This window comes from Gobio gobio (genome assembly GCF_949357685.1).
Source record: "Gobio gobio genome assembly, chromosome: 14".
Lineage (NCBI taxonomy): Eukaryota > Metazoa > Chordata > Actinopteri > Cypriniformes > Gobionidae > Gobio > Gobio gobio.
In genome coordinates, this window is record NC_137107.1 from 972703 (window position 1) to 1116881 (window position 144179).

At 42.2% G+C, this 144179-nt stretch overlaps 2 protein-coding genes across 3 annotated transcripts; both read right to left on the minus strand.

Annotated features, from left to right (window-relative positions):
- Window positions 1-20295: 20295 nt before the first annotated feature.
- LOC307137873 (NACHT, LRR and PYD domains-containing protein 3-like) lies at window positions 20296-74623 on the minus strand. Its single transcript, XM_079835878.1, has 9 exons — window positions 74476-74623; window positions 61637-61900; window positions 60922-60957; window positions 42202-44005; window positions 41787-41960; window positions 41515-41685; window positions 37747-37920; window positions 22032-22078; window positions 20296-21524 (listed from the first exon to the last, which is right to left on the minus strand). The coding sequence occupies exons 2-9, from the start codon at window positions 61878-61880 to the stop codon at window positions 20947-20949; spliced, it is 3228 nt and encodes a 1075-aa protein (XP_079692004.1). The 5' UTR covers window positions 61881-61900; window positions 74476-74623; the 3' UTR covers window positions 20296-20946.
- Window positions 74624-86251: 11628 nt separating this feature from the next.
- Window positions 86252-95226, minus strand: LOC307136883 (uncharacterized protein). Of its 2 annotated transcripts, none has more exons than XM_079834217.1 (3): window positions 95165-95226; window positions 94826-94977; window positions 86252-89381 (listed from the first exon to the last, which is right to left on the minus strand). In XM_079834217.1, the coding sequence occupies exon 3, from the start codon at window positions 87999-88001 to the stop codon at window positions 86682-86684; it is 1320 nt and encodes a 439-aa protein (XP_079690343.1). In that variant the 5' UTR covers window positions 88002-89381; window positions 94826-94977; window positions 95165-95226; the 3' UTR covers window positions 86252-86681. The 2 variants fall into 2 exon arrangements, with proteins under 2 accessions (XP_079690343.1, XP_079690342.1); XM_079834216.1 differs by having other exon boundaries at window positions 86545-87925.
- Window positions 95227-144179: the final 48953 nt, after the last annotated feature.

The following is a 144179-nucleotide window of genomic DNA, read 5'->3' on the forward strand; positions in this document are numbered from 1 at the left end:
AACATGATGTTGATAAGGGATGACCAACTTCTCTTTCTAAAATGGAAGGACACAAGAGAAGTCCTGATGTGTTCTTCCTTTCATTCAGCCAATAGAGACCAGATTGTGCAAAGGAGGGTCAAAACTCCAGATGGGAAATGGACAGAAAGGACTGTTCCCATTCTTACTGCAGTGTTAGACTGCAACAAGTGAGTCAACTTTATTTTCTGGAATTGCAAATTTGTTGGATTTGCAGAAATGTTAATATTTGATGTATTATTTTTTTATTGTTATACTTGCTTTTCTCAGAGGAACATGGGAGGAGTTGATGTATCCCATGACCCATTCTTCTGATGATGTCCCGAGTACATCAGGTGTTATGGGAAGTGTTCCCTTTCCGGCTGACCTGGGTAATGCAGCCTAACAATCATTTAACTGATTTGAATAATATAAATTGATAATGTGTAAGCCATAGTAAAGAGATGTGTTTTAGTTAGGGTTGGGCATCATTTTGATTTGAACGATTCTGATTCCGATTCCGATTCTTAGTTTCGATTACGGTTCTTTTCGATTCTCGATTCCGATTCTTTGAGGGGTGGAGTCACAACATGTCACAGGCTCATTTCACAGAGGAAAATTGTATTTTGATTCAATAATGAGTTTTAGTTTTGGTACTTTCTCCGCTGGCATTTTCACTTGCTTTGCTGCAAAGGTGAATGGAGTTTCACACCGAGTCCCGGTTTAACAATAGCATTAACAGCAGTCATATTAGGACTGCTACTAGCGTGGGCAATTTGCGTATAGCTACATTTATCTACAAGGGGGAAAAATAATTTCAGTAACGTTGTTGTTCACCACAATTCGCAATTTGGTCAAGGGCTTTGTTATTACAATCACTTACCTGATTATGACGAGGTGAGATAATGTTAGTTCAGCCTGAAATGAAAATAAAGCCATCTTTTACTCACCCAGTTGTTGTTTAAATGCGCATGTTCCTGTGTGTGTGCACTCCGAGTCGTCAGTAGCCTCACGCAATATTGTCATGACAACCGGTACACAACATACACTTAAGGAGGTTATATTATTAGTATTATTTCTTATCATATCCGTTATAGAAAAGACGAGAAGCGCGTTTTTTTTTCTATTGAGCTTGATTTCTCAAAATGGTGCATGTGTGTGTGTGTGTGCTTATCCTGGGTGCAATGACAACAACAGTGCGAGTTATTATAGCCTAGTAGGCATGAGCGCCGGCGGCTGCTGACGGCTCATAGTGTACACAGAGGAGCGCGCTCAGAGTAACGGCCGAGCTCAGTGTTTTGACTGAATAATACGGTTTCTTTCTCGCAAAACCTATAGTGTGCCCCCTGAACACTTTCCATATGACGCGCGTCTCCCTGTATCGTTGCGTGATACATTTGTTTATTTTTTGTAATGTTTTAGCTGATCGCCATTCACTGCCGTAATAGGAAGGAGCGCGTGCAGGAACAGTATTTTAAATGTCATAGGACATAGGGCACTGGGACAACATCAGGGTAAGTAAAAGAAGGCTTTATTTTCATTTCAGGGTGAACTATCCGTTTAATAACGTTGGTTAGCGCAGGGTTGCCCGAGGAGGACAGACCTGCGCGCAGCATTTCAAACACGCTACACTCGTTAATTTATACACCACATATTTGTAGTGCATCCTCCCGTGCAAGAAATAAGTTTGTCATATGTGTTGCACTGTGCCGACCCAGGCTTTTTAAAAAAAAGTGAAATAAAGCCACACTTTTGAGCGCAGCTTACCGTGCTCCATGTCTGCAACAGAACAAACGGGCGCGGCAAGCACTTCCGAAGACTTGCGCGCTTGGAACCGATGATCGGAATCGAAAACAAAATTTCTAAACGATTCCAATGGCATCGTTATTTTTTAAACGGTTCCAAGTTGGAACCGGTTCTCGATGCCCAACCCTAGTTTTAGTCTAGATTCAACCCTTTAGAATCTGAAGCTAAAAAAGGGCGTTTTCACATATTTAGTGATTTTGATTGTAGAATTATAACACAATGTGCTATCCTCAAGTGCAAGGTATCTTTTTTTTTCAGAAAACAACTGCCTTTCAATAAATTAGATATTGATCCTTACTGTGGGGACTTTGAAAATAAAATTTAAATAGACAAAAGATTTAAACACGGGAATACATTTTTACTGCTTTTACTTAGAAAAATCATAACCTCTGAACAAAAGAATTTAACACTTTAAACTTGAAGAATAAACTAAAATGCAAGTTTTTTTTGTGACACTGGGTGGCAGACGTTTCACTCAGGAGCCTTTCTTTACCCCAGTTCTCCAGGGGCCCGTTCTTCGTACCTCGCTAACTCAGTTAGCTGGATTTGATTGTTGATGATTTGGCATGATCTTGGATTATTTGGTTCTTCGACGCTCATCCTGGACTTGCTGTCATAGCAACATGTCCGTAAGCTTAAACCTGCTCTGGAGCGGCTTATTTCATGTAAACAGGATTAGATCGCATCTTGAGGTGATACTTAAAATCTGCCCCAGCCACTGCTACTTTATTACAAGAGTTTATTACTGAACCAGGGGCAATAATAATAATTTGAAATAATAATAATATACAAATTTTAAATTATAATATTATATACATTCTCATATACATATACAATGTTGTGTATAATACTATAGACACAGCCACTTGGAGATGCAGAGAATTTGATCTTGACCCTTAAGAAACTTTAATACTGTCACGTTATAAATCTGCTTCAAATTGAATAAAAAATGTAATTACAACATTGAAATAAAAATGTAAACGGTGTACAAGTACTGTATAAAATCGTGAATATAAATAATTGGTAATTATTTACAAAAAAAAATGTATCATTGATCAATAACTTTTATGTTGGTTTAGCTGTTTCCTTATAAAGGTCCAGATATTCGTGTTTTTTTTGTGTGTAATTTGCCAAGTTTTTTGCCAGGTGGCTTTTTTAATTATATGATGTCATTACGTTGCTGTCTTGACGCCAGCCAATCGCTGCATTGCTGATCATGGTTTCGAGTATCGATGCATCTGCCCTCTTCAGGGAAAACAAGAACGCACAGTGATCTTAAATCATTTAATCCAGATATTTAAATCCAATCCGCAAATTCGTTTGAAGAACCAAATTAGCCAGACATCAGTTATCACGATGAAACGATCTGGGATCTGTCAAATCATCTCAGATGTATTAAGCGAGGTACGAAGAACGGCCCCCTGGTGTTTCTGATCCTTCACTTGAGTCCTTCAAATGTGGTGCTCTCTAAAGCAGTTCCTATCAAGTTGATTTAAAACTTGCTTGTAGTAAGAAACTGATGTTTCTTCCAGGTGTTAGACTCTTTTCGTAGCTTCAGAATTGATAGACTTTCAGTACTGAGTGTTTGCTAGATGAACAGATTCATTGATCGTAATATTAATTTGGTAACATAATTCTGAACCAAATATTTATAAATAATTATAACGAGTTATGATTCATTATTAATATTGCCCTTTTGAGCTAATTTGATACAGAGCAAACATTTGTGTTATATTAGAGGTGGTGTGTGACATACATAATAAATGAATGCTGTTGGGAAATGAGGAAAAGTGCAATCACTACTGAATCTCTTGGTACCAAGCTTTTGAAAATGGAGGGAATAAATCCCCACATACACTCAATCAGGAAAGTGTTTTCTGATGGCAGAAACCAAAGCCATTAAGAGACTCGGTAGAAGTTCCAAATCCTTCATGACTTAAACTTTGAAGAATGCATAACATCGGTATTGTTAATCATTTTAGCTACTATAATCTTTTAAATCAGCGTATGTGAAATATATGCATCACGTGGCTTTTGTGTTCACTATCAACATGTGAAAGTGTTCATTACTGTCATTATTTACTGTCATTAAGCTAAGATGCTGTTTCATTATTCTTCAAGTTGAACTGTGAAAGTCAAGTCTAGTGTTCACCATATTTGAACATGAATTAGGTTTTCACAATATTAACACACATAATTTAACATTTGGAACGCACATGTTGTAATGATCTGTAAATCTTTAACAGAAATGCCCATTTCCTGTGTGGATACAGTAAGTATACTTTACATTTATCACCACATCAAGAGTCAATAATTATAATCAGACGCAGAACATTATTAAGGCCAGTGCAGATTCAAACTAACTCAAAGTTTACTGATGGGGCGCTTCACAAACATCAATGTCTGGAATGAAACCACAAAAAAACGAGGAGCCGTTTTGTTTTCAGCAGTTGCTCTAAGGTTTCGTGTTTATTTTGCTCTCACTACATAATCATAGTTTTATAAACGTACATTATGACAAATTCTTATTAGTATTATTTCACTGTATTTCTGGCTGTTCACATTTTCCTTTCTATAACACTCGAGGCTCTTTCTTTAAGTGTTTTTCTGTTTTGATGTTTGGTTTTGTTTGCTGATTGCTGATGCGGTTGCATTAAGTGTAAATGATGTTTAATGCATCTCTGCTCGATGTTTCTGGAGTTAATTCAGGCTATAAAAGAGCGCTGAGCAGCTCAAACACCAGCATCTTCTGATGAGCAGCATCTTCAGTCTGACTCCCGGTAAGAGCACGTCGTCTCTGCTGTGAATTATTGTGTCATTGTGTTCAGCCTTTAGTCAAGCGTCAGCACGTGGTTCAGCTTGTTGACTCTCTAGTGCTTGTTTATGAGGAACAGTGTAGAAGAAACTAAAGAAAGGAAAATGGAATTGTTTAAGGCAGCTTACTGTGTTTTCTTTCAGGTCAACCACTTTCCATGTTATGATCTTGAGATTCATTTGATAACGATATGATCGGCTCATAAACATCATCATCTGTCATGTAGTTTGATGTTTATTGTGACTCCAGGTAAGATCATGAGGTCTGTGAGGTTATATTGTCAACTATCTTTGTTTTTCAGCCTCTGGTATCATGTGATCATTAAACTAGTTTCCTTTAACTATCACTGTGTGTGATTTCAGTACAGCAGAAGCCAGTGGAAAACACACAGATTTCCATTTCTTAAAGAAAACAGGCTTGCACAGCAGCAGAGAATCAATATTTTAGCTCTCTTCAAACGCGTGTGAGCCGCTCCACAAACCTCTTGCTTTGACTCGCTTTGACCTGCAGATGAAACACACAAACTACTGTCAGTGACGTAAGTTCTTCAATATTTATTCCTTGTTAATAAAACACTGGATTACTCGCAGTTCTGCCAAATGTTTAGGTAGCGTAGCCTATTACAGAAATGTTCTATCTTAGGTCTTAACTTAAGATATGATAAGTTAATTTAGGATTTTCACTATTTTGTATTACAGAAGCAAATCTTAACTTGATTTAGGATTCTTATCCTATCTTACAAAATCTCATTTTATCTGTATTTGGGAAATCTTAAACCGCTCCATCGAGTTCGGTAATCAGGTCTGTTACCAAGCAACCAACAACGCGCAAATCTGCTTCTGAGGTAAACCTCAAATCAAAATGGAGAAACAACGGCGTGCTTTTAATTTCAGTGCGGCAGAGATTTACATTTTGATAACCTCCATTGAAAAGTTAAAAGCTGTTTTATAAATTGCCTTAAAACTAAAGAAAAAGTAAGCCGTTAGTCACTTGAAGAATGAGCGGTAATGCTCTGTGACGGCTCGTTGGCCTCTGTAATGTCTGCAAAATCATGTGTCATGGGAGTCTGTAATTATATACAAGTATTTTATCATCAAAGCACAGCACATCCTGGGTCCTCCAAAAGTCAATAAATAATCAATAAATGTAACGCCAAAGGCTTTTGTACTCTGATTTTTACACTTGGATTTCAAAAAGGTTTGAAGTTAGGACACCAGTGGGGTTGTCCTAAAGTTAAGGCAGCTTTTAGGATTTTTTGGCGAGTTAGGATGCTTCTGTAATACCCATTTCCTATCCATAGTTAAGATAAGGTTATGCACTTAAGAAATGTCCTTCTGTAATAGCCTTTGTCCTAAATGCGGTCCTAACTGAAATTGCCATGGTTACCAAACAGATAAGATCGGACTCTAAAGTTAAGATGTTTCTGTAATACGCCCCCAGAACAACAGCATTCTTGCTTGGGTGATATTGTTCAAATGGAGGATTTTCAGACTTTATTCTTACACTTTTTTTAAGGGCTAGTTCACCCAAAAATGAAAATTCTGTCATTAATTCCTCTCCCTCATGTCGTTCCAAACCGTAAGACTCAAAATGAAGATATTTCTGATGAAAGCCGAGAGCTCTCTGACCTCTCCATACACAGCAATGTAATGAACACTTTCATCGTTAAAATAGCCCATGTCAACTTTATTTTTTATAGCGCTTTTAACAATGCAGATTGTTTCAAAGCAGCTTTACAGTGATTAACAGGAAAATAATGCAGCATAATTGTATTCAGCCGTCTAGCCATTCTGGAGAAAACGCTGATGTCATCAGCTCATTTCAATTATCATACAGTGACAGTGTGGGCTTTAGATCAGTAATTTAGTTTATATGGTTAATTTAGTTTAATAATTAGATTTATTTGGATATTTAGTTGAAAAATGTAGTGTCCCCAACTGAGCAAGCCAAGCCAGAGGCAACAGTGGCAAGGAAACCACGCGCAAAACCAGTGTCTCCAGAGGTTCAGCCTTAAACCACTGTACAAAAAACAAACAAAATAGTGACTTTATTCAGCAATGTCTTCTCATCTGTGTCAGACTCCTACGCTGTCGATGCAGTAAATACAGTGCAGCGCTTTAAGCGTTACGGCAGAATGCCGGCTTACCATTGGTCAGCTCCTGCATCATCATCACACACATCCGTTGTGGTGCTCACATGAACAGCCTCGGCCAATGGTAAGCCAGCATTCTGCCGAAACGCTTAAAGCGTTGCACTGTATTTACTGCATCGACAGCGTAGGAGTCTGACACAGAGGAGAAGAGATTGCTGAATAAAATCATTATTTTTGTTTGTTTTTTTTATGCACAAAAAGTATTCTCATTGCTTCATAAATTCGCTTCTGGCCCTTCGAAGTGTTCATTACATTGCTGTCTATGTAGGGGTCAGAGAGATCTGGTATTTCATCAGAAATATCTTCACCTGTGTCTGAAGATGAACGAAGGTCTGCCGGGTTTGGAACGGCATGAGGGAGAGGAATCTCCTCTAAAGAAAATGTAAAGCAAACCGAGGAAACTGGATTTCAACAATCACTCAGAATCACACAATACTATATATTGTTGTTCTTAAAATAGAAAAATATATCTTGACAATAAGAAAGGAATGCATGTTTTTTTGACACTAATGACTGGTTTGTTATTTAGTGCTGCCTGTCAGGATCTCTTGAAACAATGGCAGAACAAAACGCCAGCATCAACGGATCCACTGGGGGAAATAATCAGAGTGTAATGTCACCTGAGGAAAGGGAATTTGTCAAGAAATTGGAACTTGCAGAACCATTATTTATCTGGATCGTTTCAGTCGTTGAGATTCCAATCATGATCTTAACTCTGTTTGCGTTGTGTGTTCTTATCAAATCTCATCGCTCTGCTTCAGTTTTCATTATTCATTTGATTCTTTCAGATCTCATTCAGATCATCTGTAGATTAGCGGTGACATTCAGATGGTCAAATGAACTGATGGTTGTATATATTTACAGTTTGATTGTGGGTCTGTATTTTATGGCATGTGTTGCTGTTGAACGATATCTTCTGGTTTCTCATCCTATCTGGTACAAACATCATTATTCACTGAAAGTCTGCTGTGCTATTTCCGTGATCATCTGGTTTGTTCCTCTGATCTTTTTCGTCGTAGACATCACTTTGCTGTCTATTAAACTTCTATCCGTAATGATCGGCTGTTTTATCCCCTACCTGATTGTCATTCTGTGTTTTATCGGCACTTTTCGCGGTCTTTCACGCTCAATATCTCTTACTCCGCTAAAGCGCAAATTAATTTTGGGCAGTTTGTTCCTTGTGCTGCTGACTTGCACATTTCTCATTCTCCCCTGTGTAATCGTGAGTTTTATTACAGAGAATTGCTTAAAGCCCAGTTTATTACTTCTTAAAGTATTAACGTTTTCTGAATGCCTCCTGTATGTGAACCCACTGGCTGACTGTATCTTGTACTTGTTCCTTAGGCCTGATGTTGATGGTTTAATGAAGTCTGTTCACTGCTGTTGTAGAACTGACAGACGTCAGAATTCGACACACAGCCGGGACGAACACTCACCAGACAGTAGTGGCACTTTTTCCTGCTGTGTTTCAGTGCAAAAGCCTGCGTCTCATTCACAGACCGCCTGCAGTTCAGTTTAAACAGCTGAAATAGAGCTGCACTGAATCGATCAACTCAATTCTATTCCTTATCCTTAAAAAGACTTGACTTCAGGTGTATGAAGTAAATTAGAATTGTACTAAGTTTATAAGAAATATTATCCAGGAGGTATGTGTAATATTGTTGTGCCTTTATTGAAGTGTTTCGTATAGGTCACTGTAGTGTATCGAGTCAGAGACTGTCCTGTATTCTCTCTGTTCCATCATTAATATAATTAAAGAGCTCCCAGTTCTCCTGTGTCGGTTTCTGTCTGTGCTTATTTTTCAAATAACAGCTGATTTGAACTGTCAATGGAGAAGGTCAAAGGCAAAGTGAGGCCAGAGAGAAAAGATCCTGAATAATAGTTTGTATTCACTTCTGTATCAAATCTGTAGCTTCTCTTTTTTTAAATGAGACTATTAATAATAATTTCTCCTGTGCTAGGTTTGCTTGTGACGTGTCAATAATGAAATGTCGGCCCCCGTTATGTGAGTGTCATGACAGCGGCCAGCGCATTTCGATACAACAAGGTTAAGATCAGCTGCCACTGCCTTTGGTACAAAACATCAAAGCATAGATTTGCAAGTTATGTTCACCACAGGCTTTATTTTACTATTACATTTCAAAAGCTCATATGAAAATCTCAAGGGAACCAGTGGTGAATTAGTCTTCTGGGTTCTGACTAAGCTAGATTATTGTAATGCTCTACTGGGTGGTTGCCCTGCTCGCCTAATAAACAAACTCCAGCTGGTCCAAAACGCAGCAGCTCCAGTTCTTATTAGAACCAGGAACCGGTTCTGTCAACACTGCACTGGCTCCCTATTAAAAATTGCATACATTTTAAAATCTTGCTTATTACTTACAAAGCACTAAATGGTTTAGCTCCCCAGTACTTGAGCGAGCTCTTAACATATTATACTCCATCACGTCTACTGCGGTCTCAAAATTCTGGCCAGTTGATCATACCGAGAATATCCAAATCAACTGCAGGCGGTCGATCCTTTTCCTATTTAGCACCTAAACTCTGGAACAGACTCCTAACATTGTTCGGGAAGCAGACACACTCTGTCAGTTTAAATCTAGACTAAAAACACATCTCTTTACTATGGCATTCACATAAAACACTTTTTCAATGAAATGATTGTTAGGCTGCATTAACTAGGTCAGCCGGAACCGGGAACACTTCCCATAACACCTGATGTACTCGTTGTCAGGGTTGGTGAAAGGAAAGGAGCGAGGACTCAATTATGCAGGTGAAAATGGGCTTTTAATGATAAAAATAAAACAAAAAACAAGACAAAACAAACTACCCCGAGGGGGAAAAACAGACTTGACTAGGCTTGGCTTGACTTGAAGGGAGCAGGGAAACAGGAGGTACATACGACGACGATTCAGCACTGGACTGTAAACACTAGGAGATTAAATAGGGAACAAACAAAAGAGGGTAACGAGGGAAGACAGGTGGGGCAAATGAACCAATAATCAGGAAACAATGTGGGCGGGGTTAGACAATGGACACGAGCACATGGCACAAAGAAACACTTAACAAGACATGTGCTCACACCAAACATGACATGAACATGCAGCTAATGAGAACTCACCAGCTGCATGTTCACACAAAACATGACAACATGACGTAGCACGTAGCCAGTGAAAAACACCAACCACGTGCTACACAACATAAGACAAAACATGAAAGCACACGGCCAATGTAAACATGAACCGTGTGCTACACAGAACACAACACAGACAGAAGAGCACACGCTCACATGACAAAACAAACACGCGGAGCATGAATGTCCGAATCCCAACACAAAACTGAAACCCAAACTAGACCGAAGTGCTGGGATCCGAACACCACGCCCGCACACAAAACACAAGGACAGAAGAGCACGCAGCCTGAGCATGCTCAAAGCTGCGCGCTCACACAAGACAAGACAAACAATACAGGAGTGTCAGGGCTCTGTCACAAAACCATGAATAAACTAGACAGAAGTGACAGAACCCTGACACTCGTGACATCATCAGAAGAATGGCATCTACGCTAATGATAGTCTCTCTGTTTATCCCGAGGTTTACTGCAGTCAGCCGGATCTGGGCCGTATCCAGATCAGATGGTGGACCTACGCTAGACACAACCAACTCATCCCTGAAGTGTCAGAGAGACAGTGTCTACTAGACTCTCCACTGTGACGCCTCCTTCCCTTCCCCTCTGTATAAAGATAAAAACACACATGCACACATACATAATCAAACACACTTGCCTGTAGGCTGAACAGGTAATGCCGCCGCCGTTTGCACGGATTCGCCTTTTTAGGGGTTGCGCGGGGATGATGATGGTTTAGTTTCAAACCTATTTCATGGTTTGCGTTCTCGTGCCACCAGAAGCTGTTGCCGTGCGGATGGGGTACGGAATTGGGGTGTTTTCTGTTTTAGTTGAAGATGGCGTTGTTTAAATATGGCACTAAATTAAAATTAAATAACTAATCAACTTTTACAACAGAAATTCATCAAAAAATTGTCTTCAAAAACAATGTTAATTTCCTATCATCACTGTAAAGCTTTGAAGCAATCTGTGTTGCAAAAGTGCTATATAAATGAAGGCTTGACTTGACTGATCCACCTAGAGGAATTACAATAAAACAGATTAAAATCTTTGAAATTAAAATAAACTACAAAAAATATAAAATATAGTAATGTGTGCAATCTTTTGACCGGTACTGTATATGTTTATATATATGTAGCACTGTGGTCCTACATATAAAAACATGTACAGTACCGGTCAAAAGATTGCACACATTACTATTTTTTTATATTTTTTGTAGTTTATTTACAATAACAATATAAAGTGACAGGCACAATGTCCTATGTGGGCCAGTATCAGGTCACTATGATTCTGAAATCTGTGCGATAAAAGAAAGAAAAAAAAACAAAAAACAAAACAAAAGAAACATTAATATTGTGAAATATTATTACAATTTTATTATAATTTTAATATGCATTAAAATCTAATTTATTTCTGTGGATTCTTTGATGGATAAGAAGTCGTCCTCCCGTTTTCAGTATGCCTGAATAACAGTAGAAGAGAGCGTTCAGTGGTACTGCACAGTCAAAGCATTTTGGCTAAAAATGTAATATTTAATTTTGATATTTGATATATGCGGTTGATATTTAAGGTATCGACTCCTTTTTTTCATTTTTATAACTCTTGACACAAAGATCCGCAGAATAAAATAGGTCAAAACTGAAGCTTGAGTCTTAGATATTTTTAATGATGTATAGCTTGTTGAGGTAATTACAATCCCTTACATTAAAACTTTGAACTAATATAAACAAAGAATGCTTCGGCGCGCTGTCTGTTTATGCATCAAAAACACGTTAAATAATGTAAATGAGGAAAAACTTCTTCTGCTGAGGTAACCCTTACGAAAAAGAAGTATACTTCAAGTTCATTTTATGAAGTATACTTAATGTGGCATTCACGAGGAGCGGACAAATGGAAAGGTGTTCAAAAACCAAAATAAATCAAAATACTGTATACAAAATACTATATACTGTATATTAATCTTCGACTACGCCACCCTAGGAATTTCACCCAGAGAATATGACCAGTGCACAGGTTCCCTACTAAAGACAAGGAGAATGGAGACACAGGTATTTACTACAAAAGTATAAAAGTTTAATATGATTTATCAGAATAAAATCTGAGGCACAAGAAAAGGGCAAGCCCCAATCACTCAGTTACGGTGTTAAAAGGACAGAAGCTGCGGCCTCGTTCAAGGAATACCCGGCAAAAGACAGACACGCTCCTTTCACACGCACTGCACGCTCACATCACACGGGCCCCAGTGAAAATGATCAGTCACGGCACACGGTGTAAACACCACCACCAAGAGCAAGGAAGGGGAAGTCAATTGCCTACGCAAGGCGGCCGCAGCTCCTAGAAATAAACACTCCACACCATACACACAAGAAAAAGATAACAATTATAAAAAAACAATTGAATGTCAAACAATCAAGCTCAAATTAAAACCAATAAACAAATATATATTGTTATACACAATTCGCAAATCAACAATTTAATCAAATTAAATAAATCAGGATTTAAACAAATGATTCATGACCACAGTCGAAAACACAAAACAAAATGATGCAAAAAAATAATGAAAACAAACACATTAATCTTCATAAACAAGGAAAAACTCAGACCATATAAAGTAATGAGTATGTGAGTATAATAACTCAAGCAGCAGTATCAAAATAACCCATGACAAAACAGCGGTGACATCACTGCACTGACCAAAATCCTCCTGAAATTCATACAAATGGTTAAAAGACAATTTAGGTTTCTTTTTGCTTTTACCAGGGGAAATTTAGATTCTGACTTACCGTCACATGGCAATGGGATCAGGTACACAATGAGAAAGAGACATCCTTTTAATAGTTCGCAGTAGTCATTCATACATCACGGACTGAAGGGCGCAGAGGCCCGCACAGCAGCCAGCTGATAACAAACGGGCAAATCCCCAAACCAACGTCTGATGGGAACTCCGTTACAGCAGCAAACCGTTGCTCACTAAATAAACAAACCATTTAGTTACTACATACATGCTGGAGATCGCACTCAGACTACAATCAATCCACTCACCTCAAACGGTCGCGGCAACACACAAAACCGCAGCGCCATTCCAGGCACGCGAACAACCAGACGAGAACCCACCACAGGTGCGCTCCAACCTAAATGCGGGCGCAACTCCATGACGTCACTGCAATTATGCCTACACGGGCAAATGGGCTTCCAGCTCATCATGCCACATTAAGTAATGTTCTAGTATATTTTAAGTATACTTTATGTAGTAAGTATACTAATATCAATGTGTACTAGCAGTAAACTTGTAAGTGTACAATTTCAATACTGCTTTGGACTAAATTGGCCCACTTTTACTATATAAAAGTATATGTTTAAGTGTACTATAAGTGTAAAAGTAGTTTTAAGTGAACATAACATTATACTTATAGTTTACTATTTATATATTATTTTTGCACTTTCAGTATACTACAAAATGTTTTTATACTTGAAATATACCTTTGACTCTGCTTTAATAATAAAAAAAAAACACATTTTATTCCAGCTTCATGCATCCTTTAGCCTAGAAATCTAGACGCACCCTAGCGACAGAACATTTATTTTGCCGCAAGTGTAGTCTAGCAACTCTCGGTAGACCTGAGAGCTGGAAAAACCAAACTCTGGTCAGGCCAATCAAAGCGTGTGTAGAGTCGGTGAGCGGGCTTAACATAATGACTGCACGTCACGGCAGAGTTGCGGAGGTTCTGCGTGCTACTCGTAAACACAGAAGCTGGCGAACAGCGGCCTTTTGAATCGGCTTTGGCCGCGACTCTGGAAGACTTAGAGTTAAGCTTTTCTTTGAGAAAAGAACAAAGAACGGCACTGAAGTCATTCTTAAGAAAAGAAGATATGTTCAAAGTTTTGCCTACCGGATACGGCGAAAGTCTATCAACTAATGTTAGCTCTGCTTCACCTTCTTCTTTGCTCTGATTGGTTGTGGCGCTCATGGCGCTATCCAATTGCGTGCAGAGGGAATTTGAAAGACAACCGTTTATCCCGCCCCTCGGATTGAGCCCTGTCAATGGTGAGTTTCCAGACCCAACATCTTGATGTGGGTCTGACTTGTTAGGCTAGGCATCCTTTATATCAATTCTTGAATGTGGGTAAGTTTCAAAAAGAAAGGCAACATTTTAAACAAAAAGAAAACCCCATTTTTGTCGGAAGACTACGCCTTGATCAGATTCAGAGCGATGATCAAACACAGATGAAGTCGATCGAGTCCATCAACACCTCAAAGCTTCAATCGTTTCCTCTTTATGGGTTCATCATTTCATGCAGTATCATTAGGCCGTTTTGATTTACGTGCTAATTAATGTTTGATGATCGCATTATTTTGCATTTGTGTGAGCAATCTTCTATCATTTGTTTCAGTTTCTTTTTGGCCTGTGTTTTTTTATCAGGAGATTCTGTACTAGAAGATGTGTCATACCATATAACTGGAAAATTCAGTCAATGGTGCACTGTAAAAAAAAAAAAATGTTTTGGAAAAATTATGAAATTTGATTATTACATATTGGCCCAATAAATGACTTCCAAATAATTATCCCCATGCAAAAATATGCATTGTACTAATCATAGCTTAAGGTCTTCACTAAAAATTAAAATTGTATATTCACCGAACATATTTAATTCTGCTCAGTCAATCTATGAAGTCGAAGTGAAAAATCCATGTTGGATGGATAAGTCCTACGTCCGAAAAAATGTATATGCATGCGCAAAATGCGCCTTCGTGAAAACCGTTTGTGTGGAGATTTCACACAATCGGGCCCTGCACAAGCTCCCGTTCTGGATGCTAATGCAGAAACGCATTTTCGAATGCATCCGTCCCCAAGATTGGTTGCAGGGATCGACCTGAAGGATGTGTACTTTCATGTCTCTATCCCTCCTCGACACAGACCGTTCCTATGCTTTGCGTTCGAGGGGAGGGCATATCAGTACAAAGTCCTGCCCTTTGGGCTGTCCCTGTCGCCTCGCGTCTCACGAAAGTCGCAGAGGCAGCCATTGTTCCACTCAGAGAACGTGGCGTTCGCATCCTCAACTATCTCGACGACTGGCTCATACTCGCCCAGTCTCGGGAGCAGTTGTGTGAACACAGGGACCTGATGCTCCGTCACCTCAGCCTGTTGGGCCTTCGGGTCAACCGAGAGAAGAGCAAACTCTGTCCCACACAGACGATCCCTTTACATTTACATTTAGTCATTTAGCAGACGCTTTTATCGAAAGCGACTTACAAATGAGAGCAATAGAAGCAACTAGAACAGTCAAGGGCAACAATATGCAAGTGCTGTAACAAGTCTCAGTTAATCTAGCACAGAACACAGGACAGAATTATTATTATTTTTTTTAAAAATAAATTAGACAGACAGAAAATGAATAGAATGATAAGTGCTATTCTTGATTGGTCAGGTGCTGCCTGAAGAGATGTGTCTTTAGATGTTTTTTGAAAATGGCTACAGACTTGGCCGCACGAATTGAGATTGGCAGGTCATTCCACCAGGTGGGAACGGTCCAGGAAAAGGTCTGTGAGAGCGATTTCATGCCTCTCTGGTATGGCACCACAAGGCGTCGTTCACTGGCCGCTTCAACACTGGCTTCATGGCCGAGTCCCGAGGTGGGCGTGGCAGAGCGGTCAGTACCGGGTCCCAGGGACTCCTTACTGCCGCCAAACTTTCAGCCCGTGGTCCGACGCTTCGTTTCTCCGGGCTGGGGTGCCCTTAGAACAAGTGTCCAGGCATGCTGTGCTCTTCACGGGCTGGGGGGCCACATACAACGGGCATGCAGTTATCAATTATAAATAAAGCAGTACATTTGGCACTGCGCCACCACAAGTATGTACTGGTCCGTACGGACAACATTGCGGCCGCTGCGTACATCAACCGTCAGGGTGGTCTGCGCTCCCGCTGCATGTTCCAACTCGCCCGCCACCTCCTCCTTTGAAGTCAGAAGCAGCTGAGGTCACTTCGTGCAATTTACATCCCAGGTGAGCTCAACCGGCCAGCCGACGAGCTCTCACGGCAGCCGACACCTCCGGGAGAGTGGCAACTCCATCCCCAGGCGGTCCAGCTGATATGGGACCTCTTCGGAGCCGCACAGGTAGACCTGTTTTCCTCTCCGGACTCGACCCATTGCCAGTGGTACTATTCCCTGACCGGGAGAACCCTCGGCACGGATGCACTGGCGCACAGCTGGCCCCGGGACCTGCGCAAATATGCGTTTCCCCAGTGAGCCTTCTAGCACAGACTCTGTGCAAGGTCAGGGAGGATGAGGAGCAGGTCTTGCTAGTAGCGCCCTACTGGCCCAACCGGACCTGGTTCGCCGAACTCACACTCCTCGCGACAGCCCCTCCTTGGCCGATTCCCCTGAGGAGGGACCTTATTTCTCAGGGACGGGGCACTCTATGGCACCCGCGTCCAGACCTCTGGAAACTCCATGTCTGGTCCCTGGACGGGACGCGGAGGTTCTAGGTGGTCTACCACAGGCAGTGGTAGACACCATCTCTTCTGCTAGAGCCCTCTCTACGAGGCGCCTCTACGTTTTGAAGTGGAACCTGTTCGTTGAATGGTGCTCTTCCCACCAGGAAGACCCCCGAAGGTGTTCGATTAGTGTCGTGGTTTCTTTCCTGCAAGATGGGATGGAGTGAAGGCTGTCTCCCTCCACCCTTAAAGTGTACGTCGCAGCAATAGCGGCGTATCACGATGCAGTCGAAGGTAAGTCCTTGGGGAAGCACGACCTAATCGGCAGGTTCCTCAGAGGTGCGAGGAGGCTAAATCCTCCTCGTCCAAACTCATTACCCTCTTGGGACTTGGCTCTAGTGCTCAGAGCACTTCAGAGCCCTCCCTTTGAGCCTTTGCAGTCTGTGGAACTTAAAATCCTGTCAATGAAGACAGTGCTTCTGACGGCATTGGCCTCCATCAAGAGGGTAGGGGACCTGCACGCACTTTCGGTCAACGAATTGTGCCTAGAATTCGGGCCGGACAACTCTCACGTTGTCCTGAGACCCCGCCCCGGATACGTGCCCAAGGTTCCTACCACTGCCTTCAGGGACCAGGTGGTGAACCTGCAAGCGCTGCCTTCGGAGGAGGCAGACCCAGCCCTGGCTTTGTTTTGTCCCGTCCATTCTCTTCGCGCTTACGTTGACCGGACTCAAAGCTTCAGACCTCAGAGCAACTCTTCGTCTGTTACGGAGGCCAGCAGAAGGGAAAGGCTGTCTCCAAGCAGAGGTTAGCCCACGGGATAGTGGATGCTATCCCTACCAGGTTAGTCCTTATGTGTATTCTGCCACCAATCCTTCCACTGAAGGACGTGGCTCCGCAGCGTACCATCTCCCGAGACGGGCACGCTTTCCCAGCATTATCCAATAGTCTCACTGATTGGGTCTTGCAGAAACAGCAGTGACTGACCTCCCTGCTTGGAGCCCTGACTTCCGTACCATCTAAGACGGTCCAGTGCGCTCAAGCAGGACGCTGGAAGGGCCAGCCTCCTGGCGTTTTGGTAGGGATCCCAATTCGTCGGTCAATTCGGACGTACGTCGAACGTGACCGAATGAAAGGGAACGTCTCTGTTATGTATGTAACCCTCATTCCCTGAAGAATGGAACGGGGAAGTACGTCCCGTCGCCAGGTGCTGCGCTTCCGCTAGAGGGACGAGTCACTAGTTCGGCTCCTCAGCAGAAAAAAGCAATGATTAAGCATTCTACTTCAGTATTTATACCTGCGCTGCGGGGCGGTGCGTGGAATGCGTGAATCGCATGCCAATCTCCATTGGCTCGTTTTTAACACATTCGAAGTAGATTGGTCTCTGAAATCAGATCCCAATTCGTCGGTCAGTTCTGACGTACGTCTCCATTCCCTCCTTCAGGGAACGAGGGTTACATACGTAACCGAGACATTTTCCATAAAACCACAATATTTACCTCTGAGATGAAGTTGAATAAAAATCTGAGGTACTTCACAATTATACTCAAATACAGAGTAAATGTATTTTGTTACATTATTTGTAATATTTAGCAACTGTTGACAGCTGCCATTGAAGAGAACTGAAATGAACATTTATACTGGACTTTAAAGTTATATTCAACTGTCTAAAAACAAAACATCTAAAGATGTTTACCATGGCCCATTTATGTACATAATAAAGAGTATAAACGATATAAAATCGTATGTTGGTAACATATTAGTCAACATTTTATTTTTACCATTAGAAACATTAGATTACTGGAGTAAATTAAAATCCAATACTTGCATTTAAAAGTGTAATCTGGCAATTTCTCTTCAAAAATCTGACGTTGCGGCACGCAATGAATTCTGGGGTAGGCAAGGCTGCGAAGCATCCATCCAAGTAACCTGCATTTCATGGGAAAAGAAGGACGCTTTTGCAGCCGTATTTTGAAGGAGCCTTCGAAGGACCTACGAATTGGGAAAGCCTTCGTCGCGCTGCGGTGACGCAATCCGCAATACCTTCCACTGTAAACGAGTCTTGGTGCGTCCTTTAAAGGCAGCATCGGCCACGCACTCAAAGGATGCAGCCCTTGAATTGGGACACAGCTGAAGACTCATCTTCATCATTCTTCTGCTTTTCATCGAGTTCGGAAGACATACTGAGTTTACCTTGGATTTACCGTAATTTTAACATGAGAATTTATGAGGTAAAACATTTATTCTCCCTTATATTAGGGTTATTGATGCATAAACTTCACATTGTAGGCTACTAGTTGAACTATTGCTAGACTAAAATGTGTGAAATCAACGGAAACATGTTGTAATATGAAATAGTTAGGCAACCTTTCAATGCTAAATAAAGATACACGTACGGCATGGGGATATTTTTATTCTCTATAATATTAAACACAGCATGATATAAAAGTAGGGTTTCTAACTGTCCCGTATTAGCCGGGACGTCCCGTTTATTGGGCTTAAATGTCCCGTACATGACTTTCCCAATTATTGACTGCTACGCTGATGTAACCACTGACAAAGCCATTCACATATGTTGCGTTTTTTGTGTGCTCAAGTTTGTTATTTTAAATCTAGACGTGCGGCAAACGCGCTCAAATAGAGAGCAACACCGCCGTCATGCCCATGTGCCGCGCTCGTTTTCTCAGACGCGTCTATGCGCAACGAGATCAAAAAGCTTAGCAACGTCATACGTGGCAGGAATATCCGTTTGTGTAATGTAATTTTTTTTCAAGATTCTTTGATGAATAGAAAGTAAAAAAACAGCATTATCTGAAATAAACTTTTGTAACTTTTGACACATGTAATGCATTCTTGTTGAATAAAACTATTCCTTAAAAATTATGAATTATTAATAAAACTATTAATTTAAAACAAATTCTTACTGACCCCAAACTTTTGAACGGTAGTGTATAATGCTACAAAACAACTGACATTAATTTCTATGATGTTAAAATCTTTTTAGGATTAAATTGTGCATTAATAGGTTGAGCAAAACAAATGTGTTTATATCTGAGAGCCTTTTATACACACATTTAGACACTGAAATAACATACACAGTGTGGTAGCTACAGTACAAACAATTTGAGTGTCCCTTACAAAAAAACACTATTGTCCCTTACTTTTGTCCCACTTTTTGTCCTTTGTATGTTTGGATTATGTTGTGTTGTAAATAAATGAAAACAATTCAAAAAGCGATTCTTTGAATCTCTTCGGATTCTTTGTTGTAGTTCCCTCACATTCATTCAGCTGATATAGGGCCATTAGGATTAGGGGAGGGGTCTTTGTCTTTCTCAGATGTAAAACACATCAATATTCATGATGATTCACACCCTCCCCGCATAAGCCTTCCTGATAAAAACATGTCTTACAAATTAAACCAGTATATTGTTTTAGCTGAATGAGTGATTTTTACATCGTCTTGAAGCAAAAATTCTAGCCTACATGATCCAGTTATCAAAAGTCTGGTGAACAAATATTCAGTATGGGTTTTATAGCCTTATAACAGTGACTGCCCCCCCCCCCCCCCCACAAAACACGCATGAACGTAATTTTCTCAAAACCTTTACACACATGCTGCTCACATATTATTGTAGCAGAGTTTGTGCTTAAAATAGTGTACTACTAGTGTAACAGAAATAAGCAAAACACCTCCAGGGCCCAGAAAAGTGCTCAGTGCTCAGAGGGTTAAATAACATTACACGTAATGTCAGAAAGATATCAGCTCTGCTTTTGTTCATAAATACCAGTAGTGATGTTGTACAATGAAGACGTTGTCACGTTGCCGGAAATACAGTCATCAGTGTCCCAATGTGTAGTGAGCCAGCGTCCTTTACCATCCTTACCAGTGTACTAATTTATGAACATTGTAGACTTGAAATTAAACTCTTTCCCCATTGTCTAATTCACGGGACAAAACACCAGTTTTTGTGCCAAGAGATCTCTTTTATTTAATATCAGACATAGGATAGAGAGACAGTGTACCAAACGAAGGTCTTCATGCCAGCTTCTCTGGTCCTCTGGGCAAAAAGGTTGTGTTTTTATATGCTGGAAAACTATATTACAAGAGGAACATGTGACATCCATTAAAATGGAATGTATATAAAGTCAACATATGCATGGAATATATAACAAACCGTTAAGTCAACATATTCATCGAAACATACACTACGTACACCACTTCACACTCCAATGTATTCAAGCATACAATGATTACAAATGATTATGAATACTAATAAAATGTAACAATACAGATACACAAAATTAACTGATTATGAATACTAATAAAAGGTAATATTGAATAATAAAATTTTATCTACAAACATTATATACTGATTCATGAGCCTGTGAGCTAGGGAGCTGATTGAGACGCACCCTTAGTCTCTTGTTATCTAGTGTATTTAAACCCTCAGCCATCTTGTGTCATTGTCTTGTGTTAACGTTTTGTGCTGGTGTTTATTAAATATAAGTGTTCATCGCCTTTCTGCATCAAGCCTCTTATCTTGGGTTATCTAGTGAAGCCAGCGTGGGATGGTCACTGATTTTATCATGCTGCTCAAAGCATTATGGGTAGACTCTCTCTACAGTCTATTCTGATTCATCAACAGTTTCACTGATGATCCATAATTAACCCTAAACCCAGGATAGAGCGGCTGAGTGAATGTGGTTTGGACTGTGTGGATGAGGCTCATTGTGTCTCCAGAGACGCTGTAGAAGGACAGAGTTCCTGCACTGTGATCCACATACACTCCTACTCTATAGATATTACCATCCACTCCTACTCTACTGCTGATGGGCTCTACAGGGAGATCAGAACTTATGTTAATGTGTGCGAATGAGTAACTGACAGGAGAGCAGGACAAACTCCAGGACAGATCATTAGATCCAAATCGACACTCATAACCGACTCCCCATCCCTTCCTGCTGATGCTCTTGTACGACACTGATATATATACACATTCACCACTCCACTCAACCTCCCAGTAAGAGCGTCCACACACACTCTCTCTACACAACACCTGAGGACACACATCAAATCTGTCAGGATGATCAGGATACGGCTGCTCTGTGCCAGTGTCAGTAACCACTCTGTTCCCCTCAGACAGACAAAGGCGTTTATGTGCTGTGTTCAGGTCCAGAGTCAGAGTCAGAAGTGAATCTGATGGAGAAAACACATCAGACATTTTTTTTTATTACAGAAACTTTCTATCTTCATTTAGAATTTTTCACAAATCCGTGATTTAGGATTCTTATCCTGTCTATAAATCTCATCTATAGTGTACTCATGTCTGTTGACAAGCAACCAACGATAATAAAGAAATGTTATTCTTTAACAGCTTTTGAGTTTAAATGAGGTTCTGACTGAAATCGTCATTGGTTACCAAACAGATGAGATTGGATTCTAAAGTTAACCTGATAACCTTCACGAGGACGTGGACACACTGAAACTTTCTTTGTTTAAATTAGCTCAAATTACTGTCAGATGTAAGTAATTGTAAATTGTAAATAAGTGTGTGTGTGTGTGTGTGTGTGTGTGTGTGTGTGTGTGTGTGTGTGTGTGTGTGTGTGTGTGTGTGTGTGTGTGTGTGTGTGTGTGTTTGTTTGTGAGAGAGAGAGTGTGTTTGTATGTGTGTGTGTGTGTGTGTGTGTGTGTGTGTGGACTTACATTTGTGTAGTCCTGCTGTAATCCTGATTTCTCCTTCATGGTCCACACTAGAAAACACACAACGACACAATCAATCATAGATGTAATGGTTTTTATAGTGTACAAACTGTGTATTCTCTCCCCTCACACTAACCTACCCCTAAACCTACCCAACACACACAAACACACACACAAACTCTACCCATTCAGCGTAAATCCCCCCATTTATGCATCTTGATTTAAGAATGTTTAAATATTTAGACTAGAAACAAGACAAAAATTACTAAGAGCATTTTTTCTAAATTTTTTGTAAAAAATTTAGTTTTGTTTTTGAAAGTAGTCTCATGCTAAAAAAAAATATTATTAAAATTAAGATACAATTTTTATACAAAACGAAAATCTCTGTAAAGAAAGCAATTCACTTTCTACAAAACAAAACAAAAATCACTTTCTACAAAACAAAACTCCAGAATAATTTATTTAGAATGTAATCATCAAAGGCCTATTATATTTTAAATGATCAAAAGATTTGACTACACTGCAAAAAATGCACTCTTATTTAGTTGAAAATTGTACTTATCTAGTAAATGCATCTTGATTTAAGAATGTTTAAATATTTAGACTAGAAACAAGACACAAATTACTAACAAGGGCATTTTTTCTAATTTTCTTTTTACTATTTTTTATGTTTTTGAAAGTAGTCTCATGCTAAAAAAATAAATAATAAATAATTAAAATTAAGATACAATTTATACCTAACGAAATTCACAGTAAATAAAGCAAGCTCTTTTACAATAAACACATTATAATCTGTCCAAAACAGGCCAAATAAATCTTGTCTAAACTGTATGACATGCAGCAGGATTCATATTTAAACGGTCTTTGTGCGTTTAATATTCACAGATGCTAACAGAATAAACTTAACAGAATAAAGCCTACCTTACAATCAGCCCTGAATGAACAGCTTTTCATGAGGAGAATTATAGCTCAACGCGTCTCAAAACGATGTAGCTGAAGTAACGTTACAGCGCTTCACTAGATGTGTTTGTATGAGTTGATGTGTGGGCGTTGACGCGTGGATTGTCAGTATTTGAATCTGAAAGAGCACGAGATACGTGGGCGTGGTCGCATTAGTGGATAATGAAGTGGTTCGCGAAAGACTGACATCTATCACTTTTCAACCAGATTACATAAACACAGAATATTTGTTTTCGATTTGGTTTACATTGTTTAGAACCTGCCATTTCAGCATTTCTTTAGACATATGTCTCATGTTTGTGAGACAAGTATTCACTAAGCTAGAGTTCCTTTTCTGACTATCTGAATGAATGTCTTTGTGAGAGAGGCTGCAGATTGCGCATCATGTTTGTTTTCTTTATTTTGCAAAAAGCAAAACATTTAGTTTTTATTGTGACTGTACACAAAAAAATAGAAACTTAACAGATTATAATGATGTATAACACTTGCCTGAATGATAAAAAACGACAGAGTTATTTGAGTCTCTTTGGCACTGACAAGGAAAAAAGAGAGCCGATTGCGCCGGCGTGATCGCCGACTGGAGAGGGTTAAACACAGTTTAAGGAGGAGCTGGGTTGCAAAGCAGCGTGCAGTGGAAGCAGCCAATCAGGCAGACTGAACTTAAGCTGCGCATAAGTAAAGTGCCCTGTTTGAGAGTTTGGCTTGAGCGCGATATCACTTCCGGTGAGTGAGGTCAATGTACACAATATGGAGCTGAGGTACACGCGAGAGATCACTTCTGGCACTTGCATAAACTATCCCAGATCATGTACAGACCTCACTTACTGGAAGTGATCGCGCGCTGAAGGCTGTTGGACATAGTGGGGTATTTGAGGTAAAAAATTATATAAATACTGTTCGGTTTCTCGCACAAGCTGATCATTTTGTGTCTTAAGTGTCATCAAAGTGTCATCACGAGCCACAGGGTTTAATTAGAATTTGTCTGTGCATGTTTTTATGTTTTTTTACTCTCATAGATGCATGTTACCATTCACATGCATTATACCACTGTCAGACAGCAACGGTTGGAGTTAAAAATCTTTATTTGTGTTCTATTGAAGAAACAAAGTCAACTATATATTGGATACCCTGGGGGCAAATATAGCTTAAAATCCTATTTTTTTGTTAGCACACATTACAGGTCTTAGGGTGAACAATTAATCCATGCAAGTTAATACACAGAAAAAATAGTTTATTGTGGTAATCTGAAAAGTACCATCCGGTCTGAAATGGTGTTCCTTTTCTGATGGCTTCAGTTTGACGGCTTGGATTTAAATATCCTTAACCACTCCCCTCCAACCGTTAGTCTGATATGAGCGAGAGATGAATGAGCTGCAGGTAGGCCTATGTGACAGAGAGCAACAGAGCAAAGGAAATATATATTTTTATTATAGTATATAGTTTATTTTATTTGGAATGTAATCAACAAACGTCTCGGTTACGTATGTAACCCTCGTTCCCTGAGGAGGGAACGGAGACGTACATTAGTGACTAACGAATGGGGGTTTCGCTTAGAAGCCAATCATCTTCTAGTATTCAACAGCGCCCAATGGCAGTGCCAATGCCATGGGCATGCGGAATTTGCATGCGTAACTCCGCCCCACCTCGAGGGTATATAAGGAAGTACGCTGGCAACATCGCATTATGTTACTGCTGCAGGAGCCAAGACTGAACTCCGCGTTCCAGGCAGCACAGCTGACGTGGCCAAAGAAACGTACGTCTCCGTTCCCTCCTCAGGGAATGAGGGTTACATACGTAACCGAGATATTCCCTTTTGTTCAGTCACTACGACGTACGTTAGTGACTAACGAATGGGGGTTCCAATACAACAACGCCACTCAGCTGTCATCCAGTGCCCTGCGTAAGTGTGAGTACCCTGTCGTAAGACTAGTACGGACGAAGGACTCCCACTTATCACAGGAATACCAAGGTACACTGGGAAGCATATCCCAGTGAGGGAATGCCAAGATGCCTACCCGTAGGTGAGGACTTAGGAACACACATATGACCCGCTAAGGGCTGCATATGGAAGAACTCTAGGGTACCAGCCGAAGGTGGATTTTTAACCCTAGGGGCGGCAGGGACTTGCCAAGGGAAAGACACCTGCTCGCTGAGGAGGCTTACGGTGGAAATACTCGTGTAGGGGTCGCCGGAGGGGAACCATGCACACGGAGCACCTGGCCGGACATGAGGGTCTGGGCTCGAAAGGGCAGACTGAACTGATGTCGGAGTAAGCAGTGCTGGAGGAGCTCAGGGCTCTCGGGGAGCTCACCTGAGGAAAATAATCGCACGTATCCAGTCCTAGGAGTGGAATGGCGAGCAAGCGAAGACACCTGAGCCTGGCCCATTACCGGCCACCCGTAGGGGCGAGTACATAGTCGGACACTGGCTCCACTCGGAGATTGTAGAATCTGGCGAATGTGTTGGGTGTAGCCCAGCCTGCAGCTCTGCAGATGTCTGTTAGCGAGGCGCCATGCGCTAGAGCCCAAGAGGAGGCCACACTCCGGGTGGAGTGTGCCCTCACACCAAGGGGACATGGTCGACCTTGCTGCTGGTAAGCCAAAACAATGGTGTCCACTATCCAGTGAGACAACCTCTGCTTTGAGAGAGCACTTCCCTTCCGCTCTACACCATAACAGACAAAGAGCTGGTCTGAGGTCCTGAAACATCGCGTACTGTCTACATAGGCGCGGAGAGCGCGTACTGGACAGAGCAATGCCAAGGCTGGGTCTGCCTCCTCCAAAGGCAGCGCTTGCAGGTTCATCACCTGATCTCGGAACGGAGTGGTAGGAACCTTGGGCACATATCCGGGCCGGGGTCTCAGGATCACGTGAGAGTTAGCCGGCCCGAACTCAAGGCACGCTTCGTCAACCGAAAATGCTTGCAGGTCCCCGACCCTCTTAAGCGAGGCCAATGCGGTCAGCAGAGCCGTCTTCATAGACAAGAACTTAATCTCAGCCGACCGCAATGGCTCAAAGGGAGGCCTCTGCAGAGCACTTAAGACTACTGAGAGGTCCCAAGAAGGAACGAGAGGAGAGCGAGGAGGATTCAGTCTCCTCGCCCCCCTCAGGAACCTGATGATCAGGTCGTGCTGACTTACCTTTTTGTCTCCCAGGAGATCGTGGTAGGCAGATATTGCGGCCACATACACTTTAAGGGTGGAAGGAGACAGCCTTCGCTCCACCCCCTCCTGGAGAAACGATAGCACGGACCCGATCGGGCATTTCCAGGGGTCTTCTTGGCGGGAAGAACACCATGTGACGAAGAGGTTCCACTTCAACGCATAGAGACGTCGCGTAGACTCAGCTCTAGCGGAAGTGATGGTAGCGACCACCGCAGGTAGAAGGCTACTCAACCCTGCCGCGTCCCGTCCAGAAGCCACACGTGGAGCTTCCAGAGCGCTGGACGCGGGTGCCAAAAGGTGCCCCGTCTCTGAGTGAGGAGGTCCGGTCTCAGAGGAATAGGCCAGGGAGGGGCTGTCGCAAGGAGTAGAAGTTCTGTGAACCAGGTCTGGCCGTGCCAATACGGGGCGACCAACATGACCTGCTCCTTGTCCTCCCTGATCTTGCACAGTACCCGTGCAAGAAGGCTCACTGGGGGAAACGCATACTTGCGTAGCCCTGACGGCCAGCTGTGCGCCAGTGCATCCGTGCCAAGGGTGCCCTTGGTCAGGGAATAATACAGGGAGCAATGGGAAGAGTCCTGGGAGGCAAACAGATCTACCTGTGCGTCGCCGAACCGTTCCCATATCAGCTGGACCGTCTGGGGGTGGAGTCTCCACTCTCCGGGGAGAGGCTGAAACCGTGAGAGCTCGTCGGCTGCACAGTTCAGGTCTCCGGGGATGTGGACAGCACGAAGGGACCTCAGGTGCTTCTGACTCCACAAAACGAGATGGCGGGCGAGTTGAGACATACGGCGGGAGCGTAGACCGCCCTGGTGGTTGATGTACGCTACTACGGCCGTGTTGTCTGTCCTGACTAGTACATGTTGACCCCTCAGCAACGCTCGGAAGCGGTGCAGGGCGAACCGTACTGCCAGTAACTCGAGGCAATTGACATGCAGAAGGCGCTGGGGTCCTATCCAGGAGCCCGCGGCTGCTTGTCCATTGCACATGGCACCCCAGCCCGTAGATGATGCATCTGTTGTCACAACAACATGCCTGGAAACTCGTTCTAAGGACACTCCGGTCCGTAGAAAACTGAGGTTCGACCACGGGGTGAGTGTCTGTAAGCAGGCCCGAGTCACTTGTACCCGGAGCGTGCCAGACCGCCATGCCCATCTCGGGACTCGATCGCGTAGCCAGTGCTGAAGCGGTCTCATATGAAGCAATCCGAGCGGCGTCACCGCGGCTGCAGATGCCATATGCCCCAGGAGCCTCTGAAAATGTTTCAGTGGAACCGCACTCTTGCCCTCGATTTGACGAAGGGAAGTCAGCAGAGACTGCGCGCGTTCGCTCGAAAGCTGCGCGCACATGGCGACCGAGTCGATATCCATACCGAGAAAAGAGATCCTCTGCGCGGGGCAAAGTTTGCTCTTCTCCCAGTTGACCCGAAGGCCCAGACGGGCTAGGTGATGGAGCACCAAATCTCTGTGTCCGCAAACCTGCTCTCGAGAGTGACCCAGTATGAGCCAGTCGTCGAGGTAGTTCAGGATGCGAACCCCGTGCTGCCGAAGGGGCGCAAGGGCTGCCTCGGCAATCTTCGTAAAGACGCGAGGGGACAGAGATAGCCCGAATGGTAGAACTGCGTACTGATATGCCCGCCCCTCGAAAGCAAACCGTAGGAACGGTCTGTGTCGAGGTAGAATGGAGACATGGAAGTAGGCGTCCTTCAGGTCGATCGCTGCAAACCAATCGTCTGGACGAATGCATTCGAAAAGGTGTTTCGCTGTCAACATCTTGAACGGAAACCGGTGAAGGGAACGGTTCAAGATGCGCAGGTCCAGGATCGGTCGTAACCCACCGGTCTTTTTGGGTACAATGAAGTACGGGCTGTAAAACCCGAAATTCATCTCGGCTGGAGGGACAGGTTCGATCGCACCCTTCGCCAGTAGGGTGGCAATCTCCGCTCGCATGACGGGGGCGTTGGCCCCGATCATAGTGGAACGGACTCCCCGGAAGCAGGGAGGAACCTGCGCGAACTGAATCGCGTAGCAGCGCCTGATGGTCCGCGCGACCCAGCGGGACAGCCCTGGAAGCTGAAGCCAGACTCCCAGAAACTGTGCCAGCGGGGTCATACGGAGTACAGACGTACCCGGTGTGGGTTTGCAGCGATGCAGCGTCACCGGCCCGGACATGGGAGGCTGTGGGTGTCCCAGTGCGGGGGCACGGTTGACAGCTGCGTCCTGACAGAGGAGACCAAGGACGCACGTTCCACTGGGGTCTGCTCTGCCAGGAGGCTGGCGACAGAGTGGGATGCGAGTGGCGGGACCCGTGGGTGGCGCGCACCGTCATCACCGGACTCTGTGGGCTCAGGGATGGGAGTGTTAATTCTTTCTTTGACCAACATAGGGTGCTACTGACCCGGGGGCCAGCAGCTGAACAAAGGATTCTCCCCCGGCCCTCCACCGGGGGAAGGAGTGGTCCTGCTACCATCTCCTCGAAAGAATTTCCCATCCCTGAGCCGTCCGTCTCAGGAGCGCCACTTGGCCTGACGTTTAGCGGGGCGCGGGGCGGCCTGAGGGGCCTTGGACGCCTTCCTACGGCTTCCTCCGCGACCCGGCCCGGGTGAAGGCTGCTGCTTGGACCGGGTGGGAGGGGCGGGAGCCTTAGGAGGGCGTCCTCAGCGTGGAGCAGACTGAGGCGACTGTGCCAGCGGCTGGGTGGAGGCAGCAGCTGGCCGCCGGGGCAGTACGTGTTTGATAGCCTCAGTCTGCTTCTGGGCGATTGAGAACTGTTGGGCAAAGTCCTCAACCGCCCCGCCGAAGAGGCCGGCCTGGGATATGGGGGCATCGAGGAACCGGGTCCGCTCGGTGTCCCGCATATCGGCCAGGTTCAGCCACAGGTGACGCTCCTGGACCACATTTGTGGACATCACTTGACCCAGGGAGCGTGCGGTCACCTTCGTCGCCCGGAGAGCGAGGTCGGTGGCGGCACGCAGCTCATTTAAGAGCCCCGGATCAACTCCACCCTCGTGCATGTCCTTGAGGATCCTGGCCTGGTAGACCTGGAGGATCGCCATGGCATGCAACGAAGCGGCAGCCTGCCCCACGACTCTGTGCGATTTCGCCACCAAGGTTGATGTGAATCGACAGGCTTTGGAGGGGTGCTTAGGATCACCACGCCAGGTTGAAGCGCTCTGAGGACACAGTTGCATCGCAACAGAACGTTCAACTGGAGGGACCCCAGTGTACCCTTTAGCTGCCCCATCGAGGACGGAGAAGGCGGAGGAAGTCGCCGAACAGTCACGGGAAGACAGCGGGGACTTCCAGGACCGCGCGAGTTCCTCATGCAGCTCGGAAAAGAAAGGTATTGGGGGCGGGGACTGACGGTTGTCAGCGCGCGCTCCCAAAAAACAATCGTCGAGCCTTGAGCGTTCGGGACAGGGCGGAGGGTTCCACTCTATCCTTAAGCTCGCAGCTGCCCGAGACAACATGGCTGTCAGCTCTGGGTCCGACTCGGGCAATGCTGGCGCGCCCGAAGGCGGCAGCACAGCCGAGTCATCATCCTCAGAGGACTCGAGCCCACCTTGTGATGCGGTGACCGACATCGCATCTTCCTCCAGAGCGCCAAACGAGATGCGCGGGGGGGCCGGAGCCGGCCCCGCGATCTGCGTCTGAACACTTGCGGGTTGCAGTGTGCAAGATGGGGGTGTGGCCCGAGGCATGAGCGTCGGGGCTTTGTTCCACACCGTAACCATCAGGTCACCCTGACCACCAGCCGAAGTACTGGGCCTCTGGGACTCAGTAGATCGGGGTGTGGTAGAGGGGACTCTCACTTCAGTACGAAGGTCATGGAGTCTTGACCGCAACACCGCGATGGTCATGTTCCCGCAGTGGGAACATGACTCATCCACAAACGCTGCCTGGGCATGCTGAAAGCCCAAACATACCAGACAGTGTTTGTACCCATCAGAGGGAGATAACGACCGGCCACACCCAGAAGTACACGGACGAGACATCCTGAAAAGGACGCGTCACGTGTAAGCTCTTTTGTGAGAGGAAGCTTCGCAGAGAACGCCGAAGCGCCCAGGGACCACACACCAGCTGTCTAGCGGACCACTGCGCAGATCAGCAGGCAGGCAGTATGATGATCACTGGAACGCGCCGTAACACCAACGCCTCTGGAAAGCAGCTCGTCTCGAAGGCTGTCGAAGACTCAGATCAGGCTTGAAGGAGTGAAGAGATCCTCTTGGCTCCAAAGCAGAAACATAATGCGATGTTGCCAGCGTACTTCCTTATATACCCACGAGGTGGGGCGGAGTTACGCATGCAAATTCCGCATGCCCATGGCATTGGCACTGCCATTGGGCGCTGTTGAATACTAGAAGATGATTGGCTTCTAAGCGAAACCCCCATTCGTTAGTCACTAACGTACGTCGTAGTGACTGAACGAAAGGGAAGGCCTATTATATTTTAAATTATCAGAAGATTTGACTACACTGCAAAAAATTATCTTCTTATTTGGTATTTTTTCTTGTTTCCAGTCCAAATATTTAAAATTCTTAAATCAAGATTAATTTACTAGATAAGTAAACATTCCTGGGGGGAAAATCAAAATGAAGTGAGTTTTTGCTTAGTTAGTTAACTTTATTGTCCCCAAGGGGAAATTCTGCTTAGGCACAGTGCAGAGTTTCTTCATAAAGGTAGACCAGATAACTTAAAACAATCTATATTCTCTGCCACAACAATTTATGATTTATTAAGCTATAATTTATGATTTATTACACCAATTGTTTTAAATAACCTTATGTGATCTCATTTGGCTTTGGATCAAAAAAATCAGACAGAAAATATATTTTACAATATACTGCTTAATTATAAAAGCTCAAGTAGCATCGCATTATAAATATAATCTATTATGAAAACACCCAACATGGTATAAATAACACAGATAAGCCATATATTGTCGCGATTGTGTGTTTATTATCTTCAAACTTGTCTATCTGCATGTTAGTCTAACATTGTTAGAGCGATTTCTGGAAGCTGTTTATGTCAATGTCACATGGTGATACCATGTGACATTGAAATAAACAGCTTCCAGAAATCGATCAATGAATATAAAAACCGTTGGTACCTTCTAAAGATTGTAATACGAGCGTCAGCTGCTCTCATTCATAAAAAACTCTTCATACTTCATACTGGCAGCTGGGGGGCGCTCCGTGCACATGTAGTTAATATATAGCACGCATGAAGAAGATATCTTCTTCATGCGTGCTATATATGGACTATATGTTAACAAATTACGGTCACTATATGACTTTGAGAATAAAACAGAGGTCAAAAATGGAAGCTTGAGTCTTAGATCTTTTAAATGATGTATAGTTTGTCAAGGTAATTACTTATAATTTTGAGCTAATTTAAACAAAGAAAGCCTCAGTGCACCTCGTGCACGATGTGTTTGTTTGAGATGATGTGTGTGTGGGCGTCGTCTCCGGAGCCTCAGTATTTGAATCTCAATAGAGCGCGTGCTTCGTGGGCGTGGTCGCATTAGTCTATAATGAGCCGCTCAGGAACGAATAACATCGCTCTGCTTTCAAACGGATTACATAAACACAGAATATTTGTTTTTGATTTGTTTAAAACCTGACATTTCAGCATTTCTTTAGACTTATGGCTCATGTTTGTCAGACAAGTATTCAATAAGCTAGAGGTAATTTTCTGAAGACTATCTGAATTAACGTCTTTGACAGAGAGGCTGCAGATCGCGCATCATGTTTGATTTCTTTATTTTGCAAAAAGCACAACCATTTGTTTTTATTGTGACTGTACTAAAAAAAAATAGAAACTTAACAGATTTTAATGATGTATAACACTTGCCTGAATGATAAAAAACGACAGTTATTTGAGTCTCTTTGGCACTGATAAGAAAAAAGCAAGCCAATCACGCCGGCGTGACCGCCGACTCGAGAGGGTTAAAGGGATAGTTCACCCAAAAATTTAAATTAGCCCATAATTCACTCACCCTCAAGTCATCCTAGGTGTATATGACATTCTTCTTTCAGACGAATAAAATCTAAGTTATATTACAAAAGTCCAGGCTAATCCAAGCATTTGAATTGGATTCATAGTTGATCTGTTTTTGAAGTCCATAAAAAGTGTATCTGCCCATCAAATAACTGCTCCACACGGCTCTGGGGTGTTAATAAAGGCCTTCTGAAGTGAATCGATGCGTTTGTGTTAGGGGTGCACCGATCCGATATTAGGATCGGATATCGGCCGCGATACTGACAAAATAGCTGGATCGGGGATCGGAAAAATTAACAGATCCACAAGCCGATCCAGGTGTTTTTTTCCGTCGCAGCAGAACCGACGTCATTCGTCAGCTTCACGTGTGTCGCATGCTAGAAGCAACATTGAGCGAGCCAGAGAGTCGGCTGTGTGGAGGAGATATTTCACGCTTGCCACGCCAACTAGTTCGTCGCTGTTTCGAGGGTATTACTGCAAAGTCAGGGTCTTTCCTGCATTGACATGTTTTTGACGGCCAAAGCCTAATTTGATGAGTTATTGTGATTTACGAGTGATGTAGAACAGATGCTGCGCTCGTGACTGAGTGACAGAGAGACCGATCTGAGAGCTCCTCCCCCGCGCGCGCTCTCTGGGTCTTCAAAATAATCAGTGTTCGCTCTCATATTTCACATATTAATCCAAATCAAAAGCTCGGAAGACCGAAACCATGTTGCACGTGACACATTCGGACAATTTTGTCCTTGAATTATCACTGGGTGTGAATTGCGCTCAAAAAACATTGACTCTTCTCTGACCAGCTGACATAAAGCATACTTTCAATAAGCGGGAGACAAATTATATCCAGTTATGAAGTGTTTTCTGTGTGTTGACATCTTTCGCGATGTTCTAACAGACGGGATTCGCACACAACGCGTCTGCTAATGTCCGATTCGTGACCTAATGACTCCTTTGAACCGAATCATTTTAACGACTGGCCAGAACAACTGATCTGTCCAACACTGAACTCATGAATCAGTTTATTAATTTACTCAGAACGCAACTGAAATGAGAACACAAGTGTGCTTACCCAATTTAGCAAGAGTGAGTAGTAAGAATTATTTTTAATTATCAACAGTATTTCATCTTATTTCTGTTGACAATGTGTAGTAAAATAAATAGGCCTAGCCTACAATCATTTAATCTGGAGTGAGGTGAAACCAGAACAAAGTTGTTATTAGCTAGCTGAAAATTTTTATTAAATTGCATATGGCAGAAAATTAGACTATTTGTTAATTTGTAATGCTACTTTTTTAATATTGATATGATTATATACCAAAACAATTATCTGTAGTGTAAAAAATGTTTGGTAACTGTCAGATTACTATTGTATGTTTGACCAATACACTGTTTTTTGTTTCCACTGCTACATTTTATTTATTTAAAGAAGTTAGATTACATTCTATTTTAGATTTGAATGCACAATTGTTTTTTAAATAAATAAGAATTCAACACCTTACATACATCTGTTATTTTGTCTTAGTTATGTTTAGTTAGTAAAGTCTGGTGCCTTTAGTCTCTTCAAGGAAGGTATAAGGTGGAAGATATACAGTTTATTATTAATTCAACAATATATCGGATCGGTATCGGGTATCGACAGATACACAAAGCCCAGGCATCGGTATCGGTATCGGGACTGAAAAAGTCGGATCGGTGCACCCCTAGTTTGTGTAAGAAAAATATCCATATTTTTAACTTTATCAAGTAAACTTTCGACCGGCCGCCTTCCCTGTTCAATTTATGGAAAATTTTTGGAAAAATACCCTGCCGATCGAAAGACTAACGCGACCAGGTCCGCTCGTCATGACGTCACGAATGCATCTTGAGTTTCACTTTCAACATTCAACACTTTTCCATGGAATGCGGTCGGTCGAAAGTTTAATTGATAAAGTTAAAAATTAAAAAGTTAAAGTTAAAGATCTGGTAGGACTTTGCTAAAGGAAAAGGGCCCTGCAGAGGACAGAAGCTTTTTTTAAAAACAAAAAACAGGAGGTGGAACCAACAACATCTTTCTCATAGCAGAAGAAGAAAAGGCATTGTCAATACTTGGCACAAGTGCCTCTTAGGTGGCATTACTGGTTAAATTCCCTCATTCAAGTCAACTACTTGGTTCACACATTTATAACAGCAGCTCATTGGTTCTCCGCAGACATGTCAAGAGTCTGAACTGTTCCCTCAGTTCAGTGTTCAAGTGACTTGAGAACTGTTGTAACTATTGACAGATGAGTGCACCATCAACATGTCACCTAAATGATTCAATGTAATTATATTAAAAATAAGCGTATTTAAATATGCCTTGTCATGATATTCTGTATTGTATTTTCATAGAAAATGTATTCTGTAATCCAAAACTGTATTTTACACATAATGACACATTACACACAATAGTAACTGAATGTGTCTTTATGTGAAGTTAACATACAAGATGTTTATGTTTACGTGCTGTTTATGTAAATTACCTCATGAACAGTTTGAAAGTATGTACCATTTCTCACCACTAGGTGGTGGTGTTGGTATATGATTTCATAGTTTAATTCTTTTGTAACATTTAACCTGATAATGTCTTCAAAGATTATGTAAACTGATCATTAAATAATGTCTTAGGATACTAGATACATGTGAGTTCATTTAACTTTATTCTCTTTCTTTTTTATTTCCACATAGACACCCACACACACTCAAACCCCATACATATACCTGGATATGATGCACCTATGGTGAATAGATCAACCCTTGTACAGCTGTGTTGTGTACAAGATGAAAGTTACCATTGTGTTAAGAACAAATACTCCTACTTTGCATGAAGCTGATCAGATCCTGTCTGAAAAGAGTATACTTTTCATTAGGGGTGCACCGAAATTTCGGCCGCTGAAAATGTTAGTCCGAAAATGGCATTATTGGTTTCAAGCTGAAAAAAAAAACCCAGCCGAAAATATAAACCGAAAATTAATGTCACCCGCCCCTCCCATTCATGCGCGAGCGCTTAGGTTTCACTCACGATTGAGCTGTAATCACGCGTCTGCATATCAAAGATTAAGCATGTCAGCGGTATGGAAGTATTTTAAAGTTTCAGATGAGGACACCAATAGTAGGGATGTCCCGATCCGATCTTGTGATCGGAAATCGGGCCCGATCACGTGGTTTGAGACTCGATCGGAATCGGACGTTACCTCCCGATCAGGACTCGGATGTATATATGTACAGGGCTGGATTAACATAAGGGCTAGCTGGGGCTGAATCCCCAGGGCCCGAGCACAGAGGGGACAGTTGACAGTCGATCGGGAGAACCTAAACTTTTCCTGGAGCGCTGCTCGCCATACCCCACCACGCCCCCCCCCCCCCCCATATATTAAGCGCTGTTATTTACTCGAGTGCTGCAAATGCATGGGATTGGGAACAAGCATCAAAATCCAGGTGAAGAAACTGCATTACCTGATTAAACCGCGAGCGCATCCAACAAACTCGAAGCGCGAGAGCAGCTGGATCGTCTCACGCACAGCGCTGACGAACTCGTTCTGCGATTTTGCTGCTCTATTGAAGTGATAACGAGTTATGAGCACCAGGCAGTCGCTTTATCCATTTGAATTTGATACAAGCTCAACATCATGTGTACAGTAAAGGCTCTGTGGAGAAACTAGCTGAACAAGACTGAATAGCTCCGACCAAGTAAACTGAAGTGTTGAGGTAAACTAGGCTGCCTACACGATGGCCGTAGCCAGCTAACGTTATGAAGTCTGGACCTCTGTATTTTTCCGAGGTGTACATAATACATTAGTCATTTAGTAGACACTTTTATCCAAAGTGAGTTAATATGTGTTAAATGTAATAAATGTTGCGAAATAATTGCCTAATAGAGTATTAACACTACTTTAGTGCTGCAAGGATATCTTCTTGTCTGAGCTGCTCTGCCTGCGGTCTGTCACCGTCACCACTCATCAATATACAAATATTTGAGATGACCAATCAAATGAAAGTATGCAGGCTTTATACGCAGAAGCTGCTGTGCGAGTAACACACTTCAGTAAACGGTGCGAGATGCAAGTAGCCAAACTTAACATTTCATATTTGACAGCTGTTTTAATATATAAAATGTTAAACAATGAAAAGACTATCAGCCAGAGCTCAGCTTTAGGAGGGGAAGAGACAGGGCAAGAGAAGGAGACAAAAAGAAAGAGTGATGTAAATGAGGAGGCTTATAGAAATGAGAGAATGATGAAAAAAGGAGAGAGGAGGTATGACAGATAATCTACTGCCCACTAACATATAGAAGTATATATACTTGGGTATATATAGGTATATTGAAAATTATCATAAATGTTACATTTGAAGTCATTGAATTGGTATGAGGGACACATGAGCAGTAGGTAGATGTTTGTTTTATAACAGGTTTTGTGTAAAATCCTATTTAAACTAATTCAGTTTTGTCCGTTACTGGGTTGAGAATAACAGGTGTACAAATCTGAAAAAAACTGAAAATAATAAAAAGTCTTTAATGCCTGAGATGGGAAAATATGATTTTTTTGAAGGTTTGATATGTGCCTAATAATGTGGGGTATTTAGAAATGTAATTATATGTAGTTCAAAAATTGTAAAAGTCCAAGTTGAAATATTACAGAATCCCAGGAATGACCCATATACTTATATTATAGAAGTATCGGATCGGGACTCGGTATCGGTAGATACTCAAAATCAAATGACTCGGACTCAGACTCAAGGGCTAAAGACTAAATATGTTCGTCAACGGCCTTTTTTTCCATGACGAAGATGAGACGAGACGATGACGAGACTGCACCAATGTCCAAAAACGCAGACTAAGACTAAATTAACATGCATTATTGTTGACGGAAAAGGACGAGACTAAAATGTTTTGCATAAAATAAAAACTAAGGTAAAATCTCTCTTCATTTTCGTCTACAATCGTCTCTACTTTTTCATCATGAGATAACCCTGTTCAAAATATTCTGAAAGAGTTTGCGCTTTTGCTCACGTACAGGTCTCAGACTACTGTTGCTGCCAGCCTGTCATCTCCCGGTGGCACGCACGGTCACGTGGTTCATGGAGCTCTCAATACTTCCAGTGCTGTGTCAATACATTTGGCACAAGACTAAGACTGAATTAAAAATAGGTGACAAAATTAACACTAGACAAGTGCATCCTAAATTTTCGGTTTCGGCCCAGAATTTTAATTTCGGTGCATCGCTACTTTTCATGGATAATAATGTAATTTTGTGGGAAAATCTTGGAAATAGTTTGTCATTTTTGTCTTATTGATTGTTAAATGCATTTGTTTGGTCAGTGTCAGGCTGAAATAAGTGAAATCGTGAAGTGATATGGAACTGTAATGTAGTCAAGACATGACTGGAACTACTTTAGCTGCTGTTTATTGGAAAATAATTACATGCCTTAGAAAGCTCATCAACCAATCAGAATGAAGCAGTCAATAGTATAACATTCTCAATAAGAATGTTTGTAATAAAAAATAAATTAAAATTGGTTTGTAATACATGGTAATACTGTTTTTGAGTTGTTCCATCAAAGGAAAATATGCTTCACATACTTGAGTTTGTCCAGTGTGCAGTTTGAATCCTCCAGTTTGTCTGATAGCAGCTTGACTCCTGAATCTCCTGGGTGATTGTAGCTCAGATCCAGCTCTCTCAGGTGTGAGGGGTTTGAACTCAGAGTGGAAGACAGATAACCACAGCCTTCCTCTGTCACCATACAGCCAGACAACCTACAAAAACACACAGAAACAGTCCATATGATTATTGGTATTATTAATTTGTAACGGTGTAAAAAAAAACTTAAATAGTAATTTCCAGTGAAAATAAAAATAAATTGTTGTTTTGATTTGAAAATATTTAATTTATTTAATTTGTAATTGAATATGATGAGACAAGAAACATTGACAGTCATTTTCAGCATATTAGGCTTATTTGGTGCTTGTTGCATACTCAATACCATGTTATGAGTGGCCCACTGCCCTGGTATGAGTAGCTCTACCCTAATTAGACACACCTGATGCATCTAATCAAAGTCTTCAAGATTACTAGACTTAGGCCTTATCCATACTTCTTCTTCTGTTTTGGCCTTATGTCCACCAAAAAACTTTTTTTTTAAAAATGCTCTCCACAGTGGATACATTCGTTTTTGCATTATAGTGTGGGCTGTGAAAACGCAGGTGTTTGAAAATGATGACACGTTTAGTCCTCCAACAAATTTTTTTCTGATAGGAGGAGTGTGACAAGATCTCGCAATATTAAAATGTGACGAGATTTCTCGTCGAGTTGAAAAGCTTTCTCGCAATATCACCATGATGGAGCATGAGAGAGAAATTAGCATAGAATCACAGTTCACTGATCATGTGATGGGCAAGATTAATGACAAGACCATGGCATAGGATTCGTTGCGCAACAGAGCCTAGCGTGGAGAGACGCTTCTGGGATGCTTCTGAAACGGGCTGTGGGCGGCTGGTATAAAAACAAGCATTGACTAGAGTGGCCACGATCAGCTCCGGTTGCTGTGTCAGAGCCGTAATGTGGCGCAGATGTGTGCAGTGTAAATAAGGGGAAAGCATCCGATAAATGTACCACCGCTCCCTATACACAGAGTATTTGTGATCGCAAATTCGAAACCGTCTCTATCATTTCAGTAAGCTTTTATGAGGGTTTACGCATGCGTAGTAAAGTAAATTTTAATGTTGATTTACTGTGAATCGCTATAAAACACTGAAAACAGGACCATGAGCTGCTCTGTGTAAATATCACAATCTTCAAAATTCATAAAAAGCCATATCCCATTGTCTCAAACATGTATTGCTAGAATTCATAAAAGGAATGCCAGCCAACTGGTGAGAAACATCATGTGGCATGTCTTGTTATTTTTGAACCCTGATTGAGATATTGACTCTTTCCCCGCCAAACATACAGGGAGTGCAGAATTATTAGGCACGTTGATTTTCTGATCATATTTTTTTTCCAGGCACATTTGACCAATTCCAAACCACAGTAATCCTAATAACTACTATTGATTTAGTATTTAATAATGTATAAGTGATATATAATTGTTCATGAAGGCTGGAAATGAAAATCACCTTATATTCAGGCGTGCAGAATTATTAGGCATGTTTTCTTTTACAGATAAATTGAGCCAAAAAAGAGATTTAACTCAGACTGAAAAGTCAAAAAGTATTAAATGCCCATGAGAAGGATGCAATACTAATGCAATACTAGACATTGCAGTTAAGGCATGACCATTGGACAGTGAAATGCTTGTTGGGTCAGCAGGGTCAGACAAAAACAGGTGGTGAAGAAAAGACACCTGTTAACTGCAAAAGAATTAAGAATTAAGGTGAAGAATTAAGGGTGAAACCATCAGGAACCCTTTAGTCTCCAGCGCCACCATTTTCCAAAGCTGCAACCGACCTGGAGTCTCCAGAAGTGAAGGTGTCAGGATCTCAGAGACTTCAGTTAGGTAAAGAATCCTAAAACATGACCCCCACTAGATAAGAATCACAAGCTGAAGTGTTGTAAAATACATGAAGAAGGTTTTTTTATAGGCTTTATGGACAGATAGGTTGAGAGTGACTCTTGAAGGACCAGCACCACATCCTCTAGTACCACTGTTTGAAGAATTCATCTTCCAGAATCAGTACGTTTTGGGAGTTCATTTTTAGTCCATCTCTGCAAAACGGACTTCAGGATGGACTAAAATGAACTCCCAAAACGTACTGCCAGATTCTGGAAGATGAATTCTTCAAACAGTGGTACTAGAGGATGAGGAGCTGGTCCTTCAAGAGTCATTCTCAACCTATAAAACCTATAAAGCCTATAAAAAAGCAGGCTTCATGTATTTTACAACACTTCAGCTTATGATTCTTATTTAGTGGGGGTCATTTTTTTAGGATTCTTTACCTAACTGAAGTCTCTGAGATCCTGACACCTTGCACTTCTGGAGACTCCAGGTCGGTTGCAGCTCTGGAAAATGGTGGCGCTGGAGACTAAAGGGTTCCTGATGGTTTCACCCTTAATTCTTCACCTTAATTCTTCATTCTTTTGCAGTTAACAGGTGTCTTTTCTCCGCCACATGTTTTTGTCAGATCCTGCAGACCCAACGAGCATTTCACTGTCCAATGGTCACGCCTTAACTGCAATGTCTAGTATTGCATTAGTATTGCATCCTTCTCATGGGCATTTAATACTTTTTGACTTTTCAGTCTGAGTTAAATCTCTTTTTTGGCTCAATTTATCTGTAAAAGAAAACATGCCTAATAATTCTGCACACCTGAATATAAGGTGATTTTCATTTCCAGCCTTCATGAACAATTATATATCACTTATACATTATTAAATACTAAATCAATAGTAGTTATTAGGATTACTGTGGTTTGGAATTGGTCAAATGTGCCTGGAAAAAAAATATGATCAGAAAATCAACGTGCCTAATAATTCTGCACTCCCTGTAGAATTTTCAGTTATTTGTGAGAAAACGCTATCCCTGCCAAAAACCCGAAATTTTCCAGGTTTCTGTGTTTTCACTGTTATAAGCTAGGGGTGCTATTACGCATCTTCTGAATGAGTTCAGAATCTCCTGATCAAAACACAGGTAAAGAAGACGCAGAAACGAGCAATCTCATTTATGAGCTGATGCTTATGTAAAATATAGTGATTATCAAAATTAAACAGCATATAAATCTAAATCTAATGTTACTGGATGAAATGTCAACCCAGGATGAGCTATAGGACTGTGCAAGCATTAGGGGTGTTGATGGACTCCATCTACTCCATCTGTGTTCGATCATCACTCATCACACATTTTTATTTCGTTTAAAAGCAGAGGCTCTGTTATTCCTTTTGAAATATTGCATGCTCAGATATTCATACAACAAAATATTCTGGTGGCCATACCATGTTTGTGAAAATGATTAAAAACTTTTTTAAAAACACTGGCGGGGAAAGAGTTAATGATGCCAGGAACACAAGCCACTAGATGACGTTACTAGTATGTTCAGTGCTATCGGAAGCAAACCATGCATTGAAATAGATGTATTTGAAAACACAATATTTTACAGTTTTAGTACTTGTTTAAGGCCATTTTGCAATCTTCATACAGTCCATTCCCATCCCTCCACCCCAACAATATTTTTCTCAGTTCACAAAGGTCAACTCAGAAAAAACAGACATCTGTATAAATATGGGAAGAAAAAATCACATTCTTAAAAATTTGTTTTTGTCTCTTGTTCTTACATTCCATTGAGAGCAGATGCCACATTCTGTGACAAAGCCATTTACTGTGATAGTACTTCTTTAATTATTTTAAAATCATTTACCTCAGTATCTCCAGCTGACAGTTTGGACTCTTCAGGCCATCAGAAAGAAGCTTCACACCAGAATCCTTCAGGTCGTTGTTACTCAGGTCCAGCTCTCTCAGGAAGTTTGAGGATTGTAAAACTGAAGACAAACTCTCACAGCACTGAGCATTGAGATTACATGTAGGGAATCTGAAGAAAAACACATTGTAATTGCATATAGAATAAAACTCAGTAGTGTGATTTTTAATAATTAACTTATTGCAAATAAAAAAAAGGATTTGAACTCAAACCTCAGTATCTGCAGCTGACAGTTTGGGCTCTTCAGTCCATCAGAGAGCAGCTTCACTCCAGAATCCTGCAGGTCATTGTTACTCAGGTCCAGCTCACTCAGGAGAGAGTTTGAGGATTGTAGAGCTGATGACAGACTCTCACAACACTGAGCAGTGAGATTACAGCACTGTAGCCTGTGCAGAAAACAGAACAATAATATAAAATGCAATATAAATAAATATCTTTATTAAATAACCAGTACTTTCAGTTTCTTTCATTTATGATGTAATTAAGGATAATGAAATTGGTTCCTGAGTTTTAACTGATGCCTGACCCATCTTGCCTGATGTTGGAGATACATTGGCATGTAATATTATCACACACATTGATACATTTACATTTCTTCATATATATGATTGTAAAGAAGACTCTTACAGTGCTCTTCTGGTTTCTTTGATCACTGGCAGCAGTCTCATCACTGCTTCATCAGATGTTCTGTATTTCTGCAGTTCAAACTTCTCTTGAATCTCTTCTGACATGATGAGCACAAACACCAGACCAGACCACTGAGCAGAGGACAGATTCAGTGCTGAAAGATTTCCTGTGCTCAGATTCTTCTGGATTTCCTCTACAAAGTCGTCTTTCAGTTCACTGAGACAGTAGAAGAGATTGATGGTCTTCTCTACTGATTTCTCCTCCTCTATTTTCTGTTTGATATAGTCAACAGTGTCTTTAATGTTCTCTGTTTTGAGTTCCAGTCTTGGCAGTAGTTCCTTCAGGTCACTCTGATTGGACTCCAGTGAGAGACCCAGAAGGAACCGAAGGAAAAGGTCCAGTTGTCCATTCTCACTGTGTAAAGCCTTGTTGATTGCAGCCTTATGAAGTTGAAACAGTGGCTTTTTGAAGAGTTTCTGTGCAATTTTTTTCCAAGATTGAAGAAATGGGTTTGCGTTCTTGTCTTTGTTGATAAAAAACACATAGAGAGCAGCGAGGAATTCCTGTACACTGAGATGTACGAAGCTGTAAACGTTTCTGGCTGAAACCTTTTCCTTCTGAAAGATCTGAGTGCATAACCCAGAGTACACCGACCCTTCACTGACATCTAGTCCACATTTCTCAAGATCTTCTTTGTAGAAAATCAGTTGACCTTTCTTCAGCTGTTGAAAGGCCAATTTCCCAAGCTTCAGAATAATCTGATCGAAAGACATTGCATTGGCTTTAGGTTCAGGGTCACCACAGTATTTTTCTTCCATCTGTTGCTGCTGAGAAAGTAAGAAGCTTGTGTACATCCCTGTGAGAGTTGTGGGTGTTTTGTCATTGCTCTCTTGAGCCAGTAGAGGCTGAAGAACAGTGAGTGATATCCAGCAGAAGACAGGGATGTGGCACATAATGTACAGGCTCCTGGATTTCTTGATGTGACGGATGATTTTTCCAGCAACCTCAGAACTGCTGTTTTTGATAAAGTATTGCTCTTTCTGCACATCATTAAATCCTCGCACTTCAGTCACCTGATCAATGTAGTTTCGGGGTACCTGTCCAGCTGCTGCTGGTCTGGATGTGATCCAGATGAGAGCAGAGGAAACCAGATGTCTCTTGATAAGGCTTGTAACTATCTTACTCACTGTTGTTTTTTTGTGAACATCTGTAAATCTGCCACCCTCTTTAAAATTCAATGGAAAGCGACATTCATCCAGCCCATCAAAAATGAACAAGACCTTACCATCACCTTCAGGAAGAGAAGGCAGTTCTTTAGGATCAAAGAAGTATTCATGAAGCAGTTCCATGAGACTGCAGTTCTCTGTAGTCAGATTTAGCTGACGGAACGGCAGAGGAAAAATGAAGACTATATCCTGATTTTCTTTTCCTTCAACCCAGTCAAGGATGAATTTATTGACAGAGACAGTTTTTCCTACCCCTGCGATCCCCATCGTCAGTACATTTGCATTTCGTTGACCCTTATAGACTTTAAACATGTCATTACACTTGATTGGTGTCTCCTTGGCAATCAATCGGTTGAGATTTGATTCGATCTGTCTCACCTCGTGGTTGTTCACTCTTCCTCCAGTCTCATTCTCCACCACATATAAATCAGTGTAGATATCATTCAGGTATTCCAGATGACCCGTCTGTGAATTACCAACCAATATCCGCTTGTAGTCCTTTTTTAATTTGTCTTTCAGTTTGCAGCTGCTCTCTGTGTAATCATGAAGAGCAGCTTGACTGTCATCTGCAGTTGAGCCTAAAAATGACAGAAAAGACAGCAAAGACTAAGTGATCATGGTTTTCATAAAGTCTTAAAGTCCCCCTGTGGTGAAAATCAAGATTTGAATGCTGTTTATATGCCTATGTGGTGTTTTTAATATGCTTTAAGACTAACCATGTGCAAATTCATAAGTCAACACTATTGCTGAGTATTTTCTAAATAGATAGTCTCAAAAATGCGGTTTGAAATGGCTGGTGTTTCTGACATCACAAACTACCTTGTAACCAATTTTTTTCAAGGAAAAAAACATTTAAATATTTAATTTTGGTGATCAAAGATTAGTTTTAAGGGATACAATTATTGACTACTTTAATAAAACCTATATGTAATTTGTAACCTGGGTCCTCATGTATCAACAGTACGTAGAAAAGGTTCAATATTTTGTCCTATGAATGAAATTTAGAATGTGCCTAAGTACAAGAAAATCCGTATTTATCTAACGTGCGCACATAGTTCTTACGCACATGAGTTCCCAATCATTGTTGATAAATCCCACATGTGCATAAGTACCATGCTCGTTCATGTTCACGTCATTAGCATTCGGAAACGCCTCGAATGAAACATATATGGTGACAACACTTCCCTTTGAAAATCACGTGATTGTGTTTTTTCCTCACCACAATAATAGCAAAGAAAATATAGAAGAGGAACTTCACAAACAGAATGAGTTGCACAACAACGTTTAACAACAACAAATTTGCATCACAAATTATTTTCATGTTAACAGAATGAAACCCTTTTCTATTTACATCATTAAATTAATCGGTTGATGGTGCTTTTATGGTGATGTGGGTGCAGTCAATGGCTCAAATTATGTTTGGGAATCTGGCAATAGCATGAAAGACCCATTTTATTTCGGCTTGTTGAGGATTTCGGTAAGAAAACTGGATGTAGGTTCCCAGCCAGCACAGTCATGTGGGGCCCATATGGGCGTCACCTGGGCTGTCTAAGTGGGGCCCAGCTAGTTTTGTCCTCAGTTTCCATGTAGGCCCCACATGGGCTAGCCCAGATGAACTGAACACTGCTCAGTGTGTACACTACAGGCTGTTAAATGTAACTGAATCAGTGTTGGAGTTAATGAGATAATTAAGTGATTAATAGAGTAAAGACTGAATATTACTGAAGACTCCTGATGATAACAAGCAGAATCACTGAAGGACAGAGAAACACAACAGACTTCAGACACAACTTCACAAAAGCATTATCAGCTTCCCTTTTTACCTATTAGATTGACTTTCTGTTATCTTAGTTTTTATTGATAATTCCCACTGAGCAAAGGTGTACGTTGAAAAGACGTCCACTGAGGAGCCAGAATGAAAGTTTTTATGACGTCTGTTTTTGACGTGTTCTGCATGTCCGATATAGACGTTCATGGAACCTCAAGGTTAAAAATTAGTTCAAATTGTGGACATATTTTCCATTTGTAATTGCAAAGCAACTCACAGAGAGTGTGTGTTTGTCCAGAAATCATGAAAATAAAAGAAACTTAGCTCACACCTTTAGACACTTTAGAAAACTTATCATCTGTAATTCACACATCTTTGGATCGTGAGAGAATCGTGGGATTCAATCCAGGATCTTCTTGCTGTGAGGAGACAGTGTGTCCCACTGAGACACTGGTGCTGCCCTTAATCACAGACATAAGACACACTTTGACTATTTCTGTCAGACGTCTACAGAAGCTCTTACTGAGAATTAACAGAGGTTTAGATGTTGATGTTTATGTTTCATTTGAAGTCACCATTGTGGTGGGAAGCGTTTGCTTTAGTTGGGCTCTTGGTCCCCGTATTTGTGTTAGCTTTTCTTTGGCTGCTGTAACTGTGTGTGTGAAACACAATAGTTGTGGCTGAGAAAGCGAAGATAAAGTGACTTCAGGTGTTGTCAGCTCCTTGTTGATGACTAAATCATCAGAAGTCTAGAATCTGATGTTATGCTTTTGAGTTTTGTGTTCTTGTTTGGCAAAGAATCATTTGTTTATATACTATAAACTTGTGAATCCACTGTATCTGGACTAATAGCAATAAAATAATCACTTATCCTGAAAGATGATAAAACAGCATGTGCACATTGTTTTGAGAAAATACTTCACATAGTCACACGCAGACATCAAGATTTTGCATATGATTCACAACAACGGTGACAATCATAACAAAAAAACGTCATGCTGCAATGCATGATGGGTAGCTTCAAAGTACAAAACTCAAGCTTGATTGTCACCGTTGTTGTGAATAATATGCAAAATCTTGATATCTGCGTGTGACTATGTGAAATATTTTCTCAAAACAATGTGCACCTGCTGTTTTATCATCTTTCAGGATGAGTGATTTGTTTATTGCTGTTGGTGTCAATACAGCAGATTCACAAGCTTATAGTATATAAACAAATTATTATTTGCCGAACAAGAACCTAAAACTCAAAAGCACAACATCAGATTCTAGACTTCTGATGATTTAGTCATCAACTAGGAGCTGACAACACCTGAAGTCACTTTATCTTTGCTTTCTCAGCCATAAGTATTGTGTTTCACACACACAGTTATAACATCCAAAGAAAAGCTAACTCAAGTACAGGGACCAAGAGCCCAACTAAAGCAAACGCTTCCCACCACAATGGTGACTTCAAATTCACCATAAACATCAACATCTAAACCTCTGTTAATTCTCAGTAAGAGCTTCTGTAGACGTCTGACAGAAATAGTCAAAGTGTGTCTTATGTCTGTGATTAAGGGCAGCACCAGTGTCTCAGTGGGAAACACTGTCTCCTCACAGCAAGAAGATCCTGGATTGAATCCCACGATTCTCTCACGATCCAAAGATGTGTGAATTACAGATGATACGTTTTCTAAAGTGTCTAAAGGTGTGAGCTAAGTTTCTTTTATTTTCATGATTTCTGGACAAACACACACTGTCTGTGAGTTGCTTTGCAATTACAAATGGGAAATATGTCCACAATGAGCACATTCAAACTAGTTTTTAACCTTGAGGTTCCATGAACGTCTATATCGGACGTGCAGAACACGTCAAAAACAGACGTCATAAAAACTTTCATTCTGGCTCCTCAGTGGACGTCTTTTCAACGTACGCCTTTGCTCAGTGGGAATTATCAATAAAAACTAAGATAACAGAAAGTCAATCTAATAGGTAAAAAGGGAAGCTGATAATGCTTTTGTGAAGTTGTGTCTGAAGTCTGTTGTGTTTCTCTGTCCTTCAGTGATTCTGCTTGTTATCATCAGGAGTCTTCAGTAATATTCACTCTTTACTCATTAATCACTTAATTATCTCATTAACTCCAACACTGATTCAGTTACATTTAACGGCCTGTAGTGTGCACACTGAGCAGTGTTCAGTTCATCTGGGCTAGCCCATGTGGGGCCTACATGGAAACTGAGGACAAAACTGGCTGGGCCCCAGTTAGACAGCCCAGGTGACGCCCATATGGGCCCCACATGACTGTGCTGGCTGGGTTAGGGCCAAGGAAATAATTGCATCCAATATTTGTCACAGCTGTTTTTTTTTATAGGTTTTGACATTACGCATTGTGTTTAAAACTACAAAAATCATAAATTGAGTGTTTTATAATTAAAGAAAACACAGGACATGGATTGCTTAATGCATACTGTGACACTCTTAAAAGTTTTTTATGTAGTGTCATTATTCTACGACTAGATTCTCTATGTAAGAATGCTCAGAGGTGTGCTTATATTTACACACATTTCTATGTATGAGTACAAGTTGGTAGATCAATGTTCTCGCGCACTCATTATGCACAAATATGTGTGTACGCTCCATTGATAAATAAGGGCTCTGGTCTGCAGTTCCCATTATAAAAATGACTACAGCACATGTGTGATAAAACTGCACTTCTGCTATATTCAAATTAATCACACTCTTACTGTAATTGTGTTTACATGCACATCTTGTAACAGTTTTACTGTTACTTTTGTCCCATTAGCTTGCTGTGCATGCAATGTTTAATTATGCCACAAGGGAGTGCTCTAACCAGTTAGCTACCTGTTAGCATAAAGAGGAGAAGAGAAGAAGCAGAAGCTAGGAAGGATGTGTTAACCATATGGAGAAGCTTTCTCAGGGATGCGGTCTTGTGTTTGTACCTGGTTTTGAGGAACTTTTAGTTCTTGAACTCAAATGTGAGTACTACTGTCATTGTTTTGTTTGTATACATGATGTTTGGTAAGGTGTATGTAAATATGATATGGGTAAATGTGTTAATGGTAGCACTAAGTTTGTCTGTTTGTTTGATGCAGAGGGTTCCTTGAGTAAGCACGAGGAAACAGCTCAACTAAATAGGAACTTGTCCAAAGAAGCATTGACACTCAACAACTTAACATCCAGTGTTCACTTCATGAGATACTTCAACTTATCAACAGCTGCTGGGAGACTCGGTCACAGGCTGATGTGGATTCATCAGCAAAGATATTAAGTACTGTTTCATCTCAAGGACAGTGAGTGAATTGCCTGTCTGGGTCTGTCACTCTTCTCTCTGCGCTTGCGGCTGGTTTTCTTTTCAGAAAGCGACTCCGCCCCACCCCGGCCCAGACCCAACATTCCTCACTCTCACCACATAGAGAGATTTGCCAATGCTCTGTAGTGCAGCTAGAGAACCACACTAACAGCCCATAAGTCAGCACGCTTTGAATTGCACAGATGTAAAAATGAATCATGAGCGTCTGGGGGAGGTTTGCTCTTTTTAAAAAAAAAATTTTTTTTTGCTTCCTCAGGTAAAAGAGCCGCTGCTGGGCCTTCCCTTCTGCTGAAGTGAATTCACTGCCCCAGGACAGATCCTTCTACACAGTGAGACCCCTCCCTTATCAAAGAATTCTGGTCTGATTTGTCAAAATTCATTGCTTCAAAGTCCAGTTTTGTTATTAATTTAACCATGTGTGATATAATTTGTTATTTATCATTGTAATCATAACAGATTAGTGAGATAACAGACTGTGAGAACCACACTCACATTGTGTAAATTATTTATTGTTTATTGTAGAGTTTACTGTGCTGTGAGTAATTGTGGGCGCATCAGTGTAATCTGATGCTGCTCTAAATGTTGTACATGTCATGTCGTGACTACTATGTTGCTCGGAACTGCACCAAGAATTTCACCTGCTGTTGCACTTGTGTACATGGCTGTGTGACAATAAAGTGATTTGATTTGATTTGATTTGAGATTACATAGGAAATGTATGTATCTTACTGGCAAAATACTATATTCATAAATGTAAGTTTTCATCATCAATACCCAAATTTAATAATTTCCTTTGACTTGAACTAAATCAGGACACTAAAAAAGTTAACAACAAAAAAAGTGTCAAACTTGTGGAATTATACAATGATTTGTTAAAAATTGTGTAATTTGACTCCTTGCCTCTCTTTTTTTTAATAAGTATTTACTTTCCTTCCCACTGTTCTTCTATTATAACTTTATACTATCATCCATTGTTTGCTTGTAAAGTTTATTTGTTGTAATGTTTTTTATATCTGCAATAAAAAAAAATTAACAGTTTAGAAATAAAACATGTATAAATAAAAAAACACAGTGAGACCCAGGAATTTAAAGTGCCTCCCCATTAATGATAATGGGTTAATGACCAGGATGATTTTGTTAACGAAAGGCAACTATGAGTTCTTTTGTCTTTTTGATATTAAGATCCATGTTATGCTTTCTACACCACCCTGTCAGTAGTTCGATCTCCTCCTTGTATGCAGTCTCATTGTTGTTTATTATGAGGCCGAGCATGGTTGTGTTGTTGTCATATGTGTAGAGTAGTGGACTGAGCACGCAACCCTGAGGAGTTTATGGTGTCTGAAACGTGCTCGCCTATTTTCACACATTGAGAGCGGTTGGTTAATAAGTCCAATATCCAGTTACATAATGACTTGTTCAGTCCAAGGTTACAGAGTTTCAGTATGAGTGTATTTGGCTGTATTGTATTAAAAGCCAAACTAAAGTCAATGAAAAGTAGCTGTGCATAGGTTTTTTTTGTGCTTCAGATGTTCCAAAAGTATGTGGAGCTCAATGGCAATGACATCCTCCGTCGATCTGTTCTCCTTGTATGCAAACTGGTACTGTTCCAAAGCAGGTGTTAGGGCCTTTTTTTATAGGGTGTTTCATGACCAGCCTCTCCAGGCATTTTGCAGGGATCGATGTGAGTGCCACTGGCCTATAATCATTCAGGCATGTGACATTGGTTTGTTTGGGCACAGGAATGATTGTGGCTGCCTTAAAACATGCTGGGACCCATGACTTGGACAACGACAGGTTGAAGATGGTGGTAAAGACCTCTGCCAGCTCGGCCGCACAGACCTTTAGCACCCGGCCTAGTACTCCGTCTGGACCAGAGGCCTTCCTGGGCTTGATGTTACCCAGGCAGAGTCTCACTTCATGAAGACTCAGGACTGGTGTAGTATCGTTGTTGGAGGGCAGGTCGGGCCACAAAGCAACCTTATTCTCCCTATTAAAACAGGCATAGAACAGGTTTAATTCTTCTGCTAGAGTGGAAGAACCACTCACAGAGGCATATATATATATATAGGCTGCATCCCTGTCTTTAATCAGCAGCCGAACCTTGTATGCCATCCACGGTTTTTGGTTGGGAAAAACGTGGATCACCTTCCAGGATGTAACCCTGTCTACACAAAAATGTATGTAATCCATAACTGTGGTCGTATACTCATCAAGGGCCTGGCGTGTCGATAATTCCCGGTCTCTAAAAACATCCCAGTCTGTGCAGTGAAAACAGTCCTGTAGCTCAGAGATAGCATTTTAGGCCATATTCTAACTGGTTTCACCACTGGGCCCAGCAGACTTAATAATGGGAGTGTACCGGGGATGAAGCTTAAGTGAAAAATGGTCACTCAAACTCAAATGAGGATATGTTTGGAAGTTGTATGCATCAGCTACATTGGTATACACCTGGGGCCTGTTTCAGAAAGGAGGTTCAACCAACTCTGAGTTTAAACCTGAACTCTGAGTTGACTTACTCTGAGATGGGAAACTCTGAGTTTTGGGTTTCAGAACAGCTGAATTGAGGGAGTTCAATCAACTCTGAGTAGACTGACTCTGAGTTAAGCTCATGCACTCCAACTATGAAAAGCCACGATCAATGGAGCTACGAAATTACGATTCACCATGGCAACAGCACCCAACAAAAAGACGTTTGCATACTTCCGGGTCAATACACAATTTTAATTCTTCATTATTTTAATTAAGTTTAATTTTCATGGTATCCAAAAGGCAAACAAAGAATGTGGCAGCAGCTAAAAAACAAAAAAAAACAAAAACATAATTCAATCAGGAAAAGCTTTAAGCATAAAATGTAGGTTTAATGACTTTACAAACATTTGACATATTAATTAAAATGAAAATAAAATGTTCACGGGTTTTACATTTTAAATAAATATCATTCAGTGTCCAATGTGCAGCAGCTTTTCCCACATAGGCCCTTTTCACAGACTGTGATGACGTGTTTTAATGGTCATCAATATCGTAAATCCTGCAACGTTTTTTTAATTTTTTTTTAATGTATGTACATTTATAACACTAATACTTTGTATTATATTACTTTTGCATTAAATTACAAAAATCAAGTGACCGCTGCTGTGAGTGTTTCTAATACAGCGTCTATGGGAGTGATGGTGAAAATTAACATCTTTCTCTCTTTTCACTTCAGTTATCAATCTTACTTTAATTTTTCCATCTTTTTGAAAGTTGTGAAATCACTATTGTGGAGTATTTCTTTTGCTATTTGAGCAAATGGAGACACAAAAATATATATTTAATGTATTCTCTCATTCACAGCTATAAGAGTTAACCCAACTATGCCGACTTCAGCTTCGGAAACCCAGAAATGTGAAAAGGGTCTATGCTCTTTTCACATAATGAAATGTTCTCTGATCACACCTGTTACATTTATTAATCAGGGTAATGACATTAAACAGTTTACTTCTACTCAGGCCAGCCAAACACCAGCACCACTGACAGATGAAGAGGAGATGGAGGAAGAATATTAACATCCAACAGGAAAAAGAATAAAGTATTTGTAGTAAATAAAGATGACTATAAAAATGTAAATAAATGTATTTAACAGCTGTGGTGGTGGTTATGGCATATATCTTGTACTACCATCTGGCAGCATCCTTCCATTCCATACAATAATCCGTTTTCAGAAAGTGTGATGATGGGAATATGAGTGTCATCAATGCGTCCAACCACTGGAAATCCTAAAGGAAATTCTAATTATCAGGATACTTCTAGAGGATTATCAAGTGAACGTCAGGATCCTGTATAAAAGGACATGCCATTTTTGTCACTTTGACAGTGTCCTCATGATGAAAATATGAGCAATGAATGTTCCTGCAAAGAATGCTTTTCTTACTTTGTATTTTTGTCAAGTGGCAGAAAATTTAATTTGTTTTAAGTAAACTTTGCTTACTTTAGATTTAGATTAAATTTATAATTTTTTTTATATTTATACTTGAAATACGACCAAAATACTCAGTAAGAAAAGCATTTGTGGCGTTTGAATGAATGAATAAAGTATTTAAACACAGCTGGTGCTTTAAAAAGGGGAGGAGACTGAAAGAAACTCTGGGTTTACCAAAGAAAACCTGCTCCTGACCAGGTTAAGTTCACAGAGCAAGTGACCCTGGTAACTGACTCTGAGTATAAGTTACCTCTCTTTCAGAAACGGGCTTGGCTTACCCTGCTTTCTCGGGTTTGACATACCTCCCATTCTGAAACAGAAAACCCAGAGTTCCCTTTCAGTCGGTCACGTTCGACGTACGTCGGAACTGACCGACGAATTGGGATCTGATCTCAGAGACCAATCTACTTCGAGTGTATTAAAAACGAGCCAATGGAGATTGGCATGCGATCCACGCATTCCACGCACCGCCCCGCAGCGCGGGTATAAATAAGGAAGTGGAATGCTTGATCATTGCCTTTTTTTTCGGAGCCGAACAGCGTCATTGCTGTGTCTACGAAGAGTGTTATTCGAGTCTCGTGAGAAGGATTGCTGTTCCAGTGCGGGTGTGACGGCGCTTTTCAGCGGGTGGCCGCTTCAGAGGAGATAAAGAGCTGGTTTTGTTGGTTGGCTGGGCGTTTCCATTTCTGAGTGCTCACGCAGGCTTGCACTATCTGAACTGCGTGAGCCGCGGTCATCTCCCTGAGTGCTTCAGCACTGAAAGAGCGGTTTTCCTTTTCTAAAAGAGCAACACGGTTTGACCCTGCGTCTTTTTCAAGATGTCATTCAAACCGTGTGTTTCTGGATGCGGTTGTTTCCTGTCCTCATTTGACGGCCACGATCTCTCTCACATATAAACATATGTGATTGCGTTCGTGGGTGATCCATGCTCTCTCAGGAGAGCATGGTCACGTCGGCGCGTTGTTCGTCTCACCTTTCTCGTAAGGGCTCGAGCGTTCAGCGCGCCGTGTGCCGTCGAGCGCCGGCTGACAGCGGGGGTTGCCACGGCAACCCAGCGCGTCACTCGGCACTCTCTAGATGCGCGGTCCAGACTATGAAACCTCAAATGGGGTTGAGTCCCTTTCCTTATTCCCTGATCCAGTTTCTTTTCTGGTGCATCAGAAAAGGACTACTTTAGTTAATAAGCTTTGGTGGACCTGAGGATTACAGTGGGGCATCCCCGCCGGGTACATCTCTTCGGGCCCGCACTCCTCTATCGCATCATGAGCATGCCGAGACTTTGTTCGTGGGTGGTTCATGTTCTCTCATGAGAACATGACCACGTCGGTGCGGTGTTCGTCTTGCCTTTTCATAGGGCTTGAGCGTTCAGCGCACCGTGTGCCGTCGAGTTTGACGGCCACGTTCACTGTTTCACATGCCTGCTGGTAGCTTACAGATGGGATTGCTGGTCCTTTTAAAACAAGGAGACCTAATGTTTAATTTGTGGCTCTGGCAGAGGACAGATGTCAATTGCAGCATCGGAGAGAGGGCTGTTATGCACTGGAAATGATGAGGCTGAGTTTCCCACTATAATGGTGTGTGCTTTTGCTGAATCAGATTCAGAGTTGGCAGCCATGCTTTCCCGGGTGGCTGAGGCGTAGTGCAACGCTTAAATCGCCTTGCCTACCCCCGTGCCTTTTTTCCCGGATGGGCATTGGAAAAATTAGCAGTATGGAACTATTTGGTGTCAAAATATGGAACACCAAAAGGGCCGAAATCTGTATAAATTTTTCCCTCTCTCACTACCCTCTGTCCTGCATGTACGAGGGTAGTCCCGACCCAGGGGTTATGCAGGAACTGCGTGTGGTGGTGGACCTCGCTCTCTGGGCGACGGAAGTCACTGCACGCTCCCTGGGTCAGGCGATGTCCACACTAGTGGTCCAGGAACCTGGGGCTAAACCTGGCAGATATGCGTGAGTCCGACTAAGTTCGGTTCCTTAACGCCCCTGTCTGTCAGGCTGGCCTCTTCGGCGACGCCGTCGAGTACTTTGCCCAGCAGTTCTCGATGGCCTAGAAGCAGACAGAGGTGGTTTAAAAAAAAAAAAAAAATCCTAATTCGCAGCACCTCTGCCTGCTTGTCGCCGAGGGCGCCCCCCCCTGCGTCCGCCTCTGCCCCTGCGAAACCCAGGCAGCAGCCTCCATCTGGGAGGCAGGGTGCCGGACGTAAGGGAGGCGCCCAACCCACTCAGGGCTTGCTAGTCTACAAGCAAGCGTAAGGGCAAGCGGCCCTGAGATGGGCAGCCCAGGGAGAACAGGAGCTGCTCCGAGGGAGTTGGTGTCCGCACCCCTCCCTCACCCCCCCGGAGGAGGACCGGGGGCCCTGACTGGTGTCAATACTCTGCCGCTGGCTCTCCGGAGTCCAGCGGTACCCACATTTTCAGAGCAGTTTCCTCTCTCCCTGGGCCCCAAGAGGGCCAGGTTGGCAGTGTGCGACGCCCCCGGGCCTTGTCACTTCTTTCCTCCCCTCCCTTCACCAGGGGGCAGCAGTGTGGGCACCGAGAACGCCCCCGGGCCTTCTCACCCACACTCTGCCCCACCCTGGAATACTCAGACAACACTCCGGGCCGCCTCCGGGCCTCCCGAGTCGGGTCTGTCTATTCCGCCTCGCTGCCCCACCCCGGGTACGTCTGTGGTGCCGTTGGTCCCGCTTGTGCGGTTTCTGGGCTTCGGCCCCCAGGCCGTCTCGCTGGCTCATCCGTACCAACAGACTCGGCTACGCGATTCAGTTCGCTCACCGGCCTCCCAAGTACAAGGGCATCCTCTTCACCTCCGTGCGAAGCAGCGATGCTCAGGTCTTGCGGTCAGAGATCGATGTCCTACTGGCGAAGGACGCGGTCGAGCCGGTTCCTCCAGCCGATATGAAGGCGGGGTTCTACAGCCCCTACTTCATTGTACCCAAGAAAGGGGGTGGGTTACGGCCAATCTTGGACCTGCGTATCCTGAATCGGGCCCTGCACAAGCTCCCGTTCCGGATGCTAACGCAGAAACGCATCTTCGAATGCATCCGTCCCCAAGATTGGTTCGCAGCGATCGACCTGAAGGATGCGTACTTTCATGTCTCTATCCTTCCTCGACACAGACGTTCCTACGTTTTGCGTTCGAGGGGAAGGCATATCAGTACAAAGTCCTGCCCTTCGGGCTGTCCCTGTCGCCTCGCGTCTTCACGAAAGTCGCAGAGGCAGCCATTGTTCCGCTCAGAGAACGCGGCGTTCGTATCCTCAACTATCTCGACGACTGGCTCATACTCGCCCAGTCTCGGGAGCAGTTGTGCGAACACAGGGACATGGTGCTCAGTCACCTCAGCCTGTTGGGCCTTCGGGTCAACCGAGAGAAGAGCAAACTCTGTCCCACGCAGAGGATCTCTTATCTCGGTATGGAGCTGGATTCGGTCAGCCAGACTGCGCGCCTCACGGAAGAGCGGGTCCGGTCGGTGTTGAACTGCTTGAATTCGTTCAAGAACAGGACAGCGGTCCCACTGAAATTTTTTCAGAGGCTCCTGGGGCATATGGCATCTGCAGCCGCGGTAACGCCGCTCGGATTGCTTCATATGAGACCGCTTCAACACTGGCTCCATGGCCGAGTCCCGAGGTGGGCGTGGCAGAGCGGCCAGTACCGGGTCCCCGTGACTCCTTACTGCCGCCAAACTTTCAGCCCATGGTCCGACGCTTCGTTTCTCCGGGCCGGGGTGCCCTTAGAACAAGTGTCCAGGCATGCTGTGCTCTTCACGGATGCCTCCTCCATGGGCTAGGGGGCCACGTACAACGGGCATGCAGTTTCAGGTCTGTGGACGGGACCTCAATTGCATTGGCATATCAATTGCCTCGAGTTGTTAGCGGTACACTTGGCACTGCGCCGCCTCAAGGGGCCGCTACGTGGCAAGCATGTACTGGTCCGTACGGACAGCACTGCGGCCGTTGCGTACATCAACCGTCAGGGTGGTCTACGCTCCCGTTGCATGTTCCAACTCGCCCGCCACCTCCTCCTTTGGAGTCAGAAGCATCTGAGGTCGCTTCGTGCCATTCACATCCCAGGTGCGCTGAACCAGACAGCCGACGAGCTCTCTCGCCAGTCGACACCTCCGGGGGAGTGGCGACTCCATCCCCAGGCGGTCCAGCTGATATGGGACCTCTTCGGAGCCGCACAGGTAGACCTGTTTGCCTCTCCGGACTCGACCCATTGCCAGTGGTACTATTCCCGGGGGCACCCTCGGCACGGATGCACTGGCGCACAGCTGGCCCCGGGACCTGCGCAAATATGCGTTTCCCCCCCCAGTGAGCCTTCTTGCACAGACCCTGTGCAAGGTCAGGGAGGACGAGGAGCAGGTCTTGTTAGTTGCGCCCTACTGGCCCAACCGGACCTGGTTCCCAGAACTAACTCTCCTCGCGACAGCCCCTCCTTGGCCGATCCCCCTGAGGAGGGACCTTCTTTCTCAGGGACGGGGCACTCTATGGCACCCGCGTCCAGACCTCTGGAAACTCCATGTCTGGTCCCTGGACGGGACGCGGAGGTTCTAGGTGGTCTACCACAGGCAGTGGTGGACACCATCTCTTCTGCTAGAGCCCCCTCTACGAGGCGCCTCTACGCTTTGAAGTGGAACCTGTTCGTTGAATGGTGCTCTTCCCACCGGGAAGACCCCCGAAGGTGTTCGGTTAGTGTCGTGCTTTCTTTCCTGCAAGATGGGCTGGAGCGAAGGCTGTCTCCCTCCACCCTCAAAGTGTACGTCGCAGCAATAGCGGCGTATCACGATGCAGTCGAAGGTAAGTACATAGGAAAGCACGACTTAATCGTCAGGTTCCTCAGAGGTGCGAGGAGGCTAAATCCTCCTCGTCCAAACTCGTTACCCTCTTGGGACTTAGCTCTAGTGCTCAGAGCACTTCAGAGCCCTCCCTTTGAGCCTTTGCAGTCTGTGGAGCTTAAAATCCTGTCAATGAAGACAGTGCTTCTCCCTTCCGGGACCAGGTAGTGAACCTGCAAGCGCTGCCCTCGGAGGAGGCAGACCCAGCCCAGGCTTTGTTATGTCCCGTCCGCGCTCTTCGCGCTTACGACGACCGGACTCAAAGCTTTCGGACCTCAGAGCAACTCTTTGTCTGTTACGGAGGCCAGCAGAAGGGAAAGGCTGTCTCCAAGCAGAGGTTAGCCCACTGGATAGTGGATGCTATCGTCTTGGCTTACCAGTCCCAAGACGTGCCTTGCCCGTTCGGGTTGCGAGCACACTCAACAAGGAGTGTTGCTTCTTCCTGGGCGCTGGCTCAAGGCGCCTCGCTGACAGATATATGTAGAGCTGCGGGCTGGGCGACACCTAACACGTTCGCTAGATTCTATAGCCTCCGTGTGGAGCCGGTATCTTCCCGCATCATCGCCCCCAGTGGCCAGTAGCGCTAAGTGCCCGTTCTAAGTGTCGGCTTGCAACGCCACTCCCGCCCTCTGGGCCGGATACGTGCGTCTATTTTCTCCAGTTGTGTTCCCCGGAAACGGCTAACCCTGTCGAGCTCCTCCGTCACCCCTGCGGTGCCAGACGTTGCGGCCGTCTGACGCCAGGCCTGCACCCGTATGCTTGTGAAACGTGTGTGTAGGCTGGGTTCCATATGTAGCGGTCCCCTCACGGCTACCCCATATGTGTATTCTTCCACGGTACCAGCTGCCCTACTCGGCTAGCCCCGTGTCTTTCCCTTGACAGAGCCCGCTCTGTCGTCTCTGGGCGTGTTCTTTCCCCCCTGGGACCAGGCTGGAACCACCCCAGAGACTGCCATATGTTGCACTACCCTGCCAGGTTAGTCCTTATGTGTATTCTGCCACCTAGCCTTCTACGAAGGACGTGGCTCCGCAGCGTACCATCTCCCGAGACGGGCACGCTTTCCCAGCGTTATCCAATAGTCACACTGAGTGGGTCTTGCAGAAACAGCAGTGACTGACCTCCCTGCTTTGAGCCCTGACTTCCGTACCATCTAAGACGGTCCAGTGCGCTCAAGCAGGACGCTGGAAGGGCCAGCGCCCTGGCGTTTTGGTAGGGATCCCAATTCGTCGGTCAGTTCCGACGTACGTCGAACGTGACCGACTGAAAGGGAACGTCTCGGTTACGTATGTAACCCTCGTTCCCTGAAGGAGGGAACGGAGACGTACGTCCCGTCGCCAGGTGCTGTGCTTCCGCTAGGGGGCCGAGTCACTAGTTCGGCTCCTCAGCAGAAAAAGGCAATGATCAAGCATTCCACTTCCTTATTTATACCCGCGCTGCGGGGCGGTGCGTGGAATGCGTGGATCGCATGCCAATCTCCATTGGCTCGTTTTTAATACACTCGAAGTAGATTGGTCTCTGAGATCAGATCCCAATTCGTCGGTCAGTTCCGACGTACGTCTCCGTTCCCTCCTTCAGGGAACGAAGGTTACATACGTAACCGAGACGTTTCCCTTATTTCAGGGTTAACATACTCAGAGTTTTCACTTAACCTCCTTTCTGAAACGGGCCCCTGATCCAGTGTTTTATCTCCTCTGGTTGCACACTTCACATTATGATAGAGTTTGTGAAGTACAGTCTTTAAGTCAGCATGATTAAAATCCCCCACTGCTAAAGACGCTATCAGGGTGTGCAGCCAGGCTGTTGTTGATATTGTCATGTAGCTGTGTTAGGGCCAGTTTAGCATTAGCATCTGGGGGGATATATACATCAACAATATATAGCATCAACTACTCTCAGATTAGGGAAAACCTTACAACACCAAATCCAAAGTGTGCCCCAAATTATGAGTACGGCTAACGACTGATTGTGACAGATTAAAAGATTCAATAAAACATACAAACTCTTTCACCAATGGTTTTGATGGACAGCAAAGATTAATATTAAAGTCTCCTAGAATCAGCAGTTTATCACAACGAGATACAATATTCGAGAGGAACTCAGAGAACTGTTAAATTTCGGAGACCTGTAAATAAATGTGCATAATACAGGACCCCCTATGATGACTCTCATTAACTGTACCTCAAAACACACATAACACATATCCATTTGTAGTTGTTTGTTTTTAAAATGTTTTTTTTTAAACAGTAGGGACAACCCCACCCTGTGCTAAAAAAAGGCACATCCGGGGGAGAAAGTTCACCAAGAGATGAAAATTCTTCCAGTTTCAACCGTGTTTCAGTCACAAGCAAAAACTCCAAAGTGTTTGTACTGAAAAAGTCATTTAAAATTAACGATTTAATAGATAATGACCTCGCATTTATGTTGGATATGTGATCTTGACTGAACAATTAGTTTAGATTTAGTGGGTTTACTGACCGCAACTCTGCGCCAGACTTTGAAGAAGACCGACTGGATGAAATTAATGGAATGATGTTGTTAACCAAAGAAGTGAACTGTGCGTCCATACAGAAATTGCGGCAAGAACCTCGGTGGACATATCGAGGACTGCGCAGAATTTCCAAGTGAGTACAGTGATTATATATGTCCACATGAAGACGATATGATGAGTTCAGATTATGCAGATCCAGAGGTCAGTAGAAGATACCCATACTTGGACAGATATAATATCCAAGAGTCAAAACATCAGGGTTGTAACAGTTGTAACATACCAGAGCAGTGAGCAGAAAGGACAGCATCCTCTAGCACCACCATAACCAGGTCTGTGTCCGAGAACACACCGGTGATTGCAGAGTCTCCCCATGAGGCGGAGCCAATGATTGTAGTATATACCCACGACTATCAGCTTACCCTCCAGCTGAACGCATTCGATCCCAGGCAGCAGGACCGTTCAAGCGCAAGCCAGTGAGTGCAGTGTCTCTTCCAAAGCTGATGTAGAGGGGGAAGAAGTATAAGCAGCTCGTTTAGGCGGTCCCGCGATCAACAGCTGATCATCCAGCCGAGACGGCCGATCCAATGTTGCACTCACAAGCCAGTGAGTGCAGAGTGTCTTCCGTATCTCTTCCGCGGCAAAGCCGATGGTGATGTGGATGAAGTGTAGGCAGGTTGTCAGCCGATCCCTGCGCCTAACAGCTGATCATTCAACTGAGAGCAGCTGATCCCAAACCACCAAAAATCTATCTAAACACAAGCCAGCGAGTGCCAATCTTCATCAGAGGTAAACTGGAGTTTTTACAGATGAAAGGCAATCAAATAGGCTCTCCCTTGAATCTAAATAGGAAAGCTCCAAAATATAATGTAGGTGCACGTAAAACTGAACAACAGTTTGAAGTTTAAAAAGTTTAGAAGGATCAAGTCGGGAGAGACAGACACGCCAGCGTAAGCTCTAACTGGAACCGGAACTATAGCCTATGTCTATGTGAGGGGAACAGGACTGAAAAAAAGTTCTACTGTTCTCATAATGTTGGGAAAACAACATTCTGAAATAATGACCGCAATATTGCTACGGCCCTCATTATGTGAAGCACTGGTCTAAATCTTACTGTCATGCTAATGCTGGTTTACCTGGTTTCACAGCTGTCTTCAAGTATTTTTGTTGATCTGTGAGGAGAAAGAATATAGAAAATATGAAAATAGAATGATATAAATAAACAGAAGTTAAAGATAAATATTTAGTGAGATATTGCTTCATAGTAGGGGTGTGATGAGATTAAAATATGACAAGATTTCTCGTCAAGGTGAAAAGCATGACAGAGTTTCACCGCTACATTTGCATTACATCCTGTCGTACACTGTTTTTATTTCTATATAAAGCAAAACGACAATTTAATTCAGGTGGATAACGGTTGCTTCAATTCTATATAGCTCATTCATTCATTCAAACGTGATTTCAGTCTCCTGCATTTTGAAAGTGGCCTGAGGCACTTGTCTCGCCTTGTTCTTGTGTACCCAATCTCGTGTCTCTTCTTGTCTCGTGAGCTAACTGTCTCTCTTCACACCCCTAATTCAAATCAAAATCAATCAATCAAATCAAATCACTCAAAGAAGCATTATAAAAGTGTGTCAACTAGATGTTTTGAACTTTGTCCCTCTATAACAGGTACAGTATGTTTACTGTCAACTTTTGTGAAACAGGCTAACTCTGTAAGTGACAGTCATTCTGGGCTGATAATTCAGAGGTTGTGTGTTAACGTCCTGCATGTTCTAATCCAGAAGTTGTACTCTGACTGTTTGCATTGTAATTAGTGAATTGTCAGCTTTGACTTGCAGCTGTAGTTACCTTGCTCTAACTGTTCAGCCAGAAGGTTTTCATTCATCTTTCTCAGGATGTCCAGTGTGATCTCCACAGCTCCTTCTGGTCCATGACGCGCCACCATCTGATCCACTGTGTCAGTGACATCTTCCTTCTTCAGAGCAGTAGTTGAAGCATGACCATCATTCTTTAAGTGCCATTTAAACCTTTTCAGTTTTTCAATGCCTAGATCCTCCAGTGTCTTCAGAAGCTGGTGTGGAACAGACGTCATCTTCTGTCACTCACTTACTTCTGCTGAACAACAAGAAAAAGATTTGTCGTTTTACCTCACTTGTACTAGCAACACTGAAAACACCAGTTCTACAAACATAAAGATGGCGTTATACCAGGGGGGTCCAATCCTTCTGTCCAGCAAAGTTTAGCTCTAACCCAACTGAAACACACCTGAACCAGCTAATCAAGGTCTTACTAGGCAAACTAGAAACCTCTAGGCAGGTGTGTTGAGGCAAGTTGGGGCTAAAATCTGCTGGGCTGCATTTACCAAAAGCATTGCAAGCCTAAGTTTATCATAGAACAATTGCTACCAGTGGTCTCTACGATCAACTTAGGCTTATGATACTTTTAGGAAACACATTTTGTGAATCAGAGGCTGTTCTTTGAAGTCCTCATTTTAACAGAAGGCTAAAAATGCATTATTTGTCACTTTTTGGACAGATTCACCCAATCAGCCGCACGTGAAAACTCAATGTTTCTGAACAAATCTCCTATAGACTGTGTGACATAGTTAAGCTTCAAAGTTAAGAAATTCACCAAAAGATGACAACTTTGGGGCACTAGTCATTTTGTACCCTCAATATTTTAAGATTAGAGTACACTTTATAGTTACCTATGCAATGTGTAGAATATTGGATATTAACCCTCTGGAGTCTGAGCTCTTTTGGGGCCCTTTAGAAGTTTTGACATGCTCTGACATTTGTGTTTTTTTCAGTTGCTTATAAACAAATCAATGGCAAAAGTGTAATTACACTGTATTCAGCACAAACTGGGCTACCAGAATATGTGAGCAACATGTATGTACATGCTTGTATTTTTGAGAGAATAATGTTTATGCATGGATTTTGAAAAAACAAAAAATAAATGTTTTAAAATTAAGGCCTCAAAACACGCAATAGATATGTGTTCACAATACTTTTGACTCCATCTTGTATTTCCATAGAGTTTTTTCTTTAAACTGATGTGAGAATCATTGAGCCTACTGATTCACATAAAACAATACACTGATTTAAAATTTGTAAGACAGTTTCTCTTCTCAAAGCCAATATGCAAGGAGGCGTGATATCTAATGAATAATGATGAGATAGCACCTGAGATAACAAAGGACTCGCATTAATGAGCTGCATAATGAATGAGCTGCTGGTAGGCCTATGTGACAGAGCAACAGAGCAAAAGAAGTATATAGGAAATATATATTTTTTGTAGTTTATTATATTTGGAATGTAATCAACAAAGGCCTATTATATATTAAATGATCAGAAGATTTGACTACACTGCAAAAAATGCACTTCTTATTTGGTATTGTTTCTTGTTTCCAATCCAAATATTTAAAATTCTTAAATCAAGATTAATTTACTAGGTAAGTACAAATTTCTGGGCGGAAAATAAAAAAAAATCATAAAAAACTCTTCATACTGGCAGCCGCAGGTAGTCCATATATAGAACGCATGAAGAAGATATCCCTCCGGCTGCCAGTATGAAGTATGAAGAGTTTTTTATGAATGAGAGCAGCTGACGCTCGTATTACAATCTTTAGAAGGTACCGACGGTTTTCATATTCATAACTCCTGACACATATTAACAAATTACGGTCACTATATGTCTTTGAGAATAAAACAGAGGTCAAAATGGAAGCTTGAGTCTTAGCTCTTTTAAATGATGTAAAGTTTGTCAAGGTAATTACTTACATCTGACAGTAATTTTGAGCTAATTTAAACAAAGAAAGCTTCAGTGCGCCCTCGTGCACGATGTGTTTGTTTGAGCTGATGTGTGTGTGGGCGTTGCCTCAGTATTTGAATCTCAATAGAGCGTGCGCTTGGTGGGCATGGTCGCATTAACGTATAATGAGCCGCTCAGGAACGACTAACAACGCTCTGCTTTCAAACGGATTACATAAACACAGAATATTTGTTTTTGATTTGGTTTACAGTGTTTAAAACCTGACATTTCAGCATTTCTTCAGACACATTTCTCTTGTTTGTAAGACAAGAATTTACTAAGCTAGAGGTAATTTTCTGAAGACTATCTGGATGAACGTCTTTGACAGAGAGGCTGCAGATCGCACATCATGTTTGATTTCTTTATTTTGCAAAAAGCACAACAATTTGTTTTTATTGTGACTGTACTAAAAAAAAATAGAAACTTAACAGATTATAATGATGTATAACACTTGCCTGAATGATAAAAAACGACAGTTATTTGAGTCTCTTTGGCACTGATAAGAAAAAAAGCAAGCCAATCATGCCGGCGCGACGGCCTACTCGAGAGGGTTAATGAACAGACAGAATGAAAGTAGCATACCACCAGATTTAAGTAGCATATCACTATATAATGTAAACATGACAGTATTGCAGACAGTAGACAGTATGCAGATTCAACTTTAGAGGAATCATGTGGAAAGCAATTTTTTAATACTTTAATGTTCTTTAATTAATACCAGAAAAAATTGTCTGAGAAACAACACATGTTATTCTTCTTGAACATTCCCCGTCCACGCATCACATACACTCCCATGTAGCTTGTACCTCTTCCACTTCCATGTCTCTTCCCATCGCTTACAGGACCGTTAAAGTCAAATCTGGAAGTTTACTTGAGGTGCACGTTTGAATAATCCTAGTCTTGATCTCTCTGTCAATGTCTGTAAATTGTGGCTAATTATAACTAGCCTGGTCCTACCAGACTCTCGTACATTTCATTTGTTCAGAGAGTCTGGCCGTTCTCCATTGACAAGTGTTTACTTCCTTGAAGGCGGGAACTCTGTTTAAAACTATTGGATCTGCCCAGTGCCACTCTGGATCTGCCATAACCAATCGCTAACATTTGGTCTAGACACATGTCATCTCAAACTAGTGCATGACATCAACGGCATCGTTCTCAGCCACTCCCTCTGTTCACTGACTGGACCGGTTAAAATTTGAACGGAGAAAACCAAAGAATATACAGCAATCCCAGACGGAGTACTGAAGGAAAATGAAAATTGAGCGGAAATACGTAGGAGGGCGAAGCCAGGCTAAATTATCACAGCCTAGTATGATAAGCTTCAGGCGATTCCCCAGCTTTCTGAGTAGTCTCTAGGAAAATGTATGAGCAATATTTACCTTTGGAGGGAAGTATTCATTGAGCTTATTAACAGCAACACTGTAGTTTTGTGTCGGATAATGTGTCAAATATATCCTGAACTTTGTGTTCCATGTAGTGTAGGAGCATTGTCCTTTTACTTTGTGTCATTTTTGATGTCTCAGGGCTCCAGACTAACTGTTTTCACTAGGAGCACAGTGGCCCCCAACTGAAAATTTTAGGGGCACAACCAGAAAATTTAGGGGGGCGCACACCGTAAATCAACATGCTAACCAAATCTACTAATTTCCACTGTATTACAAATAGGGATGGGTATTGTTAAGGTTTTAACGGTATTACTACTCTAACCGATACTGCTTATCCAACCGGTACTTTAACGGCATTCTTATCAGTTCTTTTTATTATACTGTATTTTTATTTATTTTTTATGAAAAAAAGTCAAGTCGCCTTGAAGTTGGAAACAGCGTCTCTTGCTCGGATTATTGTGCATTTAATATCTCTTTATTATCAAACACATCCCGCAGTTTAGCAACAGTAGAGACTGCAGTTTACAACAATCACTGTTTCTGACGTTAAGTTTAGGTTTAGGGAGAAATTACAGCGCAAGGCTGAAGGGAAGGATGTCGCGCTCGACGGAACACGGCTATAGGAATAGTTTTACCTCATATCATCTTGTTATAATTATTGGAAGCTGAAATCGAAAATAAATTTATTTTAATATCACAGCACATCCCTAAAGTTTAAGCAGACTAAACTTTTGTGTAGTTCTCTTGGCCATCGTCACTCATTAAGCTGACTGATGTGTTGTGTTCACAGCTCCACGTGAGAGAGCTCGCTCGCTTTCTCTCTCTCTTCTGGATTGCGAATAGCAAAAATGCATCACGGACAAATGGTTTAATATTATCTCATATAGAAACGGCTGGGAAAGATAGAATTTGACAAATATAACGTCTATCAATTATAAATAGTATGTGTATTTTCTTAATTTCTCCAGTACTGACAGCAGGCAAATTTACTGGTCGCACATGTGCGACTGGATGTAAAATTCAGTCGCACACTCTCAAATTTTAGTCGCAAAATGCAACCATTTGGTCGCAGTCTGGAGCCCTGTGTCCATGGCCAGTAGAAAAACTGTAGCCCCTTTTCCATTTTACGCCCACAGAGCTGTGATCTTTGTGAATCCGCTTTGGATAAAAGCGTCTGCCAAATGCATAAATGTGAATGATGAATTGAGGAAACGCAGGTAATATGGTTTGCCGTATTTTCCTCGTCACCAGTATGTTTTTTATATTAATACTAAGATTTGTCTGTGAAAACATTTTATTCTTCTTGAACATTCCTCATCCACGCATCACATGCAATCCCAAATTCACTTCCTTTTTAGCCATATATCCATTGTCGAACCCTTACCAATGTTAGACTGCCCCCTAGTGTCTATAACTGTTTTTGACATCATGCAGTGCAGTAAGTAATGACATGCGTCTTGACCAGGGCCGCTGCTGGCCCAATGGGTGCACTAAGCTGAATGGTATTGTGGTGCCCCCATCCCCCCTGCATTAATTATGGAAGTTAAAAAAACACAAACTTTAGGGGTCAAAATAGAGCTTTAATAAAATACATTGTAATTACAGTAATTTACAATTGTAGCTCTACAGCAAGAAAATACAAAATAAAATTATACATATTAATTTAAAACATTTTAAAAGACTAAATATGATTAGGGCTGCAACTAGCAATTATTTTGATAATCGGTTAGTTGGCCGATTTTTTTTCTTTTATTAATTGGATAAAAAGCCTTTTTTTATTTTATTTACAACCCACTATTCCACATGCTGCCGAATTATGTCCTCAAAACAAACAGCTGAGTGCTATAAAACATGCATAGTGAATATATCTACCCTTACATAAATTACATGGTTTTACAATGAACAAAACAAATAATAATAATAATAATAATAATAATAATAATAAATAAATAAATAAATAAATTGCAGTTAGTCAATGGTAACCACAAATTAACCATGGTTTTGCTTCAAATCCATAGTTTAACTATATGGTATTTGTGTGGTTATAGAAATAGTAATCAATAGCCTACGCCAAAAAACATGGTTTTACTATAATAAAACCATGGTTCATTTTCGTAAGGGTATTTTTGTGCTATACATTATGTGCAATAAAGTTACTAAGCAAAAGGACAGTTTAAATCCCTACATTAAAATAGCAGATAAGAGGAATGTTCAGGAACACGCACACATTCGCTATGGACACAGTAACCATTACTGTCATTTCTTTATTTTGTAAATAGGCTATAAGAAACATCCCACATTTATATTCAATCACACGCTGTTATCCCTTTACAGTTGCTGCAATTTCTGCTCTCATAAAATACTTGAATTACATGTTGACTTTTAAAACTAAAATGTAGCATCCAGCAGCAGATATTTCCGCTAAATAAATGTTTTTGCACTGAAAATGGTCTCCTTCTCTACTGTGTTCTGTGTGTTTGATGTGCATGTGCGCGCCCACACTCGTTCAGTGAAGCTTGCAGACTTTCAGGACACGCTTTCATGCAAAATAGAAATAACCTGTAAAATTAACGTTTTGCACTGAGAACGCAATCGCATGTGTCAAAGCTCATGACAGGGTATGTTAAACGCTAATGCATGAGCTTGAAGCCTCGAGATATGAGGCAAAAATGCCCCTGTTTGAGTTGTATTCTTAGGGCGTTTTTACACTGGGCATGTTTGTTGTGGTCCACGTCAGAGCTCGGTTGTTCTCGCCGGTGCTATGTACAAATACACTCCAGGCTCGCTCTAGCTCGTATCCAAGATAAATTTCATTATCATCCCTTACATGTGTTTAACGGAACTAAATACATCGTCATCCGTTAAACACATGCGCAGGTTACTTTTCTTGCGCACCTGAGTCCGTGTTGCTTCACATTCATGTGAATCGTGGCAGAGTTCGCAAGTTGCGCAACCGAACTCAGATCAGCTCAGTCTCAAATTCGGTACCCCTGAGCTCCATTCACCCGGATCTGCATGACAGCTTTCACATTACCAGTGTTTCATGTGAACCGTGCCCCGTTTTGAACTAAACTGCCAGTTAAAACACCCTCACATTTACATCATGATATATAAGCAATATCTCACGAGTTCTGTTTTTCTGTCCAGAATAGCACAAGTGCAAATGCAAAGATCTTATACAACGGTTTAATAAAATAAATCATTTAATATTGTGTTGTTTTAGACAACATTGTGTTGTTTTGAGACTGTTTTTTTTTTCAGTTTTGCCAACGAAAATATAAAGACAAAGGAGAACTGTTCGTCTCTCCGACTCCGTGCAATACACAGTGGCGTTTCATTTCTGAATCCGTGTTTGGAAAGAATTGGTTGAACCAATGATTCAATCGACCATAAAGAGAACCATTTACATTTACCATTTTCATAAAGAGAACAATTTACTTCACTCCTGAATGAAGGAATCAAATTAATGAATGACTCAACTAGACACTGGCAGTTTCTTATTTAGAGTATAATTTCATATTTCCATATTAATAAAAACATTAAAGGCATAGTTTACCCAAAAATATATCTTTCTGAAGATACTTTTTGTAATGTCTATTTGATTTTAAATCATATTTTGGGAGTAATTTCTCATCCGAATTTGCACATCATTGTGTAATTGATATTGTGTAATTTGATTAGATAAAAAAAAATTATCACTTGACAGTCATAATTAAAGCATTGCATTAAGTGTATTTAGTGTACTTTTGTGTTCTAATTTGGAACAACATCAAGTATACTTAGTTCAATTTAAGTATATTCCTGTGTAGGGACTAATTACATGCTTGATTAGTGATAATAAAGTTTACTTTATTTGTATTATAATTATAATTTATTTATGTTTTAAGTACATTTACAAATAATTATGAGTGTCTTCAGAACACAAACGCAATATACTATGAATATATTATTTTATGTTGCCAATATATGATGATAATATACTTTTTATATATTTAAAGATGGTATATTTTTTAATTATATTGAAAAGGGAATATATTTTAAATATATTATACTTTTTTCACCAGGGAAAGCTTGACAAAAGACAAGCCTAAACACTGGAATGCCCAAACACAAGGTGGGGAGATGCGATGACAGAGAAAATCCTGAGTAGCGATGACAAAGTTGCTTCGTTTTGGTTGGACGGGTAAAGGAAAGTATTTATTGTGTAAATAATTCCATAAAGCTCAGTGGTAATTTACAGTACATACAACTCAGAAACAATTGTGCTGATCCACATCAGTAGATGGCAGTGCAGCATCAAACATCATGGTGGTCTCAGTACTTATTGAATACAAAGAACAGTGATACCAACAGATCAAAACACAATTATTTTAGGGGAATAATTAGTGTTTAAAACTACAAGTATAGTTACAAGGGTTCATCTGTTCTCTATTGTGGTTCCCTAAGGATGGTCCAGTGCACTGCCAACTTGCCATGTGTAATCTAACTGATTCCATAGACTGAATAAAATATGTGATGTAGGTGGACTACTGAAGTACTGCAGAAAAAAGCTGTTGTGTTGTTTTTCATTTTATGTGAAACATGATGGTCATAGCAATGTGGAAAGAATGTTTGGAATTAGTGTTTGAGTATGTTCATCTTCAAAACCAGTTTAACCAGTTTCAAAACACACACACACACACACACACTCACACTTACACAACAGTCAGGAACAGTCTTCCTAGCATTGTTCGGGAAGCAGACACACACTGTCAGTTTAAATCTAGACTAAAACACATCTCTTTACTATGGCATACACATAGTACATTATCAATTTATATTATTCAGATCAGTTAAATGATTGTTAGGCTGCATTAACTAGGTCACTTCCCATAACACCTGATGTACTCGTTACATCATCAGAAGAATGGCATCTACGCTAATGATAGTCTCTCTGTTTATCCCGAGGTTTACTGCAGTCAGCCGGATCCGGGCCGTATCCAGATCAGATGGTGGACCTGCGCCCAGAGAAGACCAACGCATGACCCTGAAGTGTCTGCAGAGACCGTGATTAGACTCCCCCAGCAACTGCCTCATCGACACGGCATCCTCAATAAACCCGTCTCCGGTGTGATGACTCCGATCTTTCGAATATTCCTATTTAATAATTGTTTAATCAACACGTCATCTTCAATAAATCCGTCTCTGCCGTGTTGCTTCCGATCTTTTAAATATTCTGATCTAATATGACTGATGAATCTAATATGAATCGATCAATCGATCTAATATGAACCCTGTCCTGTAAAGTTGCCAGAATAATAATCATACGCTGTTTGTTAATTGGCCAGAGGAGAACTGGCACCCCGACTGAGCCTGGTTTCTCCCAAGGTTTATTTTTCTCCATTAGGTCACCTGATGGGGTTTTGGTTTCCTTGCCACTGTTGCCTCTGGCTTGGTATTTTCTCTGGTGATGAAGCTGCTTTGAAACAATCTGCATTGTAAAAAGCGCTACATAAATAAAGTTGAATTGACTTGACTTTTAGGTCGTAGAATAAAATGTGAAAGTGTCTTGAGCTTGTGTTCACCACAGACCTTATTTCAGGCATTTAAACAAAAGCATTGATTTCAAAAAACACTTTGACTTCGGTACGAGAGAACCAGAAGTGCAAAATGCTAACTCGCTTCCGTGTTTTGGCCTACAAAGTGATGTCACACCTGCACCACTCTATTATCAACATACCCTGAAATACACAGGTTGCATTATTGCTTCAGTGACTGATGAATCTTTGCTCACTGTAAGTGGTGTTGTTGGTCTTCTTCTAATCTAATGTTCATTGTAACTCATAGAGTGCTGTATAGTGACGACAGACAAGAGGATACAAATGGACAAGCTTGATGAAGATATAGTCAAAGATTTGAAAGGTAAACTGAGAAGTCACAAAATTGTAATGCATATCTATGCAAATTATATATTAAATATTATATTCAAACATGGATGCACAACTGTTAATCATTGATTAATGTTATATAAATTATTTTTTCCCTTTCACAGATCCTGTGATAAAGAAGTCTTCAAACATTACAGTGTCTGAATCGCAAGCCCTCAGTTGCAGAAAATGCAAGTCGTACTCAGAAGTGACCGTCCGCTTGAAGATGATGTGGCATTTAAACTCTTCTGTTTCTCTGTTTGGTTCAGCCTTTTGCAGGCTTGTTTGTTCATTTAAAAAAAGTTCCAGGTGAAAAAGACACTATTAAATGTATTAAAAATTTACTTGAGTATGTTTTTGGTACAATTCAAATATAATATAAACATACTACTTGAATTTCAATTGCATTTCTAACACATTTAAAATTTAAATGTAGATTTAAATTGTCTTTTTCACCTGGGCTTTGTTTTCCAGTAACTGTTATTCAATGATGTCATATTCATAGCGTGCTTTTCAGTAATATAGGTATAACTCAAATGTTCTACAAGTGGATGAAAATAGCTCTGCCATAACATTTCACTGATCTTTCATTTATTATAATGTATTTGTCAAGAGATTATGTATGCTGCTGTACTTTTTTAATGTACTCAAGGAAATTATTTTGTAATGTATATGATGATATAGTATATTCAAGTTTTCTAGATTTCAAAGTGTGTACGTGTCTTAACATTTATATTTTACTAATTTTGCACTTTTTATACCATTTTGAATACTGAAAAAAACAGCTTTATAATATACTAGTAGTGTAATACTAATGCATTTCCAATGTACTGAAATGGTATTAAAATGTTCTTGAAGTGCATTAAAATGAATTTTAAAAAATATTTTTTAAAGAAATTTTAAAGGGGTGGTAAACCACGATTTCACTATTCTAACTTAAGCTAGCGTGTAATGTTGCTGCTTTAGCATAAACAACATCTGCAAAGTTACAACGTTCAAAGTTTAAAGCAAAGGGAGATATTTGCTTTTAAAGAAATCAATTTCTAAGAACTACAGCAAACGGCCAGTAGGCGACTACAGACATTCCTCCAGGGTTGGTGACATCACCAGGCTCAATATTTAAATAAACCCCTCCTCCGAGAATATTAAATAAGGGGGGGTGAGGCCATTTTGTATCGCGGCGCTGTTGTGGTATAGTTAGGCTGGAGTGTTGTTGCCGCGATGCCGAGGAAACGCTGTTATATTCATCCGGATTGCAGGTCTGGGGTACTTGCTTTGTTCAGCCTTCATAGGGATTGCAGAGCGTTTAACATACAACATGTTATATGCACGTGTGTATGAGACAGAAGGGAACAGGCACGTTCGGGGCTCCCTCCCGCAGCACATTTCACGGAGGAAAACTTTCACAATGTTCGCGAGTTCAACACCAGATTTGCACAACGTCAGCTGCATAAGACAAACACTGCCAGTGTGTGAATGCACGACGCGCGCGGGGCTCCCTCCCGCAGCAGTTTTTCACGGAGGAAAACTTTCACAATGTTCGCGAGATCAACACCGGCTTTGCACAACGTCAGCTGCATAAGACAAACACGGCCAGTGTGTGAATGCACGACGCGCGCGGGGCTCCCTCCCGCAGCACATTTCACGGAGGAAAACTTTCACAATGTTCGCGAGTTCAATGCAGGATATGCACAACGGCTTGACCTGAAAGCTGGATTTACAAACAGAAGCTGTTTACGGGCCACAACCTGTAAGTCTGATTTATTTTTCATCGACGTGTTTTCCTGTAATAGGTTGTAGCAAGGAAGTAAACAGATGACAACACTGTTCTGTAAACCAGTCTGTTAAATGCTTATTCATACTTAACGTTATCCGACGAACACCTATCGTTACAAACACTAACGTTAAAATCTCAACAGCGAACTTGGCATTAGTGTAAATGATTCTTTGATTAGAGCTTTTATGTATTATTTATCTACAGGCATGCTAAACATGGTTCTGTGTGTGATTTGGCTACTATAGTAAAGCCAGTGTTTAGTGTTTTGGGTTAATAGTTCTTGCGACAGATATTTGGCTATAATCGTTCTAAAAATACAAAAGTAACAGTGCCATTCAGTAGCGATCACTATAGATCCGCAGTCTTTACTCATTAGGACTGAACAGGTTCTGCTCGATCATCTTCACTAAAATGTTCTGGGTCTGATTCGGGCTCAGATTGGTGTGGTTTTATTGACGCCATCGTTTCTTATACTGACAAAAGCACAGTCTACCGGTAAGGTAAGGGGCGTGACGTTTCCGACAAACGTACACTGCGGTTAGCGAATCACAACACACTGGGCCAGCTAACCAATCTCAGCCCATTGCGTATTTTTGAGGGACTGGCTTCATACAACCCGGAAAGCATCAGACCGTTTTACAAGGAGGGACAGAGCAGTGTAGAATAAATGTCAAATATATGAAAAATAATGATTTTTTTAAAAAAACGAAGCATTAACACATGTTACAGTGCACCCCACAAACACAATCAAGCCTTCAAAACAATGTGTTTTACCACCCCTTTAAAGAAATGCCTTTAAATTTCACTAAATTTACTTAAAGTTGTTCCATTTTAGCACAATTGAATATATTAAAATACATTGCAAATAGCTTAAAATTGATCTTAAGCATATCTTAAAATGCACTTAATATACTTAAAGTTGTTTCAAAATAATACATTTAATATGCATTTAGTATAGTATAATTTCAATATATTAAATATGTCCAAAAATATATTTCTTTTTTTCACCTGGGTAATTACTCAAGTGTTACCTAGTCACTCTTCAAGGACTGCTGGACCATTATTTTAAAGTGAAAAAGATGTCCAGATCACTAGTAGTTCCTGCAGAGTGACTATAACACTTGAGTAATTAGTGATGCATTTTATGACTTTATTCTTTATTAGTTAATAGTAGTAGCCGAATTGTTCATGTAATACTTCTCATTATTCCTGCATTACTTCCTGCATAGTTACTAATGACGGACCATTATAGTAAACTTGTTAACTAGATCCCTTGAGTATTTGCTCACACTTGGCAAAGTAAGCTAATTCTGATTCTTAGTTTACTCAGTTCAGTGTTCTAAGTCATCTTTACGTGGTTGTGTTGCTCTCTGTGATCTCCTGTGTAATGTACTGAAATGCTATTAAAATTAAATTTAAATTGCACTAAATTTACTTTTTTTTAAATAAATTTCCATTGTCAATTTGATTAAATGTGACAAAAAAACAAAACACCAACAGCAATTTCACACCACGTGAACACAATATTAGAATGTGCAGTCTTCTGTGATTCACTTTCAAAGACACGCTTGATCATCTGTCAGATCATGACATGAAGAGGTTAAATAAAATCAACAAAATGACTTCAACACAGCATTTAAGTCTCAGAAGCACAAAGTGACCAATGACACAACATAAGACAACACACACACACACACACACACACACACACACACACACACACACACACACACACACACACACACACACACACACACACACACACACACACACAGGAAAACAACTAAATAAAGGTGAAACACTGACCTCGAATCATATTTGTAGAGGTTTCTTCTGAACTGTTGTGTTGAAAGTCTCTGAATTTTCTTTCACTCCTACAGAACAAGGAAAAGTTTTCAGGTAGAGGCTTGAGCATGAGAAGAATGACAGTCAGCACACATACTCACTTTGATCTGATTGGTTATCCTCAGGAAACAGGGCTGAACATTTGAAGAAGTAGTTTTACAAGTTTAAGAAAATGTGCTTTGGACAAAAGTCTATTAGGTGTATGTCAGTGTATGTTTTCTTATTAAGATTTTCAATCGGAAATAAGCAGAGGAAAACTGATGTTTATTTGTATTGTAAATAAAGTTAAATAATAGCTGGGATGGGCAGTATTTCAGATACTTGTATTTAACTCTTTCCCCGCCATTGATGGACATTTCTGTCATTTGTGAGAATATGCTTCCTTGTCATTGACCGAACTGGACAATCCAGAGACTTATGTGAGGATCCGGTTTGTGGACTTCAGCTCAGCCTTCAACACCACTGAAGACCAAAACACAAGACACAAGAAAAGTGTCTTTCCTCAGGCCATCTACACTGTAAAACAAAATCAGGTCTCCAATTGAAAATTTTCTAGTGAGCGATCACATCTAAAATTTTTAGTTGGCCAAATTGAATTTCTTGAATTTTAATTGAATTAAATTGCATCAATTCACAGAAATTCAATTTGGCCAACTGAAAAATTTAGATGTGATCGCTCACTAGAAAATTTTCAATTGGAGACCTGAATTTTTTTTACAGTGTACCTCATAAACAATGTGCAATACACAACACTATTTATACTTATATTTAGCTAGCACACCATAACACTTATTTACATTCCGAATGTTTGTTGAGTATATCATATCATATTATCATATTAGAATGATTTCTGAAGGATCATGTGACACTGAAGACTGGAGTAATGATGCTGAAAATTCAGCTTTGATCACAGAAATAAATTTACATTTGAAAATATATTCAAAAAGACAAAAAGTTATTTTAAATTGTAAAAAAATTTTGCTGTATTTTTGATCAAATAAATGCAGCCTTGGTTAGCAGAAGAGACTTCTTTCAAAACCATTAGAAAATCTTAATGATTCAAAACTTTGTACTGGTAATCCGGATGTAAACAAGGGAATTGTTCTGTTCTTGTATATTTCCCATGTTTGAGCCTATAATGTTTACATAGCTGTGCTCTCTCTTCACAGTTATGAGGGCAATACTTACATTTCCAAAGCATCTCTTCTTGACCTGCAACACAAAACAAGATAGTCTGTTGTTAAGAGGGCTATGAAAGAAAAAACAGCAGTACATCCATCCGTTTTTGTATTCAACCCGTTTATTAACTTTAACTTACTCTTTCAATCAATGGACATGTCGGAATAAAACGCAAATGATCGCACTCACCATATATTCGCGCCACCACACTCGTCAGCCGGAAGCGTGACCGCGGTATTCGGTGCTGACCAGATGTTCAAACAAAGTTTACACTCCCAACAACAGCTCCTCGAGTGAAAAAGAAACAATAGAAGGGAAAAGACGACAAACGTCCGTCGAACTCGCCGGTCAGAGGTTCTAGCGCTGTGATGTTCGCCGCACGCAAAGTGAGAAAACGTCTCCGGTTACGTATGTAACCTAGGTTCCCTGAGAACAGGGAACGAGACGCTGCGTCAGCTTGACGCTACGGGGAACGCCTCCAGCGTGACAGGTGTCTGAACTACTATCGAATCACGGCAATCCTATTGATCGGCGACAGCCTATGATGTCATCAAGGTGCGACCAGGAAGTATAAAAGGGCGCCTTGCCAACATGATACCGCCCTTCGTCTGAAGGGACTGTTTGGCAGGCAAACCCTGAGGCATGGCAAAGCGACGCAGCGTCTCGTTCCCTGTTCTCAGGGAACCTAGGTTACATACGTAACCGGAGACGTTCCCTTTCGAAAGGGAACTCGCGCTGCGTCAGCTTGACGCTACGGGGAACGAAATACCAACGCCGCCATGCCGAGGGGAGTGCATGCCCACTGGCAGTGACAACTGTCAGAACAAGCAAATTCAACTGAAATGCCTGAACCACCCCCCCTCTGGTCACAGAGGCTGTCAGTGACAGCATTCCCTTCGGTCATAGCCCAAGCTATAAGCCTGAGTAGGAAGCTTCGAACACTTAGAGAAGTTCTACCCAGGCCGCTCAAAGGCCTGGATCCAACCCATTCGAAAGAAGGCTCCTTTAAGGGCATGTGGCTAAGGGGCCCTAGGGCGCCCCAGCCAGCCACTACCGCCACCAAGGAGGCCTAGCTTGGTGCCCCTTTTTCTAACGGGCGCTTCAGCTGGGCCATCCCTGTCTGTTCGATAACAGAGCCTCTGGGTACTCGCCTCTTGGAGAGGCATCCAGTCCAAAGGACTGCAGAATGGCAATGTCCTCCTCAGACCGGATCTCAGAGACGGGAATCCTGAAGTGCAGTACTCAGCATATCGATTTCTACCCTTGCCAGCGAGGGGAGTTAATCTGCTCGATCCTAGGATCTACTGAGCTATTATCAGATAGAAACACTCAGGAGGCCAGACTGGCCTAAAAAATGATCTAATTGGGAGGCCACCCTAGGGGCCTACGACCACCCGATCAGGCCCAGGCAGCTTCGGCTCATATACGACCCTCCGAAAGGAGGGGAGCTTAAAGGGGGCTGCCCGGTAGGTAAGCCAGGTTGCAGGCTGAAATCCACTCTTTGGGGACCAAGTAGCAGAAGTGACACCAGTCGCGCCAGGGTAAGACCTTACCAGATGCTGCCGGCTAGGGGCCAGATAACTGATAGCAAGTCACCACTGGGTGTCAGCGTTACGCCAGTTAGCAGTCCTCGCACTGAGAACCAAAGACCCGTTAGGGAGGCCTAGTGAGGCCCATTGTATAATAGGAATATATGCCAGAGAAGCCTGAGAAATCAGGCTCAGGAACTCGCTTAGAGGGAGGCCTAGTGAGGCCTACTACCTGATCGCAGTTGAAGCCGACTGTCAAGGTAGCTGAAAAACGGAAACTCGTTTTCTCAGGGAGGCCTAATGGAGGCCTATTACCTGATAGTCAAGCTACAACAGTTAACTGAGCATCCTGACTCGGGAAGTAACCCTCAGGGAGGCCTTGTGAGGCCTACTACCTGATAGCAAGCTTTGCTAATTGCCTGAGCGTCTGACTCAGGAACTCATCCTCAGGGAGGCCCTGTGAGGCCTACTACCTGATAGCAAGCCCTTAGGGCCTGTTTAGCGAGCCTTAGGGGAGGCTTAGTGCTTAGGCCTACCGTCTGGTAGCAAACTAAGCCAGCTGCCCGAGCACCTCTGACTCGGGAACTCACCCTTGGGGAGGCCTGTTGAGGCCTACCACCCGATAACAGGCTTTTTAGGGAGGCCTGTAGAGGCCTACTACCTGACAGCAAGCATTGCTAGTTACCCGAGCATCCTAACTCAGGAACTCGCCCTCAAAGGAGGCCTAGTGAGGCCTACTACCTGATAGCGGGCCCGCAGGGAGGCCCAGCCTGCTACCTGCAGGCGACTCGTGCTAACTGTTTCTCATTTTGATGGTCCAGGAGCCCAGAAACATGCCCTCAGGGAGGCCTGGTGAGGCCTACTACCTTATGCTAAGAGTTGGATAGGCCTAGTAAGGCCTACAACTTGATAACGGGCCCTCAGCGAGGCCCAGCCTTACAATCAGTCTACAGGGAGGCCTAGTGCGGCCTACTACCCAGCAGCAGCCTAGCAATTTGTGTGCTAGCTGGCACGGCGACTGGCAAACAGGAGCCCTCCTTCAGGGAGGCCCGGCGGGGCCTGCTACCTTACGACCAGTCTTCAGGGAGGCCTAGTGTGGCCTACTACCTAGCAGCAGCCTAGCAGTTTGTGTGCTAGCTGGCACGGCGACTTGCAAACAGGAGCCCTCCTTCAGGGAGGCCCGGCGGGGCCTGCTACCTTACGACCAGTCTTCAGGGAGGCCTAGTGCGGCCTACTACCCAGCAGCAGCCTAGCAGTTTGTGTGCTAGCTGTTACGGCGACTGGCAAACAGGAGTCCTCCTTCAGGGAGGCCTGGCGAGGCCTACTATCTTGCGACCAGTCTTCAGGGAGGCCTAGTATGGCCTACCACCGAGCAGCAGCCTAGCAGATCCTATGCTAGCTGACACGGCGACTGGCAAACAGGAGCGCTCCTTCAGGGAGGCCTGGGGAGGCCTACTACCTGCCAACGGTTCATCACAACCCACCAAGTGACTGAGCCCAAGCCTGCGCCCTCAAGGGAGGTCTGGTGAGGCCTGCTACCTCATGCCGAGTCTTCAGGGAGGCCTGGTGCGGCCTACCACCCATCAACAGCTTAGCAGCCCATGCTAGCTGCCACAGCGACTGGCGAATGGGAGCCTGCCTTCAGGGAGGCCCGATGGGGCCTACCATCTCACAGCAGGCCTGCAGGGACGGCTTCCTGGTGGCAGGAGTGAAAAACTGGCTGTTATAACCTTGGGCTGACAGTAGCTTCTCTACTGGCTGACAAATATTAACATCCAACTGCTAACTAGGGTTATTAGTTGGGAAATTCTGCTACTTGAAGCCGACATCGTTGGGGAGCAATATATACCGCAATACACATGGGGCCGAACTTTGCAGAGGCCTACCAAGGCTGACTACCTATTTTCCAGGTTGCAGCTAATAAATTGACAACCTCCCCAACCGTCGGGACTCACTCGCAAGGAGGCCTGTCTCTGAGGCCTACTACCTGAACTGGAGTCTACTGCCAAGACTGCCCCAGCTGGCTACTCACAGCCAGCTGGTCCTACAATCCATCCCAGCCTAGCTGGGTGACCCATCCTGGAGGCCTCCAATTCCTTCTGGAGCCAACTGTATAATGGTGCAGTCTTATCGGCAGCGCCTACAAGCACTGGAACCTAATCACATTGTCCATAGCAGGGTACTCGGCAAACCAAACGCTCTGTACCCCCTAAGCGGGGGGAGTACCACATACGCCACCCACCTCATGGAGGTCCTGGCTTTAATAGCGGCCTACCATACTGTGCAAGGGCGTCAGCCATGGCAATGCTCTGGCTACAAGGGAGCTCACGACCAAACCAACATAAACAAAGGGTTGCAAAGTGCTGCTTGACCCGAGCCATGGGTGAGGCAGAATGATACAGAGCTAGGAGTGGAGGTACTCAAATCTACCCTGCCTTGTCAGGGGAGTACTATCAACTGGCCAGGGCATATACAGGAAGGGCCAGCGCCTGCCAAAAAACTGGCGGCCTCTAGAAACTAGCTCTGGAAAGCCGGGCTGAGCTATGCATACGGAATTTTCGTATCTGCATGAAAAACGCCTCAACCCTGCCCAACGACTACTGGCTAAGTCGCTATCAATTCTGCACAGCACCAACCTGCATTACTAGAAAAAGCCCCAGAATGCAGGTAAGGGGGCGGGCCTGGGCCGGACTACTCTACACAAGAGGAGGCTACATTAGGGACAATAATAAAGCTAGATTCAAAAGAGGAACAGCTACCCGGAGTGCAGACGCTTCTTGGCGTGCATCTCCGTAATCCCTAGAAAGCCTAGGCCAATCTAGATCTGTACCCGAGGTCCATAAAAGGGCCGCTACTATTGCACCATGCAAAAGGGGCACTCGGGTAGAAGTGCCAGTCGTTAAATAGATCTGGCTCTAGATCTAACTGTAGTTCTAGCATGGTCTGATCCTGTATTCTCTAGAAATTTACACTGAGAGAAGATACAGACCGCCTTACCCTGAGGCGGCTACCAGTTAGCAGCTTAATACTAGGAGGAAAAAATGCCTAGCCTTCTCTTGACACAAAACCCCCCCTTTTTTTCATATATAACCGCTACACACCCGCAGGAAATGAGTGGCATTCCCAGCGCTAATTCTAGCGCATCTTAGCTTTTTAGGACTGGGAATAAAAAGGGCTGTACAGCTCTCACAGCGTGTACCATATATAGTGTTTGCTGGCTTCCACTAGCAATACTAGCTCACTTATACCAAGCTTAAGCAACTGGTAAATAATATTTTATCGTTCTAGCCAACCTAACAGGGGAACTACAGGCCCTAGGAAATATCCAACGATCCACAGCGACCCCCGAAGCCCTCTACAGGGAGCATAAGTCAGAAAATATATAATATTTTTCCCTCTTATAGGGGACTTACCCGCTCGCCTGCGGCGCGCCATGATATCCACCCACAAGCTTAATTCACCACATGAATGCTTAGGTGTACCACTACCACGGGCCTGAGGGGGCGCACTCACAAACCAGCCAGGTGGGTCCTAGCACATCATCGTGGACCCACCTTGGCCAGATGTAAGAAGCGCCTGGGGAGAGAGGAAGAAGAGGAGTGAGGGTCAGTGTAATTTCTCATCTCACCCTCAGGGAGGAGATCCATCATAAATGCTGACTGCGTTTTGTGATACACAGCTCCTACTTCTCCCGGGAGTCCGCCTCTCTGTGCCCCTCTGTGTCCGCTCCCTCAGGCCCAGACTCCGCCTGTTGCGCAACTACCGCATCAGGAAAAACCTTCCCTGATCGAGATCCCTCAGCAAACCGGCGTGGTGCACATGAAACACCGCCATGGTGTAAGAATTAGCACCGGGCTGACCCGCTGCTGTGTATGCCCTGCCATTAAAATGACACATCGTTTAGGTGGCAGGGTTGGAGCGCTCAGCTTCCCAGAGATAAACATCCCATTAATCGGAGGCAACAACACATACCCATATTCTACCATCCTCCCAACATCAGCGGCATACTGCTGATGTCATTCCGCTGATATCAGTGAACATGAACCGAACATAGGTTATTCCATGCCCTCTCGATCTAATTAGGAAGATCAGGAAGGAATGAAAGCCCAACTGAGCCGATGATTATGGCTGGGGAGAGATCGATCGTTTATTCCAACATGAGCGATCTCTCCTCTAACGCGACAACACAGCGGCCGCAGCCTGCCTGCAGCGCGTTTCATAACATTCAACGGCTCAGCATACACAGTCGGGATGGCTGAGAAGATTAATCCTCCTTCTCACAGCCATCCCTAGAGCACTTGCAAACAAGTCTCGTCAGCCGCCAGATTGTCAAAGGGAAGAATGCCTTCCCGTGACGATTCAGCGAGCTCTATCCGGGAAACCATGACGTGCGTCCGCGCTCAGCCTCGGCATGAGCGGGGACCGCATCATCAGTCTCGGATGCCAAACCCTCTTCCCTCAGGAAGAGAATCAGACGAGAGCAGAGCGATCTCAGATTGACAAACGCTCACATTAAACAAACAAACAGACAACTCGATAAGAGCTGACTGTGCATGCTCTTGATCCCAAGCAGAAACACACAGCTTGTGTGTATACAATAATGAATTTGGATTACCTTAACTCGAAGCAATTCAGACAAAACAGTCCCTGAAGACGAAGAAGCGGTGTCATGTTGGCAAGGCGCCCTTTTATACTTCATGGTCGCACCTTGATGACATCATAGGCTGTCGCCGGTCAATAGGATTGCCGTGATTCGATAGTAGTTCAGACACCTGTCACGCTGGAGGCGTTCCCCGTAGTGTCAAGCTTTCCCTTTCGAAAGGGAACTAACGTTAGCTTGCTCACCGGAGAACAATGTCCCGTCGTTTAAATAAACATATTTTTTCACTGCTCACAGTCTCCCTGGGAGCAAAGAAACAACAAAAGGTAAACGCTGGGGAAAATATTGCTAAAACAAATGTTCCAACTACTCATCAACAGCTCCTTGAATTCACACACACCACGATAAAATGGCATCATTACCTGACTCGAAGCAGCGTGTGGGAGGTGTGGTCAGGAGAAAAATGTCATAATTCGACATTTAAATTTAATTTATTCACACATTCAAATAATGTCCACAAATTAGTAGAATCTACCAATATTTTATAAGTAATGCAATCGAACTTAAATATTTTAAGTATATAGTAATTAAATGTTTAATTAAACATAAAATCCAGGCTAACAGTAAAATAAAAGACAATAAAGAGATTTGATTTGACTATGAAAGTCTTTATTTAACCCATCCCTTTAAATAGAAATTATTTTATGAGTAATTAATGCATAAAAACATCCATACATACTTTACATTTTGAAACAAAAAGTACCAGCATCCTCTAAACTTGTGTGGAAAGTACTCCTCCTTTTCCAGGTACAATCCCAGTGTTTGTTGTTTTGTCCCTAAAAGGAGCTGTTTCTTAAAATGTCCCCCTTTTACAACACATTCAAAAAACACCCCACTAATACAAAAAGCCAACCAACATATATGACAATGAACACCTCTAAAGAGTCTGAATTAAAGGGTGTCTACCTCAACATCTTAATATTTGAAACTATGGCAAAGAAAATTGTCAGGTGTGGCTACTGGTGTAAATAAGCACACAAGTAAAAAAAAAAAAAAAAAAAAGTATAACTAAAAGGCATGGTAAGTCAAGGCAAGTTTATTTGTATAGCACATTTCATACACAGTGGCAATTCAAAGTGCTTTACAGAAATTAAATTAAAATATTCGTAAGTGAATAAAATAAATATTTATATTTAGTATAACCCGTATCAGGGGCCCGTTCTTCGTACCTCGCTAACTCAATTAGCTGGATTTGATTGTTGACGATTTGGCATGATCTTGGATTGTTTGGTTCTTCGAAGCTCATCCTGAACTTGCTGTCATAGCAACAGGTCCGTAAGCTTAAACCTGCTCGGGAGCAGGCTTATTTCATGTAAACAGGATTAGATTGCATCTTGAGGTGATACTTAAAATCTGTCCCAGCCACTGCTACTTTATTACAAGAGTGCATTTCTGAACCAGGGGCAATAATAATCATTTTAAATAATAATATAAAAATTTTATATTGTATATGTATATGAGAATGTATAATGTTGTGTATAATACTAGACAGCCACTTGATTGAGCGATTTATTTGTGATGGAATAATTACTTTATATAATTTTATTTTTATTGGTTTACACACATCACATGTTGTACAGTTAATCTGAGCCGTGCATTAAGTGATCACGGATATTATGGGAGTGGCTTGATGCAGCGCAAGAGAGGATAATTTGATCTTGACCCATAAGAAACTTGAATACTGTCACGTTACAAATCTGCTTCAAATTGAATTAAAAATGAAATTACAACATTGAAATAAAAATGTAAAGGGTGTACAAATACTGTATAAAATCGTGAATATAAATAATTGGTAATCATGTTATAAAAAAACAAAAAACATTTATCATTTATCTATTATAACTTTTATGTTGGTGTGGTGGTTTGGCTGTTTCCTTATAAAGGTCCAGAAATTCGTGGGGTTTTTATTGTATAATTTGTCAAGTTTTTTGCCAGGTGGCTTTTTAATTATATGATGTCATTACGTTGCTGTCTTGACGCCAGCCAATCGCTGCATTGCTGATCGTGGTTTCGAGTATCGATGCATCTGTCCTCTTCAGGGAACACAAGAACGCGCAGTGATCTTAGATCATTTAATCCAGATATTTTAATCCAATCCGCAAATTCGTTTGAAGAACCAAATTAGCCTGAGATCAGTTATCACGATTAAAAGATCTGGGATCTGTCAAATCATCTCAGATGTAATAAGCAACGTACGAAGAACGGGCCCCTGGAGTGGAAGAAAATGGAGAGTCAGGTTTACTTTAAAAATATTTGTCAGGTAACTGTGTGTTTAGACAGTACCCTTACAGACAAATCTTCTTGGCCTAACTTGAGGGCGTCTCTCTAGATGTTTTACCCGCCAGAGCAAATCTAAACGGGTCTTCCTCGCACCAGAGGGAGTACTCAAAAAAATATTGAGTGACATGAGTGGCCGTGTCTGTACTTTTGTTTTATACAAAATATTCAATCAACTATGCATCATTTGAAAGCTAAAACACTCAAGAATTTGTTTTTGCAATAAGTACACCAGAGAGGAAAGGGTTAAATGAAATGCTAAAGGACCGGCCATGTAAACATTAGCATAATACACGCCGTACTCATCTTTCATCTCCTGTCGTTCAGATCAGATCGGACGAATCCAATAAACACCCGCATACATGTCCGTGTAAGAGTTCACTCTTCAAAATGCATCCCAATTTTTAATCCAAAACAATGAAAAAATACGAAAAAAAACAAAAAAATCCACCGTTGTTTTCATGAGAGTTTTGCGTTAGAGTAATCAAACATGTCCATTTTCAATGAAATATCGATTCTAATCAGTTTCTGGTGATATCCCCTGTAAGAAAAGTCTCTTCCCTGTAATATGAATCCTCCCAGGTCTCTCTCCTTCAATCAGAGCCTTTCTGAGGAGTCATCATATAGAGGAAGCGCCTTACAGGCTTGATGAGCTGTCAATCATTGCGCCCATGGTTTTCATTGGATAAAGGCAGTTGATGCCTAGCCAATGTCTTGCCAACAAAGGTTTGATTGATGGACTTAGTAACCAATCAAAAGGCATTGTCTTGCGCAGTTTATGTAAGTAGGATTTGGTGAATACTACTAGTGCTTAGACTTTCATAACACCGGCACGCGCCTGCCTTTAGGCAGAAACTGCAGTGGATCGCACAGACTCTATGACTGACACTTCTTATCAACTAAATTAGTTTTTTACACTTTGTAATTTCTGTAAATAGTTGCTTTAGTTTTTCAGTAACTGTATATCCATTATAATTAGCAGTTTATTGCAGATTTATTTGAATAAAAAACTACTCTTTACAATTACAAATGTTCTGAAATAAAGGGTCTTTTTGAAAGGACGCCTAGTCTTTTCTTGACATAAAAGCTTACAGAAGCTCCATTACTGAGAGAATCATCCACAAATTTGAATCATGACATGATCAGACATTCAGTTTTATATTTAGGTTATTTTCAGGCTCTTAACATTAAATTATCTTTTTTCCCCCTAAGTAAACAATAAAAAAAAGTGAGTCACTTACATGTATATTTACATGTATATTACTCTGTTCCCATATTACTTTGAGTTATTATGACTCTTGGATAGCAAATTCTCAAAAATAGGGGCGCAGTTTAAGGGGTTAAGTGATTTATATACCAGTAATAATACTTTAAAATCTATTCTAAATGTAACTGGAAGCCAGTGTAAAGACCTGAAGACTGGTGTGATATGGTCATGTGTTCTGGTTCTGCTCTGCGTTCTGTCTAATTGACCCTTGTGGGACTCCGCATGTCATGGATGTCCACTTAGAGTTATGGTGACCTATACTCACATAATAACCTCTTCCTTCTGAATATGACCTGAACCATTTGAGGACCATCCCAGAAAGCCCAACCCAGTTATCCAGCCTGTCAAGAAGTATTTTGTGATCGACAGTGTCAAATGCAGCACTGAGGTTGAGTAGTACCAGCACTGATAATTTACCTGTATCAGTATTAAAGCGCATATCATTTATTATCTTTATGAGCACTTGAAAATTGTCAAAGTATCCGTTTGAGCTTAAGAATTTGTTCAGCTGACTGAAAACCACTTTTTCAATGATCTTGCCTATGAAGGGGAGATTTGACATTGGTCTGTAGTTGCTTAATATGGTGTTATCCAGGTTGCTCTTTTTCAGGAGAGGCTTTACTACTGCGGTTTTAAGGGAGTTTGGAAAAGTCCCAGAAAGAAGTGAGGCGTTTACCACTTCTAGGAGATCTGCTTCTAAACAGTTAAATACACTTTTGAAAAACGAAGTGGGAGTTAGGGTTAGGGTGTGTCCAGGGCGCAGGTTGATGTTTTAAGGTGCTGTACCATTTCTTCTAAATTTTTACAGTCGATTTCTTCGAAATAAGACATAATGACTAATTTCTGAAATTGTGGACGAGTTTGTCTGACCTCAGCATAGCATAAGGACATAATGATCGCATTTCTGATATTATTGATCTTCTCAGAAAAAAAGTAGGCAAATTCATTGCATTTGCTTTCAGAGAGCAATTCACTGGGAGGTTTGTTAGTCTCTCGACAGTAGCAAAAAGAGTGCGGGTGTTATTTATGTTTCTGTTTATAATATTTGAGAAGAAGGTCTGTCTAGCTTTGCCTAGATAAAAAGATAATATACAAATAAAAAGTAATAAAGTACACAAACAGGGTGGCACATTTATGTGACTTTTCATGTGTATGTTTATGTGTAAGAGTGATGTTATTATTACACTGATCACAAAAGTCTTTCTCCAGAGGGATTGCCCAGATGCTGAAATGTCTCCTTTTTCTAAACCTCTTGTCAGACTGAGGAACACACCATTTTCTTTCCAGAATGAGTTTTCAAATGCTGTTTCAGGTTTGAGTGATATGAGAAACTCTTCTCACACTGAAGGCACTTGTAAGGCTTCTCTCCAGTGTGGACTCTCATGTGAACCTTAAGCTGATCTTTAATCGTGAAGCTCTTTCCACACTGAGGGCAGGTGAAAGGCTTCTCTCCAGAGTGAACTCTCATGTGAATCTTAAAGCTTTCTCTTTGTTTGAAGCTCTTTCCACACAGTTTGCAGGTGTAAGGCTTCTCTCCAGTGTGGATTCTCATGTGGGTCTTAAGATTTCCTTTTAGTGAGAAACTCTTCTCACACAGTTTGCAGTTGTAAGGCTTCTCTCCAGTGTGAGTTCTAATGTGAACCTTAAGCTGGTCTCTCATTGTGAAGCTCTTTCCACACTGAAGGCAGAAGTAAGGCTTCTCTCCAGTGTGAGTTCTCATGTGAGTCTTAAAACTTCCTTTTTGTTTAAAGCTCTTTCCACACAGTTTGCAGGTGTAAGGCTTCTCTCCAGTGTGATATGTCATGTGGACATTAAGTTCTTTTTTCTGTTTAAAACTCTTTCCACACTGAGAGCATATGAACGGCCTCTCTCCAGTGTGAACTCTCAAATGAATTTTAAGATTTCCGTTTTGTGAGAAACTCTTTCCACACTGTTGGCAGGTGAAAGGCTTCTCTCCGGTGTGAATTCTCAAGTGGTCATCAAGGTTTTTTTTCAGTGTAAAACTCTTTCCACACTGAGGGCATATGAACGCCTTCTCTCCACTGTGGATTTTCAGGTGGAGTTTAACGTTTTGTTCTTGTGTGAAACTCTTTCCACACTGTTCGCAGGTGAAAGGGCTCTCTCCGGTGTGAAACCTCAAGTGGGCTGTAAGGATTTTCTTCTGGTTAAAACTCTTTCCACAGTGAGAGCAGGTGTAAGGCTTCTCTCCAGTGTGAATTCTCATGTGGGTCTTAAGATTTCCTTTTAGTGAGAAACTCTTCCCACAAAGTTCGCAGGTGTGAGGCTTCTCTCCCGTGTGTATTTTCATGTGGACTTTAAGGCTGTCTTTTCGACTGAAACTTTTTCCACATTCTTGGCAGGTGAAATGACTCTCTTCAGTGACTTTAAGGGTTGTAGTTTCTGTTTTAGGAGTCTGTGAGTAACTACACGTGAAATCATGCTGATCTTTCTCTTCCATTTCATCCAGTTCTTGACTCTCCTCTTTCAGCACCATCAGGTCTAGGGTAAAAAGAAACAAAAACACAAGTTGAATTGCACAAAAACAGTTAGACATGTGAAACATCAAATCCAGCATGCATGCTAGATCCTATACCCACTAAAAAGGTGTAACCTGTAATCTCAGATCCTCACAACTCTTTGTTGTCTAAAAGAGATGGTTCACCCAAAAAGTTGATATTAGCCTGAAAGGATAGAATAGTTGAAAATAACACCTAGATTTTTAACAGTACTTGCTGGTTTGATATGAGAACAAGCAAACCTCACACGTGAAATCAGTAGGAATATTGCTAGTGAGTTACGAAGTTCCAATAAAAATGATCTCAGTTTTGTCCATTTTCATTTTCAGAAAATTTGAATTAAGCCAATCTTTTATTTTTTGAACTCAAGCAGAGATTTTGTTGGTTTGGGCAGATGATTCGGTGGGTGTACAGACAGCATATATTTGGATGTCATCAGTAAGTAAGTACATTTTATTTATAGGGCACATTTAAAGTCAGACCAAAGTGCTGTACAAAATAATCATAAGATACAATAAAATAGAGTAAAAACACGAGATAACAGTTACTAATCCATAATTTAATAAATCAGGAAAGGCTAGATTTCTAGTCTAGATTCAAAAACAGAAATAGGAGCAACGGATTCCATAATCGTGGAGCAGAAACTGCAAAGGCCCTTTCACCTTTCAATTTAAAAACAATCAGCAACATTTTGAATTGAATTCTAAAATAGACAGGAAGCCAGTGAAGAGAAGCTAAAATTGGAGTGATATGATATATATATTCAGAGCATTTGCAGTAATGTTACATTCGCGGTAGATAGACGCAAGTGGCATTACATACTGCAATCAAACTCGGGTTCGGTCCAGGCAATCGAATCAAGTGTGAAAGCACCCTTATTATTATAACCGTTACCCCTTTTTGGCTTAAGTTATATATCAGAGTAGGGATGGAAAGGCTTAATCTTAATTTAGGTATAGGTAAAGAAACGAGTTTGCTTTGGTTTGCTCAACTATATTTCTGAAGACTCAGACTAAAATTTTACATTACACCAAAAGAAACAAAACAAAATAACAAACAAGGTAGAAACAGGAAGACATCAGTTACATCAATCAGCAAACAGGAAAAGTTCAGTGTTCGGGGAAACTTGACAGGTAAAGCTAATGAAAACACTTAGCTGATGGTGAAGCTGACCAGGTTTGGTGGTAGTTGAAATGTCCTTACAAAAGTCAGCACTTTTAGAAAACACAGTTCACTCCGAGATAATCCCAATGTTGAAGAAAGGAAAAGTGTCCTCCGGCCTTCTTTCCACCAGTGCAATCCAAACTCTCATTGTGCTCACGTTAAACGTCCAAGTGTCATGATCCAAGAAACAAACCCCAAAGTAGACAGTTAGCTGACGAAACCTCATGCAACTACTTTCCTCTCAAGAAAGAAAGCACAGGAATAAAAAGGTCCATCTAAATAGAAGACACGGTCACAATTAGCCTGAATAGCTCCATGCTCAACACACTCAAAATCATAGTTATACATTAAATACATGCTCTGGTTTTGGTAATCGTTGGAAAAAAACATTACTTCAGGTTTAGTACCTGGCTAAATACTCATCTATGAAGATGATTAGCGCCCACTAATGGAGTGGAAAAATATAACCACTAAGGTAACAGAGGTAAAGCTGTTACATTATGAAGATAGTACTGACCTGAACACATAATACAGTAAGCTTCAATTAACAATATCAATGAGAACAAACATATTATTCTTGTGCAAAACTTTAAGGCATTATTTTGACTCCATAGATGACCGGTTTCCTGAATTTTATACGTTTCACTGTATTATCCACCAAGAGCGATTGGTGTCTAAAAAGCTGAACTTGGATCACATTGAAATCTGTGCCTGAAATTGTCAATTGTATACACATGCATGCTCTCAATCACAGGCAGTTCAGAAATCTGATTGCAGAGCTTGATGAAGATCTTCCATCTGATCTACTCCTTCACTGCGCTGTGAGATGGCTTTCAAGAGGTAATGAGCTTTCTCGTTATTTTGAGCTTTTAAATCCAGTTGTGTGACTCTTTGCAGTGATGAGGCTTTCTTTTTTGACTCATCATGCTGAACAGGTTCACCACCCCTGCCCTATAGAATGTGGTGAGTATGGATGGAGGGAGACTTGCTCTTTTCAGTCTGCGGAGAAAGTTTAGGCACTTTTGGTGGTCCAGGTGATATCCTGTGTGATGTGCACCCCCAGGACCTTAGTGCTGCTGACTGTCTACAGTCAAGCTGTCGATGGTCAGTGGGGGTGATTAACGGAGTTTCTCCTGAAGTCCATCACAACCTCTTTTGTCTTTCCCACATTGAGGGACAGGTTGTTATTGCCACACCATACCGCCAGCTGTGCCACTTCCTCTCTGTAGTGTTTCATAGTTGTTGCTGATGAAACCTACCACCATTGTGTGGTTGGAGCTGAATTTGGCAGTGCAGTCGTGAGTCAACAGCGTGAAGAGTAGCTATTGACATTGCTTTGAGTCTTCAATTAATTAACAACTATTATGTCATACAGGAATATCTCATTGTTGCAATTGATACAAGTCAGACACAAGCTCCAAATGATTGTGTGGGACAGGGAACCCAATGCCACCACTTGGGCCAGCAGGCCCAAACTCCTCACACATGTGCAACCTCCTCAAACTCGATGGAGTCGAAGCAACCACGCAAGCTCATCACTTCTTCTTCAATCGGTGCAGAAAAACTTGATCGCCACTTCAATGCCATCAGACGGAACCATCGAAACTATGACCTGCGATTTCACGTCGGACGGTCTTCTACAGCTCAGGCTAAATGCAAGTAAAGTACGAAACACAAATCGTTGTGTAGTTAGTAAAACTCTTAACCCCCCTTTGTTCAGACAAAGGAGTTTATTAATGATGGTTCTTCCCAAAGGTTCTAGACTTTCTGCATAGCTTCTTCCATCTGTACTGACCCGGTTCTTCTTCTAACCTTACCTCTTGCTAGGGCTGGGCGATATTGACCAAAATTCATATCTCTGTATTTTTGGGATGAGTGGCGATACACAATATATATCTCTGTATTTTCTGCAAAGTGGAATAAATGTTTACTTGCAAGTCAAAACCTCATGTGAGATGTCACAAATCACCTTTAATAAAGCAGTTATGATCAAAATGAAATACAAAAACAGGGATTTCCCCCTTTGAAAATATATAGCTGCACAACATATCAACTGCTATATTTATATATATTAAATAACATAGATCCCTTTGTGCAAAAACAACAATTAAATTCAATTCCTCCTGCTCAACTAAATACACAGCTCTGTTGTGCAAGTTACAATGTAAACAGAAGAGGAGAAAACAACCACTTTGTCAGAACAAGTAGGATTTGAGGTAGAACATTCTTTACTAACAGTATTGTATTGTATATATCTCTTACAGATTGTGTGCAAGGAAAACTAGCCTATCAACAGCTTCAGGCTTTAGGGATGCCCTGTGGCAGGTTACAATGTTACCACTGCAACTGAAAACCCTTTCAGAAGGGGAACTGGTAGCTGGTACCAAAAGGTACTTCCTTGCTAGGTGGCTCAGTGCTGGAAAGAGTGTTTCATGTTCCTTCCACCATTTGAGAGGAACGGTGTCACTCTCTGCGTTAGCTGACTGCAAGTAGCTTAAAAGTTCAGTTTCAATTGCCTCCCTCCGTGTCAGTGCTGTGCTGATTGTAGTTGTTGTGCTCTGCTTGAAGAAGCTTGCAAGTGACTTCTTCTTCTTCTTTGCTGTTGGTGGCGTTATTTCTACTTGGTCTGTTGGCATAGCTGCAGTGGGCACAGCTGGGTCAGGCTGACAGCTGCCCTGATCGGCCAGCAGAGATTCTGCCTCAAAGACAGCTTATTTTTTCATTGCATCAACCTTTTCACTTGGTGTGTATTTGTCCTTGAACCGTGGATCCACAAGTGAGGCCATGTCCAACAGGTCACTAGTTGCTGGGTCAGCATACTTGGCCTTAAGATCTTGATTGATTTGCACAGCTCGCTGTCGCCCTCTACATATGCCAGAAGACTTGTGTTGAAAAGGTGAAGTACAGGTCTAACATATGAGATGGTGACATACTCCTCACCTGACAGAGCATCTGTGAAGTCCTGAAGGGGTTTCAGAGCCTTCTGAATTGACTCCAGGACCTCAATGTCCTGCCATGTAGGACTTTTTATCAGCAGATAAGACTTTTGTGATCACTCCCTCCTGCTCCAGGAACCTCTCTATCATTTGCTGCCGTGATCCCCAGCGTGTGGCTGATTCTGTGATGAGCTGGTGAGCTGGCAGACCCATCTGAATCTGGACTTCAGCGAGCTCTCTTCTCTTCTTCCAGCTATAGGAGAAGCTGCTGACAACTTTCTTGCACAGAGAAATGGCCCGGCGGATGCGATTGTCATCCATGCCATGCCCTTAAAACAAAAGAAATGAATTAATACAATAAAAAATAACCAAACATTGGAGGTAAGTATAAAATGTACAGCAATCTATGTCACAACTATATAGTTATAACTAATCCAGCTATAAAGGAGTTATATAATTTATAGACAACAATTACATCAGTTGTATATGCATTTATAGTTGCACATTTAACATTAATATATTGTACATCTGATTTAACAAAGTACTGCAAAGATCAGATATATGCAAGTGAGATTTTTTAAATTTAAATATGCAGATCATCACTCGTGTTTAATAGATTTTTTGATGAAACTACTACGTTTAAATGTTGCCTTAACATTTTTTAAATACACTGTATTATTCTGTTTACGGCTGTAAGCAGTTATTACTGCAAACATTTTATGAGCATAATATGCTTCAAAAGTTAAACAAATACAAAGATAGCACTCACCAATGGCCAGATGAAGTCGGTGACCAAAGCACTGCCTCCTCAGCCACTTCTTCAGTTCCACCGCTTTTATAACGTTGCTGCCATTGTCGGTCATTATACCAACCAGTCCCTTTTCGTTGAGCTTCCAGTTTGTAAGTGCATCCTGCAGTGCTTCAGCTATATGCTCCCCAGTGTGGTTTTGGGGAAGAAAGCTGGTCTGGAGACACGCAGTTTTCATTTCCCAGTCTTCAACAAAATGTATTGTCAAACTCATATACGGCTCACATGTCCTGCTTGACCATATATCAGTTGTCAGCGCAAAATGAGTCACTTTTGCGAGCCGTTCGGAAAGCTTTCCTCTGACCTCGGTGTACATTTCTGGCAGAGCTTCAGTTGCAAAGTACTTGCGACTGGGTTACTGGTATCTTGGGTCAATGGTTTTTAGCAGTGTTTTAAAACCTTCATGTTCAACTGTTGCAACAGGAACCATATCTTTTGCGATGTGGAAAGCTACCGCCTTTGTTATATCACGCCATCTGGAACTTTTCTTTTCATAAGGCACACTGCGGGTAAAGGAAAATTCCAACGAGCTTTGTTTTGGGACAGAAACCGATTCAGGTTGATTAGTCTTCGTGGCTGAGGTTGTAGCAGATGAACCACTCATCGTACTGCACTTTATGGTGATGCTGTAAGTGGTGGAAGAGATTTGACGTGCTTCCACTTTTTGACATTGTTTACAGATGGCTTTGTTTTGCTGCTCATCGGATCTTTTCAATCCAAACCATCTCCAAATAATTGAACCACAGTTTTTCTTTTTACTAACCAGATCATCTTCTGTAGTGTGGACCGGCGCTGTGTTTTCCTCCATGTCGTGAGAAATGCATGGGGGAGGGTCGCATCAAACCATATCGATATAGACGGTATTGTCTCATCCCGTATCGCGTTGATAAAGAATATCGATATATTTCCAAAACATGGTATACCGCCCAGCCCTACCTCTTGCCATGTATGTTTTGTGTATGTACTGTATGTTTTGTGTTAGTTTTAGTCTTGTCCACGCTTTAGTTAATAACATTTGTGCACAATAAATGTTTGGTCCTGACTCCCTGCCTGCAAACAAATTGTCCCTTAAATGATCGATCTTGTTATACTCTCTAGGCATAGAATTATTCTTCTGTGGCCATGAAAAATATAATTTTCTAAGAATTAATTAATAATCAATACTGAACGTCCATAGGACGAACTGATTGAATGATTGTAATGTTAATGTAGCTACATCAAGTTAGTCTATTTATCTGATTCAAATATTCATAATTAATCATAATGAGTTATGAATAATTATTAATATTTCCCTTCAGAGCTAATTCGCTACAACATGAAACGTCCACAAGACATTGGGATAGGAACTTTATGCATGTCAATCCACAGTTATTTTACTTTTATTGTCTTTTTATGTTCTTTTATATTCTTGTAATGCTATAATGTCTCAATGTTAATGTTAACTCTTTCAACTGTTAAACAAAATGAGTTTGCATTGCATATGCTGGGGAGAGGAATATCTGATGAAACACCCACAGAAGAGAGATATGAACTTTATGCATGTCAATCCACAGATGAAACCTTCTTCAGTGCTGGTGTGGATGACAATAAACCCCCATTGGTGAACAGCAGTGAAAGTGTCCTGGGTTTCTTTATTCACAACGCAGAGAGAGAACGTAACAGCGGTCAGCTGCGGACCGGTTACATTTAAAACATCCTGATTTGATAAAGTGATTTTAGGATTAAAATCTGTTTTAGACATTAAAAGGTGATCTCGCAGTTCACATTTTGTTGTTGGTAAAATAAATGTATTTGTTAGATATGGTTGCAAATTTATGATTTTCATTGTTTTTAATTCAGAGGTAGATATTGGGTTTGATGTTACAAAAAATAGCTTTTTCTTTATTGTTTCTCCTCATTTGAAGTGTGTCATCATTGATTTCATCATGGTAAACACAGATAAAGAGTGAAGAAAGAGTTTGAGAATGGACCGCACCTGTTTGCTCCTCAATTTCTTCATGTTTGACTCTGAATGTTTCCTCAATCTTCACGTCTTCACTCTCCTCTTTAATAAACGCCATCTTTATAATAGTGTGTCACATTGATCTCAGTGGCTTCAGCAGGAGTTCTTCTGTGTGTTTGGACACTCTGTCAGGTTTAAGATGAGAATAATGAACAGGAGCCACACTAAATCTAATGAACACTAAAAATTTTCATTAATGTTGTTAATACATTATAATTTTACGTTCAAAAATAACTCATCTCAAAGTTCTCTATATTGCTCTCTGAATGGGTTGGACTGGTTTAAACACTTTAAATGATTAAAAACACAAACCTTTCTTCAGCAGACTCACAGATGCAGAAGTGTGGCGCAGACTTATGACGTCATGACGCCACACCAAAATAAAAGTCCTGTTCACAATAATAGAAATTCACATACAGAAAACAAATTCAAAGGATCAAATCGTCATGAATAAAGCAAAGTATCTTGATCTTCATATTATAAAGGATTGAGAAAAACTTATATTTCAAATTTATTAAGATTTTGTAGTTAAAAATTATGTTTTTGGTTAAATTATTAATATATCCGTCTTATTCCATCTCAGTTTCTCCACAGAATATAAGGGCAATAAATAAAATCAAATTTCATCTTTGTTTTGTTAAAGTGCATATTATCAAAAGGGCCGTGACTGTAAAGGATTACACTGATGATGGGTTTAAAACAACGGATTTTGTGTAAAACATCAATTAAAATAGTTTAAATACTTTCTTCTTAATGGAAAGTGTATTTTCTTTTACATCTCTTAAACTCTCAGATTCACAAACAGGTTCTCATTTACTGGAAATTGATTTACAAAAATAATTTTATTCCTTATAATAACCCTCTATGGAATAACAGATACATGGTGAAATATAACAAATCCATCTTCTATAAGGAACTTTTGGTCTGTCTTCTGATCTTATTGATTTCAGAGGTAATGCTTTTGTATGAGCAATTTTGTTTAGAATTCTTTCTTTTTTTTGTGAAGTAGAAAGAAAAATTGTTAATTGATTAAAGCCATACATGTTCATACATTTTCTTTAATTGGCAAACATCTGATAGCATATTCAGTTGTTTATACTCATCTACCCTTATTACGAGTGAATGATGATATGTGCTATGCTCCTATATAGGCATTACATTTTATGTTTGAAATACAATTTTACCTGTACTTTAACTCTTTCTTTGCCAGCAGCAAATGATAATGTGATAATTTTCACAAAATTGATGGCTCCTAGAATATTTTGCTGTATCAATATCTGAACATATAGCATATATAAAGAAAGAAACAATAACAACAAAAAAAATTTCTTATTTCATACATTCTTTTTTAAGTTTCATAAAAAAGCAACATTTTGAACAAAAAGCTTAAAGGGGGGTGAAATGCTGTTTCATGCAAACTGTGCTTTTTACACTGTTAGAGACTTGGATTTTTATCCTAAACATGGACAAAGTTTCAAAAAAAAAAAGTTGGACATTTGATGGAGTATTTCTGTGCCAAAAATACTCCTTCCGGTTTCTCACAAGTTTCGGAAAGTTTGTTTCGAGTATGGGTATATGTGACATCAGATGGGGCGGAATGTCCTTGTACGGGCCGTACGGGCTCTTCTCCCGGAAGTTAATGAGACAGTGGATGGAGTTTGTTTTTCCGGAGCAGCAACGGAGTTGTGCAAGTGTTTGTTTGTTCCCTGAATTTTGGCGACGATGGTTTATAAACAAGGTACAGTTCAACTCAGGATTTGTAGCTCGTCTAATGCTGAAAGATGGAGCGGTCCCAGATATTAAGGTTCATAGTCGTGTGATGGTAGCAGGCGGTGAGTAAAACTGGTTCAAATGTCTGTGTTGTTAGCTATCGACTCTATTGTTTTTCTATGTAAACATGCACAGCTCAACGCAATAGCTGCGTGCGCTCGTGACTCTTTAGCTTCACCCAAACGATACGCCTCCAGCCACTCTGCTTTTTTCGGAAAGACTCGGTACAGCACAAGGATATTATAGTTTTGCCTTTTTTAAATTAGTTTTTATTTTATTATCGTTTTCAATTTTGCTACAAATTTCAGTTTAGTTTTAGTTAGTTTTATAAATAGTTTTGCTTGTTTTAGTTTAGTTTGTTTTTTGTTTGTTTTTGTGAAATATCAGGAAACAAATGTGTATAATGTCATGGGTATGACATAGGTATTACAAAAAGAGGGTGAAATATGAGGACGTTCCCCATGTCCTCACTTTTCAAAATGCTTATAAATCACACAGAACAAGGTTTTTTTTCACAGAAAGTGAACTGCACAGTCTCCTGTGATGGGTAGGTTTAGGGGCAGGGCAGTGTGTGTGTGTGTGTGTGTGTGTGTGTGTGTGTGTGTGTGTGTGTGTGTGATGGGTAGGTTTAGGGGCAGGGCAGTGTGTGTGTGTGTGTGTGTGTGTGTGTGTGTGTGTGTGTGTGTGTGTGTGTGTGTGTGTGTGATGGGTAGGTTTAGGGGCAGGGGCAGTGTAAGGGGATAGAAAATAAGTTTTTTACGGTATAAAAACCATTACGCCTATGGAATGTCCACATTTCACAAAAACAAACATGTGTGTGTGTGTGTGTGTGTGTGTGTGTGTGTGTTTGTTTTTGTGGTTTACAAGGACTTTTGACCTGAATACGCACCAGCATTACGGGGACATTTGGGTTTATGAGGACAGGGGCCATGTCCTCATAATTCCGGCAGTGTGGATGTCATTTACTATGTCCCAGAAGCATCCTCTCCAATTTTGGCGCGATGTCCTTACATACCACAAAACCCTGAAATTTTACTATACACAGTGTATCCCTGATTTCGGGAGTGCGCCCCCGGAGCCAGGTCCCGGTATAACACCTGCGTCATCAAAAATTTGCATAATACACACAAGTGTAAGTTTTGAGGCCTCTGATTGGACAGATCGGTTCCGGTAGGCGGGAAATCGTGAAAACAAGATGGTGCCGGTGGGCGGAGCTTCATTCAGCTTCAGCATAAGTCTGTATAATAAGCAACATAATGCAAAATACTAATTATTTAAGTATTTTTGCAAGTAATATATTAATTATATGATAAAATCCCGTTTATATTATGATAAGTGTGGTGTAGTCAGAGGTGTATGGGGCAAGTTAATTCCTGTTTGGACCGGACATGAGAGGACTGCGGACCTGATGAAGGCAACTGTTATTTAAAGGTAAGTTATAACACTGTTTAATAATGTTATAATGCTTCTCTAATAGCCTGTGGGTCCGTTTGTCTTATTTGTGCATGTCCTGTTAGCTCTTCCCAGCTCGTTTTACACTTAGAAAGCAGCTAGCGCTTGATGCTAACGGTGCTAGCGCACTTATAGTGATTCTATTTACAGGCAATCAGCGATGCTCGTCATTTAAAACTTGTTTAATAAAGCTGGCACATTATATTTTATTTACAGAGTATTGTTAAAGGTAATATTAAAGCTTAAATGTTACCCAGGTTAATAGAGATGCACAATATTTAAAAAAAACTGATATGGCAATATTGTTTTTTTCCCCTGCAATATATAATGCAATATGAAAAACAATTTCACCAGATGACTTAAATAGCTTTATTTGGAAATAACTAATCATTCTAGAATGATTGGTGTGATTTTGTAGGGGTGTGCGTCTGCATAGAAAATAATAAACTGCAAGCATAGATACAAAAATGGAACAAAAATATGAAATAAACAGTGCCTCATGTTTTCCAGGTAAGTCTAATAGCATTTAGGAACAGTAATAAGGGTATATAGAGTAATCAACTGTAAAATAACACTGCATAGTCTTTACTGTATACATCAGATATAATTATTCCTGGTTAAAGCTACAAAACAGATTTTTTTCTTTGTATTTGGATGTTTTATTGCAATTAATGACAGTCCGCAGCAGTTTATTAGGCTGTTTTCACTATAAGAGATCCACTATGATCCATATAGCCTACTTGACTTCACATAGGGCTATACTCCAATGTCACTACCATGAATAGGTATGAATGATAAAGCAATGTATTGTGCAGCCCTACAAGTTAATGTTCATGGCTTTAATGCATCACATTACATATGTGTTCATTACAGTATGTCAGGTTGTGTGTGGCTTTACACCAGTTTTATGAGGACACCGTTTTATGAGGACATCATAAGAACATGTTCTTGATGTTTGACTTGACTGAAGGATCTCAGGGTGTTGTGTTAGTTTGAGAATCCTGGTCTATGAGGACACTAGTTTTACCGGGACACTGTGGTGCACATATGGAATACTAGGATCAATACTGATAACCCATAATTCACAGCTCATTTCGGCTAATACCAATATCGAAAAATATTTATTATAATTATTATAATATATATAATAATTGAAGAAGAAAAAAATAGGACCCTCGGTTGAAATTGGCTTTCAATATGTAATACTAAAATGAGTATTTATTTGTCTTTATTTTGTTTAGATTTTTATTTGCTCTTCTTTTTTTCCAGATGATAACTGAGAAGAATCAGATTAAACCAAACAAGATACAGCAACTCTAAAGGTATCCAAGAAGGTAATGTAATAATTGAGTTATTCCTTAAAGAATAGAACAGATTTCAGCTCAGAAACAGATCGTTTGCCAGAGTTATCAGTCACTGAATTATGATTGTGTGTAAAAAGTGAGTCAGGATCACTTACTGTACAACTAGCACAGACGCAGTGTCTCGTATCACTCTCTCATACACACAAATACTGGAGCTCAGGTGCCGTCCAAATGTGTCTAGTGACCAGTGTCCCGGTAAAACTAGTGTCCTTATAGACCAGACTTCTGTCAAACTAACACAACACACTGAGTCAAAGTCAAACATCAAGAACATGTTCTTATGATGTCCTCATAAAACGGTGTCCTCATAAAACTGTTGTAAGACACACACACACACAACATGACATACTATAATGAACACGCATCTAATGTGATGCATAAAAGACATTAACATTACCTTGAAATATTGATTTGAAATTGAACTATTTTGTAATCTTGTATATTATCTCAAATCAATATTTCATGTGCAAATATTTATTGATGGGTAGTTATGTATGATTATCTGATTATCCTGTCCATGGTTATTTTGTATTAATTACTGGCTGACTGTACATTATCCCTTTGCTATATTCCATATATTATGTTTTTAGGTGAAGTGTTTCTGTATGTAACGCTTTATTTCATATGTTCAGATAAGCCGTCAGACCCAGCCATCAGGCAGTGGTGATTGTGCTGCTCTTACTGTGGGTCTACATGAGGTAAGTGAGAGTTGTGCTGTAAGAGAATGAGCAAACCAAGCAAACACACGTGTGAGATCTAGGCTGTTCACATATTTACACCAGTGTTTCATGTCTAATTTGATGTTTTGTAGACTCTCTGTGAGGTTGATCCCTCCACACTCTGTCCCAGTCAGAAGTCAGAGATACAGAGAGTACAGAAGGTATTGTTTTTTTTTTTTTTCTTTTTGGAAATTAAAATTAGGGATGCACCAATATAAACATTTGGGCAGAGTTCGATAACTGATCGTTCTTTATATTTGAAAGCCGATAACTGATATATTGGCCGATTAATCTAAATCCAAATTTTATATACTTTGAGAGCCTGATTACAAAAACAAAAGGCTCCTCATTAAAAGCCATGACTCAAACACTTCAACATAAATCAAACCCATACAGTACAGTAGCCATTCATTCTATTGGCTATCATATGATTGTAAAAATTTAATTAATTAACTTTCTTTATAAAAAAAAAAAAAAAAGACAACACTTTACAATAAGTTTTCATGTTGTTAGTGTTAGCTAACATGAACTAACAATGAATGAACAACACTACAGGATTATTAATCTTAGTTAACGTTAATCTCAACATGTCTAGGATCCAGTGTTGTATCTGTTCATTTAGTGCACACTGTGAACTAACATCAACTCACATATTTTATTAACTCACATTAACAAAAGTTTTGCTCTGTTAGTTCATGTTAGTTAATGCAATAACAAATGTATTGTAAAGTTTTACCCAAAACATCTATTGCCTTACAAATAATAATAAATAAAATGAAATTAAAATGCAAACAAGTCATGGGCAACATTACTTAGGCTACATAAAGAATCAAATGCCTGTGCCATGGATAAATCAAATCAAATGGACAATAAGGGAATAATTTTACTCATATTGTTGATGAAAATGATACAAGAACAATAAAAGTACTACTTCTGATAAATAATGCATCAATACTTTTGAAAACATATTAACATTTTTAAAATTACAGTAATATTATGCGCGTTTAATAGGATGGTTTCAAATAACGTGTGTGTTTGAGGTGCGCGCGCTAAAGCTGAAGAGCTGAATGAAGACACCATAAACCCAAGCGCTTTTGTTTAGCTCAATGGAACACAACCTATATATGATCAATTAGATATTTATACAAAATAAACACAATATTACAACTCATACTTGCACAAAATCATGCATAGATGAACTTGAACTAAGTTACGTATTGAAACTCCTGTTGTGGACGCACGGCAACTAAACCCAAAGAATTCACAGCGTTTTATTCAGATAGTTTTCTCATTATAATGTAATTTATATATGACAGTCCCAATTATTGTTATTAATGTTCTGCGTTGAAGCCAATGAGCATCAGCGGTACAATGAAGAGCTTTGCTTGAGTTATTTAACTAAAGGAAACACATCCTATATGAGAGAAATCAAAGGTTTATACTACATAACTTTACTATCACGACTTATATCTGCACACATTGATGCAAATGCACAAGTGAACTTGACTGTGTTTGTCAAAATGTGGAACTCCTGTTGTTCAGCGCGTTCTTCCCACAACAGCGCTGAAGCACGGCAGTCTTCAGTCTTCTCATTATAATGTTATGTATATATGACAGTCAGTTATTATTGTCCTGCATTGCTGTTTGAGCTCGCGTGTGGAAGAGATGATCACCGGTTGGCCTACAGTGAAGCACTTTACTGCAGCGTTCAGTAACTCATCCTATCTGAGATAAATCAGATATACACAACATTTTAAAAATATTACATAATTCCACAAAATGCTGCGAATGCACAAACAAACTCTCCCTGTAACACCGCGCTGATTGTGATGCACCTTGACTGTGTCTTCCTTTTCAAAGTGATTCAAACATTTCACAACCATCATGGTGAACAGTACACATCTGAAGCTGCAGGAAATAATCCATTATTTATTAATCTTAATATATCGGCCTCATTGTTATTATCAGATGGAGTCCAGTGTCTGTGCTGCTTCATTTGGATCATCTCTGAATCTTTGTCTGTAGTTGAATGTTTATCTCTTCTTTCTTTATCTTGCTTTCAGGTGAGCCCTGAGAAGGACCAGTTCTCATTGGATGATCAAGGCTGTGCTGAGATGGTAATAAAAAGAGCATTGCATCATTTTAGAAAATGCTAGTCTAGTAAGAACCTTTTCATGTGTTTTTACTGATATGATTTGTCAAAACAATTCCATTTACACTTGGCCACATAAATAGGCCTTTGCAAAACGGATATATATCCAATTTTTTATTTCCATGCTATACGCTGGTTTAACGGTGTTCACGTCATCGTAAAACTACCGCTATGAGAAGCATTTTATTTATCATCAGCTAATTTCAAGATCAATAGGAGAGAGAGTAGCATCAGCACTGGTTAAATAATTTATTCTCACTACTTTTGATGAAGATGAGCGCTGTCATATCTGACTAGAACATGTCATATAGCCTAAAACACGCTCTCACTTGTTTATAATTTGGCAGTTTTGTGAGGAGTAAAGTTGTGGTAAACCATATGCGGTTTCAACAACCATCTGCATTTACACTTGTCCAGTTTCATCTGGAATGCGTCTCAGACCACCTCCTGAAGTGCTTTGAGTCACCGGATTTTATGCCGTCTCCAAATGTGTTTGTGTAATAACATAAATTGTCTTTGTATCTTGCGGCATGCACTTTGGTAAAGCGTCTCTAAAATGAAATTAAAATCAAAAGCACGATATAGCTTCGTGCCCTTATCAAATCACAAAAGACGATAATGAAGTAAGTCTACAGTTTGTTGTGCTGCGTGTTTCAAACTGAACCGCACACTTTCCTCACTCGATCAGCTCATGATCTGGCATTGCCCACGCCTCGTTTCACAGCCAATGAATGCAGTGAACTCCATCTCTGCATGTGCCTTGAGTTTAACATGCAGCGAGCACAACTTACACTCTATTAGCACATTTGCATTATATCCAACATTTTGTGGACAGTTGATTTACAGTATTTCACCCCATTTGTAATAAGATGCGTTTATAAACCTGTTTCCACTGAAACTGCAGGCTTCTGCCAGTATAACAGCTTAAGCGAAGAAATTAAGAAAGAAGTATTGTAAAATAAAATAATCATTATAAAATATACATTTTTCATTGACAGTAGTAGTATATTAGTATCTTAGCAACAATTATAATAATAGTGATCTAAAAGTATTATAGTTATTATGGTAACACTTTACAATAAGGTTGTATTAGTTAACATTAGTTAATGCATTAGTTAACATGAACTAATCATGAACAATGCCTGTAGCTTTACTGTTTTTGTAAGGTTATCTTACTGTACATATTTACATTAGTTTACACAGCAGTTCACACACACTACGGATGAATATTTCTAACTCACCATCTTACTCTAAAGGTAAAAATGCTGTTGTATTCCTTATCAACATTATTAAAACAAAGCATGTATATTATTGGATTTTGAGAACCTTATTATCACGTGTACCCTATTTCAACATTAACTGATGTGTTAACATTTGTAGGTTCATTAAATAATAATAAATGCTTTGTTAATGACAAGTCATGTTGATAAAGAGTCTACAAATGTTAATAACACATCAGGTAATGTTGAAATAGTGTACACTTTACAACAAGGGTAACAAAATCCATCAATACATGCTTTGTTGAATGTTAGTAATGATAGTAAAGTGCGTATAAACATGAACAACCTGTCTGTTGATGTTTAGATGGTTTCCACTTTAGAATTATGTTTGCCAACAGCCCAAAATCAATGGCTTAATATTAAATAATGTTGATAAGGTACACAACAGAATTTGTACCTTTAGAGTAAGATGATGTGTTAGAAATGTTCATTTTAAGCCAGTGGTTTTAAGACAGTTATATACGGTGTGTGTGTGTGTATATAAATATATATCTAATATATAATGCTGCAGTGTGTCAGTAGGTAATATCAGTTTACATTTCTAAACATTCCTTTTGCCATTAATTGTAATAATCAGTTATCAATAATCAGATTTTTTATATAGTGAAACTTTTCTAGAAGAACATTAATGGAATCAGTGTTGCAACAACATTGTAATTCTGGCCTATACCAATAAGTTGATCATGTTCATGTTGGTCAAAAACTTAAAAAGGAGGTGTTTAATATAACATTTCTTCTCCAGAATAATATTTTGAATGTCATTTGAAATGTGATTTTTTAGATATCAGGTGTATATTCAGTTTTAAGATCTAGATACAGGTTTGAGTTTCTGATCAGTGTATAACTGATTTCTTCCAGGTGTTCAGAAGATGCCCATTGAGAAAACCACTGAAGTTTCTCAAGGTACCTGAGGTTTAAATCAGAATACCTCCATCAGTGTAAGTACAGGAGATCTCATATAGTTAGAGCTTACAAAAGCATGTGTTCTTCTGTACAGACAATGACAGTGAGGCAGAAATTGAAAGGACAAAACGTGTGCTGGTCAAATGCTGAAGTTACAGCTGTAATTGAACATTTTAAGGCTCATATAGCCAAAGGAGAACTGGCCACACTGACTGAAAGACCGCAGTGTAAGATCGCTGAGGATCCTGTTTTGGGAAAGCACAGAGGACAAAAGATATTTTGTAAGAAATCGAGGAATTACCTTGAAAAGCAAAGCCTAAAATAAGCGATGTTACATCATGTGTCTCATTTGATGCTGGATTATTATTTTGGTTGTGGGTTTTGTTAGTTTCATTCTATAGCTAAACTTATGTAGGGAAGCAGAACATACTAAGAGCTCACTCTATACATCTAGAAGTTGAACTGTTCTTGAAAGAAATAGTATTATTATACGTTTCAAAACTATTATTGATCTGACTGCATTGGCACTATATGAGAACTGAAGTGAGCTGGACGATGGCATGAGTGTTTTCTCCAGAGCTGCTATAGATCATGGGCGTCGGAACCATTGTATGTGTGCGGGACAAGACCCACCCACTTTTTACGATCAATGATATTGGACCCACTCACTTTTACCATCTGTAATTCAGCACATGCCTGTGCACCAACCCCTAACCATTATTAAACACGTTAGATGCTTTATTTCAACTTTTCTAATATTTTCTTCATTTCTATTGGAAATAAATGCCTTTCCGATCTGATATGTGATGGAAAAAGGGAGTAGAGTGAGTTCGGCAAAAGGTGGATTCGAACCGCGGGTCGATTTGCGTCAACTTGATGCCATGCATCTCACCCGGCACTATTGCTGCTCTCACTGATACGGTGATTTCCGTTTTTTTGTCTGGCCCAACCAGACGTTTAGCAAACAAGGCGGTATATTTCTATTTAATGTAAATGCCGTCTACTCTAAAGATTTTCTGAGAGGACCCACCCACATTTTTTTTTGCTTCCGGCGCCCATGCTATAGATGATATTAACTAAAGGAATAACTGATGATTTCTACAACATAACTCAATCAACACTGAACGAAGACACTATACTCTTCTAGAGCTGCTCTACAGCCCAAACTAACTTCATAATCAAATATCATTTTAATTAATGTAATAATAATACATAATTTTCCTGTTATCACTGTTTTCCTCTAAGTTGCTTTGAAACTCTGACTCGACAATTGTGAAGAATTGTCTTTTTGGTTAAAGCGTCTCTTATAAGTCGTTTCTCTATATGCTGCAGCATTTATTGCATGTCGAGTGGGTTAATTTAATATATATCAAAGCTGTTTAATGACTGATTTCAGATGTGCCTGTTTCCAAATGGGCTGTTTTGTCTATCTTTCCGAAGCTTTGTAATGATGCTGTATGCTTTCTGAAACATGTTTTTATGTTTGAGGGTGTCACTTTCCTCTTAAAATGGCATGACATGATGGTATCACATGGTAAAACTGGAAAAACTCAATGTTTATGTTAATATTTTAAGTCATAATTAAAGCACTTCTAAAACTCTTTGGTCCCTGTAATGTTGTAAGTTTTTTTGTGTAATGTATTGGAGATCCGGTCCTCTTAAATCACCTTAATCTTGGTAATGCACCATATCTTCAGGTGTGTGTGTGTGTGTGTGTGTGTGTTGTGGGCATGAACCATTAAACACACACGTCCTTATAATGTTGGATTGTGCAGTTGTGTATTGTGTTTAAAGATCATTCCTCTTAAATCACCTTAGTCTTGGTAATACGCAGTGTTTTCAGGTTAGTGTGTGTGTGTGTGTGTGGTCATGTACCAGTAAAACACACTGGCCCCCGTAATGTTGGATTGTGCAGTTGTGTATTGTGTTTAAGATCCAGTCCTCTTAAATCACCTTAGTCTTGGTAATACACTGTGTTGTCGCATTAGTGTGTGTGTGTGGTCATGTGCCTGTAAAACACACTGGTCCCTGTAATCCACTGAAATGACATATTTTGTGTATTGTAAAACGAGTGTCCTCATAATACGGTCGGCCCCCAAAAATCACAATTATGTCATAGGCGGGAACATTTCAGGATGGGCGGGAATGTCCTAGTGTACCACCAAAATATCATATTGTCATATTTTCTGTTCTGTTGTGTGTATAGAATATTTGAAGTCAGATTTGTGATCTGCAGATTAAAACAAAATTTTTGATAGTTTTATCATCACTGTAGGGCATTGGGAAAGGGGTGTCCCTTTAAACCACCACCATACTGGTTTGGCCATCAAAGTCCTTCTATACCACAAAAACAAGTATGTGTGTGTGTGTGTGTGTGTGTGTGTGTGTGTGTGTCCTGGTATCCCCTACTTTGTGGGGAAATGTCTCCACATAATAATATTAGTAGTAGTAAATGATTTGTAAAAACAATGATAACACATTTGAGCCTGTCAATATTATGCAAAAATGAAATCTCAAACACACAGTAGTATGTGCTACTATAGCTGCTGTTGCACCTGCGTCTCTCGTTATGTATGAAACGTGTTCTAAAAGCAGTGAGGTTAAGTTAAAAGGAGTTCAACGTGCGTCTCATTACCATTCCCATTTCACTGCCACGAACGCATTCTTTATGAGCAGCCGTTAGGCAGGGAAGATTAGCATCAAACTAATAATTGTTTAGCCTCTGTTTTCGGCAGGGAAGAATTGTTCAGCCTCTGTTTCAGGCAGAAGAGATTAGCCTCACAAGCTAATAATTGTTCTGTTTTTGGCAGGGAAGAATTGTTTGCGTTTGCCTCTTCATAGAGAAGGTTAGCATTACATGCTAATAATTGTTTTGCCTCTGTTTTAGGCAGGGAAGATTAGCATACAGGCTAATTTTTGTGTTGTCCTCTGTTTTTTGTTTGTTTGCGTTTGCCTCTTCATAGAGAAGGTTAGCATTACGTGCTAATAATTGTTTTGCCTCTTTTTTAGACAGGGAAGATTAACATTTAGTTCATATTTGTGTTGTCCTCTTTTTTTGCCAAAGAAAGTTAACAATATTTGAGCTGTGTTAACAAGGCTGTTGTTCAGAGAAGTCAGTGTTTATGAGTGTGTGGGAACAAAGAAATTCATAAAGTGTTTAGGCAAATGTATTTAATTGTCACAGAGAAAGTTAGACAAAAACTAACTCAGAAATATGAGATCCATCCAGACAAGACTTGGTCAGTTGATGAATGTAAAAAAGTGCTTGGAGCGTGTATTCGCAAGAACAATGTGAAAGGCATTATTTGTTGTCACAGAGAATTTGTTTTAGCAATAGCTAGACAACAGTCTCAGCGTATCTCAGAGCTAGAGAAACAGAACAAAGAGCACTCTGCTGAAGTAGCTACTTTGACTGAGAAATTGAACCTCAACAAAGCTGTAGAGAAAACTGATGTGAATGAAGTTAGTCAGACTGATAACGTTTATCCTGACTTGCAAGCTTTCTTTGAAACAGATGTAACCATTCAATCAGTATCTGATGTGCCTGTTGATTCAGTGAAGGTATGTGGCGCCAAGAGAACATTTCAGAGATTTGAGGAAATTGAAAATATTTCTCAGCCGGCTTACTTATGTGTCACTGCAGAGTGTTCCTCCACCAACAGGGACAGGATAGGGCGGACACATGGACCAGTGAGGAGCCCAGGAAAGAACTGAATGCAATAAGCATTCGGGGCCAAACCTGCGGCGAATATTCCCTTGTAGAAATTCCCACACTAGTCCATCCTTACCTTACTGTTCTTTAGGTGTCGCAGAAATTGAGAAATAGGGAAAGAATGAACAATAATAGAGGACTCAGATTAAACCGAGACAACACTAACGTTTGCTGTCTTTTAGAACAAGTACTGCTCTGTTGTCTTTTGTTTTCTTTGTGCAGATACCACTTGATGGCTGTCCCTAGACCATACACACAGACCTTCTCACCTGCGTATGAAGCCACAACCTCAAGAACAACTAGACCCAGAGCCAACTGTCAGAAGAAGAAGAAGAAGAAGAAGAAGAAGAAGAAGAAGAAGAAGAAAAAAATACACAACGCAGAGAATCACCTATGGGAACTTCAGTCATCAACATGATCAAGATTGCCTTGCTACTAATCAGCAAAATTACATCAGATAACTGAAGATAATTCTTCATGGTTCGGAAACCTGTTAGGTCAACAAATGACTCACAAGGACTGTTTCCAACCACAAAATAACATTGCCCGTAATGAACAACACGGACCCAAGTGGCATGTGTGTTTCTGTGTCAGCATGTCATTCGTCACTACAGACAATCAACACAGAGCAAGTGATATGTGCCTGTAACTTTTTCCAAGTTACATGACTAGAAGATGGGGTTTATGTTAACAAACATAATCTATCCAAGTTCTCCTGGGGCCTGTACCATGATGGTAGTTTAACAAACTCAGGGTTACAAGATTAGTTTCGAGTTGACAAAACCAAACCAATCTATTCAGGCTTTGTTGATCCCATGATGCTGATCAACAACTTTCTCTGTCAACTCAGGCTTTGATCCTGAGTTTAGGAGTTTAGCTGTGACATCAGCAGTGAACAGCCAATCACATGCTGTGGATCAGTAAAACTGAGATTCACTTCTCGCGAGAGAAGCAGTGTGATTCACTTCACTCTTCTGCAGAATATTACATGATTGAAAAATATTAAGAATTTAAACAGGTTACACTTTATTTCGATAGTCCACTTTAAACATTCTACTAACTATAAGTAACTTCGCAACTACATGTCAACTAACTGTCATTAGAGTATTAATTGACTGTCAGTAGACTGGTAGGTTATGGTTAAGTGTTAGGGTTCGGGTTAGTAGAATAAGTTGAATTGTAGTTGCCAAGTTACTTCTAGTCAGTAGAATGTCTGTTGGGGGACCAACAAAATAAAGTTTTAGTAAATATTAATCAGACAGTCTACAAATACTCTAATGACAGTTAGTTGACATGTAGTTGCAAAGTTACTTATAGTTAGTAGAATGTCTAAAGTGGACTATCAAAATAAAGTGTTACCTTTAAACATATTTACACAGAAGAAAAGAGCTGTCGAGGACAACTTTAAGAAAATCTTATACGTCAATGCAAGTAAAAGTTATGAAGTTAGTTTAGTTGATATATAGAGAGAATTGAACATTAATGCTCACATGTAATTTTTTATAGATTTAGTTATTGAATTTAAAGGGTTAGTTCACCCAAAAATGAAAATTCTGTCATTAATTACTCACCCTCATGTCGTTGGACACCCGTAAGACCTCCGTTCATATTCGGAACACAAATGAAGATATTTTAGTTGAAAGCTGATGGCTGAGAAAGGCTTCACACAGGCCTCCATTGGCATTCAGTACATTGACACTTCCAAGATCCATGAAAGGCACTTAAAACGTCGTTACAAAGTCTATCTCACCACAGTGGCTCTACAATAATCATACAATGCGACGACAATAGTTTTTGTGCGCAAAAAAAAATCAAAATAACACCTTTATCCAACTTGTTCTTGTCTTCCGTGTGCGCCTCCACGACGCATGCGCGAGAATATGACGTAGCGCCGGTGTTCGGGAATCGATGAAATACACACTTAAGCTCCATTTTGAGCACTACGCCGAGACCTAAAGCACGATCAATGTAGAATCCAACAGCTTAGACACGCGCGTCTTCCTCTGCTCGTAAACAAATCGCTTCTGGGTCATATGTCCGAACGCCGGATCTGCGTCATATTCTCGCGCATGCGTCGTGGAGGCATACACGGAAGTCGAGAACAAGTTGGATAAAGGTGTTATTTTGATTTTTTTTTGCGCACAAAAACTATTGTCGTCGCATTGTATGATTATTGTAGAGCCACTGTGGTGAGATAGACTTTGTAACGACGTTTTAAGTGCCTTTCATGGATCTTGGAAGTGTCAATGTACTGAATGCCAATGGAGGCCTGTGTGAAGCCTTTCTCAGCCATCAGCTTTCAACTAAAATATCTTCATTTGTGTTCCGAATATGAACGGAGGTCTTACGGGTGTCCAACGACATGAGGGTGAGTAATTAATGACAGAATTTTCATTTTTGGGTGAACTAACCCTTTAAAGCTTATTTGTATGACCTTTATATAGGCTATTTATTTTAATATTAACAAAATGCATATTAATGATTGATTTTCTAAAATTATACATGTGTAATTGATTAAGGGTATAATAATTACATAAATTATTTTTAAATGATTCAAAATTATTATTATTCTTATAAATAAGCATTTTTAAAAGCCAGAGGTTTAAGTCTTTAATAGCCATTAGCTATGTAGTGACCTTTAATTTGGAGTAGAAAAAGGGGGAGTGACTTTATTGCATCAGATATGTGTCACTTTGCTCACAGCTGATTGGTCCAATTTCAGTTTGAGATCTCTTATCCAGAACATAACCTGCCCTGGAGCAGGTTAGCTGTGGAGCGTAAGTTACTATGGAGATGAACACTGCTAAAAGCCAAACCACTTTAATGGTACCTAAAACCCAGGATTAGCACAAATTAAGCTTAAACATATCTGGCTAGCCAGCTAAACCGGCTTCATGGTATAGGCCCCTGGTCTCTACTTCAAGAAACAACAGAAGTTCACAACAATGTCTACGCTATGTAGTGACCTTTAATTTGGAGTAGAAAAAGGGGGAGTGACTTTATTGCATCAGATATGTGTCACTTTGCTCACAGCTGATTGGTCCAATTTCAGTTTGAGATCTCTTATCCAGAACATAACCTGCCCTGGAGCAGGTTAGCTGTGGAGCGTAAGTTACTATGGAGATGAACACTGCTAAAAGCCAAACCACTTTAATGGTACCTAAAACCCAGGATTAGCACAAATTAAGCTTAAACATATCTGGCTAGCCAGCTAAACCGGCTTCATGGTATAGGCCCCTGGTCTCTACTTCAAGAAACAACAGAAGTTCACAACAATGTCTACGCCGTGTGATTCCGCGTGTATGTCTACGCCGAAACGAACCATTATGTGTGTGTGTGTCCACAACGTAAATGGATTTATAAACATACTAAATGATGTTTTTTTGGAAAATGTAAAACTGCAGAATGTTTCTTGTGATGGGTAGGTTTAGGGGTAGGGTCAGTGTAGGGGGATAGAATGAAACGGCGTTGATAAACACGCTAAAAACCGATTCTGCGTCTTGATAGCACGCCAAAATGGCATATGAATGAATAAAAAATCTCGTTTTTGTGAAAGACTACATTCGGATTAATGATCAAAACACAGCCTCAAGGTTTGACAGCCATACTCTTCATGGGTTCACGTGTGAGCAGGGATGAAGCTGAGTGAGAATCCAAGTGCAGCATAAACAATTTAATAACAAATAAACATAAAAAGTAACTACAAGAACAAGGGTATCCAAAAGCAGCCAGGAGGATAACAACAGGAACACACATACAGGAGCACATCGACCGACAAACAACAACTGAAGCACAGAGGTATAAATACACAAAGAGAAACAAGGATAACAAGATGACAAGGGGGAGTGGCTAATAGGCAACACCTGGGGAATACTAATCAACATGAAAAACTACAAAGGACTACAAAACATGACAAGACATGAAATAACATAAGAGTCCTCACAAGACAGGGAACAGGCTGGAATCATGACAGAGCCCCCCACTTAAGGAGCGGATTCCAGACGCTCCTCATGAAGGAAAAAACTAAAAAAAGTCTAGGGGGATGGTGGAGTGGAGTCTGAACGGGGGGATGGAGGACCAGGCCCGTGCAGGGGGACAGGACATGGACCCAGGCATGGCATAGATGGGCCGTAGAGCATGGGCAGCTCAGGGGACCATGGCGGTGCAGGGGACCATATTGGTGCAGGGCACCATGGAGGCACCGGAAACTCATGGGGCCATGGAGGCGCCGGAAGCTCAGGGGGCCATGGAGGCGCCGGAAGCTCAGGGGACCATGGAGGCACAGGAAGCTCAGGGGGCCATGGAGGCACAGGAAGCTGAGGGGGCCATGGAGGTGCCGGAAGCTCAGGGGGCCATGGAGGCACAGGAAGCTCAGGGGACCATGGAGGCGCCGGAAGCTCAGGGGACCATGGAGGCACAGGAAGCTCAGGGGACCATGTAGGCGCCGGAAGCTCAGGGGACCATGGAGGCACAGGAAGCTCAGGGGACCATGGAGGCACAGGAAGCTCAGGGGACCATGGAGGCACAGGAAGCTCAGGGGACCATGGAGGCGCCGGAAGCTCAGGGCACCATGGAGGCGCCGGAAGCTCAGGGGGCCATGGAGGCGCCGGACGCTCAGGGGACCATGGAGGCGCCGGAAGCTCAGGGGACCATGGAGGCACAGGAAGCTCAGGGGGCCATGGAGGCACAGGAAGCTCAGGGAAACTCAAAATATTGAGCTTGGCCATTACTGTGCTGACACATATGAGAACCCGCACTGTTGTCGTGACAATGGGAATATTCACATTTGTATGCCATAGTAAAGAGATGTGTTTTTAGTCTAGATTTAAACTGACAGTGTGTCTGCTTCCCGAACAATGCTAGGAAGACTGTTCCAGAGTTTAGGTGCTAAATAGGAAAAGGATCGACCGCCTGCAGTTGATTTGGATATTCTTGGTATTATCAACTGGCCAGAGTTTAGAGACTGCAGTAGACGTGATGGAGTATAATGTGTTTAGAGCTCGCTCAAGTACTGGAGCTAAACCATTTAGTGCTTTGTAAGTAATAAGCAAGATTTTAAAATGTATGCAATGTTTAATAGGAAGCCAGTGCAGTGTTGACAGAACCGGCTAATATGGTCATACTTCCTGGTTCTAGTAAGAACTGGAGCTGCTGCGTTTTGGACCAGCTGGAGTTTGTTTATAAAGCGAACAGGGCAACCACCCAGTAGAGCATTACAATAATCTAGAGCTCATGAACGCATCAACTAACTGTTCAGCATTTTGCATTGAAAGCATATGCCGTAATTTAGATATATTTTTAAGATGGAAGAATGCAGTTTTACAGATGCTAGAAATGTGGCAATTTTGATTTGTCAGTTTCTGTTAGTCCCGCCCAGGATGTAATGGTAGGATTTGCGAGTTTGTGTAATGTTGAGTTGAATTTGAACATTGTGAAGCAAATCAGTCGATAGTTTAAAAGCCTAATTTAGATTTGGCTATGAACTGCTGCAAGAAACCAAGCCATGAAACCGTGCAATTCCCACAACGCACAATAACAGGCACAATTGATTATGATGAGATCATCTCAGTATTTAACCAGAAGCCCTGTCGTCTCAGAGTAATATTGCAGAAGGACATGCAAAAGTAAGCACAACAATTTATAGTTATAGTTAAAAGATTTAAAACATGTTGTCACAGTCTTGTAGAAACGTCTCCAAATTTTGTCATTTTTTCCCCCATAAATCATGAAAGGTATTAAAAAGATCTTGTGACTAAACCTCATAACTCCATTGGCTCTTCAAACTATCAGTCAAACCTCATAAACTCTGCCCGTCTCTGTCGGGAATGAAATGCTGCTGCCGCACACTGATTGCAGATAGATCGCTGCTTGTTTACAATATTAGGTTAAATAAAGAACTGTTAGTTTGAATAAATACAGCGTTTTCTTTACTTAAGGAACACTATATATAAAGAATAATGTTTGATGTGTTTGGGGAGCGGCGAAGAGTGTCTTAGTGTATTTGTCATCAAGTCACAGAGGTGGAAAGAGTAACAAAATATTCTACTCAAGTATTACTTCAATTAAATGTTACTTAAGTACAAGTAAAAGGGCTAAAAATGTACTCAAGTAAAAGTAAATTGAGCGTCAGCGTCAGTTCAGGCAGGCCAAGTAGTCAAGACGCTGCTAACGCTATTGGTAACAACACTGTCTCATCAGATGATTTGCATCAGCTGTTTCAACTCCCCTCGCTACTAATGGCTACGCTAAAAGCAGGGCGCCTATTTAAAGCAGATCCAGTTCGCTCTTACTACTAGCTGAAAATAATTTATTGGTTTTCCTTTGCTTATCACTATGCATTTTGTGCGGTCTGCTTTAACAAATCATCGAACATACACAAGGCTCTTTAAAGTGCATTGCCTTTCACTCTGTGTTCTATTGAGTGAGATCAGTATGTGTTGGCTAATGATTCAATCATGCAATGTGAGCATTATTTTTGCAAATAATGTATTCAATATTACATACAAACGCCAGCAGCTGCATTTTCAGCAGAATTATATCAGGACTATTTCATAACTATGGGAGCAGCAACAAATATGACCATGTGTTGGATATTTCGTCAGCTTATTTCTAGACTAAATGCTGTCTCATAAGAATGTTTTTTTTTCCTCCAGCTTATCCGAGTGTGCCGGTTCAAGTTCTAACGTTACAAGCTATTTTCTCAACGAAAGCAACCCCGCTTGAAGAGCTGTAATTATATAATTTGACAAATGTTTCACTGGGTTCTGTGTCTCGGGCTCTGGGATACGTTGGGTGTTCTATTTGCGGCGTGTTTAGCAGCGATGGGCGGCGGCCGATCATCACGGACGTGATCCTGAGAGGTGGCCGTCAGAGAGGTATTTATTAGTTAAAATCACTCACTGCTCAAGTGCATGTTTGCCTTAATACAAGATTTGTCAGGAGCTAATTAAATGGGGAATACGGCAGGCAAAACAGAATCATATCACAAGGATTTGTGCAGTGCGAAATATAGCGAGAGCAATTTGCCCCCACGCGGTTCACCTCTCATTCATTGAGGTTGTAAACTTGAACTTGCGATTTTGTCACATGGTTCATAAACTGTATAATTTGGAGTTCCCTTTCAGTCTGTCACTACGACGTACGTCGGTATTACCGACGAATTGGGATCACTTTAGAGAGCCCCTATCAGCTTCGAGATTTAGAGAACAGGCCAATGGGATTTGCATCTCGCACTCCGCCCCGCGCCACGGGTATAAACAGGAAGCGAGAGCATCGCACTGACGTCATTCACTTCGGAGCCGAACGGCGTTGATGAAGCAAGCCTGCTTTTCTAAAAGAAAGCCTATCTGCAAGAGAGATGCTCCAGAGAACGAGAAGGACGCTCTGTGTTGGCGAAAAGGCACAATCAGCGCCTTCCGCGTGAGGGTTTGAGTGTTTGAGTGTTCAGCGCGCCGTGTGCCGTCTAGCTGCGCATGTTGAGACTGTGTTTGTGGGTGGTCTATGCTCTTTAATGAGCATGGCCACGTCGGCGCGCTGTTCGTCTTGCCTTTTTCATAAGGGCTTGAGTGTTCAGCGCGCCGTGTGCCGTCTCACGGCCACGCCCACTGTCTCACATGTCTGCTGGTAGCTTACAGATGGGATTGCTGGTCCTCAAAAAAAAAAAAAAAAAGGGACCTAGCGTTTCGTTTGGGGCTCTAGCAGAGGACAGATGTCAATCGCTGCATCGGAGAGAGGGCTGTTATGTGTTGAAAATGAAGATGATGCTGAGATTCCCACTATAATAGTGGGCGCTCGTGCTGAATCCGATTCATACTTGACAGCCATGCTTTCCCGGGTGGCCGAGGCATAGTGCAACGCATAAATCGCCTTGCCTGCCCCTTGCCTTTCCCGGATGTGTGTTGGAAGGCTTTTGCATTGTGGAACTATTGGTGCCAAAATATGGAACACCAATAGGGCCATAATCTGTATAAAGTTTTCCTCTCTCTCACTACCCTCTTCGGTGGGGTGGCAGTGCCACTGGTAGGCCACCTCCGCCCTGCTTAGTGCACGAGGGTAGTTCTCAGCCGAGGTTGAGCTGCGCACAGCGCTGGCCCTTGGCTAGATGATGTCCACCCTGGTCCAGAAACACCATTGACCCGGATTTGGTTCGGAACTGTTCTTCCCCGGAGGGCCGGGTGGAAAACCATTAGTAATTCTGTTCTGCCACTGGGGTTAAAAACAGCCAGTGGTACCCAAAATATATATTTTTATATATATAAAAAAAAAGAAGAGCAGAAGAGCAGTTCCAATATCTCTGGGTCTCGGGAGTTCAGGAATGGCAGCGTGTGACGCTACAAGCCTCGCCGCCCTCATTCCCCTCCCCACAAGAGGGCGAGAATGGCAGTGTGTGACGCTACAAGCCTCGCCACTCTCATTCCCCTCTTCTCAGCGGTGTGTGGACGACAGTGCGCGACGCTATGCCTCGCCGCTCTTGTTCCCCGCTGAGGAAGGAGGTGAGGCAGACCGTGTGCAACGCCACAAAGCCTTGCCATGCTCAGCCCCTCCTTCATTTGGAGAGCGCGCTTGGCGGTGTACAACGCTCCCATGCCTTGTCAGCCTCTGGTGCCTCTCCAAATCGCCAGCAGGGGGTGCCGGCTGTGGGAACGCACTCAAGCGGCCTTCCCACACTCGCACACCCCCTCAGCGGATGCAGGTCGTGTGTCAGACCCAGATCCCTACACGGACCACTCCCATGTCGTCCTGGGGTCCCTGCATTCCGCCTCGCTGCCCTGTTGCGGGTACGTCTGTGGTACCAATGACCCCGCTTGTTCGGTCTCTGGGGGCCTGGCTAGCGCTCCCCAGCCCGTCTCGCTGGGTCATCTGTACCATCAGACTCGGCTTGCGATTCAGTTTGCCCGGCGTCCGCCCAAGTTCGGGGGCGTTCACTTCACGTCTGTTGCGTAGGTGGATGCCCCCGTGCTTCAGGCGGAGATCGCTGTCCTACTGGCGAAGGACGCGATAAAGCCGGTCCCTCCAGCCGATTTGAAGTCCGGGTTCTACAGCCCGTACTTCATTGTACCCAAGAAAGGCGGCGGGTTACGGCCAATCTTGGACCTGCCTTACTTGAACCGCTCCCTCCACAGGATGCCGTTCAGAATGTTAACGCAGAAACACATCTTCAGGTGCGTCCGTCCCCAGGATTGGTTTGCAGCGATCGACCTGAAGGACGCGTACTTTCATGTCTCGATTCTCCCTCGATACAGACCGTTTCTACGCTTTGCTTTCGACGGACGGGCATGTCAGTACAAAGTCCTGCCCTTCGGGCTGTCCCTGTCGCCCCATGACTTCACGAAAGTAGCGGAGGCGGCCATTGCTCCCATGAGAGAGCGTGGTGTTCGTCTCCTCAACTATCTCGACGACTGGCTGATTCTTGCCCAGTCGCGGGAGCAGTTGTGCGAACACAGGGACATGGTGCTTCGGCACCTCAGCCGGTTGGGTCTTCGGGTCAACTGGGATAAGAGCAAACTCTGTCCCGTACAGAGGATCTCTTTTCTCGGGATGGAGATCGACTCGGTCGTCATGACAGCGCGCCTTACCGAGGAGTGCGTCCAGTCAGTGCTGAGCTGCTTGAATACGTTCAAACGCAGTACAGCGGTTCCATTGAAACAATTTCAGAGGCTCCTGGGGCATATGGCAGCAGCAGCCGCAGTAACGCCGCTAGGGCTGCTCCATATGAGACCCTGTTCAACACTGGCTACGCGACCAGTCCCGAGATGGGCGTGGTACAGCGGGTCCCTCCGTGTCCAAGTGACGCCGAGATGCCGCCAAACCTTCAGCCCGTGGTCGGACTCTTCATTTCTACGGGCAGGAGTGCCTCTAGAACAAGTGTCCAGGCATTCTGTTGTCTCCACGGATGCCTCATCCACGGGCTGGGGTGCCACGTACAACGGGCTTGCAGTATCGGGTCTGTGGACGGGGCCCCAACTGCAATGGCATATCATTTACCTGGAGTTGCTGGCAGTTCGTCTTGCTCTCAGCCGCCTCAAAGGGTCGCTCAAAGACAAGCACGTTCTGATCCAGACGGACAGCACTGCGGCCGTTGCGTACATCATCAAACAGGGTGGTCTACGCTCCCGCCGCATGTCCCAACTCGCCCGCCATCTCCTTCTGTGGAGTCCGAAGCATCTGAGGTCCCTTCGTGCCATCCACATTCCGGGCCCGCTCAATCGTGCGGCCGACGAGCTGTCACGGTTGCCCGTGTTGCCCGGGGAGTGGTGACTCCACCCCCAGGTGGTCCAGCTGATTTGGAGTCGCTTGGGGCCCCACAGATCGATCTGTTTGCCGCCCCGACACGACCCACTGCCAGTGGTACTATTCCCTGACCGGGGGAACCCTCGGCATGGATGCCCTGGCACACAGCTGGCCCCGGGGCCTACGCAAATATGCGTTCCCCCCAGTGAGCCTTCTTGCACAGACACTGTGCAAGGTCAGGGAGGATGAGGAGCAGCTCCTCTTGGTAGCTCCGTACTGGCCCAACAGGACTTGGTTCCCGGAACTAGTGCTCCTCACGACAGCACCTCCTTGGCCCATTCCTCTGAGGAAGGACCTCCTGACTCAGAGACGCGGCACCCTGTGGCACCCGCGTCCGGACCTCTGGAAACTCCATGTCTGGTCCCTGAACGGGATGCGGAGGTTCTAGGTGACCTACCTCAAGCGGTAGTTGACACCATCACTTCCGCCAGAGCCCCCTCTACGAGACGGCTATATGCGTTGAAGTGGAACCTGTTCGACGACTGGTGCTCTTCTCACCGAGAAGACCCCCGAAAGTGTTCGGTCAGATCTGTGCTCTTTTCTTCAAGACGGGTTGGAGCGAAAGCTGTCTCCCTCCACCCTCAAGGTGTATGTTGCCGCTATAGCCGCAATCATGACCTGGTTAATGGTGAGTCTTTAGGCAAGCACGATCTGATCGTCAGGTTCCTGGGGGGGGCGAGGAGATTAAATCCGCCTCGTCCTCCCTTTATACCCTCTTGGGACTTGACTCTGGTGCTGACCGCACTTCAGAGGGCGCCCTTTGAGCCTTTAAAGTCAGCGGAGCTTAAGATCTTGTCTCTAAAGACAATACTCCTGATTGCATTGGCCTCGGTTAAGAGGGTAGGGGACCTGTAGGCATTTTCGGTCGACGAATCGTGCCTGGGATTCGGGCCAGGTGACTCTCAGGTAACCCTGAGACCCCGGCCTGGATATGTGCCCAAGGTTCCCACTACTCCCTTCCGGGACCAAGTGGTGAGCCTGCAAGCGCTGCCTTCGGAGGAGGCAGACACAGCCCTGGCTTTTCTCTGTCCATTTCCCGCCCTGCGCATCTATGTTGACAGAACGCAAAGCTTTAGGACCTCAGAGCAGGTCTTCGTCTGTTACGGAGGACAGCAGAAGGGAAAGGCTGTCTCCAAGCTGAGGATGGCCCACTGGATAGTGGATGCCATCGTCTTGGCTTATGAAGCCCAAGACGTGCCCTACCCGCTCGGGTTAAGAGCCCAGTCCACTAGGGGTGTTGCTTCTTCCTGGGCGCTGGCTCGTGGCCCCTCGCTGACAGATATTTGTAGAGCTGCGGGCTGGGCGACACCTAACACGTTCGCTAGGTTTTATAGCCTACCTGTAGAACCGGTGGCTTCTCGTGTGCTCGCTTCCCATAGTCAGCTTCACTGAAGTGCCCGTTCTAAGTGTCGGCTTGCTGCGCCATTCCCTTCCTCATGGAATGGATACGTGCGCTTATTTTCTCCAGTCGAGTTCCCCAGGATTGGCGAACCCTGTTGAGTCCTCCGCACCCCTCGGCAGTCGGATGTGGCGGAGCGTCCGACGCCAGGTCTGGCACTTGTATGCATTGGTGGAACTTGTGTCGGACTGGGGTCCATATGTCGTGACCCCTACGGCGGTCCCATACGTGTATTCTCCACGGTACAGCTCCCTACGGCGAGCTCATGTCTTTCCCTTGGCAGAGTTCCTCTGCCGTCTCAGTTCGGTGTCGTCCCCCGCCTGTATAGGCCGGGGCCACCTCTGGGACTTCCGTATGTTGTGCTGCCCACGGCCAGCCCATACGTGTTCTCTCACATGGTAACTCCCTCCGGTCCTTCGGGCACGCTTTCCCAGCGTTATCCAATAAGTGTGCCGAATGGGTCTTGCGGAACAGCAGTGTGACTCTCCCTGTGTGAATTTCCCCGTCCGCATCAGAACGGGGTCTGAGGGGCTCTCGCTGGGCGCTGGAAGTGGTAGTAACTGTGGCGTTTTCCATAGGGATCCCAATTCGTCGGTAATACCGACGTACGTCGTAGTGACCGACTGAAAGGGAACGTCTCGGTTACGTATGGTAACCCTCGTTCCCTGAAGGAGGGAACGGAGACGTACGTCCCGTCGCCACAGTTCCTTACCATCACTGCATGGCCGACTCACTGGTTCGGCTCCTCAGTGAATGACGTCAGTGCGATGCTCTCGCTTCCTGTTTATACCCGTGGCGCGGGGCGGAGCGCGAGATGCAAATCTCGCACTGCAATGGCCCATTGGCCTGTTCTCTAAATCTCGAAGCTGATAGGGGCTCTCTAAAGTGATCCCAATTCGTCGGTAATACCGACGTACGTCTCCGTTCCCTCCTTCAGGGAACGAGGGTTACCATACGTAACCGAGACGTATTTTCATGGACTCTCTGAAGTTACACTTAAAACTTTGTGACTGACTCAAGAACAATTTCAGAGAAATCTGCACTCCACAAATTAAGTATATCAAGCATATGTCTCAGCTGGCATTTTTCACTCTCATTCATCGGTGTCTTCATGAAGCTAACTTCGTTTTAAAACCCTGTTAAAAATTCAGGTAATTGGCAACGTAATTGACAATGGTATCTGCATTGCTTAAGCTAGTCGTTTTCAGTAAATGGCTTATGGATATTGTTCTTATCTCTATAGTGGTAAATGTGTAACTCGTTTTAAGCTAAAGTTGCTATTGGATATCGTCTTAAGCTATAGTTGAGATTGGGAACGCACTTGTTCTTAAAGCTATAATTGATATCTGAAGTGCTCGTTATTAAAGCTATAATTAATATTGGAAGCGTTGTATTAAAAAGCTAATATTGGAAATGCTTGTTCTTAAAGCTATAGCTAATATTGAAATGCTTGTTCTTAAAGCTTTAGCTAATATTGAAATGCTTGTTCTCAAAGCTTTAGCTAATATTGAAATGCTTGTTCTCAAAGCTTTAGCTAATATTGAAGTGCTTGTTCTCAAAGCTTTAGCTAATATTGAAATGCTTGTTCTTAAAGTTTTAGCTAATATTGAAACGCTTGTTCTTAAAGCTTTAGCTAATATTGAAATGCTTGTTCATAAAGCTATAATTAATATTCAAAGTGCTTGTTCTTAAAGCTAGCTTATATTGAAATGCTTGTTCTTAAAGCTTTAGCTAATATTGAAATGCTTGTTCTTAAAGCTTTATTGAAAGGCTTGTTCTTAAAGCTTTAACTAATTTTGGAAGTGCTTGTTCTTAAAGCTATAGCTAATATTGGAAATGCTTGTTCTTAAAACTATAGCTAATATTGGAAATGCTTGTTCTTGAAGCTATAGCTAATATCGAAAGTGCTTGTTATTAAAGCTATAAATAATATTGGAAGCGCTGGTTCTTAAAGCTATAGCTACAATTGGAAGTGCTCGTTCTTAAAGTTCTAATTAAAAGGGAAAGTGCTTGTTCTTAAAGCTATAGTAATATTGAAAATCGCGTGTTCTTAAAACTATAATCAATATTAAAGCTATAACTAATATTGAAAGTGCTCGTTCTTAAAGCTATAATTAATATTGGAAGTGCTTGTAGTTTAATTAATAATTGATATCGGGAACATGCTTGTTAAAGCTATAATCAATATTGGAAATTGTTTGTTGTTAAAGCTATAGTGTCTGATGCATGCTTGGCTTAAAGCGATATAGCTACTGGAAAACTACTTTTTCTTAAGCTATAGATGTTGGAAATGTGCTTGTCTTAAAGTGATATCGTAAGCTATAGTCGAGTTAGGAAACTTCCTTGTTTTAAAAGCTGTAGGTGCTATTAGAAACACACTTGTTCTTAAGTTATAACTAACTTTAGAGTAGAACTTTAGAGTTAGAAGTTACTTTTCAGATTTGATTAAAGATTCTTTCAGAAATTCTTTCTTCAAGCTAAAGTCGCTATTGGAAATTTGGAAATATGCGTTTTCTTAAAGCTATAGGCACTATTGGGAATATGCTTTTCTTAAAGCTATAGGCACTATGGGAATTTGATATTATTAAAGCTGATAGAGGTGTTTTGGGCCTTATCCTGATATATTGCTAAGATACGTTTTACTTGCGGTCACATGACCTCACATTTCTTATGTATCAATTTGTTCCTAGCACTTCAGCATAATTCTAAGCACACTAAACTGATAGGAAAGGGGATGAATGGCGTTTTATCTCTGAATCTGACTCTGCTTTTGTCATCTATGTTAGCCTACCTGAAGAGTCATCCACAAGCTGGTCAACAGGATCCATTATTTGCCTTGGAGTACGGAAAGCTTGTGTCCAGAGCCTGGCTTGCCTCCTGTCTCCGCCGCTATGCATACCGCAAGCTTCCCTCAGAGCGTTATACGGCTCATTCTCTGTGCATAATGGCTGCTACAACTGCAGCTTCCTCCACTCTTGTCTCTACATTTGAAGGCCATTCATGCAATTGTCTTCAGCTGCTTATAAACGTTTTATCTGGCCTGATGCTCGAGCCATCCATTAGAAAAGCTATGAGTGATGCTCTCTGATCGTTGCATGAGAAATTTTATATTATAGCTTCAGTAGCTGTCGACGTATATAAATTACTTCTATCAATTAGCTGGTTACATTCATCATGCTAGCTTCACGTAGATCGATTGGATCTTTACAATTAAATTCAGTTCGATTGCCTTCTCTCGAAACACTCTTTTGGATCCTCCGTGGCTCTTCGATTTAGAAGGAAGAGCCTGGGAGGATTGCCGGTTATGGTCTATTGGGGGGATTTATGCTACTCTCCAGTCTATAAAATAGGATGATTGCCCCTAGAAGCTGCTGCTGTTCCCTGTTTTGGATTTCGTGGAGCTCCCCATGATAATGAAGGGGAATTTAGAACAGAGCCATTGTTACACACCCGAGTAATAACACCAACTCTCGAGCATGTTGTGATTCAGGTTCTTTACTTTTGCTTCACACTGAAATTACAAAACATGAAATTACAAAACATGAACAGTACATGAGATGCCGTTGCTCACGCACACACATGGTAATTTATAACAACGAGTGCGCATGCGCCTATCACCTCACTCAGACCTAGTCTATGACTTACAGGTTGTATAAGCCTAAATTAATTGTTTTTTCTAACACCCATGAAAATCACATTTTATCCAGTTTATGAACATTGGAACACATGGAATGAAATAACAATTAAAGATAAAAATAAAGATTATTCTAGGTGTTGTACATAGGCGGGAAGGGGGGCTCAGATTATGCACACATCTTTCACCATCCTACACCATATCGCCTATTTACTATTTATTTACTCGTATCAATAACTGTAGCTACATCCTCGTGCTAGATGAAATTGCTTTTTATCCTCTGCTGTCTCTTCAATTAGCTGGAAGAGCTAGGGAGGATTGCCTGGTATGGTCTGGGGGGGGGGGGGGGTAGTTCAGCTCCCCTAGTCCTAATTCATGTGAGCGTCCACTAATGCTGCTGCTGTCCCCTGACTCAATGCTATTTCATGGTGCTCATGAAAGGTCAGGAGACTCATCTGAACAAAACCATATTGCACAAATTCGTAATTCATTCATAAGACATCTAAGCATTTTAATTGTCTAATTCCATCCTCTTGTTTTATTCTCAAGAGGATTGCCAGGTCTGGTTTGTTTGGGGGGAATAGTTAAGCTCTCCCAGTCCTAAACTGTGTGAGCGTTCCCTAATGGTGCTGCTCCCTGAACAGAGCCATACCACCAAAAACAAATTTAATTCAGAATTCATTAACTGATTGCAATTCAATAAAAAAAATGTTTTTGTCATGTGTTTTCTTGACTTAATGGACCTGACAGAAATTGAGCGTCAGCGTAGTAGTCAAGTAGTCAAGACGCTGCTAACGCTATTGGTAACAACTAGGGGTGCACCGATCCGACTTTTTCAGTCCCGATACCGATACCGATGCCTGGGCTTTGTGTATCTGTCGATACCCGATACCGATCCGATATATTGTTGAATTAATAATAAACTGTATATCTTCCACCTTATACCTTCCTTGAAGAGACTAAAGGCACCAGACTTTACTAACTAAACATAACTAAGACAAAATAACAGATGTATGTAAGGTGTTGAATTCTTATTTATTTAAAAAACAATTGTGCATTCAAATCTAAAATAGAATGTAATCTAACTTCTTTAAATAAATAAAATGTAGCAGTGGAAACAAAAAACAGTGTATTGGTCAAACATACAATAGTAATCTGACAGTTACCAAACATTTTTTACACTACAGATAATTGTTTTGGTATATAATCATATCAATATTAAAAAGTAGCATTACAAATTAACAAATAGTCTAATTTTCTGCCATATGCAATTTAATAAAAAATTTCAGCTAGCTAATAACAACTTTGTTCTGGTTTCACCTCACTCCAGATTAAATTATTGTAGGCTAGGCCTATTTATTTTACTACACATTGTCAACAGAAATAAGATGAAATACTGTTGATAATTAAAAATAATTCTTACTACCCACTCTTGCTAAATTGGGTAAGCACACTTGTGTTCTCATTTCAGTTGCGTTCTGAGTAAATTAATAAACTGATTCGTGAGTTCAGTGTTGGACGGATCAGTTGTTCTGGCCAGTCGTTAAAATGATTCGGTTCAAAGGAGTCATTAGGTCACGAATCGGACATTAGCAGACGCGTTGTGTGCGAATCCCGTCTGTTAGAACATCGCGAAAGATGTCAACACACAGAAAACACTTCATAACTGGATATAATTTGTCTCCCGCTTATTGAAAGTATGCCTTATGTCAGCTGGTCAGAGAAGAGTCAATGTTTTTTGAGCGCAATTCACACCCAGTGATAATTCAAGGACAAAATTGTCCGAATGTGTCACGTGCAACATGGTTTCGGTCTTCCGAGCTTTTGATTTGGATTAATATGTGAAATATGAGAGCGAACACTGATTATTTTGAAGACCCAGAGAGCGCGCGCGGGGGAGGAGCTCTCAGATCGGTCTCTCTGTCACTCAGTCACAAGCGCAGCATCTGTTCTACATCACTCGTAAATCACAATAACTCATCAAATTAGGCTTTGGCCGTCAAAAAAATGTCAATGCAGGAAAGACCCTGACTTTGCAGTAATACCCTCGAAACAGCGACGAACTAGTTGGCGTGGCAAGCGTGAAATATCTCCTCCACACAGCCGACTCTCTGGCTTGCTCCCTTCTAGCATGCGACACACGTGAAGCTGACCAATGACGTAGGTTCTGCTGCGACGGAAAAAAACACCTGGATCGGCTTGTGGATCTGTTAATTTTTCCGATCCCCGATCCAGCTATTTTGTCAGTATCGCGGCCGATATCCGATCCTAATATCGGATCGGTGCACCCCTAGTAACAACACTGTCTCATCAGCTGAATATGCATCAGCTGTTTCAACTCCCCTCGCTACTAATGGCTACGCTAAAAGCAGGGCGCCTATTTAAAGCAGATCCAGTTCGCTCTTACTACTAGCTGCTCGCTGCTTTGCAACCCGCCACCTCCCCACCTCCTCCTGCCGTGTATAACGTGGCATTTGTTATGTCATCGTTGCTGCTCTGTTCATAGGGGGAATAGTTAAGCTCTCCCAGTCCTAAACTGTGTGAGCGTTCCCTAATGCTGCTGCTGTCCTCTGACTCACTGCTATTTCATGGTGCTCATGAAAGGTCAGAGGACTCCCTGAGCAGAGCCATACCCCCAAAAACAAATTTAATTCAGAATTCATCAACTGATTGCAATTCAATACAAATTTCTAAATATTTTTTATTGTCATGTGTGTTCTTGACTTAATGGACCTGACAGAAATGTAGTTCATTTAAAATGTACTCAGAGTAAAAGTTATTGAGTTACTTTTTTTAACAGCGGGGGTGGGGACTCTCTGGTGTAGGGTTGTGATAGAATGAGATTTTCACAGCATCACGGTATTAATTATTTAATAAATAAACTGTATTATTAAATTATGGTTATTATTATCACCAGTTAAAATGGCGTTAAATGAATGAAAACAACTGAACAACTTGAAACTTGAATTTGTTTGTTTTGTTTATTAAAATTTCAATAAAACATGTCTAATGAACTAAATTAAATAAATTATTGTGAATAAGATTAACAACTTTAAGAATAATAGAGTCCTATGAAAATTTTCTTTTTATGATTTAATACAAATACATTACCAAAACCGGTGGTAATCAAATAAAATGTAACAAACTTTTATCCTTTCATCTTAAATAATATTTAAATTATGTATTATTATGTATTATTATTATTATTATTTTGACAAGTATTCTATTGTAGGCCTACAATAGTAATATATTTCTGTCACAATTTCTTTTATTTTGACGGGTTGTAGTGAAGACCTATTTCAGACCTGTTTCAGAGTGTATTTGACAATGTTTTTTTTTTTCTTCAAATAAAATGATGAAACGCTCATTAGGGGTTCTCTCAGATCAGCTCTGGAAATGTTCATGTGTTCATGTCTAGATATGGTTTGTGGGACGTAAAAACACCACGAGCATCATCACGCGTACTTAAGTATGTAGTAGACGAAACGCCGCTTGATTGACTCCTGATCGATTGCTCCTGTCTGATCGATTGCTCTTGTCTCCTGTCTGCCTCCTGTCTTGTTTGTAGCTCTGTACAGCCTTGCTTGCTTTTGTATCTCTATTTTGATATATTTTCTTTGTTCTACTGCTAAATATAACTTACTCATCACCATACATTGTTTAAGTATTGCCTATCACGTTAAATTTGACATCACTAGATTTTAATCTAAATCACCATCACACATAAGCATTTCGCTAGACTGTTAGCCTGTCATCTGTTCACCTGGGTCTCCTGTTTTCTGAGTTCATTAAACAACCGTGGTGAGTTGGATTAGTAAATAGTGTCCAACAAACAATTGTGGTAAGTTGGATTAATCAACAAACACGGTAAGCCATGTCATCTCCTGTCATTGTCACTTGCACTGCATGCTGCATGTTTAGGCTGACGGAGAAGATTTCAGAATTAGAAACTCGCATCCATACTTTATCTGAGAGTAGTGAGGATGTTACAGCTTTAGACACTGATTTGGACGCGAATAGCTTAGTGAGTTCCGGCTTTAGAGCCCCCGCAGCAGGGAAACTGGGTGACTGTGAGAAGGCATAGTCGCGGATCTAAAAAACGCTTTTCCATTTCGGTTAGAACATCAAACAGGTTCTCCCCTCTCAATGAAGCACCCTCTGAGTCTCCTGTTGAAAGTGCCCTCCTCACTGGCGATTCTATTACACGGAAAATGAAAATAGAGACACCAGCCACCATAGTCACATGTTTACCGGGAGCCAGAGCGCCTGACAACAAAGCAAATTTAAAAGTGCTGGCTAAAGCTAATCGTAAATTCTTTAAGATTATTATTCACGTCGGCACTAATGATGTTCGACTTCGCCAGTCAGAGATCACCAAAATTAACATTAAAGAGGTGTGTGAACTAGCTAGTACAATGTCAGAGGCTGTTTATTGTTCTGGACCGCTCCCTGTTAGGCGGAGTGATGAGATAGTTAGCAGACTATCATCACTCAGTGGCTGGTTGTCTAAGTGGTTTCAGCAAAATAACATAGGGTTCATAGACAATTGGAAAAGCTTTTGGGGCAGACCTGACCTGTTGAAGAAGGATGGCATCCATCCCTCCTGGGGTGGTTCCGCTCTTCTCTCTAGTAATTTGGCACATAGTCTTAGAGCTAAACCTTGACTGACTAGGGCCCAGGTCAGGAAGCAGACAAACTGGCTAAACCGACCGTCTGCTAGCTGTCACATGTCACCGGAGTCAGATAAATCCCAGCACATAGAGACACTTTCACCTAGATATTATCATATAGAGACTGTGTCTGTTCCCCGAATTAGTAAATACAAAAAAACATCAAAACCATTCAACAGTAAAAATTGTATTGATGTCCAACAAATAAACAACAGATATAATACAGATGAACAATTGATAAAGCTTGCATTGCTGAATATTCGATCCCTTTCCCCAAAAGCGCTTATTGTTAATGATATCATTACAGATAAGATTCAAGATTCAAGAGTTTTATTTGTCACATACACAGTTATATACACAATATACAACTGGCAGTGAAATGTAAACAGGTCCGCTCCATGGACAGTGCAAATAACAGTTACAAGAAATTAAAATAGAAATAGAATAAAATTAGAATAAAAAGTATTAACATAAGTAGAATTATAAATAAATCAAGTAAAAGATAAAAATAGGAAATAAGATAAAAATAAAAATATAAAAATTAAAATATAAAAATATAAAAAAATAAGTGGATATGATAAGTGAGATAAACTGTAGACTTAGAAATAAGTGGTTAACATAAATATATATATATGTATATATAAAGAAGTATAATGTGCAAGGTTTATTACAGGTTGTTACGCAGTAACAATAGGAAAGTAAAGTGCAATGGCAGTGCAATGGCAGTATGTGGATGTTAATGTTTAAACTGGATGTTTATGTGTGTGCGGGGGTGAAGTGAAGTCACGTGACTGAGTTCAGGAGTCTGATGGCCTGGGGGAAGAAACTCCTCCTGAGTCTTTCAGTCTTTGCCCTCAGGCTACGGAAGCGCTTACCAGATGGCAGCAGGGTGATAATAATCTAGATGTGATAATAATCTAGATAATAATCTAGATGTGCTGTGTTTGACAGAAACCTGGCTAAAACCTGACAACTACATTACTTTAAATGAGTCCACCCCCCAAGATTATTGTTATAAACACGAGCCGCGTCTGAAAGGTAAAAGGGGAGGGGTTTCTGTAATTTATAATAATATCTTCAGTATTACTCAGAAGTCTAGTTTCAAATATAATTCCTTCGAAGTTTTGGTGCTTTATGTAACGTTATGTAGTGTACATGATAAAACCCGTTTAACATTTGTGTTAGCTACTGTATACAGGCTACCAGGGCACAATACAGACTTTATCAAAGAATTTGCTGATTTTCTATCAGAGTTAGTACTGGCCGTAGATAAAGTAGTAATTGTTGGTGATTTTAATATCCATGTAGACAACAAAAAAGACGCATTGGGATTAGCATTTAGAGACATTCTAAACTCTATTGGAGTTAGGCAACACATGTTAGGACCCACTCATCGCCATAATCATAATTTAGACCTAATATTGTCACATGGAATAAATGTTGATACCGTTGAAATTCTGCAGCAGAGCGATGACATCTCAGATCATTACCTAGTATCATGTATAGGCCTACTTAATTTAGCTAAGGTTGCAAAGCCGCCCCCTCGCTTCAAAAATGACAGGACAATCACTGCCGCCATTAAAGATTGCTTTTTAAATAATCTTCCTCATCAGTATCATCTCCTCAGTATCCCAGATAGCTTAGAAGAACTGGATGTTGCAACAGAAACTATTGACTCTCTCTTTTCCAGTACTTTAGACACAGTTGCTCCCCTGCGCTTAAAGAAGATTAAAGAAAATAGTCCAACACTGTGGTACAATGAGCACACTCGGGCGCTTAAAACAGCAGCCAGAAAAATGGAGCGCAGCTGGAAGAAAACAAAACTAGAGGTCTTTCGTAATTTGTGGAAAGAGCGCATGATTGCATTCAGAAAGGCCGTAAAAACTGCTAGATCTGCTTATTTCTCGACTCTCTTGGAAGAAAACAAACACAACCCTAGGTATTTATTCGATACAGGGGCTAAATTAACCACAAATAAAGCTTCAACTTCTGATGTTTGTAAACAGCACAGCAGTAATGACTTTATGAACTTCTTTACATGTAAGATTGATAATATTAGGAAGAAAATTGTAACCATGCAGCCGTCTACTACAGTCTCACATTAGACAGAGCATTGTAGTGTCACTGAGGAAAAATTACACTCATTCACTGCTATAGGAGAAGAAAAATTGGCTAAACTCGTAAAATCATCAAAATGTATGCTTGACCCTGTACCAACTAGGCTATTAAAAGAGATGCTACCAGAGGTCATAGATCCTCTTCTTAATATCATGAATTCATCTTTGTCAGTAGGATATCTACCGAAAACGTTTAAGTTGGCTATTATTAAACCACTTATTAAAAAAAACGCAACTTACAGAATCCTAGAGATCCTACAGAATTAGTCAATTATAGGCCAATCTCAAATCTACCCTTTCTGTCAAAAATACTTGAAAAGGCAGTGTCTTCACAATTATGTTCCTTTTTTAGAAAGAAATGGAATCTGTGAGGATTTCCAGTCAGGATTTAGACCGTATCATAGTACTGAGCCTGCTCTCATCAGAGTTACAAATGACGTACTCTTATCATCCGATCGTGGCTGTATCTCTCTATTAGTGTTACTCGATCTTAGCACTGCATTCGATACTATCGACCACAACATTCTTTTGAATAGACTCAAAAATTATGTAGGCATTAGTGGAATTGCTTTGGCTTGTTTTAAATCATACCTATGCGACCGTTATCAGTTTGTAGCAGTAAATGAAGAGATGTCACACCGATCACAAGTTCAGTATGGAGTACCACAAGGCTCAGTGCTAGGACCGCTACTCTTCATCCTGTACATGCTACCACTGGGATATATCATTTGGAAGCATGGCATTAGTTTTCATTGTTATGCTGACGATACTCAGCTCTATATTTCTTCATGCCCTGACGAACAATTCACAAGATTAACGTAATGCATAGCTGATATAAAACATTGGATGACCAGTAATTTCCTGCAACTCAATTCAGAAAAAAATTAATTTTGAATTATTGGACAAAAAAGCTCCACAAGTAGTGACCTAGAATACTGTCTAACACTTGATGGATACCAATACCTTTGATACCAATCTTTCGTTTGAAAGCCACATTTCTAGAATCTATAAAATTACATTCTACCATCTTAAAAATATATATAAATTACGGCACATGCTCTCAATGCAAAATGCTGAACAGTTAGTTCATGTGTTCATGACCTCAAGGCTAGATTATTGTAATGCTCTACTGGGTGGTTGCCCTGCTCGCTTAATAAACAAACTCCAGCTGGTCCAAAACGCAGCAGCTCGAGTTCTTACTAGAACCAGGAAGTATGACCATATTAGCCCAGTTCTGTCAACACTGCACTGGCTGCCTATTAAACATCACATACATTTTAAAATCTTGCTTATTACTTACAAAGCACTAAATGGTTTAACTCCCCAGTACTTGAGCGAGCTCTTAACACATTATACCCATCACGTCTACTGCGGTCTGTAAACTCTGGCCAGTTGATCATACCGAGAATATCTAAATCAACTGCAGGCGGTCGATCCTTTTCCTATTTAGCACCTAAACTCTGGAACAGTCTTCCTAACATTGTTCGGGAAGCAGACACACTCTGTCAGTTTAAATCTAGACTAAAAACACATCTCTTTACTGTGGCACACATAAAACACTTTTTCAATTAAATGATTTTTAGGCTGCATTAACTAGGTCAGCCGGAACCGGGAACACTTCCCATTACACCTGATGTACTCGTGACATCATCAGAAGAATGGCATCTACGCTAATGATAGTCTCTCTGTTTTATCCCGAGGTTTACTGCAGTCAGCCGGATCCGGGCCGTTTCCAGATCAGATGGTGGACCTGCGCCCAGAGAAGACCAACACAGGACCCCGAAGTGTCTGCAGAGACCGTGATTAGACTCCCCCTGCAACTGCCTCATCGACACGGCATCCTCAATAAACCCGTCTCCGCCGTGATGACTCCGATTGTTCGAATATTACAATTTAATAATTGTTAAATCGATATGTCATCCTCAATAAACCCGTCTCCTGCGTGTTGCCTCTGATCCTTCGAATATTGCATTTTAATAATTATTTAATCAACACATCATCCTCAATAAACCTGTCTCCGGCTTGTTGCCTCTGATCTTTCGAATATTCCGATCTATTATGACCTCTGACCTGTAAAGTTGTCAGAATAATAATCATACGCTGTTTGTTAATTGGCCAGAGGAGAACTGGCACCCCGACTGAGCCTGGTTTCTCCCAAGGTTTATTTTCCTCCATTATGCTCCTGATGGGGTTTTGGTTTCCTTGCCACAGTTGCCTCTGGCTTGGCGTGCTCAGTTGGGGACACTAAATTTCACTAAATTTTTCTTAAGTTTTTCAACCAAATATCAAAATAAATCTAATTATTAAACTAAATTAACCATATAAACTAAATTACTGATCTAATTACTGATCTAAAGCCCACACTGTCACTGTATGATAAATGAAATGAACTGATGACATCACCGTTTTCTCCAGGATGGCTATACAGCTGAATAAAATTATGTTGCATTATTTTCCTGTTTAACACTGTAAAGCTGCTTTGAAACAATCTGCATTGTTAAAAGCGCTATATAAATAAAGTTGACTTGACTTGACGAAACGGCGCTGCTCATTCACTCAGAGACATAACATTAGATCATATATTATATAGCAGTCTTTTGAGCTTTAATATTCACAGACCATGTCACGATTTGATTTATTGTACAGCTCTACTGTCGATTTACTCATTCATCCATCAGTTTGCGTGTTTTACGTGACATCTGCGTTATACAGTAAATTAAATTGTCGTGACTGGATTCCGGGATTCCCTCTGCATCACAGAAAACATTCGGCCATAAGTTATAAACGTACCTTTATCTGCACAGAGGGATGGTGTTCCCAAACATGTTTCCTCCTTTGTATCAACATTTTTTTGCAAATTTGATATCCTCCAGGACAACACCAGGCTATTTTTTGGTCTATATCCAAAGTATTTCCATACTATCCAGGGGTTCACAACGGCGTTTTGCTTTCAGCTGGGTCTGACGTCTGTCTTGTCCGTCCGTCTCCATCTTTTTGTGATTTTTGTGTGTTTGTTCTCCCGCCCTTCAATTCAATGCTGTCGCTTCTGGATCACGATCTTCTCCCCTTTGTATTATTTATTTTTACTCAGTAACTGATGTGGTATATAATGTAGCGAAGCACAATACTTCAGGGGCTATATGGGGCTATATGCATTTTTCTGAAATTTAAACTCGCGACTGACACCTGTGGCCAAAAAACAAAAAAACTCTTATTTTCTGCTCGCTCTCGCAGTGATGGTGACGTCACATCCGCAGACAGCGCGGGAAAAAACGACCCGCCAGAAAATAGGAAAAATAGGATACAGGCTTATAGGTGCACCCACTGTGAGCGGACAAGGTGTCAGTTTGCTCATCAGGAGATGTTTGAGTCATAAATGGTAAAATAAAAAGGCTATTGTTACGTTTATTTTGGGGAAAAAGTCTTCAATCTTCACTTCCTGTTTGGATTCAAGATGGCTGTATGGGATCAGTTTCCTGCCAAATTTATTGCAGTCACGCATAAAAAAATAATAAGCATGAATCAAAATTTTAAAAGCACATGTAAAAATATAACGCACAAAACTGAAAAATCAATGCAAAGTTAACCAGAATCACAAACAACGCAGTCACAGAAATAAAAATGATAAGCGTAAATCAAATATTTAAACAAGTTTAAAATTATATTGCTCAAAACTGAATCATGAATTCCAAATTTTCCGAATCGCTCACAAAATCATGTTTTCTGCTCTTATTAAAATTTTTTGCATGTCCGCGCTGTTTTCTCCTTTGCTCTTGTTTCCACATTCTCTGCTTGCGGTTTCAAATGTTGCAGTTCAAGTTTCATGTAAATTAGGGGCGGGTCTTAGCAACACCATTGGTCCACTAGCTCTAGATTGACAGCTCATCCTCAAGCCAATCAATTTGAAGAGGGAAGTTTACGTCACTCCAATGCGACTAATGCCGCAGTTCAGCCAGCCGCTGTTGAGCTATGAGTAACGCGTTATATCTGCAAGGAAATACATTATTGTATTGTTATGAATATAATTTTAGGACTCTATTCTTTTGTATGATAGACGTTTTAGGGGGGTTTCCTCACAATTAAAGCAGTAAAATGTACATGATCACGACTGGGTGCATACTGACGCTTGGCTGTGAGCGAAACACGTTCACTATAGGCCCAGAGATGCACGGATGGGCTTTTATTTTATCCGCAACCGCATCACAAAATCCGTCGGCCCCAACGTTTTTTGACCAATGTTCAAAGCCGCACCCGCCCGCCATCCGCTGATTGTAGAAAGCCTTGTTGGGCGATGCAAGGCGATGCTGACGCGAGCAATCGTAATGCAATGGACTGGCCTACATTAAACCTTTAACTAAAATAGTTATTGAGCTGTTTACACTGTCATATACAATAAAAGAGCCTGCACAGCGACAGGAAATGAAAATTAACGCAAAAAACCTGCCTACCTTAGCCTATAGAGCATTTGACTAAAGGAGCTCATGAACCGCTCACCGGTAAAACGGCGTGCGCTCAAATCCCGCTCCAACATGACATTTCTTTGTAGGCTACTGTAGCCTATTTACTTGTTTAGATTCATATGTTTAAATATTATAATGTTATTTTTTCATTTCATTTAGCATACGTTGATTATGAAATATGATTATTATATATGTAAGACATGGGGGTCAGAAATTAGTTCGTTTTGTATAAATTGTAACTTAATTTTAATCAATGTTTTGTCAACCAATTTCGAGGATTTAATAAATAATAAGCAAATATAGCAGACAACGGCATGGAGGCACCAGCGCTTAAATAAACAGGGAAAAAAAACTTTAGCTGGGGGCAGCCCTAGCTATTTATTTCAGATAGGCATATATTGGAACCAGCATGACACAAGGTGTGAACTTTAGAAATGAACGGAATCTTCAGAAAGGCGCTCTCACTCTGGAGGAAATATTACTGCTCTGCGCATTCTCTATATGCACACCGCAACGGTCACAATATGACCTCATGTATGTTTTAAAAACATAATTCAACATATAAATATTAAGCCTTTTTTTAATGGCCACTTAAAGTGTACAAATAAATTACTAAATGCTAAAAATGAATAACTCAAATTTGCAGCACCTCCACTTGCCGTGCTCCTGCTAGCCTATATTGGCTATGATTAGCCTATATTGTACCCCAGAATATCAGCAGGGAACCGATCGGCGCACAGGGACAAAAATAAATAAACACCATAAATAAAACGCACATCGGCAAACCTGACGTTACCTGAATAGGCTACTGTACAATTTTATCATTGTAATAAAAAACGCAATTTGGCACATAATTTCAACATGCTGCTATTTATCCTACTACCAATTAATGCCTATTCCAAAAAGAATAAAATAACAAGTAATTCACATTATAGGCTAATTAACTCTATGCACTGTCATGTCAGGGTGACTAGGACGAGCCTGAAGAAATTAAACCGTTATTTTGACTGCATGGGAAGAGAGCGCGTCTTGGCCTAACAATCATACAAGAAACAAACTATAGAGCCTCGATATTAAAGAAAAACAGACTCTATTCGTTCGCTGAAAGTCCACCGCACAACTGTGCAACGCATGTTCACATTTTTAATTGTCCATAACAACTCCAAAACTTGCCTGCTTGGCGGCTTTCGTGGATGACTCATGTTCGCACTGCGCGAACATGACCATCGCAGTGCTACGGTCTAGGCTCCAATACCTGAAAAGGGGTGGAGTCCCATTGCGTATCCCCCAATCTAGTGGTCCTCCCGCTGCAAAGCAGAGGGCTGCTACTTTGGCTGATGCCTTTGGTGGAGATCTGAGGGTGACGGTCAGGGCACCCCCGCCCAGTCAACAGGCTGCTCGGGCCCCTCCCCCCTCCGCTGCGCCGCTGCAGTTCCCGGAAGATCGCGGTGGTCCTTCCCATGGGGGGCCACCCGTTTCTTTCGGGGCTCCAACTGAGGATATGTTGTCGATAGCTGCATCGGGGGACGAGCTAATGGACTCTGGAGATGAGGATTCGGCTGCGTTGCCCCCTTCGGGTGTGGCACCGTTGCCCGAGTCTGATCCAGAGCTCACGGCTATGCTTTCCCGGGCCGCCGCGAGTGTCGGGCTCGAGTGGAACCCTCCACCGTGTCCCGAACCCTCGCGGCTGGACGATTGGTATCTCGGGACGGCCCGTGCTGGTTCTCAGCGCCCCGCCCCAGTGCCTTTCTTTCCGGAAGTGCATCAGGAGCTCACGAAGTCGTGGACGGCGCCCTACAGCGCTCGTTCACGATCAGCGAGTTCCTCCGTCCTCACTACCCTCGATGGAGGCGCGGCTAAGGGTTACGTGGAGGTCCCTCCAGTGGAACGGTCGGTTGCGATGCAACTGTGTCCTAAGACCGGCTCCGACTGGCGGGGCCATCCGCGTCTCCCCTCCCGGGCGTGTAGGTTCTCGTCCAGCCTAACGGGCAAGACCTACACAGCCTGTGGAGAAGCCGCGTCTTCTCTGCATGCCATGGCGCTCCTGCAGGTCTACCAGGCCAAGGCGCTCAAGGAATTGCACGAGGGTAGTTCCGACCCAGGGGTTATGCAGGAACTGCGTACCGCAACGGACCTCGCCCTCCGGGCGACGAAAGTTGCCGCACGCACCCTGGGTCGGGCGATGTCCACTCTCGTGGTCCAGGAACGCCACCTATGGCTGAACCTGGCAGATATGCGTGAGACCGACAAAGTGCGGTTCCTCAACGCCCCTGTCTGTCAGGCCGGCCTCTTCGGCGACGCCATCGAGAGCTTCGCCCAGCAGTTCTCGGTGGCACAGAAGCAGACGGAGGCCATCAAGAACATCCTGCCCCGGCGACCTGCTGCTGCCTCCACCCAGTCGCCGGCTGCACCTCCGCCTGCTCGTCGCCGAGGGCGTCCCCCTGCGGCCGCCTCCGCCCCTGCTAAACCCAAGCAGCAGCCTCCACCATCGGGGAAGCAGGGTGCCGGCCGTCAGGGTGCCGCCCAACCCGTGTCGGGGCCCGCTAAGTCGGCAGGCAAGCGCAAGGGCAAGCGGCCCTGACACGGGGAGCCCAGGGAGAAGAGGAGCTGCTCCAGGGGAGGTGGTGTCCGCACCCCTCCTCCCCCCGGAGGAGGACCGGGGGGAGAATGTCAAGACTGGTACCGGAAAAAACATCCTGCCGCTGGCCCTCCGGGGTCCAGCGGTACCCACATTCTCAATAAAAGAGCAGTTTCTTCCCTCCCTGAGCCCCGAGAGGGACAGGTTGGCAGTGCGCGACGCCCCCAGGCCTTGCCACTCCTTTCCTTCCCTCTCACCCCTCGCCAGGGGGCAGCAGAGTGGGCACCGAGGACGCCCCCGGGCCTTCTCACCCACTCTCTGTCCCACCTGGAGTATTCAGACAACACTCCGGGCCGCCTCCGGGCCTCCCGAGTCGGGTCTGAATACTCCACCTCGCTGCCTCACCCCGGGTACGTCTGTGGTGCCGTTGGTCCCGCTAGTTCGGTCTCTGGGGGCCTGGCTAGGTCTCCCCAGGCCGTCTCGCTGGCTCATCCGTACCATCAGACTCGGCTATGCGATTCAATTCGCACGCCGGCCTCCCAAGTACAGGGGCATCCTCTTCACCACCGTGCGGAGCAGCGATGCCCATGTCTTGCTTCCTGATCGATGTCCTGTTGGCGAAGGGCGCGGTCGAGCCGGTTCCTCCTGCCGATATGAGGTCGGGGTTCTACAGCCCCTACTTCATTGTACCCAAGAAAGGGGGTGGGTTAAGACCAATCTTGGACCTGCGCATTCTGAATCGGGCCCTGCACAAGCTTCCGTTCAAAATGTTAACGCAGAAACGCATTTTCCAATGCATCCGTCCCCAAGATTGGTTCGCAGCGATCGACCTGAAGGACGCGTACTTTCATGTCTCTATCCTTCCTCGACACAGACCGTTCCTGCGCTTTGCGTTCGAGGGGAGGGCATATCAGTACAAAGTCTTGCCCTTCGGGCTGTCCCTGTCGCCGCGCGTCTTCACGAAGGTCGTCGAGGCAGCCATTGTTCCGCTCAGAGAACGCGGCGTTCGCTTACTCAACTATCTCGACGACTGGCTCATACTCGCCCAGTCTCGGGAGCAGTTGTGCGAACACAGGGACATGGTGCTCAGTCACCTCAGCCTGTTGGGACTTCGGGTCAACCGAGAGAAGAGCAAACTCTGCCCCGCGCAGAGGATCTCTTATCTCGGTATGGAGCTGGATTCGGTCAGCCGGACAGCGCGCCTCACTCCAGAGCGCGTCCGGTCAGTGTTGAACTGCTTGAATACGTTCAAAGGCAGGACAGCGGTCCCACTGAAATTCTTTCAGAGGCTCCTGGGGCATATGGCATCTGCAGCCGCGGTAACGCCGCTCGGATTGCTTCATATGAGACCGCTTCAACGCTGGTTGCACGACAGAGTCCCAAGATGGGCGTGGCAGAGCGGTCAGTACCGGGTCCTAGTTACTCCTTACTGTCGCCAAACCTTCAGTCCGTGGTCAGACCCCTCGTTTCTCCGGGCCGGAGTGTCCCTAGAACAGGTGTCGAGGCATGCTGTGGTCTTCACGGATGCCTCATCCACGGGCTGGGGGGCCACGTACAACGGGCACGCAGTTTCGGGTCTGTGGACGGGGCCCCAACTGCGTTGGCATATCAATTGCCTAGAGTTACTGGCGGTACGTCTTGCCCTGGCCCGATTCAAGAAACCGCTTCGGGGCAAGCACGTACTGGTCCGTTCGGACAGCACTGCGGCCGTTGCGTACATCAACCGTCAGGGTGGTCTACGCTCCCGTTGCATGCTCCGGCTCGCCCGCCATCTCCTCCTGTGGAGTCAGAAGTTTGTGAGGTCACTTCGTGCCATTCACATCCCAGGTGCGCTGAACCAGACAGCCGACGAGCTCTCTCGCCAGTCGACACCTCCGGGCGAATGGCGACTCCACCCCCGGAGCGTCCAGCTGATATGGGACCACTTCGGAGTTGCACAGGTAGACCTGTTCGCTTCTCCGGACTCGACCCATTGCCAGTGGTACTACTCCCTGACCGGAGGTACCTTAGGCATAGATGCACTGGCGCACAGCTGGCCCCGGGACCTACGCAAGTATGCGTTCCCCCCAGTGAGCCTTCTCAGACAGACACTGTGCAAGGTCAGGGAGGACGAGGAGCAGGTCTTGTTAGTTGCGCCCTACTGGCCCAACCGGACCTGGTTCCCAGAACTCTCACTCCTCGCGACAGCCCCTCCCTGGCCGATCCCCCTGAGGAAGGACCTGCTTTCTCAGGGGCGGGGCACTCTATGGCACCCGCGTCCAGACCTCTGGAATCTCCATGTCTGGTCCCTGGACGGGACGCGGAGGTTCTAGGTGGCCTACCACAAGCAGTGGTAGACACCATCGCTTCAGCTAGAGCCCCCTCTACGAGGCGCCTCTACTCTCTGAAGTGGAACCTGTTTGTCGAGTGGTGCTCTTCCCGCCGGGAAGACCCCCGAAAGTGTTCGATTAACGTTGTGCTTTCCTTCCTGCAGGATGGGTTGGATCGAAGGCTTTCTCCCTCCACCCTCAAAGTGTACGTCGCAGCAATAGCGGCGTATCATGATGCAGTAGACGGTAAATCCTCAGGTAAGCACGACTTAATCGTCAGGTTCCGCGTGCGAGGAGACTAAATCCTCCTCGTTCTACCTCGATACCCTCTTGGGACTTAGCCCTGGTGCTCAGAGCACTTCAGGGTCCCCCATTTGAGCCTTTGCAGTCTGTTGAGATAAAAATCCTGTCCATGAAGACAGTTCTCCTGATTGCATTGGCCTCAATCAAGAGGGTAGGGGACCTGCATGCACTCTCGGTCGCCAAATCGTGCCTAGAATTCGGGCCGGCCAACTCTCACGTTGTCCTGAGACCCCGGCCTGGATACGTGCCCAAGGTTCCTACCACTCCCTTTCGGGACCAGGTGGTGAACCTGCAAGCGCTGCCTTCGGAGGAGGCAGACCCAGCCCTAGCTTTGTTGTGTCCCGTCCGCGCTCTTCGCGCTTACGTTGACCGGACTCAGAGCTTCAGATCCTCACAGCAGCTCTTCATCTGTTACGGAGGCCAGCAGAAGGGAAAGGCTGTCTCCAAGCAGAGGTTGGCCCACTGGATAGTGGATGCCATTGTCTTGGCCTACCAGTCCCAAGACGTACCTTGCCCGTTCGGGTTGCGAGCACACTCAACAAGGAGTGTTGCTTCTTCCTGGGCGTTGGCTCAAGGCGCCTCGCTGACAGATATATGTAGAGCTGCGGGCTGGGCGACACCTAACACGTTCGCTAGATTTTATAGCCTCCGTGTAGAGCCGGTATCTTCCCGCATTCTCGCCCCCAGTGGCCAGCAGCGCTAAGTGCCCGTTCTAGTGTCGGCTTGCATACGCCACTCCCGCCCTCTGAGCCGGATACGTGCGTCTATTTTTGCTCCAGTCGTGTTCCCCGATATTCGGCTAACCCTTTGAGTTCCTCCGTCACCCCTTCGGTGTCAGACGTGGCGGCCGTCTGATGCCAGGCCTGCACCCGTATGCTTGTGGAACGTGTGTGTAAGCTGGGTTCCATATGTTGCGGTCCCCTCTAGGCTACCCCATATGTGTATTTTCCACGGTACCAGCTACCCTACTCGGCTAGCCCCGTGTCTTTCCCTCGACAGAGCTTCCTCTGTCGTCTCTAGTTGTGTTCTTCCCCCCCTGGAACCAGGTTGGGTCCACTCCAGAGACTGCCATTTGTTGCACTACCCTGTTAGGTTAGTCCTTATGTGTATTCCACCTCTCCTTCCATTGAAGGACGTGGTCCGCAGCGTACCATCTTCCGAGACGGGCACGCTTTCCCAGCGTTATCCAATAGTCACGCTGAGTGGGTCTTGCAGGAACAGCAGTGACTGTCCTTCCCTGCCCGGAGCCCTGACTCCCACTCTAACATAGGAGTGGTCCAGCGAGCTCAGGCAGGACGCTGGAAGGGCCAGCCTCCTGGCGTGTTGGTAGGGATCCCAATTCGTCGGTCAGTTCCGACGTACGTCGAACGTGACCGACTGAAAGGGAACGTCTCGGTTACGTATGTAACCCTCGTTCCCTGAAGGAGGGAACGGAGACGTACGTCCCGTCGCCAGGGGCTGTGCTTCAGCTGAAGGCCCGAGCCACTTATCTCGGCTCCTCAGTTGAAAACGGTATGCGGCACTTCCACTTCCTTATTTATACCCGCAACGCGGGGCGGTGCGTGGAATGCGTGATCGCATGCCAATGTTTATTGGCTCGTTTTTAATTACTCGAAGTAGGTCGGTCTCTGAAAACAGATCCCAATTCGTCGGTCAGTTCCGACGTACGTCTCCGTTCCCTCCTTCAGGGAACGAGGGTTACATACGTAACCGAGACGTTTTCCGACTATTTTTTCGTTTTCTGCTGTGGATGTTATTGAATTGGTAGAAGTTTAGCTATTGCGTTCTCTCTTTTAAATGGCTATTCCCCGAGATACTACAATGACTGGCTGTTTTAAGATATAACTAATATCGAAACAAAGCAGGCAGTATGTACGAGATGTTTAGGCCTCCATACTGACAGCTGGGCTCCTCGCAGGTTTGCTTAGTGGCCTACCAGGCGCTGCAACAATATTTAACAATGTAGACCTATATGTTTTTATTTTATTTTTATTAATTTGAATGGTTGAACCACCCGTTCGAATTTAAAATATTAAAATAAAATTTTTCGTCACGTCATCCGCCCGATCCGCGGAGTCCGCGGCCATGCCGCGCATCTCTAAGGCCCAATGTTTGTGCAAGGAAATATATTTGTTTACAATCATGAATATATTATTAAATATATAAATTTACACAATCAACATTTTAGAGAGGTTAATCATGACCCCAAATAGTTGGTTAGTGCCACTCTCATTCCAAAGAAATATTTTTCCACAGCCAGTGGTGGAATGTAACCACATATGAATAAGAAACATTATCGCATCTATAAAACACATCAAAACTCGACGAACCACAACGAGAACCCGTAGCCAATTAAAACACGTATTTAATTTCATATGTTCAAATATTATAATGTTTTTTTATTTATTTAATCTACGTTGATTATGAAAGTGAACAGGATAAAATGCGCAATGTGTCAGAACTGATTTTGACAACAAGTTTTGTTTTGTTGAAAGCCTTTCTTTTCAGTGAATTTCTTTTTAAATAAATTGTATCTTAATTTTAATCAATGTTTTATCAACCATTTGCCTGGATTTAATAAACAATAAGCAAATATAGCAGAGTAAACTGACAATGACATGGAGGCGCCAGCGCTGTGTGAACAACAGCTTAAATGAACGAATAGGCTTTTTTTTTTTAGTTGGAAGCAGTCCTAGCTTCTTATTTCACATAGCCTATATTAGAACCAGCGCATGTCACAAAGAGCTTTCTGGGTTTAGGGTGCTGCGAGCAGAATGAGCTTCAGAAATGAAAGAAATCTTCAGAAAGTCACTCTCCACTTTGCAGGAAAATGACCACTCTTTCTACGCAAACTGGGCTACAGATGGTAAGCACAATTACATTAACCCAAAACTAAATTAATTAAACTTTTTTAAATTATTAGAATAGACATTAATAGAATAAATTGTCATGCAACTACTTTTAATTCTCATAAAGTACATTTCAAATCAGGTACTCTTTTACTTAAGTAGGGTTGTCATTGTGTACTTCTACTTTTACTAAAGTCAATATGTCTCTGGTTATTTGTAGCCTATTAGGCATACTACTTCCACCACTGGTGATAGAGAACGCATTATAGGCTACTAGCTCAAAAGCGGCTGCTGGATGGCCAGTCAAGCGTCAGTAAGTGATAATGTTCATTTTACTGCTTTAATTGTAAGGAAACCCCCCTAAAACGTCTATCATAAAAAGAATAGAGTCCTAAGATTATATTCATAACAATACAATAATGTATTTCCTTGCAGATATAACGCGTTACTCGTAGCTCAACAGCGGCTGGCTGAACTGCGGCATTAGTCGCATTGGAGTGACGTAAACTTCCCTCTTCAATTGATTGGCTTGAGGATGAGCTGTCAATCTAGAGCTAGTGGACCAATGGTGTTGCTAAGACCCGCCCCTAATTTACATGAAACTTGAACTGCAACATTTGAAACCGCAAGCAGAGAATGTGGAAACAAGAGCAAAGGAGAAAACAGCGCGGACATGCAAAAATTTTAAATAAGAGCAGAAAACATGATTTTGTGAGCGATTCGGAAAATTTGGAATTCATGATTCAGTTTTGAGCAATATAATTTTAAACTTGTTTAAATATTTGATTTACGCTTAATATTTTTATTTCCGTGACTGCGTTGTTTGTGATTCTGGTTAACTTTGCATTGATTTTTCAGTTTTGTGCGTTATATTTTTACATGTGCTTTTAAAATTTTGATTCATGCTTATTATTTTTTTATGCATGACTGCAATAAATTTGGCGGGAAACTGATCCCATATGGCTGCTGTGAGTGATGTTTGTAAAGCATGTGAGGAGTAAAATATATCTTAACTTCTAATCCAGCGGGTTTTGGGCAACGTGCTGTGATTATAATTAACACTGACTGCCACTGACTGTGGGGCTTCAGAGGAAGGGGCCCAAAAAAGAACGCGCAGACAGAGGAAGTCGATGACATTAAAAAGTCTCTCGACTTCCTAACTGAGGAGATGATTACTGTGAAGACGCAGCAGAGCCGTCTTCTGGAATTATTAGAGGAGGTTAAACAGCTGCGCCTCCTAAACATCGAAAAGGACAAACGGATCGTGGAGCTTGAACAGAGGGTGGACGATCTGGAGCAGTACTCCCAGATGAATGACTTGCTCATCACCGGTATTCCCATCAAACCGAGCAACAAGTGGCAGCCT

What these genes read in the sequence shown, in the direction of transcription:
- LOC307136883 (XM_079834216.1), bottom strand. Translation starts at nt 94,910, where the DNA reads ATGGCGTTTATTAAAGAGGAGAGTGAAGACGTGAAGATTGAGGAAACA. An exon ending in AGAAATTGAGGAGCAAACAG is followed by an intron (nt 87,926 to 94,825) that starts GTGCGGTCCATT and finishes TTTTTACCCTAG; the next exon opens with ACCTGATGGTGCTGAAAGAG.
- LOC307137873 (XM_079835878.1), bottom strand. Translation starts at nt 61,880, where the DNA reads ATGACGTCTGTTCCACACCAGCTTCTGAAGACACTGGAGGATCTAGGC. An exon ending in GAAGACAGCTGTGAAACCAG is followed by an intron (nt 44,006 to 60,921) that starts GTAAACCAGCAT and finishes TGTCATTTTTAG; the next exon opens with GCTCAACTGCAGATGACAGT. An exon ending in TGCACACTGGACAAACTCAA is followed by an intron (nt 22,079 to 37,746) that starts GTATGTGAAGCA and finishes TGTGTTTTCTAG; the next exon opens with TGTGGACCATGAAGGAGAAA.